This window comes from Eumetopias jubatus, unplaced genomic scaffold (genome assembly GCF_037043125.1).
Source record: "Eumetopias jubatus isolate StellerSeaLion01/CBP00866 unplaced genomic scaffold, mEumJub1_p1.0 scaffold_13, whole genome shotgun sequence".
NCBI lineage: Eukaryota > Metazoa > Chordata > Mammalia > Carnivora > Otariidae > Eumetopias > Eumetopias jubatus.
Window position 1 is genome coordinate 31,463,137 of NW_028274819.1, and position 144,179 is coordinate 31,607,315.

The window sequence follows — 144,179 nt, forward strand, 5'->3', positions numbered from 1 at the left end:
ACGGTCTATTCGTGAGGGTCTCCAGAGAAACAGAACCAATAGGATGTATATAAATTGGTATTTATTATGATAAATTGGCTCAGGTGATTATAGAGGGTGATAAGTCCCAAGATCTGCAGGGTTATTGAGCAAGCTAGAGACCCAGGAGAGCCAATGGTTCCTGTTCCAAGGCCAGTGGAGACTCAGGAAGAGCCAATGTTTCAGTTTGAGTTCAAAGATAGGGAAAAAATGTTCTAGTTTAGAGGCAGTCAGGAAGGAAGAATTCTCTCTTATTTGGGAGGAGAATCAGTCTTTTTTGTTCCATTCAGGACTTCAACTGATTAAATAAGACCCACCTACATTAGGGAGGACAATCTGCTTTCCCCAACCTATAATTTAAATATTAATCTCACCTGGGGCACCTGGGTGCCAGTCAACTAAGCATCTGACTCTTGGTTTCAGTTCAGGTTGAGATTTCAGGGTTGTAAGACTGAGCCCTGTACTGGGCTCCATGCTTGGCACAGAGTCTGCTTGAGATTCTCTTCCCCCTCTTCTGCCCCTCCCACTCATGCTCTCTCTCTAAAATAAATAAATCTTTTAAAAAAATGTTAATCTCACCCAAAAATACCCTTCTAAAACCACCCAAAATAATGTATTACCAAATATCTGGGCATACCATGGTCTGTCTAGTTGACACATAAAAATTAAACATCACAATATACACTGGTGTAGTTTTCTTCATGTTTCTTGTACTTGAGGTTCATTAAATATCTTGCATCTCTGGGTTTATAGCATTTGAACATTTTTGGCCATTTTTCCTCAAATATTTTTTGTACCCACTCTTTCAGAGACTCTAATTAAATGTATAATAGACTACTTGAAGTTGGCCCATAGCTTACTGATTTTTTTTCATTTTTTTTAAAACTTTTCTCTGTGTGTTTCATTTTGGATATTTTCTATTGGTATGTCTCTGTACTTACTAATCACTTATTCTGCAATGTCTATGTCATTAATCCCATTTAGCATATTGTTTATTTCACACAATGGCCTTCTCATTTCTAAAAGTTTGATTGGGTCATTTTTATATCTTCCATGTGTCTGTTTAATTTTTTTATGGAATATAGTTCTAATGACTCTTTAATATCTTTCTGCTTCTTCTAACATTAATATCTGAGATAGTTTTGGTATTTTTTCACATTATGATTCATATTTTCTTGCATACCTGGGAATCTTTGATTGGATGCTAGACATTTTGAGTTTCACCTTGTTCAATGCTAGATATTATATTCCTACGAACTATTTTGATCTTTCTTCTGGGATGTTTGATCCCTCTGAATTTTTCTTTTTAAGATTAGGAAGGATCTGAGCAGCATTTAGTCTAGAATGAAATATTTTCCACTAGTAAGGCAAAATCCCTCTGGGAGTTTCTCCAGTGGTCCAGACACTATTTCCAGCCTTGTGTGAATGCTGAGAACTCTAATCTGTTCAGCTGGTTCTTTCCCTGGGATTGGGTAGTTTCCTCACAAATATGTACTAATAAATATGCTCAAGTAAAGCCTTCTGTGTTTACTCTCTCCACTTCTCTCCATAGTAGTCCATCCAAAGAATTTTAACTTTACCTCTACAGATACTCAAATCAATTAGCTCAGCTTAAGAATCTTAAAGATTCTCCTCCTAAATTACTTCTCATTGTACTTTGGCCTAGAAACAATTTCTGGACAGTAACCTGGAGCAATTACCTCATTTCTTTCCCACCCCAGGGGGTTCATTCTCTTTTGTTGACTGACGTCTAGTGTCTTATAAATCACTGTTTTATATTCTCTCTGTGTGTGTGTGTGTGTGTGTGTGTGTGTGTGTGTGTGTGAAAGAGAGGGATGGAAGATAGGTTAGTCCAGTTCTATTATTCTATTTTGCCTGGAAACAGAACTAATTTGTAAAATAATAATAATAATAATAATAATAATATAAAAATAGATGATCTTTTAGAAGAGATTGTCATTGGGATTTTTGCAGGGTTTTTTGGTTTGTTTTGTTTTTAATAAAAGAGAGCATCACATGCTGGAAGTTCCCCATAAAGGACATTATGGTTATTTTGCTTTGATAATGGGACTAAAAGTGAGAAGATATTTCAGAAAATAATATAATGTAGAAAAAAAAAGGCCTACTTAAGTAAGCTTCAGGGAAATTTTACACTCTATGAGTCAGGCTTAAAACAGGGCACAATAACTTTTTATCCTTTTTGGTAACACACACCATCAAATTAGTAGAATACTTTAAAATGCTGAGAGCCAGACTAGCCTTACCTTTCTTTCTATTATAGCCCAACCCCATAAGGTATTAGAGGCACACAAAAGAAAGATGCCTGATCCATCTTGCAAATTTAGAAGGGAAGATGATGGTCAGTTACTATTTTAACAGTATAGACTCTCTCTGCTGGGTATTTATATCACACAAGATGCAGTAGGATAGGCAGATGCTTTGAGGTTTATTTCCTAAAAGTTTGAATATGCACCCCCGTCTTCTACTCAACAGAACTTTTGAGGGAAGTTGTAAAGAGGGTAACTTGGGTCATGTATTTTAGATGCAGAATAAGTGCCAAAAACAGTAGTAGAGACAGGGCAAAAACAAAAATACAGAAACTTCCTTGTGCAACATCTCGATCTTGGCACTTATGCAACAATATCAGTATAACTGAATATGGTATACAAATGCAAAGTAAACAATTTTTGTTTGTACTTCTCTGTAAAAGCAAAAGGAGCTCTCATTAAAAATATAGGGGACTGTTGAATCACAGATCTGTACCTCTGAAGCAAATAATACATTATATGAAGAAGTAGAAGAAGAAGAAGAAGAAGAAGAAGAAGAAGAAGAAGAAGAAGAAGAAGAAGAAGAAGAAAGAAGAAGAAGAAGAAGAAGAAGAAGAAGAGGAGGAGGAGGAGGAAGAAGGAGATGATAATGATGATAGCAGGAGAGGAAGAATGAAGGGGGGGAATAGGAGGGGGAGATGAACCATGAGAGACTATGGACTCTGAAAAACAAACTGAGGGTTCTAGAGGGGAGGGGGGTGGGGGATGGGTTAGCCTGGTGATGGGTATTAAAAAGGGCACGTTCTGCATGGAGCACTGGGTGTTATACGCAAACAATGAATCATGGAACACTACATCAAAAACCAATGATGTAATATAGGGTGATTAACATAATAAAAAAATATAGGAAGCTTTTGAATTCACTGAATTATCATAAGAACATAGAATAGAGGAAAAGGCTTTTTATCAGTTGGCTTAGAGTAAGAATCAAAGGTATCTTAGGCAATGACTTGATATGGACATTAAAACCATATGTAAAAGCCGAATGGGTTCACTTATACTGTTAACTGAGTTTGAGCCCAGTTCACTTATCTATGAGTAAGTTGTATCAAATCACATTGGCCAGCCAGCTTTCTTTCTTTTCTTTCCTTCTTTCTTTTTTACTTTCCTTCTTTCTCAGAGCAACATTAAGAATGTAGGTTAGCAAGTCATTTATTTGTTTGAAATATTCATTTGTCAATCCACAATATAGGTTTTAGAGCAACACAGATTGAGTTTAATTTAATCAATGCTAAGCTTCATGTCATAAACATAATAGCATATATCATTTTTTGTATGTGCTATGGAATGTTTGTGTTCTCTGAAAACTCATATGTTGAAGCCCTAATCCCCAAATGTGATAATTTGAAGCACTTGGAAAATAATTAGGTCATAAGGACCCCACCTTCATAAATGAGATTAGTGCCTTATAAAAAGAGACCTAAAGAGATGACCGTTCTTTCCACCATGGGACAATACAGTAAGAAGGTAGCCATATACAAACCAGGGAAAGGGCTTTCAGCAGACACCAAATCTTCTGACACCTTTAACTTGGACTTTCCCATCTCCAGAACTGTGAGAAACAAGTACTTGTTGTGTAAGCTACTCAGTCTATGGTAATTTATTATGGCCTTCCAAGATAACTAAGATAGTGTAATGTATAAATGTGTGTGTGTGTGTGTGTGTGTGTGTGTGTGTGTGTGTGTGTGTGTGTGTGTGTTGTGTGAAGAGACTGGCTACATAATTTTTGAGGCCTGGTAAAAAATGGAAATGCAGACTTCTTGTTTAAAAAGCATTAAGAATTTTAAGACAGCAACAGCAGAGCATTAAACCAAGCACGGGACCCTTAGAGACTGCACAGATTACATGCCCAAGAATCTGAGCCTGGTGTGAAACAGTTGATGTGGCAAACAAAGACAAAATAAAAAATCAAATTTCCTTACTGCCTAAGACCATTGACAAGACATTTAAACAGGCAGAGTGACACTCCTCTAGTAACTCAGCTGCCTTGATGTTAACACTTTGCTAAGGGCAAAAGGCAGTCTTAGCTTAACATTACCCCAACCTCCAGGATCCTGTAAGTCTTCTTGAACATATAAAAATTCCTTTGGAAACTTCCTTTATCTCTACCTCCCCAAGATACATGTTAACAATCATCCTCTAAACATATGGCCCCCTGATATACATGAAGGGTCTCATGAGACATGAAGGGTCTCATGACTAGGGTTTTACTATCCAGTAACAAATGACCTTTTCCTAACTATAATCAGTCCCTGAAAGGTCCTGGAAACCTTGCTTCCAAAATTCCTGAGAGACCTACACTATCCCTAAGCCCCTCCCAATTTGAAAGTATATTATCAGTCACCCATCACAACCCCAGCGCAGCTCTTTCTGCCCATGCTTTAATAAGATCATGTTTTTGCACCAAAGAGGTCTCAAGAATTCTTTCCTGACCATCAGTTCTGAACCCCACTTCTATAGCAAAAATGATGATCATGACCAAAGCAATAAGAGTAAACTAAATAAGAGCACCTATGCTAAATATATACTAAAATAAATCTTCCCAAACTATACGATAATGCTCCTAACCCCCCCAAATTCAGAAAGACAATATTCTACTAATCTTTTCATTACTAATCTTATTAACAAATTAGTGTGGGGGGGAAACATTCAAAAATCAATACCAATAAAATGATAAAAAATGATTCATAAAATGGAGAAATTGTATTAGATTATCTTTTTTTTCTTTTTGAGCAATGGCTTGAGATTAAATTATAATAAAAGAAGCAAAAGAGGTGGAATTTAAGGGACATTCAGGATTATATAATTACTTCTGTAGCTGATGAAACATAAATGCTTAAAAGCTTACAAAGTAATTACAAGGCAATTATGTAGAGAAGGGCTGTTTGGTTCACTCTTATTTCAGGTACTGTGGAAAAAAGTTCGTGTTTCAAAATGTTAACTTTGAGTAAGTTAATCACCATTCTGAAAGTTAAAATAAGTGTTTTGGTATCTTGCCCAAAAGAAAAGAAAGAAACAACAATTCTTTTTGATTTCTTAGTTGAGAACTAAAACATTTCCATGGTGAAATAGGACAGATAAATGCAATATTGGCAATGCAAGTAGGTAAAACTTTGTTTTTTAGGCTAATTCTTAAGTAAATGACTACTTCATTACCTAGAGAAGTTTAATGAAGAATAATACCTGAACCTGTTGAAGATTACACTAGAAGTTGGACAGCTAATCATTTCAAATTGTTTGTGATCAAATTAATTATATAATAATCCTAATCTTTGAAATTATTTTATGATGATTATTTATTATTTTTATTCCAAGTATTATTAAAATTAATATGGTTTGAGAATGTTATCATGATTCTCCACATATAACTAGTTACATTAGAAGTTTTTAAACTACTAAGGTTTACACTTCTCTCCCTTAATTGTATATGCTAGGTCTAAAGGAGGAAGGTCATTTTGGCTTAATGCTATGACAAGCCACCCAGTGTGTATTACTTTTTTATGATAACAGCAGGTAATTAAGAAGGATTTTGTTTTTATGAACATACAATCTTTTACAGTCTCTAATTGGCTTTAAGTCACATAACATGGAACTTTGGGGTCTTTATGGACTTAAATTCATTCTTGACTACTTGGGAGATGTGTAACTTTATAAAAGAAACAGTCTCTGCATCCATTTTAATACCATAAATTTTTATAAAATTAGATTATGTATCTTTTTTCTTTTTTTTCTTTTTTGTTATGTTCATGTATCTTTTTTCAAAAATATTCTTACAAGACCTATCCTATGGGCAAACTAGTTAACTAGAGCCTAACCTGTTGGGGTATTATCAGAGCCTAACTGACCAGGGGAAAGGGACATAATCAACTCCAGTTGGTTCTAGCATTTCACATGGGAGAAGGGAAATATGCAACTACAGCCAACTCTATCCATCCTATCCCACCTAAGGGGTGAAAAACAAAGGAGAAGCATCTATGAAGTTCACCGTCCAGAGGCACTGGCTCGCTTAAAGTCCAAGACCTAATCATAGAGCTGGAGAATGCTTTCCCTACCCCCATACCTCACAGCCATATTACTGTGGCTTATTTACAGTAGTTTTTTTACCCACTACATCGTGTCCAGCTATCAGGAAAAAAATTACAAGGTATACTAAAAGGGAAAAAACATATTCTAAAGAGATAGAGCAAGTATCAGAATGAGAGTCAGATATAATAGGGATGTTACAATTATTAGACTAGGAATTTAAAACAACTATAAGTAATATGCTAAAGACTCTAATGGATAAATTAGACACCGTGCAATAACAGATAAGCAATATGAGCAGAGAGATGGAAATTTTAAGAACCAAAAAGAAATGCTAGAGATCAAAAACACTGTAACATAATTAAAGAGCACCTTTGATAGGCTTATTAGTAGATTGGACACAGGTGAAGAATCTCTGATCTTGAGGATATCTCAATAGAAACTGCCAAAACTGAAAAGCAAAGAGAAAAAAAAAAGACTTAAAAAAATAAAAAGACCAAACCCACAATTGACTACCCAAGGACTGTGGGACAACTACAAAAAGTGCACCATACATATCAAGAGAATGCCATAAGGAGAAGAAATAGAGAGAGAAGCAGAAGAAACATTTAAAACAACAATGACTGAGAGTTTCCTCAAATTAATGTCAGATATTGAACTACAGGTGGAGGAAGTTCAGAGAACCCAAAGCAGAAAAAAATGCCACACACACAAACACAAAAGACAACTACACCTAGTTATATAATATACAAACTATGTAAAATCAAAGATAAAGAATAAATCCTGGAAGTAGAAAGATATTCACTTTACCTAAATAAGAGCAAAGAATTAAATCAAATTTTTCCTCAAACACCATACAAACAAGGGAGTGAAGTGAAATACTTAAATGTTGAGGAAAAAAAAAAAAACACCAACCAAGAACTTATCCTTCAAATTGAAGAAATACTTTCTCAAACAAAAATTGAAAAAAATTGTTACGCATAGACATGACTTTCAAGAAATGTTAAAAGAATTTCTTTAGAGAGGAATAAAATGATACAGCTCAGAAACTCAGATCTACATAGAGTAGCAAAAAATAAAAAATAGAAACTTATTTTTCTTATTCTTAAATACCAGATAACCATTTGTTCAAAAATAATAGCAAAACGTACTTGATTATATAATACTCGAATGTAAGAATGTATCTATATGTATGTTCAATAAGTGAAATGAATGACAGTAATAATACAAGGGATAGGAGGGAAGAATTAGGATTATTTTGTTATTTTAAGGTACAAGACCAATGAAAAAATATAGTGTTATTTGAAACTGGCCTTAGAATACTTGGAAGTCTATTTTCAAACTCTATGGTAACCACTAAAACAAAGTAAAAAGGTAAAAAGAAATACAACTGATATGCTAAATGAAAACTGAATTATATGAAATGCTCAGTTAAAAACCACAAAAGGCATAGAAAGAATAAAAGACAAAAATAGAAACAAAGAGCTAATAGAAAAAATAACAAATATTTTGGGTATTAATCCAGCTATACCAATAATAACTTTGAATGTCAATGCTCTAAATGTACCAATTAAAAGACAAAGATCATCAGAGTAGATCAAAAAGCAAGACCCAACCACATGTTGTCTATACGAAACCTACTTTAAAAGTAAAGATGCTTATAGATTAAAAAGTAAATAAATGGAAAAAATATATCTTGTTAACTAATCAAAAGAAAGCAAGAGTAGCTATATTAAATTCAGACACAGCAGAGTTCAGATGAGAAAAGTTATCAAGGATAAAAAGAGGTATTACATAATGATTTAGAGGTCACTTATCCAAAAAAATATAAAAACCTTTAATGTGTAAGCAGCTAAGTGTCAAAATACATGAAACAAAAATTAATAAAACTACATGGACAAAGAGATAAGTTCATTATTATAGCTGGGAACTTCAACAGTTTTCTATCAGAAATGGACAGATAGAACAGGAAGAAAATCAGTAAGAACATAGTTGACAGAACACCATCAATCAATTAGACATAACTGACTTGTATAGATTACATCATCCTACAATGGTAGAATACACATTATTCTCAAGCTCACATGCCACATTCACCAAGATAAGACACATTTTCATAAATTTACATGCAATAATTAATTTAAAATGTTAGAAAAATACACAATGTCTGCTCTCAGGCCACAATGTAATTAAACTTGAAATCATTAACAGAAAGATAGTTGGAAAATTCCAAAGTACTTAGGAGAAAAAAAAAAACCAAAACCAAAACAAACCAAACCAAACCAAAACAAAAAAAAAACAGTTTTTGGTTTCATTGGTTCCTGCTATTGATTTTCTGTTTTCAATTTCATTGACTTATGCTGTAATTTTTATTATGTCTTCTGCTTACTTTGGGTTTAATTTGCATTTCTTTTTCTAGTTTCCTAAAGTGTAAACTTAGATTATTTATTTTACATCTTTCTTTCTTTCTAATATATACATTAATACTATAATTTTCCATCTAAACACTACATTTTCTGCATTCCATTAATTTTGATAAACAAATATAAGTATAATTTTTTTGTTCTTGTCATTTCTTTTAAAGATGTTTGGTTGTTTAAAGTTATAAGAATAACATTGGTGAGACAGGCTTTATAACAGATGGACAGACAAAAGATAAGTATGATAGCAAAAATGAAGGGTGATGAGTAAATGGGAATATACTGTTTAAAGTGAAAAGTATTAGGTTTATTCCTAGGTATCTTATGGTTTTTGTTGCTATTGTGAATGGAATTGATTCCTTAATTTCTCTTTCTACAGTTACATTGTTAGTGTATAGAAAAGCAACTGATTTCTGTGCATTGATTTTGTATCCTACCACATTGCTGAATTGCTGTATGAGTTCTAGTACTTTGGGGGTGGAGTCTTTTGGGTTTTACATAAAGTATCGTGTCATCTGTGAAGAGGGAGAATTTGACTTCTTCTTCTTTGCCAATTTGGATGCCTTTTATTTCTTTTTGTTGTCTGCTGAGGCTAGGACTTGTAATTATGCACTATACAGTGGCTAACTGAACATAATAAAGAATATATAAATAAAGTGGAAAATATTCAGTAGGAAGTGTTCTGTGTCAGGTATAAAGGAAATGATAAATAATATTGTCTCTGGCCTCTGATAAGATTGCAAATTTTGAGCCCTAGAGCAAATAATAAGGAAAAAAACAAGAAACAAACAGATAAAATGAAGTAAAAGAAATTTTTTTGATTATCCTAAACAAAGTCAAGAAAGGAGCAAAAGAGGAACAAAAAACAAAAGGGAAAAGTAAAAATCAAATAGCAACTTGGCAGACTCAAACTTAATCACACTGATAATTACATTAAATGTAAAGAGACTAAAGAATGATTAAAATTAAGAAAATGTCAGACTGAATAAAATAGTAGAAGTGAACTATATGCTATCTATGAAAGATGTACTTGATATCTAAAGACATAAATGTACTGAAATAAAAAAATACATGGTGGCTCTATTAATACCAGAAATAGATTATGAGGTAAAGAATAGTACAAGAGATTAAAGAACACTGTAAGAGAATAAAAGAAGCTATAAAAAATTGATTAAAAAAATGAAGATGATATAAATAAATGGAAAGATATCCCATGCTCATGGATTGGAAGAATCAATATTATTAAAATTTACACTACCCAAGACAATCTACAGATTTAATGCAATCCCTATCAAAATACTAGCAACACTTTTCACAGAATTAGAATAATCCTAAAATGTGTGTAGAACCACAAAAAACCTGAATAGCCAAAGCAATCTTGAGAAAGAACAAAGCTAGAAATACCACAATCCTAGATTTCAAGATTCACTACAAAGTGGTAATCAAAACAGTATTGTACTGGCACAAAAACAGACACATAGGTCAAGAGAACAAAATAGAGACCCCCAAAATAAACCCATGCTTACATGATCAATTAAAGAAGGCAAAAATATACAATGGGAAAAAGATAGTCTCTTCAATAAATGGTGCTGAGAAAACTGGACAGCTATATGAAAAAAGAATAAAACTGGACAACTTTTTTAAAAGATATTATTTATTTATTTGAGAGAGAGAATGAGAGAGAGAGAGCACATGAGAGGGGATAAGGTCAGAGGGAGAAGAAGACTCTCTGCTGAGCAGGGAGCCCGATGCGGAACTCGATCCTGGGACTCCAGGATCATGACCTGAGCCGAAGGCAGTCACTTAACCAACTGAGTCACCCAGGCGCCCTGGACAACTTTCTTATACCAGACATAATAATAAATTCAATGTAGATTAAAGACCTAAACATGAGGCCTACAACCATAAAACTCACAGAAGAAAACTTAGGCAGTAACTTCTTTGACATTGACCATAAAAACATTTTTCTAGATAGGTCTTTTTAGTCAATAGAAACAAAAGCAAAATTAAACTACTGGAACTACACCAAAATAAAAAGATTTTGCACAGTGAAGGAATCAATAAAACAAAAAGGCAACCTACTAAATGGAAGAAGATATTTGCAAATGATACATCTGATATGGGGTTAATATCCAAAGAACTTCTACCACTCAACACCAAAAAAAAAAAAAAAAAACACAGAAAACAAAAATATTCTAATTAAAATATGGTCAGAGGACTTCAATAAACATTTTTCCAAAGAAGACATACAGATGGCCAGCAGACACATGAAAAGATGCTCAACATCACTGATCATGAGGGAAATGCAAATCAAAACTACAATGTACTATCACCTCACACCTGTCAAAATGTCTAAAATCAACAACACATGAAACAAGTGTTGGCACGGATATGAAGAAAGGGGAATCTCTTGCATTGGTGGTGGAAATGACAATGAAAATAGCATCAAAATTTATAGGAGCAAGCAAAAGCAGTGGTTAGAGGGAAATATTATAGTTTTAAATACTTATATTAGGAGAAAAAGCACAATGCAAAATCATTTATCTAAGTTTCTACTTTCAAAAGTCTAGGAGAAAAACAACTTAGTAAATAAATTGAAGCAAATAATAAAAAACCAATCAATGAAATAGAAAATAAAATTTTAAAGGTCAAATTTACTTCTTTAAATATGTTAATAAAATTGATAAGACCCCAGCTAGAATAATTTTAAATTAGATAAAGAAAACATAAATTGATAACATTAGTAATGGGAGAGGGATATCAACACAGATACTACAATCACTGAAAGATTTACGGGGGAATATTTTTAAAAACTTTATGCTAATATATTTAATAACTTCAATAAAAAGGACAAATTCCCTCAAAAACACAACTTAGAACAATATCAGGAGGAAATACAAATTCTGAATAGCCCTAAATCTATTTTTAAAGACATTTAATGCAAAATAATGCACTTTAACTTCCAGGTCCACATCATTTTACCAATAACTTTTAATACATATTTAAGAAAAAAATAATTGATTTTATACAATTCTTTATAAGCCAGAGACAGAAGAAACATTCCCAGCTAATTCTATAAGGCCAAAATAACTTGATTTTAAAACTTGACAAGGATATTACATAAAAGTATCCAATCAGTTGCAAATTGATTTCTCAACAAAATGCTAGTAAATTAAATTCAACAGAATATTAAAATACTGAATGTAGCAATATGTGAAAGGATTACACATCATTTCCTAATGCAATTGATTGCAGTAATGCAAGGTTGGTTTAACATTTAAAAATCAATCAATGTAGGGCGCCTGGGTGGCTCAGTTGGTTGAGCGACTGCCTTTGGCTCGGGTCATGATCCTGGAGTCCCGGGATCGAGTCCCACATCGGGCTCCCTGCTCAGCAGGGAGTCTGCTTCTCCCTCTGACCCTCTTCCTCTCGTGCTCTCTATCTCTCATTCTCTCTCTCTGAAATAAATAAATAAAAGCTTAAAGAAAAAAAAAGAAAAAAAATCATCTAACACACAGCCTAAAAAAAAAAAAATCAATGTAACTCACTACCATAACAGAACTAATGAGAAGAGCAAATAGTCATCTCAAAATTCAATACCCATTCATGAGAAAAAATTTAAGAAAACTATTAATAGAAAGCAACCTCTTTAACTAGGTAAACAGCATTTAAATAAATAAATAAATAAATAAAACTACAGCTAGCATCATCCTTAATGGCTAAAGACTGAATGTTTCCCCCTTAAAAATTGGAACAAGGCAAAGATACTCCTCATTCTCTTAACTTTCATTAAATACTGTACCGGAGATGTAAGAAAGAAAAAGTAATAAAGAAACATGAAGTCAGGACAGGAAAACATATGTTAATGTACGCACAAATGAAGTGATTAACTCTATAGAATATTCTGAGGAACATAAAAAAACAAACTTCTAGATTGCATAAACAAATTTAGCAAGGTATCTCATGGACTTCACAATAGACAACAAAATTCTAAAATTCTAAAAGGAAGGAAAAAGGAAGTTCTTAAACTATCTGTTTTCAAGTCTGTAATTATCAAAACAATGTTGGCATTTAAACTAGAGCAAGTATGAAGTAAAGCAGTGGAATAAAATAGAGAATCAAGGCATAAATCAGTACATACCAATTGATTTTTGATAAAGGTACCAGAAAATTTCAGTGGTGAAAATATAGTCTTTTCACCAAAAGAACTTGGACTCCTCCCTCACACTCTACATAGAAAGTAACCTGAAATGTAGTATAGAATAAAACATAAGAGCTAAAATTGTAAACTTTATAGAAGAAAACACAGGGAAAAGTTTTTTCAACCCTGTATTATGCCAAGTTTTCTTGAGACACGAAAAGAAGTATTAAAAAGTAATAACATGAATTCCACTAAACTTTAAAATTTCTAAGCTTCCAATTACATCATTGAGGAAAGAGAGAAAAGAAAAAAGGCAAGCCAAGACTGTTAGAAAAGATTTGCCACATATGTGTATATGTATATATATATACATATATTACATGATATAACACATACATATTGTGAAAATGAGTAATGGAAAACTTCATTCAAAATGGAGTCAGGAAGTCCTGTAAGGGGATCTCTCACTCATGTACCACTTGTCAAGCAAAAGAAAGGAAGATTTGTCCTTGCTCAGAAACAACCCAACCAATAAGAACTGCTACAACTCAGCCAATGGGAAGTCACCACAACCCTGAATGCTCCTAGCTTCTTCTTTTCATCTGTAAAAAACACTCCATGTTTGCCATAGTTTGCATGTCCTGAATTGCAATTCCTCTGCTATCACCAAACAAACTCATTTTGCTAGTAAACTAAGAGGCTATTTTTAAGGTTGACAACATATACATACACACTTACATATAAGTGGTAAAGTGGTATGCAAAAAAAGACCCTTACAAGTTAATAAAATGAAGACAGACAACTCAATAAAAAATTCACAGAATATTTGAAGATATAAAATGACCATTAATTACATGAAAAGAAGCTCAAAATAGTTAATGACCATGGTAATGCATAGTAGTTTTAATTAAATCTACTATGAGAGATCATGAATGGATGCGGTACTTCGTCAAATGCTTTTTCTGCATCTATGGAAATGATCATATGGTTTTTATCCTTTCTCTTGCTGATATGATTTATCATATTGATTGATTTGCAAATATTGTACCAGCCTTGGTTTCAGGAATAAATCCCACTTGATCATGGTGAATGATTTTTTTTTTAATGTATTGCTGGATTCAGTTTGCTAATATTTTGTTGAGGATTTTTTCACCTATATTTAGAGATACTGGCCTGAAGTTCTCTTTTTTAGTGAAGTCTTTATCTGGTTTTAGTGTCAGGGTAATGCTGTCATCATAGAATGAATGTGGAAGCTTTTTGTCCTCTTCTATTTTTTAGACTAGTTTGAGAAGAGTATGCATTAACTCTTCTTCAAATGTTTGGTAGAATTCACCTGTGAAGCTGTCTGGTCCTGGCCTTTTGTTTCTTGGGAGTTTTTTGACTACTGATTCAATTTCAATGTTGGGAGTTGGTCTAAGTTTCTATTTCTTCCTGGTTCAATTTCAGGAGGTTATATTTTATAGGAGTTTAATCATTTCTTCTATGATTTTGCTTATTTGAGTCCTCTCTTTTTTTCTTTTGATGAGTCTGGCTAAAGGTTTATCAATTTTTTTGATCTTTTCAAAGAACCAGCTCCTCGTTTTATTGATGTTTTCTATTGTTTTTGTTTTGTTTTGTTTTGTTTCTATTTTGTTTCTGCTCTAATCTTTATTATTTTCCTCCCTCTACTGGTTTGGGGTTTTGTTTGTTCTTCTTTTTCTAGCTCCCTTAAGTATAAAGTAAAGTTGTTTGACATTTTTCTTGCTTCCTGAGGCAGGCTTGTATTGCTATAAACTTCTGTCTTAGAATAGTTTTGCTTCATCCCAAACATTTTGAACCATTGTGTTTTTATTTTCACTTGTCTCCATGTCTTTTGATTTCCTCTTTGAAAGACAAATACCATGTGATTTTACTTATATGTGAAATTTAACAAATGAAACAAACAAAAAAAGAGACCTACCAAAAAACAGACTCTTAACTATAAAGAACAAACTGATGGTTACCAGTGGGGAAGTGGGTGGGGGGATGGGTGAAATAGGTGAAGGGGATTAAGAGTACAATTAACCATGTTGAGCACTGAGTAATGTAGAGAACTGTTGAATCACTACATTATTCATCTGAAACTAATATAACACTATGTTAACTATACTGGAATTAAATTTTTTAAAAAATATATGTAATTGAGATATAAAACTGTCATAAATAAATATACCACAAGCACTCATAGGAAAAAAAACTACTCTAAGATACTAATTCATACTTACCAGAATAACTAAAATTAAAAAGATTATCGATGCCAAGTTTAATTAATGATACAGAAAAAGCAATACTTTCATACATACCTAGGTAAAAAATTGTACAATCACTTTGGAAAACAGTATGGCAGTTTCTTGTGAAGTTAGTTACACATTTCTCATATAACCTAAATTCTACTCCTAGATACTTACTCAAGAGAAATTAAAATTTACATATACAATAAAATTCATAAAAAATTATTCATAGCAATTTTATTCATAATAGTCAAGAACTAGAAAGAGCTCAAATGTCAGTAAATGGAAACACAAGTTGTAGGATATTCATACAACAGAATATACTCAGTAACAAGGGACAAACTACTGATAAATGCAATAATCTGGATAAATCTCAAAAACAACCCCAATTATAATCCCCATCATATATTGATCATGTAATAGGGTCTATCAATATGTCAGGTACGTAGCACCAATCCAAAAAATTTTAATCCATTCACATATTATCAGGTACTTTCCATCATATCAACTATAAAAGTTTTGTTTACATGGTTACTGTGATACAAAGTCTCTTGGAATATTTTCTTCTGTCTACCTCATAAGTCACATCAATTATTAATTCCTTTTCATATCATGCACTACCCAGTTCCTCTTTGACTCTGTTCTCACCCACTGTGTATCTTAGGAAACTTCTCACAGTATGAATTTGGAAGTCAAACACTTCCTATTATGTCTTGTTTCTCCAAGTCCAAGGGGAAGCACCCAGATTAGCCAAGATGCTCATTTCCCACCAACGCTGACAAAGGTGTTTGCTACTGAGAGACAGCTCAGCTACCCAGGCAGGAAATATTGTTACAGAGCAGACAGCTGCGCTCAATGCCAGAACAAACAGGTGCAGATTTTATTGAAGCAACAGAAGTGAAATAAACAAAACAAAATAGAATTCCACTCAGAAATGCAGATTTCCCAGAGTAAAACCAGGGAAGTGGACTTTCAGAGTAAATAACAAAGTACCTTTTCCTGATTTAGGTCGAAGTCATGACATCTGTTCTTCATAATATTCTGTGGTCTGAGAGCTCTTATGGCTATCTCTGTCCTCTAATAGTTTCATTGTCATAGGGCTCTCTTCTGAAAACAGAAATGTGCTTAAATAGAAAGAGGTACAAGTTAAAACACACTCAATATTTTGGAATAGAGAGATGATGTGGTAAACTCAGAAAAAAAAATGGCCACAGCATTTCACAGCATCTCTTTATATTAAGTGAGAAAAATCTTTATCTTTACTCCCTTAATCTAGACTTGGCATTGTGACTTGCTTTAGTTAGTGAAACATTAGGAAGCATGATGAAAGCAAAATCTTGAAAAGTGCTTGTACACTGGGACTTACGGTTTTTGGAACCTAGTTGCCATGTATAAAAGGTTGAGTTAACCTACTAAATGCATGTAGCATATTCACCCCAGCAAATAGTGAGACATGGATAAGGCCATCCAGGATCAATCAACTCTCATATGACTCACAAGCTAATTACAGTGGATTGAGTGAACCCAGGCAAGATAAATACAATAGCTCAACTGAGCCCAGTCCAAATTGTTTACTCACTGAGTCAGGAACTAATAAATTATATTTGTTGTGCTTGTTACACAGTAACATTTGACTGATACAGATGGTATAGCCAGCTCAAAGCTGCAAAGAGGTTAAACTGAGAAGGACCATGTTCTGCTGAGTTCTGAGTCATCCTGCAGATCATATTTCTTGCCAGAGCAGTGACCTGATTCCTCCTGATATTCAGTCTTATTCTAACTCCAAAAGGTTGATTACAAAAGGAGTCTGTAATACTGCCTAATATCATGCACCATACCAAAGAAAATATATGTTCAATTTTTTTCACCTTTCAATTTATGTTGGCATGTTGTGTACATATCCCTAGATCTGATCTCAAAGCAGGCATCTGGGAAGAGTGAATCTGTGAATAACAGATGCTAAGAGATCTATGTACCTTTCATGCAGTATCCCTAGAGCCCACCCACATTTAATTATAACTAAAAACAATTGTATATTCTTGCCAAAGAACTCATTTAAAAATCAGGTAGAGAAATCCGCCAATGGTGGGGAGAACCTATATAAAATAGAAAATTCTAGACAGTAGGGAAGGAAAATTGAGGCCATAACCAAGTCAGGTGCTCCAGAACAGTGCCACGCAGTTATCTAGTGTTCTCAACTAACCTGGGATCTTGTTAAAATGCAGATTCAGTGTATCTGGGGTCTGGTCTAAGAGTTTGCATTTCTAACAAGCTCCTAGGGTTTACCATTCCTGCTGTTCCATACATCATACTTTGTGTAACAGAGCACTAGGATCTCTCCTGGTCTTTGAGCAGCTTACATAAATGACAAAATTTATAAGTAAGTAATTAGACATTCATCATTTGATACTGAAAGTAATATTTTATTGGAAAAATATACTTACATGCACAAATCCCCACAAAATATAAGACTCATGAGAGCTCCTGATTTCATTATTCTATAAGTGACTTCAGAATGAAATCTTATCTCGGGGCTTGTTCCTATTAAAATCTAATTTTCGGTGCTATTTATCTGGAAATGTTGATAATTTAATGAAATGATACCTGTGTAATATGGTCAGAGGATTTTTTACTTTAATTGTAACTTAAGCATGTTTTTCTCAAGATTTATTAGATAAAGTTTGGTATTTTGGGAGAAAAAATATTTCTGGTACTTGTTTATTTATTAGTTGTATTATTATGTTAGTCACCATACAGTACATCATTAGTTTTTGATGTAGTGTTCCATGATTCATTGTTTGTGTATGACACCCAGGGGCTCCATGCAGTACGTGCCCTCTTTAATACCCATCACCGGGCTAACCAATCCCCCCTCCCCCCTCCCCTCTAGAACCCTGTTTGTTTCTCAGAGTCCATAGTCTCTCACGGTTCATCTCTCCCTCCGATGTCTCCCCCTTCATTTTTCCCTTCCTTCTCCTAATGTCCTCCATGCTGTTCCTTATGTTCCACAAATAAGTGAAACCATATGATGATTGACTTTCTCTGCTTAACTTATTTCACTTAGCATAATCTCCTCCAGTCCCACCCGTGTTGATGCAAAAGTTGGGTATTCATCCTTTCTGATGGCTGACTAATATTCCATTGTATATATGGACCACATCTTCTTTATCCATTCCTCTGTTGAAGGGCATCTCGGCTCTTTCCACAGTTTGGCTACTGTGGACATTGCTGCTATGAACATTGGGGTGCATGTGGCCCTCCTTTTCACTACATCTGTGTCTTTGAGGTAAATACCCAGTCGTGTAATTGCTGGGTCATAGGGTAGCTCTATTTTTAAATTTTTGAGGAACCTCCACACTGTTTTCCAAAGTGGCTGTACCAACTTGCATTCCCACCAACAGTGTAAGAGGGTTCCCCTTTCTCCACAACCTCTCGAACATTTGTTGTTTCTTTCCCTGTCCATTTTTGCCATTCTAACTGGTGTAAGGTGGTATCTCAATGTGGTTTTGATTTGAATTTCCCTGATGGCTAATGATGATGAACATTTTTTTCATGTGTCGTTTAGCCATTTGTACGTCTTCTTCAGAGAAGTGTCTTTTCCTATCTTCTGCCCATTTTTTGACTTGATTGTTTTTTGGGTGTTGAGTTTAAGTTTTTTATAGATCTTGGATACCAGCCCTTTGTCTGTAGTGTCATTTGCAAAAATCTTCTCCCATTCCGTGGGTTGCCTCTTTGTTTTGTTGACTGTTTCCTTTGCTGTGCAGAAGCTTTTTATCTTGATGAAGTCCCAAAAGTTCATTTTTGCTTTTGTTTCCCTTGCCTTTGGAGACATGTCTTGAAAGAATTTGCTGTTGCCAATGTCGAAGAGATAACTACCTATGTTCTCCTCTAGGATTTTGATGGAATCCTGTCTCACATTGAGGTCTTTCATCCATTTTGAGTTTATTTTTGTGTATGGTTTAAGAAAATGGTCAAAATTCATTCTTCTGTATATACTGTCCAGTTTTCCCAGCACCATTTACTGAAGACTGTCTTTTTTCCTTTGCATATTTTTTCCTGATTTGTCAAAGATTAGTTGACCATAGAGCTGAGGGTACATTTCTGAAGTATCTATTCTATTCCATTGGTATATGTGTCTGTTTTTGTGCCAGTACCATGCTGTCTTGGTGACCACAGCTTTGTAATATAGCTTGAAATCAGACAACATGATGTCCCCAGCTTTGTTTTTCAACATTTCCTTGGCAATTCGGGGTCTTTTCTGATTCCATGCAAATTTTAGGATTGTTTGTTCCAGCTCTTTGAAAAATGCCATTGGTATTTTGATCAGGATGATGCTGAAGGTATAGATTGCTCTGGGCAGCTTAGGCATTTTATCAATGTTTATTCTTCTGATCCATGAGCATGGAATGTTTTTCCATCTCTTTGTGTCTTCTTCAATTCCTTTCATGAATGTTTTATAGTTCCTAGAGGATAGATCCTTTACTTCTTTGGTTAGGTTTATTCCAAGATATCTTATGGTTTTTGGTGCTATTGTAAGTGGAATCAATTCTCTAATTTCTCTTTCAACAGTTACATTGTTAGTGTATAAGAAAACAACTGATTTCTGTGCATTGATTTTGTATCCTGCCACATTACTGAATTACTGTATTCTAGTAATTTGGGGGTGGAGTCTTTTGGGTTTTCCACATAAAGTATCATGTCATCTGTGAAGAGAGAGAGTTTGACTTCTTTTCCAATTTGAATACCTTTTATTTTTGTTGTTTGATTGCTGTTGCTAGGACTTCTAGCACTATGTTGAACAATAGTGGTGAGAGTGGGCATCCCTGACATGTTCCTGATCTTAAGACTCTCATCTTTTCCCCATTGAGGATGATATTCGCTGTGGGTTTTTCACAGATGGATTTTATGAACTTGAGGAATGTTCCCTCTATCCCTATACTCTGAAGAGTTTTAATCAGGAAAGGATGTTGTATTTTGTCAAATGCTTTTTCTGCATCAATTGAGAGGACATATGGTTCTTCTCTCTTACTGTGTTCTATCATATTGATTGATTTGCGAATGTTGAACCACCCTTGCATCCCAGGGATAAATCCCACTTGTTTGTGGTGGATGATCCTTTTAATGTATTGTTGGATCCTATTAGGATTTTGTTGAGAATTTTGGCATCCATATTCATCAGGGATATTGGTCTGAAATTCTCCTTTTTGATGGAGTTTTTGTTTGGTTTGGGGATCAAGGTAATGCTTGCCTCATAAAATGAGTCCAGAAGCTTTACATCTGTTCCTGTTTTTTTGAAACAGCTTCAGAGAATAGGTAGTATTTCTTCTTTGAATGTTTGGTAGAATTCCCCAGGGAGACCATCAGGCCCTGGATTCTTGTTTTTTGGGAGGTTTTTGATCACTGCTTCAATCTTGTTACAGGTTACTGGTCTATTCAGATTGTCAATTTCTTCCTGTTTCAGTCTTGGTAGTTTATAGGTTTCCAGGAAGGCATCCATTTCCTCTAGGTTCCTTAACTTATTGGCATAGAATTGTTAATAATAATTTCGTTTCTATTTCCTTGGTGTTAGTCATGATCTCTCCCCTTTCATTCACAATTTTATTAATTTGGGTTCTTTCTCTTTTCTTTTGGATAAGTCTGGCCAGTGGTTTATTGATCTTATTAATTCTTTTAAAGAATCAGCTTCTACTTTCATTGATCTGCTCTACTGTATTTCAGGTTTCTAATTCATTGATCTCTGCTCTAATCTTAATTATTTCCCTTCTTGTGCATGGGTTAGGCTTAATTTGTTGTTGATTCTCCAGTTCTTTGAGGTGTAAAGATAGTTTGTGTATTCAGGATTTTTCTATTTTTTTTGAGTGACGCTTGGATGGCTATTTCCTCCTTAGGAAATACATAGCCTCCCATAGGTTTTGTTTTCATTCTCATTGGTTTCCATGAATTGTTTAAGTTCTTTTTTCATTTTCTGGTTGACACAAACATTCTTAAGCAGAGTTGTCTTTACCTTCCAAGTGTTTGAATTTCTTCCAATTTTTTTCTTGTGATTGAGTTCCAGTTTTAAAGCATTCTGGTCTGAGAATATGCAGGGAATAATCTCAGTTTTTTGGTATTGGTTGAGACCTGATTTGTGACCTAGTATGTGGTCTATTCTGGAGAAAGTTCCACGTGTGCTTGAGAAGAATAAGTATTCTGTTGTTTTAGGGTGGAATGTTTTGTATATATCTATGAGGTTCATCTGGTCCAATGTGTCATTCAAAGCTCTTGTTTCTTTGTTGATTTTCAGCTTAGATGATCTATTGCTGAGAGTGGAGTATTGAGGTCTCCTACGATTAATATATTATTATCAGTATGTCTCTTTATTTTGGTTAACAGTTGGCTTATGTCATTGGCTGCTCCCATGTTGGGGGCATAGATATTTACAATTGTTAAATCTTGTTGAATAGACACTTTAAGAATGATATAGTGTCCTTCTGTGTCTCTAACTATAACCTTTAGCTTAAAATCTAATTTGTCTTAAATGAGAATTGCTACCCCAGCTTTCTTTTGAGGTCCATTGGCATGGAAGATGGATCTCCATCCCTTCACTTTCAGTCTGGATGTAACTTTAGGTTCAAAATAAGTCTCTTTTAGACAGCATATGGTTGGGTCCTCTCTTTTTATTCAATCTGCAACCTTGTGCCACTTTATGGGAGCATTTAGGCCATTCGTGTTGAGAGTGATTATTGAAAGATATGAAATTACTGTCATCATGTTGCCTGTGAAGTCCTTGTTTCTATAGATTGTCTCTGTAAATTTCTATATCACTCTTGGGGTCTTTCTCCTTTTATAGAACCTCCCTTAATATTTCCTGCAGGGCCAGCTCAGTGGTCACATATTCTTTCAGTTTCTGCCAGTCTTGGAAGCTCTGCATCTCTCCATTCATTCTAAATGACAGCCTTGCCAGTTAAAGTATTCCTGGCTGCATGTTCTTCTCATTTAGTACCCTGAATATATCTTGCCAGCCCTTTCTGGCTTGCCAGGTCTCTGTGGATAGGTCTGATGTTATTCTGATGTTTCTCCCTCTGTATGTAAGGAATCTCTTCCCCCTCACTGCCCTTAAGATGATTTCCTTCGTTCTAAAATTTGTGAATTTTACTATTACATGCTGGGGCATTGGTCTGTTCTCCTTGATCTTGGGAGGGGTCCTCCCTGCCTCTAGGAACAAATGTTTGTTTCATTCCCCAGATGAGGGAAGTTCTCAGCTATGAATTACTCAAATATATCTTCTAGTCCTCTCTCTCTCTCTCCACCCCCTCAGGGATCCCAATAATTCTGACATTGGAACATTTCAATGTGTCACTTATTTCTCTAATTCTGTTTTCATGGATTTTAAGCTGTTTGTTCTAGGCCTCCTCCTGTTCCTTCTTTTCTATCAGTTTGTCTTCTAGGTCACTAATTCGTTCTTCTGCCTCTTTCACTTTAGCTGTTAGAGTAGATTAGATTGGATCTCATTGATAGCATTTTTAAGTTCTGCCAGTTCAGCTTTCATTTCTGCCCTTAGAGACTCTCTGTTGCCATTAATCAATTTCTCCATTCTAGCCATTGGCTTCATAACTGTTACCCTGAAGTTTATTTCTGACATCTTGCTTATATGTATATCCATTTTAAATCTAGCAGAAGTCACAGTCTCTGAGTCTTTCCTATTTCGGGGTTCCTCCTCTCAGTCATTCTGTTGAGGGGTGGTTGAGGGAAGGTACCGAGTCCAAATTATTGACCACAACCCAAGCAAGATGCACTTGTTTTATAGGGACCTTAAGATTGTTGGCCTCTTGTTCTTCCAGCCTGTCTTCTGGGGTGGGACTTGCCACACTCTTACTCAGGCAACCCTGTTTGGGTGGAGTTGCCCTGCCCCTGTGGGGGGGGTGGGCTTAGTGACAACCGGGTTTGGGGGCTTTTGTTCTCTGGTGGCTTTCCCTGGAGGCCTTCTGTGTCTCTTCTGAGAGTCAGAGCAGAAGTGACTGTTTCCAAACCTCTGCTTCAGAACAGAAAGATCACAGTCTATTCTTCAGTGAGCTCTCCAGGCCACACTGTTTCCATTTCTGTCTGTGCTGCTAAAACTGCAGCGTCCTGGGTTGCACGCCCCACAGCAGCACTCCCAGCCCTGACTTCCAGGTCCAGGCACGTCTCTGCCCTTTGTGCTTCTAAAACCACCAGCCTCCCCCAGTTCACACACACACACACACCCCCGCAGCTCCAGGTTTCAGTATGGGGGCCTGCCTTCAAGTCCTTTGCCCACTGCTACTGGTCTGCAAGTTTGTGCCCGGTCCCCAGTGCCAGAGGCTTTTGCACTCCTGTGTTATTTCACCTTCCTGGCTCAAGCGCTTATGGCAGCTCCCTCCTCCTTCTGTTTATCTTCAAATATCTGCCTGTGGTATCACGGCTCCCCATTCGTACCTCAATACCAAACACTGGTGATATTGTTTGTAGATTCAGGTATATCTTCTTACATTTCAGGCTGATTTCGTGGGTGTTCAGAGTGATCTGGTAGCTTTCCAGCTCAATTCAGGGGACTGGTTGAAATAAGGTCCCCTACTCCTCTGCCATCTTGATAGAAGTGCTCCCTACTTCTGGTGTTTAAATATGAAGTTTACCTGAACATCTAATACCTCTGGAAGCACCCTGTGCCAAAGTTTATCATTTTAAAACCTGTAATACATAGAATTTTTTTCCATCTTTACTAACATCTATTTAATTTAGGAAAAATAATTTGTTAAATTTTTTTTAAATAGGGATTTTTTTTTAAGATTTTATTTATTTATTCATGAGAGACAGAGGGAGAGAGAGAGAGAGAGAGAGAAGCAGGCTCCTAAGGAGCAGGGAGCCTGATGCAGGACTCGATCCCAGGACCCTGGGATCATGACCTGAGCCGAAGGCAGACACTTAACCATCTGAGCCACCCAGGCGCCCTAATTTGTTAAATTTAAACACAGTTTTCTATATTGGTTTAACTACGTTGTTGGGAGGTTATTAACACGGAAATATTTGATTGTTATTGGTCTCCCATTTTTTCTTGTAGGTTTCCTAAAGAAGCCCAATAATTTCCTAGAAATATTACTATAAAAAAATATTTGTGTGCTAAGAAAACCCATTCATAGACTTTGAGTATGTGAAAATGGGCATTATGTGTCAAACTTTCCACTGTCTACCTGTGAGACCATGAACAGCTTAGCTTAGCCTTTCTCCCACTTGTATTTTCTCATTTGTAAAAAGGAATATCTTCTGCATAGCTCTTGAAACACAGCAACTGCTCTTTTTAAAAAATTTTAGTTGTCTCCTCACTTTTCAACATTATGTTAACTGTGGCAACAGAGAATCAACTTCCTCTTCCGCAGGACAGCATTTCCAGTGTCCATTCATTCCTTTATTTATTTATTCATTTGAAAATATCCAGAGAACACTTAGTTCTAGGCAATGCACCATGTATAGAGGCTAAATATATAGGTACAGTTTTTTAATTTGAAGTTAGGTGGGTTTGTAGATGTATAAAGAAAAAAGATTTTAACAGTGTTATCTGGTTCAAGCTGCTATGACAAATATTATAGACTTGGTACCTTAAACAACAAATTTTTTTTTTCATTTTTGAGGTTGAGAAGTCCAAGATTAAGGTGTTGGCAAATTCAGTATCTGGAGAAGGTCTTCCTCCTGGTTTTCAGATGGTTGTTTCCTTGCTGCATCTTCACCTGGTGGAAAGAAAGGGCTCTGGTTTCTTCCTCTTCTGGTAAGAGTACAAATTTCATCATGGGGACTCCAGACTCATGACCCCATCTAAACCTAATTTCCTCCCAAAGACTTCATCTCTAAACACCATTACACTGGGGATTAGGTCTTCAGTATATAAACACTGAGGAGACAGAAACATATCTATAGCAAAAGTTAAAATGCAACAGTAACGTTATGTGTCGGGTATTATCATAGCGCAGAAGAAATATAATCCAGACTAGAGATAGGAGAAAAAGGCTGTGATAGTTAATTTTTTGTGTCAACTTGACTTGGCTCAGGGATATCCAGCAAGCTGGTAAAACATTATTTTGGGGTGTATCTGTGAAGGTGTTGCTGGAAGATATTAACATTTAATCTATAGACTAAGCAAAGAAGATCACTTTTGTCAATATAGATGAGCATCATCCAATTTGTTGAGGGTATGAATAGAATAAAAAGGCAAAGAAAGAGCAAATTCTTCTTTGCTTGAGCTGAGACATCCATCTTCTCCTGCCCTTGTACATCAGTGCTTAGGTTCTCTGGCATTCAGACTCAGATTGAGACTGACACAACTGGCTGCCCTGTTTTTCAAGTCTTTGGATTTGGACTTGGACCTGACATTCCTGGGTCTCCAACTTGCAGATGGCAGATAGTAGGAGTTCTCAACATCCATAATCACAAGAGTCAGTCCCTCTTAGTAAATCTCTCTCTACATATCTGTATCTATCCCAATGGTTCTGTTCTCTGGGAAAACCTGTTTAATAAAAAGTCATTCTGAGCAGAAAATCAGAAAAATAGCCATATTATTTTCTGTGGTCAAGGTATTACACTCTGAACTTTATTAGCATGATTTCATTTAGCCTCCAGATCACGGGGAGGAAAGATATCACTATTCTTAGTTTACAGATGAGGAAGCTGAGATTTCATAAGTAAGTGAATACCATCATATGACCAGTAGAGCCAGGATTTGAAACCAGACTCTTTAAAGTCCAAATACTAGTCTAGTCCAATATACTTTAAGTGCAAGACACAAATTTCTTTAGGCTATGTGCAAAGAAATGTAATAAGTAGTTGTATATTTCTGGAATATAAATATAAGTCAGAGACCCAACATGGAAGCACCCAAATATATAAAACAGTAACAAACATAAAGGAACTAACTGATAATAATACAATAGTAGAAGGGGACTTTAACACCCTACTTACATCAATGGACAGATCATCATCATAAGCAGAAAATAAACAAGGAAACAATGACTTTGAATGGCACAGTGGACCAGATGGACCTAACAGATATATTCAGAACATTCCATCCCAAAACAGAATACACAATCTTTTCGAGTACACAAAAAACGTTCTCCAGAGTAGATCACATGTTAGGTCACAAAACAAGCTTCAGCAAATACAAAGAGATTGAAGCCATAACATGCAATTTTTCTGACCACAACACTATGAAACTGAAGTCAACCACAAGAAAAAATCTGGAAAGATCACAAATACATGGAGCTTAAATAACATGCTACTAAACAACGAATGGGTCAACAAGGAAATTAAGAAGACATTTAAAAAATACATGGAGGCAAATGAAAGCACAATGGTCCGAAACCTTAAATCTAAGTGATCCTAAGAGGGAAGGATATACCAATACACGCCTACCTGAAGAAGCAAGAAAAAAATCTCAGATAAACAACATGACCTTCCACCTAAAGGAGATAGAAAAAAGTAGTAAAGCTTAAAGCCAGTGGAAGGAAGGACATAATAAAGATTAAGACAGAAATAAATGACACAGAAACTAAGAAAACAGTAGAACAGAAGAAACCAGGAGCTTGTTCTTTGAAAAAAATAATAAAACTGATAAGCCTTTAGCTCAACTTATCAAAAAGAAAAGAGAAATGATCCAAATAAATAAAATCACAAATAAGAGAGAAGAAATAACCAACACCACAGAAAGACAAACAATTATAAGAGAATATTATGAAAAATTATATGCCAACCAACTGGGCAACATAGAAATGGATAAATTCATAGAAACATGGAAATTACCAAAATGGAACAGGAAGAAATATAAAACTTGAACAGACTGATACCCAGCAAAGAAATTAAATCAGTAATTAAAAAACCCTCAACAAATACAAGTCAGGACCAGAAGGCTTCACAGAATTCTACAAAATACTTAAAGAGTTAATATCTATTATTCTCAAACTATTCCAAAAGATAGAAAAAGAAGGAAAATTCCAAATTCATTCTATGAACCTAGCATTATCCTGATAACAAAACCAGATAATGACACTACAAAAAAAGAAAACTCAAGCCAATATCCCTGAAGAACATAGATGCAAAAATACTCAATAAAATACTAGCAAACCAAATTCAACAATATTAAGAAAACAAAAAACAAAAACACACATTCACCATGATTGAGTGGGATTTATTCCTGGGATGCAAAGGTGGTTCAATATTCATAAATCAATCAACATCATACATCACATCAGTAAGAGGAAGGATAAGAAACATGTGATCATTTCAATAGATGCAGAAAAAGCACCTGACAAAGTATAACATCTATTCATGATAAAAACTCTCAACGAAGTAGGTATAACATCCATTCATGATAAAAACTCTCAACAAAGTAGGTTTAGAACATACCTCAACATAAATAAAGGTCATATATGAAAAATCCACAGCCAACATCATACAACAGGGAAAAACTGAGAGCTTTTCCTCTACAGTCAGGAGAAAGACATGGATGTCCACTCTCACCACTTTTATTCAACCTAGAATCAGCAGTCGTAGCCACAGCAATCAGACAAGAAAAAGAAATAAAAGGCATCCGAATTAGCAAGGAAGAAGTAAAAGTTTCACTATTTACACATGGCATGATATTATATATATAGAAAACCCAAAAGACTCCACCAAAAACACTGCTAGATCTGATAAATGAATTCAGTAAAGTCACAGGATACAAAATCAACATAAGGAAATAGGTTTCATTTCTATATACCAATAATGAAGCAAAAGAAAAAAAAATTAAGGAATCAATCCCATTTACAACTGCCCCAAAACCGAAACATACCAGGAATAAACCTAGTCAAAGAGGTGAAAGACCTGTACTCTGAAAACTGTAAAACACTGATGAAAGAAACTGAAGATGACACAAAGAAATGGAAAGACATTCCATGCTCACAGAAGAACAAATACTGTTAAAATGTCTACACTACCCATAACAATCTACACATTTAATGCAATCCCTATCAAAATACCAAAAGCATTTTTCACAGAGCTGGAACAAACAATCCTAAAATTTGTATGGAACCACAAAAGATCCCAAATAGCTAAAGCAATCTTGAAAAACAAAACAAAACAAAAAACAAAGCAGGAAGAATCACAATCCCAGACTTCAAGTTATACCACGAAGCTGTAGTGATCAAAACAGTATGATACTGGCACAAAAAGAAACACAGATCAATGGAACAGAATAGAAAACCCAGAAATGGACCCACAACTATGTGGTCAACTGATCTTTGACAAAGCAGGAAAGACTATCCAATAGAAAAACTGACAGTCTCTTCTACAAATGGTGTTGGAAAAACTGGACAGCAACATGCAAAAGAATGAAACTGGACTACTTTATTACACCATACACAAAAATAAATTCAAAATGGATGAAAGACCTAAATGTGAGACCGGAAATTATAAAAATCCTAAAAGAGAACACAGGCAGTAATTTCTTTGACATTAGCCATAGCAACTTCTTCCTAGATATACCTCCTGAGGCAAAGGAAACAAAATGTAAAATAAACTACTGGGACTACATCAAAATAAAAAGTGTCTGCATAGCGAAGGAAACAATCAACAAAACCAAAGGCAACCTATGGAATAGGACAAGACATTTGCAAATAACATATCTGATAAATGGTTAATATCTAAAATATATAAAGAACTTATAAAACTCAATGCCTAAAAAAACCAATAATCCAGTTAAAAATGAGTGGAAGACATGAATAGAAATTTTTCCAAAGAAGACATACAAACGGCCAACAAACATGTGAAAAAATTATCAACATTACTTATCATCAGGAAAATGTGAATAAGAGCTACAATGAGCTCTCACCTCACACCAGTTAGAATAACTAAAATCAACAACACAAGAAACAACAGGTGTTGGCAAGGATGTGGGGAAAGCGGAACCCTTTTACACTGTTGGTGGGAATACAAACTGGTACAGCCACTCTGGAAAACAGTATGGAGTTTCCTCAAAAAGTTAAAAATAGAACTACTCTAAGATCCAGCAATGGCACTAGTAGGTATTTACCTAAAGAATACAAAAATACTAATTCAAGGGGATACATGCACCCTGATGTTTATAGCAGCATTATCTACAATAGCCAAATTGTGGAAACAGCCCAAGTGTCTATGGACTGGTTAGTGGATAAGAAAGATAAGAAATATTCCATTGTATGTATATGTGTGTGTGTGTATATATATATACACACACACACACTCAACTATAAAAAATGTGTGTGTGTGTGTATACACACACACACACACACACACACACACCCAACTATAAAAAAATGAATCTTGCCATTTGCAACAACATCAATGGAGCTAATAGTATTATGCTAAGCAAAGCAAGTGCATCAGAGAGACAAATACCATGTGACTTCACTCATATGTGGAATTTAAGGAACAAAACAAATAAGCAAAAGGGAAAAAAGAGAGAGGCAAACCAAGAACCAGACTCTTAACCATGGATAACAACCTGATAGTTACCAGAGGGGAGGTGGATGGTGGGGGGAAATGGGTGACACAGGTGATGGGGATTAAGGAATGTACTTTTGATGAGCACTGGGTGATGTATGGAAGTGTTCAATCACTATATTATACACCTGAAACTAATATTACACTACATATTAGCTGGAATTTAAATAAAACCTTAAAAAAATATATAGGAGTCTGAAAGTGGTGAAAGTTGAATCCAGAGACTTAAGTAATGATTGCATGATGGAGGCCACTGGTGTCACATTAAGAAGGTTAGAATTTGTCCTTGCAGCAATGAAGGCCCCTTGAAGGATGACATCCAAGAAGAAGATGAGAACGGATTTGTATTAGGCTGATTCCTTTGGCAGCCAGAGAGATAATGGCTTTGAGAGCCAAAAAACTAGAACTAAGAATATCTGTTTGGAAACTTCAGCAATATTCAAAGGGAATGATTTTGAGAGCAGTATGGTTAAAGAAGGATGGAAGAAAATGGTATGAGAAATGTTTGTGATATGAAATTGGGAAATATTAATGCTAGGATAGAAGAATGATGAAAATGGAGGAAAAAGGGTGACTAATGCCATCCTACTTTGTAGCCTCAATGATTAGGTAGATGGATAGTGCCATTTAATAAGATAAAGAGAGAGCATCAGGATCAAGAGTTCAGTTTTGGATGTGTTGAGTTTGAGGCAGGAAGATGTCCAGCAGGCATTAACCAGGATTAGGAACCACATCTCTCTGTACTTTCTTACAACTGCAGTCTTTCCCAATGTATATGAATAGTGATCATGGTCATCTTTCCTAAAGTACACCAATCACACAATAATAAATTAAAGGAAAATATCAACAGGAAACAGCATCAACCTTACAGAAATTTAAAAAGTGCATGTCCTGTATGTCAACATATGCACATTTTCTTATTCCCATCTTTCTGTACCACTTCTCTTCTCCACAATTCTTTCAGGAATTACTGACAAGTTTCCTCTATGTCTTCAACTAGTTCTTACAAGCCTCTGGTCCTAGAATAGTTCATCAGTGTACTTGATGTTACCTTAATATCCCTTCATCTTCAGTTTCATTCAGTCCTTAATGAAATATTTTCTGCTCTTTTGGTTTTAATATTTCAGTGATAGAGTAAGAACTGTTGTGTTCTGCTTTCTTTGTCCCATTTTTCAGTACTGTTCCATCTTTCCACAAGCAATACACCCAACCTATATTTGTTCCTCTTCTCAGTTAAAACATGAGTTCAAATATCTTCTTATATGTATACTAATAAAAATGTCAAATTCTTCTGCCTTTTGCCATCTAGACACTTTTTATTCAAGCTCCTCCCATATTTAAAATTTTATTTGACTCCTTCCAACTTTGGGTTATATTTTTAAAAGATCTTATTTCCCTTTGCATTAGACTGTATACTTAAAATAATAAGTCAATTTTATCAAACTTCTAAATACAGCTGAACCCATTCCCTTTTTGTGATTCCTCTCATCAGAACACACTTAAGCTTTTATACTTTGTATTTTCACGGTGTATTTTTAGGAAGATGACGATAATATCTTCTGCAATGTTTAAATAATTTCTACTTTGCTATATGTTTCTCCAAAATAACACGACTCTTTTCTACTACGAGCAGCATCACAGCTACATTTCTATTCATTTTGTCCTTGGTTGGCACAATTACCCACAAACAGCTATTTTCTCAACATTCCTATTATTTTTCAGAAGTTAAGCATTTATCAAATCCTCTGTTTTTAGTAGAATGATACATACAGCATATGCTTAAATCCTTCATTCCTATTATCCCTAGCTCCTGTGATGCTGTCTTTGCAATCTTTATTAGAAAAGCCTTGAACTTATCACCCATCAGATCAAGCAGACTATAAATCACTTCCTTAACAATGCCATCTTTGTGTCATTCTTTTCATCCTGTTTCATGTGTGTGTGTGTGTCTATCAGCCATATTACTCTAGGTGCTCAGAATTCCAAACAGGTTTATGACAAAATTACTCAAATTTTTGGCCATGATCTGTCTCTCATTTTATCTCTTTAGTAACATCTTATTTTCTATGGTTTTCTGATTTTCTGAACCACTCTAGAAAATCTCGATTTGAAGAAGGAAAAAAAAAATCCTGTGCATTGATTTGTAGTTATTCATAAGTATTTTAGTTATTCATGGGGAGTCATAATGCCTTCTAATGTATCTCTCTATCACTGTCTTCCTTAATATGTCTTTTCTTTCTTAATTCCCATTTCTCTCTACTCTGAACCTTTTATCCAATCTGTAAGACCTCACATTGATAGAATGTTCTTGAACATGTTCCATTCACCATAAACATTCATACTAGTAATGTGCACATAGCCCATACTACCTTGTATTTTATTTATGTCTCCTACTGCCAAAGTTCTAAGGGGGAATACATCTAGTTTTTGCTTGAGTACCCTTAACAGTACCCACTACATATTCCAGGTGCTTTCTAATTATAAACCAAATGAATAAATAAATCTGTAATAATAGCCCTAACTCTTCCTGTCCAACTATCAAATTGATTGTATTAGAAGTGAAAAAATCAGCAGTTCACTTTATAGTGCTCACTTACTAATTCACATGCACTAAATCCAGAAAATAGCAATCAGAACAATTGATTAAAATAACTAAACTGGACTCCATTACTGTGCTTTAAAAATATTAAGCATAAATTTAAATTGTTTCCTGTGTTGAACGTCAACACAAATCCAGACAGACGTAATCATGTTAACATCTTCAACATATCAACAGTCAGATACAGAGAACTGCTTGAGTCACTTACTTCAGTCAATACTTAAACAGGAAACTGACTCCTTAAAATGTACTCCTTCAGTTTTCTATTTGCATAATTAAAGCTATGGAAGAAGCTCATTTGCACAGTTTGTTTTCCCAAGATAAGTAGTTACCATGACAATGGTTATTGTTTGAGGATGATCAGGATATTAGTATGAGTATTATTCACTGCAGAATTATCAGAGAATGATCCTACTCAATTAAGTCAGTGCATCTAAAAAAATATATAACCATTCTGAGCTTTTCTTAAATGAGATTTTTTAAAATTGCATTTTAGGAAAGTTAATTTTTTTCCCAAAAAGCACAGTACTACTCATTTATTCAAATGTCACAAAACACCAGCTTAGATCAGGTAATGCACAAGCTCTGTTCCCTATAGAAGGACAGTCTTCTGTTCATGATAATTACCTGCAGTGACAGTGTCACAAAAAGAACATTTCAACAGAAACTGTATCACCAAGAATAATTCAGGCTTAGAATTATGATTATAGGATTAGAAATGTGTTTCTTTTTTCCATAAATAATTCAGTTGTATACAATGAAGTATATAGTATGTAGCAGGTAACAGGATTAAAAACAGCATCAACAACAACCTAGGGATTTCCAAACTTTGTTTTGATAGTATACCTCTTTGCTACTTTGAGCATGTTATATAGAGGCTGAAACTCTATACAGACATTGATAGACATTTTCCCTCTAAATTGAGAAAAATAATTCTTAACCTATTCCACAGATGTTTGTGCTACCTACAACATATGCTTAAAATTGTCAATAACCACATCTTCTCTCACATCTATGTCACTAATTATATCTTCTCTTATCAATGGGCAAAGCTGCCATATATGATTACTCAAGATGTCCACTTAAAATTACCAAATGAAATAAACACATAGAAACAATGTGGCATCCCTATAATTTGGCTACCTCTGTACTGAGGTTTGTTATCAGTTATATGAGATCTTTACTTACTGGAATAGAAAATTTTGTTAAAATGAAAAAGAATATTGAATTCTAACTTATTTGCTCTTTGAAACGGTTAAAATTTGCAGAAGACATTTTACTACTATTTTTTGAGTGGTTTGCATTATTTCTACATCTCAAAATAGCTGGTTATCTAGTTGCATTCCTTTTGAATTGCTTATACTTTTTGACTACAAATAATTTGAAGCAAAAGTAGAAGAAAAATTTGAATCATTACTTTCAGATTGTAGTAGTTCTGATACAAAATAAAATGTCAACCAACTTTTAAAAGTAAAGTTTATTTTTCAAGAAACTTCCTATTTTTTGATAGGTTTTACTGCTCTCTGCCCCACCTCACATCATTCCAAATGGACTGGCTGTGTGTCTTCCTATAGTAAGGGACACTTTAGTTGCAAAATCAGAGCCTTTGTTCCACTTTTAACTGCTTAGAATTGAATGGCTTTGCTAGGACTTTCACATCACCCATTCTAAAGAAACCTTAAAGCACTAGCTAAAAAATAACATTTCTTTTTGAAAATGAGATACCAGCTTTGCCTCAAGATAGACACAAGTTTTTTTTTTTTTTTAATGATAATATTTAAGTCTAAAAAAAATCGCGTAAGAAAGATCAGGCCATACATTGGCTTGCTCATTTTTAAGAGGTAATTGGAAAATGGGTATCAAGAGTCTTAAAAATATTTTTTTGCCTAATAATTCCATATTTAAGACTCTCTCCCATACTTAGGAATTCCATTTTTAAGAATCTCTTACATCTCTCTTAGGGAAATAATCCTGAAATACAAAGAATGACTGCTACACAAAGACATTCTAACATTATCAGTGTATTAGAAAGACCTAAAAGGCTTACATTATTATATTTTAGTAATTAACTATGTTGAGTTCATGTATCAGGACATTTTCCATGTGACAGAAAACCCAACTCAAATTCACTTAAACATCAACAACAAAAATACATACATCAACAAAAGAAATCTATCAGTTCACATGGCTCAAATCATCAGGGTTGTAACAGGAAGACCTGTAAATACTGGGGAACAAAACAACCTATCTGTTCAGCTTCATCCAAGTGGCTTATTCCCTTGAAGTGTCAACAGGGCTACTATTAGCACTAGAAGTATGTCCTTCAAGTCCAGCATAAGAAATTACAGGATCTCTTGTGGCTTTTATATGGATTCTGGTATTATTCTTAATATGCCATATTGTTTCAGTGAAGCATTCTTGAAGCAATCTCAGTGGCAGCAAAATTACTGCAACTGGCCAAACTTTGGTCATATACCTCCCCTGAATGAATTGGTATAACAAGAGAGAGACTGTCATTTTTGTTTGTTTGATTTTGGGGTTCTCAAATATACTAACCTCATATGAACTAGTTTCCCATCTATCTAATGAGAAGTTTGGATCAGAGATAATTTGGATCATGTTGAAAGCCTTCTAACCATATCTATGATAGTATCATGTTGGCTATGGACTGAGTTGTGACATGAAAACACTTCCTGGGCAGGAACAAGCATTTCAGGATAAACTATAAACCTGAAGTATGTGCTCTGATACCAGCAAGTCTTGCAAAAATATCACAGTTAACTTGAAAGAATTGTACCAAGAAGAACAAGAACTGAGGTTTTAAAAGTATTTTAAAATACTAACTTAATCAGATTGGACCATGCCATTTTTGGTGAAAGTACAATGAGGAAACCTATCAAAGCCTAAGACAGATCCAATCTATGGATGTCATTATCTTGCAATGTTACTCTTTAGGTTTGTGTAAATGGCACAATTTGTAATACAGAGAGCTTTTTAGCTGGATGTTATATTATAATCATATCAGTTCAGATTTCCACACTTTGCCATGTAACTTGGAAGCTGAGTTTTTAGGAGACATCCAGTCCAAGAGATTTCTCTGTTCCCCTTAACTCCATCCTGTTTCTTAAATAGGAAATGTTAAAGTTAGGATATATTGTTAAGGTCCTATCCTTTGGATACACAAGAATGAATGAGCTCTTGTACTGATGTGAAAGCTTTATCCCAAGAAATAACTAAAAATCATTTTCATCATGTTAATAATCAATTTTCCCTATTATTTGTGTACACCAAATCTCAAATTTCTAATAAATGGGGTACAGGGGTAAAGTGGGAGACAGTGAAGCAAAGAGTAAGAAAAATTTAAAAATTTAACCTTCCCTATTCTGAAATTCACTTGCTAGTTTAATTTTTTGGTGCATAGTGTACTGTGTGTGAAATGGTACAGTTGGCACCTTTATTCCCTTTTTCTTAGATTATGTGATGTTTTATATAGTTATGTATCATGATTTACCAAAAGTGGAGTCAGAGATATAAAAGGAAAATGTCTGAAGTGAAAAATTACAGCCGGTATCAAATCTACGGGGGCCCTATTTTTAGGAATGAGGGTTTCTTCACAAGCTTTTGGATGACAAATGATTCATCACACATATACTACATATTTGGCAAATCTTTCTAGAAACTGTATGGATAATTAGAAACCCTTATTAAAAAGTCACTGTAGTTTATAAAATATTTAAAATAATTACATATGATTATGAAGTTACTTCATAAAGCACAGAGCAAAATCATAAATTTCCTGCATGAGTCACTCAAGCCTAGACCCAGTTGTTTTTTTTTTTTTTGAGGCAAATGATTCTTATTCACTGATTATAAGTTTTGATTAAGTTGGATGAATAAAGAATGCCTTGTTAGTCTATTGGTTTTGCCAAAGACAGTTTTTTTTCCTGGCATAAAAACAAGACTAGACACAGAAGTACATAAATTTCATTTCACTGATGAGAAACATGACGTAGAGAAATCTATCACTTAGGAGAAGATTTTGGTGCAATATTTATAGGAAATTTTATAATTCCCTAGGGATATATACTTTTCACCTGCATTTAATGAAGATTTTTATGTGTCTGTAATGTAACGCAGCTAATTTTATATCAACTTTTTAGTATTGACTTATCCAAATGAAGCTGGCCCCTTTGAAGCAGCCATCTTGTTAGGCTACACATTGATTCCAACAATACTGCTCTTAACAATGCTCCTGGGAGGAGGAGATAGTGAGGAAGAAGCAATAGGGGAAGAAAAGGTAGGAAAAAGGAAGGAAGAAAAGGTGAAGAAAAAGGGAACAAACACATTATTCCTTTTTAAGAATTTGCTATATGCCAGGTACCACCTCATAACAACACTGCAGCAGATATTACTAGCTTTGTTTTAGAGATGAGAAAACTGATCAAGGGGATTAAATAACTTCCCATAAGTCATATATGTCTGTTATCTGGTCACTGTATAACAAATTTTTACCCCAAAATCTAGTGGCTTACAAGAACCACCATTTTATTTACTCACAGTTTTCTGGATTAGCAATTTAGGATGGGATCAGAGGGGCAGGTCTTCTCTTAGTCTTGACTGTGGTCACTCACATGGCTGTAGTCATTGGATGGCTTGTCTGGGCTGAACTGTCTAAGATGGCTAACTCGCATGTTTGATTGGTGGGGATGGCAACTGGACAGGCCGCATTTCTGCAGCAGGATGTCTTAATTTCTTGATATAGTGGTCACATTCCAAAAGAATAAGCTCCAATATGTAAATGCTTTTCAGGATTCTGTTTGTGTTACGTTTGTTGTAACAGTATCTAGTGTAAGTATTATACATTTCAAGAGTGGTAAGAGTAAGATTCAAATCCAGGTTTTTCTGATAACAATCCCTCTGCTCTTTCCAGTGTCCCATACTATAAGTCTTTGCTGGTGTGAGATAAGCTTCCACTTTTTCAATAAGCATTGCAGAGACCAATCAGGAAGAATAGGTAGGCATGGTTTGGCAGTACTAAAAGCCCATATTATTAAAAATCTGTTGTTTTTAAAAATATTTTTAATATTCCTTGCATTAGTTAGCTTTGCTATGGCAACAAACAACTACAACATCTTAACAGAATATAGTTATTATAGTTCTCAAATTGTTCTCAGAATACCATACAAAATCTAAAGAGTCAGTTTATAGCTCAAGGAGTCATGGTCTCCTTTAATTCATTCTAGCAATATATTTGTTCTTAAAAACTTTTTTTTTTGGTTTATTGTATTCTATTCATCTCCTTTGCCAGGAACCATATCAACAAACCTTGTTCTGCCTTTCCTCATTCTCTAAAACTCTGCCTTCCAGTATAGAACCCATTAGCTGCATATAGCTCTTGAGCATTTGAAATGTGACTCGTTTAAATTGAAATGTGCTATAAATGTAAAGCATATGCCTGCCTTTCAACAGAGTATTAAAAAAATGGAACAGGTCTCATTAATATTTTATATCAATTGTACATGAATACTGTATTATTTTCTACATGTTGTATTCAACAAAAGTATACTTATTAAAATTAATATTATTGAAATTAATTTCATCTGCTTTTTACTTTAAAAATTAAATTTCAATTTCTTTTGGACAGTGCTGTTCTATCATTAATTTTGGTTGCCTCAAGATAAACATTATTTCTTGGGATAGCAATCCCTATACAGTCCTTAAGACTTTTTGTCCAACTGAAGGGATTTTCTGGTTCCATCTTAACCCAAAGAAAGATCTTGAAGGGTGAAAAATCACACTCTTGAGTGTCTTTATGCCCTGAAATTGTCTTAATTTGAGGACATTTTACTGATGGGAGACAAAAAAGCATTGCATCTTTTAACCCACTAAACCTAGAATGTTGGAATCATCCCCCTTCTCTTTCTTCATTCTTGGAAACAGGCCAATATATTCTTATAATATCTAACCAAATACAGCTAAAAACAAAATCATGCTATGAAAATTCTTCTATCTCTTTGCCCAAAGTCACAAGATTATTAGATGCATTTTGTGCTTCCATCTTATTGCAGGCAATCATTTTATAAAATATTTTACCACTGCATAAGATACTGTTATTTTTCCTGCCTCCTATACCAGTTTTTCCTGCTACTTCCCATTCCATATTTTATGTTTTTTTCTAGCATAATGCCTCTTCTTAAACCATTTATTTTATGGTTCATCTTTATAGTAATTGACAACTCCTATATCTTAGAGGTTTACAAAATAATTATTCCTTGCCCATGTAACATAAGAGCAATGGGTTGATTTTAGCTCTCATCCTTTCTCCTGGGCATGTTTGGACTCAATTAGATTCCATGTTCCTTCTCATTCTAGAGCATGGACTGAACGGGCAGCCTCTATCTGAAAATGCTATTTTCTCATGAAAATGCTCTTTTCTCATGACAATAGAGCAGGAAGAAAACCATGAAAGCCCATTTCAAGCTTCTGCTTAGGTATAGCAAATGCTATTTCTGCTTATATGCCATTAGCCAGGACATATCATATGACCAGGCTCAAAACCAATGCCTACAGGGAAGAAAGGAAAGGGAAGAGATGAAATAAATCTTCATGAATTTATAATTTAATCTGCCACATTACTCTTTCAGAATTATCTCCAAAACCAATTTTCATGCAACAAAAGAAAATCAATATTTTTTGAATCCACCAAATATTCATCCCTAAACTAGTATTCCCTGGCTTAATCAATCTCTATTCATCTGGGAAGAATTTATCAACATGCAAAAATAAAATGTAACTTTAAAAGATGAAGATTTGCTGCCAATGATAATATTTCAAAGAATGTACCATAGACTGTGAGGCCAAGGCCCCCAACCAAAAACCAAAATATATCTAATGTGCTTGGGCATTGGTGATGGCATGGCAAAGAAAACCAAAGCCAAAACAAAACAAAACAAAAAAAGCCTCTCTTAAAAAGTTTGCTAAATTAAAACAGTCACCATTTTGCATACATCCAGTTAACACTGACTTTTCATTTCCCAGTCTACTTCCTTTCTCTTTGACATCTACCTACTAATAAAATGAAACCATCCCAATCTGAAATTCAATTCAAGGTAATTTTAATGATCTCACAATAAGATTGCTGGCATCCTTTGGAAAGAATGAAGAATATTATTTTCTTCTTCACTGTCTTCCTGAAAAAACATAATATTTTTCTGAGAAATGCCTGTACTACTTTATAGCCTTTTAAAAACTTCGTGTACTTTTACTTTATTATTTCTAACTAAAATATTCAAATACAAAAGTGTTCTGTTTTATACACTGTCATTCTGTAATAAAATTATTCAGATCTCAATTTCAAGCCCGAAGATTAAGAAAATCAAAAATTAATCAATTCCACTAAAAAGTATTTATTATGACATACTGAAGAAGACAGCTGGCAAATAAGCATATGAAAAGGTGCTACACATCATATGTTATTAGGGGAATGCAAATTAAAACAAGACACCACTACATACCTATAAGAATGGCCAAAATCCAAAACACTGACAACACCAAATGCTGGTGAGGACGTGGACCAAAAGGAACACTCACACAACGCTGTTGGAAATGCAAAATGGTACAGCTACTTTAGAAGACAGTTTGGTCATTTATTAAAAAACAAGCATTTTCTTTACCACACAACCCAGCAACCATGCTTCTTAGTATTTACCCAAAGGAGTTGAAAACTTATATCCACCAAAACAAAACACCTGCAAACAGATGTGTATAGCAGCTTTACTTATAATTGCAAAAACTTGGAAGAAACCAAGATATCCTTCAGCAGATGAATGGGTAAATAAACTGGTATATCCAGAAAATGAAATATTATTCAGTGCTAAAATGAGCTATAAAGCTATGAAAAGACATTGAGGAAATTTAAATGCATTTTACTAAGTGAAAGGAAGCCAATCTGAAAAGGCTACACATGCTGTGATTCCAACTATCCAACATTCCAGAATAGACAAAATACTGAAGACAATAAAAGTATTAGTGGTTGCCAGGGGTGTAGTGGGGGGCGTGGGGACAAATAGGCAAAGCAGAGATTTTTAGCGCAGTGAAAATACTCTGTATAATGATGGATATATGTCATTATACATTTGTCCAAACCCATAGAATGTACAGCACCGAGAATGTAAGGTAAGTTACCTTAAGTAAATTATGAGTGATTATGATGTGTCAAAAAAATGACCATTCTGATAAGTGATGTTGATCGTGGGGAAGGCTATGCATGTACACATGTAGGGGTGGGAGTATATGGTAAACCTCTGTTCCTTCCTCTCGATCTTACTATAATTCTAAAATTGCTCTAAAAATAGTCTTATTAAAATATGTTAACATTTTCACTAATTTTAAACCTGTGGACAGCTAAGTGCTCTTTAATATTTATCACTTATTGAGCTCTTACTATATGCTAGGCATTTCCTAAGGCATTTAGATTAATTAATTCATGCAATTCCTATAACAATCCTCATCTCCACATGTCTGGTTAGATTATAAAATTTATTCAAATCCAATGGAGAAAATAGAAATTATACAAAAGCTGAAAGTATAAAATTAACAACCAAAATTTAACCACCTAGAAATCTCATCTGTTAACTTATTAGATTATATTGAGCTTTTCCTTATGTTTCACCCTTAACATGATTTAGGCCTTTCCTACCTTGAGATCAGGCACATTTTTTTTTCTATTTTATTTACATCATTTTTGCTTTATTTACCACTTAACTACATGTTATGTACTGAATGTTTGTGTCTCCTGAAAATTTGTATGTTGAGCCCCTAGCCCCCAGCATGACTATATTTGGAGATAGGGCCTGTGAAGAGATGATAAAGGTCAAATGAAGTCTAAAGGTAAGACCATTTAATAGGGCTCATGTCCTTATAAGAAAAGGAGGAAACACTAGAGCATCTCTCCACCATGTGAGGACATGGTGAGAAGGTGGCTCTACAAGCCAGGAAGAGAGCTCTCACCGGAAATGGAATTGGCCTGCCCCTTAATCTTCAACTTCCCAGACTCAAGAACTATGAGAGATAAATCTCTGTTGTTTAAGCTACCCAGGCTGTGGTATTTTGTTAAAACAGCCCAAAGCAGACTAACACACTAGATTTGTTATTTATTTTTATGATTAACCATTTTTTCATAGCATCATTTATTCAATAAGCCTTCCATTCCTCCATGGATTTGGTTTGCCAACATTTTAAGGTAACATAGTTTCATATATAATAAAATTCACTCCAAATTTTTGAATTTATTTCTGCATCTAATACACCCCAATTTATTAAGAACTTTTGTTAACATATTGTGACATCTACTTCTATAAGCCTCTTCCATCATCCCCATTATTCCTATTTTCCAAGTTTTTTTTAAGATTTTATTTATTTATTTGACAGATAGAGACACAGCAAGAGAGGGAACACAAGCAGGAGGAGTGGGAGAGGGAGAAGCAGGCTTCCCGCTGAGCAGAGAGCCTGATGCGGGGTTCGATCCCAGGACCCTGGGATCATGACCTGAGCTGAAGGCAGATGCTTAACGACTGAGCCACCCAGGTGCCCTCCAAGTATTTTCAGTATATTCTCTCAAACTATAGAATATTGTCATTAATTATAATTGGTATTGATTTCAAATCACAAGTAATTATACAGTAAATAAAACATTTTAAATAAATATTGAGTTTTTCTATTCAGGAATAGAACATTTCTTGATTAAAGGTTTTTTTTGTTTTCTGAATCATATTAAATTGTGAGTTTTCTTCATCTCATCCAATATATTTCTTAAATTTTATTCTTTGTATTGTTTTGGTTACTATTGAATGAGGGCACCTCTCAACCCAGGCACTTCTCAACAATGGTGATTTATAGAGAACTTAAAGTAGCATCTACCCATGGGGTTGGTGTCTTGCTTTCCCTTAGATCTAGTTCTTATGTTTCTTCTGCTACTGAACTTCAGACTTCCACATCACCTGGCTCTGTCTGCATTAGACTCCTAGGAGCTGCAGGCAGAGCAAGTTGAGGATGGAAAAAAGGGGGTCTTTGGGGTATTTCTACCCTTCCCTTTCAGCCTCAGGTGGCAACTCTGCCAGGGACTGCTTTTAATAAATGGTTCCAATGGTTCCAGTTCCTTCCAGACAGTCCTGCTGTCATCTATCTTTTGTAACTGTCCTTTAGTATGATTGACATAGGGTGATGTTATCAGAAGAGGAAGATGCTACCTTTGGAACGGGATCTTTATTACATTAAAGTTATGAAAAACAAAGAATCTTGTTCCAAGTATTTTATTTACTTTAACATGAATAATCCAGGTTCTTTATGGAAAGAATTTAAAACACAAGCAAAAGGAGTGTCACAGAGTATACATGGTTTTCTGTATTTTTTCTCATATTATAATTGAAGCATCCTTTTCCATATAAAGATGGCAGATACAACATTGTTTTGAATATCTGCAAATTATTTCACTGAAGGATGATTCATATATTCAACAATGTATTTAATGTTCTTATTAGAACACTTAACTTTTTACCTTTTTCCCTATTATAGAGAATACTATGGTAAAAGTATGCTATAATAAACATGTTATTGTGCACCTGTAAAATTATCTATGGTGAATGAATTCTTCATAGTAGACTTTTAACTTAAAAGTCATATTAGTTTTTAAGCCTTTTCACTCACATTGCTAAATTATACTCCAGCAAATTTATGCCCAGTTTTATTGCCACCATCAGTAAATCACAGTATTCTTGTCCTCATTCATCACTGTCAATATCATCATTTTCCTTTGTGTTGATTTAAAAGATGAAAAAATGTATTCCATTGCCCTCTTTTGAAATTATTTTGTAACTATTAAACTTGCTATTTACTACTAGTATTTTAATTGACCATGTTTCCTCTTTCATGATTTACCTATAAATGTCCTCAGAACATCATCTCTTTTATGGTATTCATGTTGCTCATGTTTTTCTTTTATAGTTAAATTAATTTTCTGTCTTCAGTTGTCATATGTCTTATATATATTATTCTGTTTGTCATTTGCCTTAGTTTTAGTTTGTCATTTACCATAGTCTTAGTCTTTTATGATAAAGATTTTTATTTTTGTAAGAATAGTCAATGATATTTTATCTAACTTGTAGTCAATAGCTCCTCCACTTGCCATCTGTCTAAACTTGGGCAGGTTAACTGCCTAAATTCTAATGCTCTCATCTGTAAATAAAAGAAGATAATAGTGCCTATCTCACAGAGTTGTTATTTGGATTAACTGTCATATAATATGTAAATTAGATCTAATAGGTAAATGCTATATAAAGCTGGGCATGTAGTAAATCTTCTATCTATTCAAATACAAACCTTCTGACTCATAGTTTTGAGTCTAGCTCAGATTTCTCTATATATATCCAATTTGATTTTGCCTAGTATTATGTCCTTTTACTCACTCCAATGTGACATTTAATGAGGTTCTTTGTTAATTTTCTAGCAGACCTTCCCTATCTATTCATTTTTCAATTTATCCTAATTCTTTATTTCACTTTTTTTGTTCTTCATTTTCTTATACTTCTGTTATTGAGCTTCCCTAAGGCTATAAAACATATTTTCTTAGCGATGTGAAATATAGTATTTTCAAAGACATCTATTTCCTCTTTAGTTTTAAGGTAAGATACTATTTTATTTCCCTTATATGGCATTATTTTTCCCATATTTTAGTTTTCTTTCCTTATACTTCTCTTTCAATAAAGTTAAGTTCTGCCCAGACTAAAAACTTGTGTTTGCTTATAGGCTTATTCGTCTCTACTTCCTGTGCTTTTGGGTATTGTATGAATCTCTTTCTCAGTTCTACAGCTCAAGGGCTAGATGATGCAAACAATTAACTGCCTCTAGAAGATAATTTTCAAATGCAACTCTGACCTGTTAGATAACTTTTATATCTACTACCTGGTTCTCTGATATTATGAATTGATGGAAAAGTTAAAAACAAAACCATAATATCTAAATAAACCATTACCAGGGTTTTTCTTGTTTTTGTCACTCCAACAGTATTCTAATTGTGGAGAGCTCACCTGCCTGGATATAATACATCACCAATCATATCCATCTCCACATTTGCAATAATTTCCACCTGCTTTCTTCCCAGTTTTGCCCAGGAAGTTACAATATTTGGGGTTAGAAATTTGACTGGAAAAGGAGAAAGAGAAGGGATGAATTAACCATACAAGAGTTGCCTTACAAAGTTACTCTTTCTCCCTTACCTGGCAAAGGGATTCCACTGGCTCTCAGATCACTAGAGTCTATGGTACTCTTAAGTCAGGGCACATATAATAAAAGGTAAAGGTTTCTCCTTTCTTTTCTCACATATTATTGAATTCTTAAATTAAAACCAGAGTATGTTTGGGGAGCAAAAGTTGTCTTACAGATAAGGAGAGTCCTTCAAGTATCTGGAAATAGAGGGGAAAGAGAGAGAGGTCTATTAAGAATGAAAAAAAAGGAGTCTGATGAAGGAGGGTCAGAACAGACTGTATTAGACCTTATATACCTACCAATTTCATTTGTATTTATAATGTAGGTAATGTAGAATTGTGGAAGATTTTAACTGAACATAACATAATCATAATTGAATTTTAAAATGATTACCCTTTGGAGCCATGGTGTATGATAAATTTGAGAAGAACAGAAGCTAGAGTAAAGGAGATAAATTTAGAAGCTATATCATATCTCGGTGAGAGATGATAAAGGCCAGAACAAAGACTTCAAAAGTTGGTACAAGGAGAAGGAAAATGGATATCTAAAATTATAAGTTCTCAAGGTTAAAGGAACAACTGGAGAGAAGTCTCCAATGCATTTTTCCCCCAACTTCACACTAAAACAACAAACAGGACACAGGACTCAAAAAAGACAACTCATACCTCCAACAGAAACTGAGAGGTATTGATGGATCAAAACAGTTTTCATTCTGACAAGGGAAAACGGCTTTATAAAAGCACAGACATCATAATGAGGGGATCAGTAGCAGAATACACTGCAGAGGAATGAGATGCAGGACAGAGCAGAAAGCTATGGATGCAGAAAGAAGACCAAAGAGGATCAAAGGCAAATGTGGTCTCCGTCATGGCTTGACCTCAGGGATTTTTATGGAAACAAATACCTTCAATATTTTAAGCATTATCTGACCTGACCTAAAGCTCTCTGAAAATATGATTTATTGGTACCAAAAACATACAAGTATATATAACATGTAGTTTATATGCATGGTATATATATATATATATAACATTAACCATATATATAAAACTATACACATATAGTGAGCAACATAAATACTTTGAGAAGGTGTCTGAGGACACTTATAAGTAAATCATAAAAGGAATATGGCCAATTAACATACTTTTAGTAACCTTCTATTTGGATTATTTATATAATGACTAGAGAAAAATAAATCATATATAGGAAATTTATGTAGGTATTAGACAATTCCACAAATAGGTCAATTATGTATGTGCCTTTTAACCTGAAATCTTAAGATGTACGTAACAAGCTCTGTTGCACCCTTTGGCTGCTAACATCCTCAAATGTGTTTAGAAAGAAAAGCAAAGCTAACATTTGGGTCAAATTTACACACACACACACACACACATACACACACACACACACACAGATTTCTCTTTGAAATTATTCTCCACAATTATGCGCTATAAAGGCCCCAGTTTCCCAAGTTGTACGTGATGCAGGTAAACTTTCCCTCATGAAACTGGAGGTCCCAGGCACCTTTTTGAACAGTCATTCTCCAAAAAGAAATGCCAACTATTCTGGGTTGCCAGATACTTTGAAGTTATTGTTCTTAAATGTAGTATAGAGGGTGTAGGTGAATAAGAGGAGATTTAAAAATCTATCTTAAACATCCCATTCTTCAAGCTCTGTTCTGGCTCCTCATCTTCTAACTAGGACTGTCCCCTGCAAGTGAAGCAGGCTTTCATCTAATTCTAGCTAAAACTTGACAGTCTCATTAGTTTTTTGATGACATTTCCTGTTCCTTCCATCACTGAGGCCTTTTGCATGACAGACACTGTCTGGCTGGGGCCCTGAAGTTTTCTTCAGAACTTCAACCCTCTGGTTTCCAGATGGGAATTCTTTTATATGCACATCAGCTCTCTGCCCAATTGATCTGTTTGAGGTTTTTCTTTTGTCCTGTTTAACTATTTTCATGCTCCGTATCATTACTAGTACTCCCTGGGAATAATCTCTCCTATTGTCCTACATCCTGCACCGTTGAGCTTTACAATGACTTACACAGAGCAGAGAAAGAGAGCAAAGCTTCCCTCTATGACTCACATGATATCAGAGACATTTCTGGGAAGGCCTGTGAAGCAAGAAAAAATTTCTACAGGTCCTTCATCTTCCTCCTCCTACTCCTTACACCTCAAGAACAAACTACTACTGCACAAGAACATGCATTTTTACATATGATAATTTGTGGTATCAGATGATCTGGGAGTTTATCTATATAGTAATTTGGTGAAGATACGTCTTAGGAGAAAAGATTATCTTCTTTAGTTCTTCCTATGACTATCACACTGTCAACTGCAGAGTTACTTCTATTACACCATTGAAATCTGTTCCAAGGCTTTACTCCTCCATGAAGTCTTCCAAAATCATGCCTGCCTGAGGTAATATTTCCTTGCTGCGGGCTATTTGTACCACTCATGGCATAGGACATTCAAGGCACTGTATTGCCAGTTTTTTCATGCATATTTTTAAACAACGCCAACTGTGAGATTTGTTTTCTATTGTAAAATGAGTTGAACAGAATAAAAGTGTTGGAACATACTAAGCGTTCAATTAATGTGACTTGTCTGCATTTCCCACGTTTCCTGCCTAGACTACCACATACAGCCATACACATGAATTAAATGTTTGTATACTGTTTGGAAATCACAACATCATAGCTTGTATATGGGGATATTATATTACACTCTGTATAAATGAAATCATCATGTACCATATTCACATTAACCCAGTGTTTTCAAAACAATAAACCTTACCTCAGAAAGTTAATGAAGGGCATAAGTGAAGTGAGTATGCTCTCTCTCCAACTAGACAGATGTTTATATTCCATATACACTTGACTTGCCCAGTATCCCACTGAGACTTATGATTATGTGGCCCCATAGAGAAACATGTCCTTGGAAGGGCTGGTAAATAGTGAGAACTTTTCTCCAATCCATGGGTGGGAAGGTAGGTTTATATATGGGTGGGGGCAGAGGAGACATAGATATTCACTATGCAGTCTTGAAAAGAAAGAGGAATATTTTTTTCTTCCTTCTTTTTACAAATATGATACTCCAGAATAAAGTCACAAAGTTGAAGCCCACAAATCCCATCAGGCTGCAGATTTATTTTAACCAGTACAATAATGATTTTTCTTTTAATTAAACCACCATTTAATAATGAAAAGAGTCATATAAAAGGCTCCCATTCAGTTTCTCAAAACAAACAAACAAAAAACCTTTGATGATCTCTGTCAACATGGGCTCTAATGCCTATATGGTGACCAACTTAATTTCTTTTCTTATTCCAGCCCAAACCAACAACGTAAGATATTAATCTATTTTTGGCAATTAGCCTGCCTTGGTGGAAACCTGAGGAGAAATAGGGAGCTGATGTCACAATTGTTAGTCATTTCTGTTATGTGACAACAACAACAAAAAAAGGATTTATATTTTAGGACACAGATGTTTCCAGTTTTGATTGCTGAGATTCCTAAATTCTGGACATCATAAGCAAAAGCCTAAGCAAGTGTACTTGCTAATTATAATTAGGAAAAATGAGTCTGTGTCTCTACTTCCTGTTTTTATTTGGTTATTATTAAGTAATCTTAAGATTGTTTTGTTTCCAGTCAGGTTTTTGAATGGTATTTATATGCAAAACAATACCACAACAGTTTTGCTCTGAAGATTTCATTTTTCAAATAGACAAGAATTATGGCTGCTACTGTCCAGTGTCTCATCTGACAAGGAATGATTCATTCCAAAGAGGACCAGCTGATATGCAGTCATCTCTAGCCCCTTAGATTATGACTTAGAACTCATTCTAAACAGTGTTTTGTAACTCTTTGCCATATGCAGGTCTTTTTCTGCTCTAAGGGCTGAGGTCCCTCAACCAGAAGCATACTAAAATATCAAATGTGGTTGTATTAAAGTATGTCCCCCTCCCATTTTTTTTATACACCTCTCATTGAAAGACAAAATTCCCTTGTTCTTAATCTGTGTGGGCTTGTGATTGCTTTGACTAATGGAGAATAGCATTAAGTGGCCTCTGAGAGAAAGTCAGAAAAAGCCATGTAACTTGATGCTGTTGGGATGTTTGCTCTGAGTGAAGCCAGTTACCATGCGAGAAGTCCAACTACACTCTGAGACCACCATGCTAGAGAGGCCACATACATATGCTCAAGTTGACAGTCCAATTCATTCCCACTAACATACCTGATAAATAATGCCATCTTAGGTTCCCCAAACCAGCCCACCCACCATCCGGATAACTCTGACCTCAGCAGATGCCACAGGGAAAAAAAACATGCCCAAGAAACACTCCTTAAATTCCTGACTCACAAAACTGCATGCAAAAATTAATGTCATTTTCACACTGTTAAGTTTTGGTGTGGTTTGTTAAGCATTGATAGTAATCAGAATATACATTGACTGCTATTTTTTGTGTGACTTCAAGACTAGAACTAAGAATAATTAGTATAAGTTATGAATAAGCATATAATAATTTAATATGAAGAAAAATTTTCTAATATATTCTATAATAGGATAGATTGCTATGACAGGGAGATTCTTGACACTGAAAGCAGCTAAGCAGAAACCATATGACCATATGCTAAAGATGCTGTTCTAGGAATGAAATTATCAGAAAAAGAGGAAAGAAAGGTTTCCAATCTGAGAATGGTTGTATGCAAAGCAACACAAAAATGATAATATTTCATTTTACTTAGCCCTCAGTTTTTAAAGTGGCTTAAGTATATATTTATTTAATTTCAATTTCAGGACACCTCTGTAAGGTAAATTGGTGCATCAGTTGTCCCTAATTTATAATAGCCATAGCTAATATATTAAGCCCAACAAATTGGGCAATCTGGAAGAAATCAATAAATTCCTAGAAATATATAAACTACCAAACTGAAATAGGAAGAAATAGAAAATTTAGGGAGGCCTGTGTGGCTCAGTCGGTTAAGTATCTGCCCTTGGCTCAGGTCATGATCCCAGGGTCCTGGGATCGAGTCCCTCATCGGGCTCCTTGCTCAGCAGGGAGCCTGCTTCTCCCTCTGCTGCTCTTCCTGCTTGTGCTCTCTCTCGCTATGTCAAATAAATAAATAAAGTCTTTAAAAAAAAGAAAGAAATAGAAAATTAGAAACAGACCCATAATTAGGAAAGAAACCGAATCAGTAATCAAAAATCTCCCAACAAACAAGAGTCCAGGGCTGGATGGCTTCCCAGGAGAATTCTAACAAACATCTAAAGAAGAGTTAATACCTATTCTTCTGAAGCTATTCCAAAAAATAGAAAAGGAAGGAAAATGGAAGAAATTCATTTTACAAGGCCAGCACTAAATTTATTCCAAAACCAAAGACCCCACTAAAAAGGACAATTACTGGGTGCCTGGGTGGCTCAGTTGGTTAAGTGACTGCCTTCGGCTCAGGTCATGATCCTGGAGTCCCGGGATCGAGTCCCACATCGGGCTCCCTGCTCAGCGGGGAAGTCTGCCTCTCCCTCTGACCCTCTTCCCTCTCATGCTCTCTATCTCTCATTCTCTCTCTCTCAAATAAATAAATAAAATCTTTAAAAAAAAAGATTAAAAAGGACAATTACAGACCAATATCCCTGATGAACATGGATATAAAAATTCTCAACAAGATACTAGCTAATAGGATCCAACAGTACATTAAAAGGATTATTCATGATGATCGAGTGGGATTTATTCCTGGGCTTCAGGGATGGTTCAATATCCCAAACAAATCAACATGACACACCACATTAATAAAAGAAAGGGTAAGAATCATATGATCCTCTCAATAGATACAGAAAAGGCCTATAACAAAATACAGCATCTTTCTTAATAAAAACCCTCAAAAAAGTAGGGATAGAAGGAACATACCTCACAATCATAAAGGCCATATATGAAAGACCCACAGATAATATCATCTTCAATGGAGAAAAATGGAGAGCCTTTCCTCTATGGTAAAGAACACAACAGGAATGTCTACTCTAAACACTGTTGTTCAACATAGTGCTGGAAGTCCTAGACTCAGCAATCAGACAACAAAAAGAAATAAAATGCATCCACATTGGCAAGGAAGAAGTCGAACTTTCACTCTTTGCAGATGACATGATACTCTGTAGAAAACCCAAAAGACTCCACCAAAAAATTGCTAGAACTGATACATGAATTCAGCAAAGTTGCAGGATATAAATTCAACGTTTAGTAATCTGTTGTATTTCTATATACTAATAATGAAGGAGCAGAAAAAGAAATCAAGGAATTGACCCCATTTACAATTTCACCAAAAACTATAAGATACCTAGGAATAAACCTAACCAAAGAGGTAAAAGATGTGTAATCTGAAAAGTATAGAACACTTATGAAAGAAATCGAAGAAGACACACACAAAAAATGGAAAAACATTCCATGCTCACAGGTTGAAAGAACAAATACTGTTAAAATATCTATACTATCCAAAGCAGTCTGCACATTCAATGTAATCCCAATCTCCTCCCCTCTGCTCATGTGCGCTTTCTTTCTCTCTCTCTCTCATAAATAAAATTTTAAAAACTGGTTAGAGACATGTAGAAGAATGAAACTAGACCACTTTCTTATATACAAAAATAGACTCAAAATGGATAAAAGAACTAAATGTGAGATAGGAAACCATCAAAATCCTAGAGGAGAAAACAGGCAGCAAGCTCTTTAATCTGGCTACAGCAACTTCTTACTAGACACATCTCTGGAGTCAAGGGAAACAAAAGCAAAAATGAACTATTGGGACCTCATCAAGATAAAAAGCTTCTGCACAGCAAAGGAAACAATCAGTAAAACTAAAAACTAACTAATGGAATGGGAGAAGATATTTGCAATTGACATATCAGATAAAGGGCTAGTATCCAGAATCTATAAGAAATTCATCAAAATTAACACCCAAAAAATAATCCAGTTAAGAAATGGGCAGAAAATATGAACATACATTTCTCTGAAGACATAAAAATGGTTCTCAGACACATGAAAAATTGCTCAACATCACTCATCATCAGGGAAATACAAATCAAAGCCACAGTGAGACATTACCTCACACCTGTCAGAATAGCTAAAATTAACAACTCAGGAAACAACACATGTTGGCAAGGATGTAGAGAAAGGGGGGCCCTTTTACACTGTTTGTGAGAATGAAAACTGGTACAACCACTCTGGAAAGCAGTATGGAGGTACTCAAAAAGTTAGAAAATAGAACTACCCTACAACCCAGTAATTGCACTACTAGGTATTTATCTAAAAGATATAAAAATGATGATTTGAAGGGCACATGCACCCCCAATGTTTATAGCAGCATTATCAATAATAGTCAAACTATGGAAAGAGCCCAAACATCTATCAACTGATAAATGAAGAAGAGGTGGTATACATATACAATGGAATATTATTCAGCCATCAAAAAGAAAGAAATCTCGCCTTTTGCAAGAATGTGGATGGAATTAGAATGTATTAAGGTAAGTGAAATAAGTTAGTAAGATAAAGAGAAATACCATATGACTTCACTCAAGTGGGGGAATTTAAGAAAACCAATGAACATAGGGGAAGGGAAAGAAAACTAAGAAAACTACAAAAGATAAAAACAGAGGGAGGCAAACCCTAAAAGACTCTTAACTATAGAGAATAAAACTGAGGGTTGCTGGAGGGAAGGTGGGTTGGGGGATGGGTAAAATAGGTGATGGGTGATGGGTATTAAGGAGTACTTGCTGGGATGAATACTGGGTGTTATGTAAGTGATGAATCACTAAATTCTACTCCTGAAACAAATACTATACTCTATGTTAACTAACTCGAATTTAAATGTAAATAAAAAAAGAGTTAATGTATATAAAAACTTGTAAAAGTGATTGGCACATAGTAGCATTATATTTATATTTATAAAACAAGTACAAAATAAAACAAGACCTGGTCAACTGTAATTAATAAAATAATGCTTAGTAGTCAAGAAGAATAGAAACACTTTATTTGAAAATTCAGGGCTAGAGAAAAATGCCAAATTTCACCACTTGGTTTAATATTGTACTATAAATGTGCCTAGCTGTGTGACAAAAAGAAAAATAAAGTTAAATATATTGAAAATCTAGACAAGAATCATATTGTTAGACATTAACAGATTTTTGGGGGACTGTGTATTTAGAAAACTCAAAAGATAACAGAATGAGTAAGAGCTTAGCAAAGTTGATGGACATGAGATAATTTTCCCAGGTCAATTATATTTCTATACAAGAACAGAAGTTAAAATGCAATTTTTAAAACCATGAAAAAATGCAAAAAAATGCATATGAATAAATATAACTAAATATTAGGTACATATGAATGAATCTAATGAATGGTGTACAAGATCTTTATGGAGAAAATCCTAAACTTATGAGCAATAACAATAAAAAGCTACAAAAAGATTTATTACTTTCTTGATCATAGTATTATTGATTCTCCCCAAAATGATCTCTAGACTAAATGGAGTCTTATTAAAAATTTTGATGCATTTTTCATGGAAATTAACAAGATGACCATGGTCCAATTAAATAGTTGACAAAAATTAAAAGCATTAACAGCATCACAGCTGTCAAAGTTACAGAATAATGGCAATGTTCACAAATTTGATGGAAATACAAATTAGTAAATGTTAATTTGGTATTTTCTTGTAATGTTGAGCATTTAAAAATGCATACCTTATTGCCCAGTAATTGCACCCTACAGATGTTCACACATGGAAAGAAACATGCACACGGACACCTATACAAGATATTTCATAAAACCATTGTTCCTCAAAACAAAACAAAAATTCTGGCAAAACCCAATAATTTAAAAATTTATGGACAGGAAAAAAAATAAGGCAATTATGGAATCAGCCCCCATTAATTTCATACCTCATATGACACCTGTGCATAAAATTTAAGAATCTTCCTTCTAGGTAGACAATAGCAGAAAAAAGGAACCCTCTTTTGGACTGATGCTTGGACTTGAGGAGGAGTAGCTTGGGCAGATTTTAAGCTCTACTCCTGCTGGTTTACCTGTGCCTGACAAACTTATACATTCATACAAGGAATGCCTCATATGAATGAGAAAAAAAAAAAAAAAAAACCAAAACATAGATGTGGCAAAATTAACAGACATTAAAAGTATGTTGTTGACTAAAACAAATGTACTTCAGAATATTATTAAATACATTTTTATTGAGGTATACTTACATATTACATATTAAGTTAGTTTCGCATGTATAACAATTATTCAATATTTGTAAACCCCGTGAAACAGGAGGTGATCACCACAATAAGTCTAGTTACCATCCATCACCACACAGTTACATTTTATTTTCTCATGATAAGGACTTTTAAAATTTACTCTCTTGGCAACTTTCAAATAGGCACACAATATTATTGACTATAGTCACTATGCTGTATGTTCTATCCTTATGGCTTATTTATTTTTTACCAGCAAGTTTGTACTCTATGATTCCCTTCACACATTTCATCTACCCCAAAACCTATTCCCTATTCTGTTTTCTGTATCTATGTTTCATTTTGTTTCTTAGATTCCACATATATGTGAAATCATCATACAGTATTTGTCTTTCTCTGGCTGACTTATTTAACATAATACTGTCAACGTCCATCCATGTTGTTGTAAACAGCCAATTTTTTTATGGCTAAGTAGTATTCTATTATACACACACACACACACACACACACACACACAAATATATTTTTATTCATCCATTGATGGGCACTTAAATTGTCTCCATATTCTGGTTATTGGTTTTATTTGCATTTTTCTTGATGATTAGTGTGATATTGAACATTTTTCATTGCCTATTGGCCATCTATATGTCATCTTTGGAAAAATGTCTATTCAGGTTTTTCTGCCCATTTTCTAATTGATTAGCTATTAAGCATATGACTTCTTTTTACATTTTGGATATTAACTCTCCATCAAATATATGATTTGCAAATATTTTTTCCCAAAGGTTGCTTTTTCATTTGATGGTTTCCTTTGCCAAATAGATGTTTTAGTTTGATGTAGTCCCACCTGTTTATCTTTTCTTCTGTTGCCTTTTCTTTTGGAGTCAGATCCAATAAATCAGCACCAAGACTAATAACAAGGAGATAACCACCTATGTTTTCTTCTAGGAATTTTATAGTTTTAGTTCTCACATTCAAGTTTTTTATCCGTTTTGAGTTAATTCTCATGTATAGTGTAAGATGGTAGTCTAGTTTCATTCTTTTGCATATGGCTTTCTGGTTTCCCAACACCATTTACTGAAGAGACTGTCCTTTCCCCATTTTGGCTCCTTTTTCATAAATTAACTGACCATATATGTATGGGATCTCTTACATATTGCTGGGCTCTCTATTCTATTCCATTCATCTATGTGTCTGTTTCCATGTGAATATCATACTGTTTTGATTACTATAGCTTTGTAATATAGTTTGAAATCAGGACGCATGATATTTCTACCTTTGTTCTTTCTCAATATTACATTGGTTATTCAGGATCTTTTGTGATTCTATACAAATTTTAGGATTGTTTATTCTATTTCTATGAAAAATGTCACTGGAATTTTCATAGGGATTGCATTGAATATGAAGATTGCTTTGGGTATGGACACTAACAATATTGATTCTTACAATCCATGAGCATGGAATATTATTCCATTTATTTGTATCTTCTTCAGTTTCTTTAATCAGTGTCCTAGTTTTCAATATACAGATCTTTCACCTCATTGGTTAAATTTATTCCTAGGTATTTCATTTTGATGCAACTATAGATGGGATAGTTAGCTGTTAATGTATAGAAACAACAGATTTCTGTATATTGATTTTGTACTCTGTAACTTGACTGAGTTCATTTATTAGTTCTAACAGTTTTTTGGTGGAGTCTTTAGGGATTTCTATGTATAAAATCATGTCATCCACAAAGAATGGTAGTTTTACTTCTTCCTTTCCAAGTTGGATACCTTTTATTTCTTTTTCTTGCTTAATTGCTATGCAATTTTTATTTTTTATTTTTATTTTTTTACTATTTTTTTATTTTTTATTACTATGTTGAATAAAATTTTTTTTACTATGTTGAATAAAAGTGGTGAAAATGGGCATCCTTGTCGTGTTCCTGATCCTAGAGTAAAAGATGTTAACTGTGGGCTGGTCACATATGACTTTTATTAGGTTGAGATTCATTTCCTTTATACACACTTTGTTGAGAGGCTTTATCATAAATGGATGCTGAATTTTATCAAATGCATTTTCTGCATCTATTGAGATGTTCATATGATTTTTATCCTTCATTTGGTTTATGTGGTATATCACCTTAATTGATTACCCGCATCATGGTAATAAATCCCGCTTAATCATGATGTAGGATTCTTTTACTGCATTGTTGAATTTGGTGTGGTAATATTTCATTGAAGATATTTGCACCATTGTTCATCAGTGATACTGGCCTGTAATTTTCTTTTTTTTTTTTTTTTTGTGGTGTCTTTGTATGGTTTTGATATCGGGGTAATGTTGCCTCATAAAAGAAGTTTAAGAGCATTTGCTCCTCTTCAAATTTTGAAAGAGTTTGAGAAGACAGATATTAAATCTTCTTTGAATGTTTGGTAGAATTCATCAGTGAAGCCATCTGGTCCTGGGCTTTAATTTGTTGGTAGGTTTTTGATTACTGATGTAATATCCTTGTTAGTAATTTGTTTATTCAGATTTTATATTTCTTCCTGATTCAGTTTTGGAAGGTTATAAGTTTCTAGGAATGTATCCATTTTTTTTCCTAGGTGTCTAATTTGTGGCTATAAAATTGTTCATAGTAGTCTCTTGTGATCCTTTGCATTTCTATAGTATTAGTTGTAACTTCTCTCTTTTATTTCTGATTGTATTTATATGGGCCCTCTTTTTCTTTGGTGAATCTAGCTAAAGCTTTCTCAATTTTATCTTTTCAAAGAACCAGCTCTTAGTTCCATTAATCTCTTTTACTGTGTTTTTAGTCTCTACTCCATTTATTTCTGCTCTGATCTTTTATTTCTTTCATTTTTCTGACTTTGGGTGTTGTTTACTCTCCTTTTTCTAGTTCCTTTAAGTGTAAGGTTAGATTGAGAATTTTGGTTTTCCTAGAGATAAGCTTATATCACTATGAACTTCCCTCTTAGAACTGCTTTTGCTACATCCCATAGATTTTGGTTTGTTGTATTTCCATTTTCATTTGTCTCAAAGTATTATATTTCTTCTTTGATTTCTTCATGATCTCTTATTGTTTGTTCAGTAGCATGTTCTTTAATCACTACATCTTTGTGATTTTTCTAGTTTTCTCTTGTAATTGATTTCTAGTTTCATACCATTTTGGCTGGAAAAGATGCTCAATAGGATTTCAGTCTTCTTAAATTTATTGAGACTTGTTTTGTGGCCTAATATATAATCTATCCTGGAGAATGTTCATGTGTACTTAAGAACTCTGCTGCTTTTGGATAAAATGTTCTCTATATATCTATTATGTCCCTCTGATCTAATGTGTCATTTAAGACTGATGTTTCTTTGTTGATTTTCTGTCTTGATAATCTATCCATTAATGTAAGTAGGGATTTAAGTCCCCTACTATTATTGACTTGCTTTCAATTTCTCCCTTTAGGTCTGTTAATATTTGTTTTATATATTCAGGTACTCCTATGTTGGGTATCTAAATATTTATAAATAATATATCTTCTTGCTGGACTGACCTCTTTATCATTATGTATATGTATGGTCCATTTTTTTCTTTTATTAGTCTTTTTTTTAAAGATTTTTTTTTTTTTTTAAGATTTTACTTACTTGTCAGAAGAGAGAGAGAGAGCACAAGCAGGGGGAATGGCAGGCAGAGAGAGAAATGAGGAACCTGATCCCAGGACCCTGGGATTATGACCTGAGCTGAAGACAGATGCTTAACTGACTGAGCCACCCAGGCATCACTTAAAAAAGATTTATTTGAGAGAGCAAGAGCCAACACGAGTCAAGTCGGGAGAGGTGCAGAGGGAAAGAAGGAGAAGCAGACTCCCCACTGATCACAGGGCCCAAGGACACTGAGATCATGACCAGAACCTAAGTTAGATGCTTAAACTGAGCCAACCAGGCATCCCTACAGACTTTGTTTTAAAGTCTATTTTGTCTGATATCACTGTCCCAGCTTTCTTTCATCTCCATTTGCATAAAAGATTTTCGCTCCCTTTATTTTCAGTCTTTGTGCCCTCTCATCTGAGGTTAGCCTTTTAGGCAATATATAGAGGGTTTTTTTTTGTTTGTTTGTTTGTTTTTTTAATCCACTCTTCCACTCCATGTCTTCTTGAAGAGTTCAATCTATTTATGCTTAAGGTAATTATAGATAGGTATTGTACTTATTGTCATTTTGTTGTTTTCTGGCTGTTTTGTAGTTCCTCTGTTTCTTCTTCTCTTGCTCTCTTCCCTGTGGTTTGATGCCTTTCTTTAGTGCTATGCTTAAATTCCATTCTCATTACTTTCTGTATATCTACTCTAGGTTTTTGCTTTGTAGTTACCATGAGGCTTATGTGTATCAACCTATATATGTACCAGTCTATTTTAAGTTGATAGAAAGTTTGAATGCATTCTAAAGCTCTACATTTTTACTTCTCCTCCCCCACTTTTATGACTGATGTCAAATTCCACAGGTTTTTATTCCTTAAATGAAGGAATTTTTACTATTTTTTGTCTTCTAAGTTTCATGCTAGCTTTGTAAGTGATTAGTCTGCTAGCTTTAATATATATTTATCTTCACCAGCAAATTTTTACTTTCATGTTTTCTTATTACTTATTAGTGCCCTATCTTTTCCACTTAAAGAAGTCCTTTTAACATTTCTTACAAGACCAATGTAAAGGTGTGATGTAGAGGCTTTTTTTTTTCCTTTTAAGTTATTTAAATTCCAGTTAATATACAATGTAATATTAGTTTCAGGCGTACAATATGGAGATTCAACACTTGACGCTCATCACAAGTGGACTCCTTAATCCTCATCACCTGTTTAACCCATTCCCCCCCCCCCAACTCACCTCCCTTCTGGTAACCATCAGTTTGTTATCTGTAGTTAAAAGTCTGTTTCTTGCTTTGCCTCTTTTTTTTCTCCCCCTTTGCTCATTTTTGTTTTGTTTCTTAAACTCCACCTATGAGTGAAATCATATGGCTAGAGATTGTCAGTTAACTACCATAGTTTTTGGTTATCTGGAAAACTTTTATTTTTCCTTCAATACTGAATGATAGCCTTGCCAGTGAGAATAGTCTTGTTTGGAAGATTTTGGCTTTCAGCACTTTGAATATATCATGCCACTCTCTGGTCTGCACATTTCCAATGGAAAACTCTGCTGATAGTCTTACAAGAGAGGTTTCCTTGTATGTAACAGGTTGTTTTTAAGATTCTTACTGCTTTTAAGAATCTTTAACTTTTGACATTTTTTTTTTTAATTATCACATGTCCTGGTGAGGATCTCTTTGGGTTATTTGGAGCTTTCTAGGCTTTCTGGATCTGAATGTCTATTCCTTCAACAGGTTAAGTTTATAGCCATTTTTTTGCCATTATTTCTTCAACTATTCTTTTCTGTCCTCTGCTCTCTTTTCCTTCTGGAACACCTATTATGTGAATATTATTCTACTTGATACAGTCCTTTAGGTCTCTTAAGCAATCTTCACTTTTTTAAATTCTTTTTTTTTCTTTTTGCTATTTCATTTGGGTGAATTCCTCTGCCCTGTCTTCCAGATTGCCAATTCTTTCTTCTGTTTCCATCCACTCTGCTATAGAACCCCTCTAGTGTATTTTTCAGTTTATTACATTCTTCAGCTCTGTGACTTCTGTTTGGTACTTTCTTATATATTCTATCTCCCTATTAAAGTTCTGTGTTCATCCATTCTTCTCCCAAGACCTTTATGACTATTATTTTGAATTCCTTATCAAGCAAAGTATTTACCTCTGTTTCTTTAAGTTTCTTTTTTTTCTTTTTCTGGAGTTTTATCTTGTTCTTTCCTTTGGAACATATATTCCTCTGTTTCTTCATTTTGCTTGACTTTGTGTTTGTTTTTGTGTATTGGGGAAAACAGCTATTCCCCTTCCAGGGAGTGGGTCACAAGAAGAGTGGGGATATGGTTCAGCCTGCTATCTGTGCAGTGCCCTGGGGGTGGTGGCCTGCCAAAAACAGTCTCTGCTTATTTCAGTCCCATGAGGCCCAGAAATGCAAGACCCCAGGGCCACCAGAGGCAGGTAATCAAGGGGCATCGCCCATGTGGACTCTGTGCTCCCACTGGCTTTGGGAAAGCAGCAGGGGAGTGCAGGGTTTGGGGTGTGCCCACTGGCTTTATGGAGGCATCAAGAGAGTGCAGGGGCAAGGCACACCTGGTGGCTTTAGTAGGGCAGCAGGAAAGTACAGAGACTCACTTCCCAGTGCCTCCATCGCTGGAGAGAGTCCCAACAGGCCCCTGCCCCTTAAAAAAGATGCTTTAAAATTAACAAATCAATGTCCCTCACATATTGTCCAGGCACTTTTCAAACTACTACTTTTGCCTTGTGCACTGGGGCAAGTGAGTCTGCATGCAAGCCTTTTAAGAATAGTATCTCAGGGAGTGCCTGGGTGGCTCAGTCATTAAGCGTCTGCCTTCGGCTCAGGTCATGATCCCAGGGTCCTGGAATAGAGCCCCGCATCGGGCTCCCTGCTCAGTGGGAAGCCTGCTTCTCCCTCTCCCTCTCCCTCTCCCCCTGCTTGTGTTCCCTCTCTCGTTGTGTCTCTCTCTGTCAAATAAAAAAATAAAATCTTACAAAAAAAGAGAATAGTATCTCAGTTCCCTACAGTCCTTTACATCTCTTAGACATAGCCCTATTGGTTTTCAAAGCTAGACATTTGGGGGCCTGTCACTAGTAAGTTCCATATTTGTGAGATTCCTTCTGATTGTGGGTCACGATGCCAGTGTGGGAGATTTTGGGCAAGACCACATCATCTCTGCCTCTCCTACCCATCTCAACATGGCCCTTCCTTTTATCATTTGTTGTAAAGTTGTCATTCAGCTACTTTCCAGGTCTTTTTCAAAACTAATTTTCCAGATATAGCTGTAGATTTGATATGACCTTGGGAGGAGGTGAGTTCAGATTTTTACCTATGCTGTCATCTTGGACCCCATCTCTTAACTGTCTAAAAACATGCACAACTTGGGACACCTGGGTGGCTCAGTTGGTTAAGTGTCTGCTTTCAGCTCAGGTCATGATCCCGGGGTCCTGGGATCGAGTCCCACATTGGGCTCCCTGCTTGGCAGAGAGACTGCTTCTCCCTCTCCCTCTGCTGCTCCATCTGTTTGTGCTCTCTCTCTCTTTCTCTCTGGTAAATAAAAAAAAAATGCACAACTAAACTATATATTGCTTAGAATATGTATTTATTAAACTATAAATAAAAGAAAAATTTTTAAAAATTAGAAGCCATTGCCTTTATAGGGAGAATGAATGTGGGCAAAAGACCATAAAAAACTTCACTGCTATAGATAATGTTTAAGTTTGGCCATAGGTGATTATTATGCTTCAATCTATACCTCTGTAGTACAGACAGTTTTGAGTGCATCAAATATTCAATGGATTGAAGAAGTTTTAAGAAAAAAATTAAAAAAGCATAAAAATAGTCCTAAAAGACATAAAATAGAGAACTCTGAAGAGATGGAATCAATAAAGGACATCCATCCCAAAGGTATTTCACAAATAAAAATAAAAAAAGGAAATACAATAGAACAAGCTAAAAAAATGTCCCACAATTGAAAAAAAGTAACACTACAAATTTAAAGCATCAAAACACATAGATTGCTACGAGAGGAAAATGTCAAACACTAACCCCACTGTTGTAAAATTTAAGTATACCATGAATAGAGAAACTACTAAAGATTCACAAGAGAGCAAGGAAAGGGGGAAACAGATGAAGATTACATGCAATGGAGTGAGAATCATATTATAATTTGAAATTATCAATAGCACAACTGAATTCAAATAGGGTCACAGAGTTCTGAGATCAAATGGTTTTGACTTAGAAACATGTAGTCAGACATTATGTAGATGTAATCAAGATGTGGACAATACAAAATTATCTATAATTCACTCATTTTATTTTTACTTGAAGATATATTTAAGCAAATTAAAATGAATATCATAAAGTGAAGGAAGTATAAGGGACCAAAAAGCAATCGGTCCATATTAAGAAATACTAAGAAAAGAAGATCAAGAACTGCCCTGGAATAAACAATTGTCCATCTATTTTTCACTCTCTTCTACTTAGGTGACTTTCTCTACCTACCCGCTCTCATAACATACTGGAATTTTCTTTTGTAATGGTGATGGCATTAAAAACTTATAAGTTATGATGAATATCATTCTGAGAACTTGTTTGTCTCCTGAACTAGATACCAAGGTCTTTTTTTTTTTTGGATGGTAGAAAATTGTGCTTTATTTTCACCAACATTTAACTGGAACTTAGCGGATACCAAGCTCTTTGAAGGAGGGATCATGTCTATAGTTTTCACCACGACATCTTTAAAGCTTAGCCTAGAACCCAATAATAAATATCCAAAGGTGACCAGAACTCTTGCATCTGTTCTCAGGTCTACATGCTTCCTGTTTCATAAACTCTCCCATTATATCCATTCCCATGGGCTCAACAATTGTATACCCATAATACTGATGATTATCAAATCTCATTTTATAGTTCTAGGGTTGTAGACACATTTTTATTGCTTATTGTATACCCCACTTAGATATCCCCCAAAACATCTTAATATGCATATATCTATAACTCTATTCATTATATTTCCCTATCCCAAATGTACTTCCTTTTCTGTGTTGTTGAGTCAATATCCTCCCACTGTTCACATTCTTACCTATTATTGCCACTTGTTTTCTTTCTTCTTCCTCATTTACTATAGAAATCAGCTCTACAAATTCCATATGATGTGTGTATGTAAACTATAACTTTCTTACTGTCTCACCATCTTATACCTATATTATTACAATAGCAACCCACTAGTTATACTTTTTAATCCATCCAGCCCACTTTCATCAGAACTTTCTTAAACCAAAACATAATCATGAAAAATTTCTACTTAAAATTATTGCACCACACATTAGCATTTTTTCTCATTTATTACAACAACTCCCTACCCAGGAATCGGGGGAAATAGTACAGACAGGTAACGTTTTATGACTGGAATAAATAAGGTTGTTTGAGAAGGGACAGATAAAGTGTGATGCCTGAATAGTGATTGAGGAAACAAGCAGGAGTAGGTACCTAGGATGTAAGGCTGAAAGGAGCTGATGCCTAAAGGCAAACTTTTATTCTTGAGCAAGCTATTTTTAACACAGCTGTCTCTAAGAAATGAGATTTGTAAAGGTACCTAATAAATTCTATATATGAAAAAAACTAAAATCATACCAATATAGTTTCCATGTTTCTGGATGATTTAGCAAGTGATATTTGCAGTCCACTCCTTTTCAAGAACTTTTCAAGAGCATGTTATTCTACTATATAATAATAAACCAGCCAATAATAAACAGTCAAGACAGTTACTTTTCTTACTTTCTATGTACTATAAACAGACTTGTTTGAAATAATTTTCCATTCTTTTTATTCAGCCCGTTTCTGATTACTACTCAAGGAAGGTAGTTAAAATAGGCCATTGGCAGAGTGATAATACTTATTTCCTCAACAATGATCTTTGGTAGATGATAAAATGCTACTTTCCCTTATAAAGGGAAAGGGCAGCTGCCTACAAAACAACAGTGAACTTCTACAGTGTGAGCGCAAAGAAAATGTATTGTGCAATAAAACTACGAAGCAAAGAGTTATTTTAGGACTACAGGGTGACGTCAAATGTGGTCTTTTGAAGGTCAGCAATTTCATGATCTATGTTATGAGAAATTTCAAGGAGCATTGCAATATCATAATCTGAACGATTTTTTGTGTAAATTATTTTGCTGGTCTTTCCAGCTAAGTTAAAAAAATAATTTAGGCCCATATTTATTTATCTTTATCTTTGGAAGTTCCAGAATTTACTGTAAGAAACAACTGAGAGAATCTGAGGAGAAAGACCATTATTTAAAAGATTCCCCACTGACTATAGGATAAAATTCAGATTCTTTGAGGTGGAAAACAAAGATGGTTCACTTACTGTCACTATCTTTCTAGGCTCATCTCCAGTGGTCTCAACAGATAGTATCCTGCAAACATATATTCAAAGTCTACCATACCAGAACAGTATGAGTCCTTTGCATAAATATGCTACTGCACTGATGTCTTTCTGTGACTCATTTTGTGATGAAACCTTCTACTCATTCTTCATAGTGTAGAAAACATAACTTTTGTAAACTCTTCTCGGTGACTCTACAGACAGCATACAACTTTGTATGTATCTGCCTTTGATATAGTTATGACCATAAAATTCAGATATGATGTTTTCAAAGGGTTTATATTTCTCCTAGGATCAGACACATAATTCTAGAAATTATGTTCAAGCCCCTTTCCAGCCTAAGCCACCTTCATCCTGACCACCCCTTTGGAATTTCTTTCATTTCTTTGAACATACATTGCTGGTTCTCAACGATCTCTTACCTTAATCTACTCATCCTCACAGCGTTCAGCTTAAAGGTGAACCTGGCAAGAAGTTTCCCTAGATCCTTAATCTAGATTAGTCCATTTGCTCCAAAATTCCCAAAAGCCCTTTTAGTCTCTATTATAATGCCATTTATTTATAATTGCTAGTTGGCTTTCTATAACAGGCTGTAAACTCCATTAGAACAGAGGTGATTTCTCTTATTCACTGCTGTTTTCTTAACAGTTTGTTGCCTGGCACATTATAGGTGGTTTATTAATATTAGTTGAATCAAATTTACTGCCTTACTACACTGTCAAGGTCTTTCAATCAGACACTTGACTTTCATAAGTCCATGAACCCACCCAACTCATTTTTGAGAATCAACTATGTGCCTGCCATCAGCATAATCTCCAGGAGTGCATGAAAGCACAAAACACAGTTCTAGCACTGAATAAATTCACAGACTAGATAGGTAAGGGTGTAAAAAAAGTGTGCTGCTTGGTAGAACAACTTGTTCGAAAGTAGATTCTTAAACTATGCCTGGTAAGTATAGATCCTTTCTTCTTACAGGCCACAGTGATTGCTTCAGGAACAGATATGGGATACAAATGGATATGATCAGAGTAAATCTAAGAGCCTGTGTAATAACTACAAGAAAGAACACTGTTTTTGAGCTCATCGTGAACTTTGCAGGCCTAGTATTGTAGCCAGTCCTACTGTCACCTCAGGAGACTAAGGGAATAAAGCAAATGAGGAAGAGTAGAACTAACAGACAAAGAGAGATTGAGCTCCAAGAATACTGATGGATTTGATGTACTCCTGAATATTTCAGTTACATGAATCAACAAAGTCCCTCTATTATTTATGCATTTTCTTTTTTATTGCATTAAGTCAGTTTGAGTTGGGCTTTCTGTGACATGCAACAGAATTTCTTACTAATACATAGAGTCACAGATAAAACAGTATCTTAACTGGCTCTTAAAAGTTGAAGAGCAGTTTGCCAGGAATAAAATAATTTAATAATAACATATTAACTCTTACTTTGTTGAAGCACTGTTAACACTGTTTTAAGTGATTTGCCTAGATTAAGGAAGAGTGTGCAAAAACTCAGAGGTATAAAAGATAAGAGCATATTTGAAGTATATAGTGACCAATTCAGTATCTTTAATAGGGTGTTTACTGGGAAAATGAGGATACAAAAGTAGAGATGAGAGTGAAGTACACTGCTGCCATCAGATTGCAAATAATTCCATGTGCCATGTTAATAGCAACTCTGATTCCATTTCTATTCAATGAAAAATACAAATGTAGTCAATCAAGCCAACCAGAATTTCTCATAACTAGAGTTCTTAAAAAAATAAAACTGAATTGCATCCAGATTTCATTTCATAATAAGCTCCAAATGGTATGTTATAGCAGAATTCCAGGGAGGTTAAGTGACTTGTTCTAGGTGAAATTAGGCAATGAAGTATGAACTAAAAAAAAATGCAATTTTCAGTTGCAAATCTGGAACTTTTTCCAAAATGCCCCATGTAGCAACCAGGTTTCTTAGTCCCCACAGACACACTAGCATAGGGTTAAAGAAATACAGACTTTAGCACCAAATAAAATCGGTCCTTTTTTCAGTTCTATGACTTAAAAACTGTGTGACCACCAGCAAGTGTCTTTACTTTACAGTCTCTTTCTCATCTATAACGTGGGAACTGTATGTCTCTTTTCTTCGTAGGGTTATTTTGAAAAGTAAATGATAAAATATTTAGCACAATGCCAAAAATGCACACATTTAGTCCTTACCTGATGAGGTAAATATGATTACAATAAAGTAAGAATTATAACACTTGCTGTACATGAGAAATCAGATGCAAGTACTATTAAATTGGCTTGTCTGTTGATTCTAAAGAAACCATCTCTACAAGGTCTTGTTTCTCCCAGCTGAAATGGCCACCTGTGGTTCTCAAGTCCCTTGATCAGAGGTTTGTTCAAAGTAATGAATCAGATATGCATGGATCAATTTCCAGAACCAGATGAGGGGGGATTAACTTGGTTAACGCCATATTGGTGTGAGCCTGCCAAGTGGCTGACCACCAGCTGGACATTTAGAACAAATAGACTGCTGGCATGTAAGGCAAAGCATAACTAACAGCTGATGCACATTTACACTGTTGATTGTTCCTTGGGCTCAAGGCCAAGAGTTAATCCGATGATAGAGAAATTACCTGTAGATCATAAATTTTGCTCCAGTAAAGTGACAGGGAACAAGAAACTTACTCTACTGGGATGGCCACCAGATTGTTTAACTTCAGCTTTGGTTCTTCCATCTCATCTGTGCTTTGGAACCTAGTAGAAAAGTAAGGGAATAGAGCTATTTAAAGATCTGGAAGTACTAGCTGAAGAAGGAAATAGAATAATTAAGCTGTTGTGCAAGGATCTGAGAAAATAGTAATGATTCTTCAGGGAACCTTGAGGACAGAAACATTAGGCCCCTTACATGAGAACAAAAGATTGAGCCTCAGACATGTTAGAATCCCAGGCAGATTTAAAAAACTGAAGAGTGAGAAGAGAGAAAGGTTGAAGCAATAGAAAAACATGAAGAGAAAGGGAGAGTCAGACACATGATAAAATGATGAATTTATTCAACATATCTTTTAAGACACATCATATATAAATCCCACAATTGGGCACTGGTGGCAGAGGGCCAATTGCAATCTCCACCTTTGAGGAATTCAAACTCTTAAAGACAAGAAAGCTAGCAAAACAGAAGTATAATACAAAATGATGTGGGACCAAGGCTTAAATAACAATAAACGGACAAGTGTTAGGAGTAGCAAGACATGAAACAAAAGAATAAAATGATTGGAAAATCTAAGCTACTCAGAGTTGTTCAAGAAAAATAAAATTTGATAACTTGTGGATGATAATATGCAAGGTTTGTGGTTTTTTACTAAATATTATGGCAGAATTTGCTTGCTTTTAGTTTATGAAAATATGTGTACTAAGGCAATAGATCAAAGTCAAACTTCTTTTAACTACAGTTCATTTTTAAAAAGTAAACCTGAAATGCATCCAAATATCCCTTAGTTATCAGATTCTCAAATGGTACCTTATTGTGACATCCCTACTTACATTACATCTGGTAACATCTGTCACAGGGAAAAGCCAGCAATGATGCATTATTTTTTTTTTAATTTTATTTATTCATTTGACACACAGAGAGAGCACAAACAGGATGAGCAGCAGAGGGAGAGGGAGAAGCAGGCTCCCTGCAGAGCAGGGGGAGCCCGACATTGGACTCAATCCCAGGACCCCAGGACCATGACCCAAGCCGAAGGCAGCCACCTAACCAACTGAGCCACCCAGGTACCCAATGATGCATTATTTTAAAGGCTGCACTTTAGAGAGGAAAAATACCTTTTGCTATCAGTACTAACCTATAGGTAATTTATGAATCAAGAATTGAGGTGTACTTCAGTATCTATGACAGATGTAACATCACAACTGAACCTTAAGAAAAAATCATTTCAACTATTTAAACTTTCGAATGCTCCTAGTAATTTTGCCCCTGGACTGACTTGGAGGGGTCAATGGTGCAAAAAGAGAAAAGAATAATAGAAATAAGTTTCTGGAAGCTAATGTGGTTTTTGTTTTCTTCTGGCTCTGGATTATCATGAGTTATATGTTGTCTTATTTTGGCTTTAACTGAAATCATTAAGATCAAAAATATTTATTTTGGCAAGGAGAAAAATCTGAAAAAGTTTAGTTTTTTACAACAAGCTCAGATAAACCATTAGGCTGGTGCCATATTTACATTTTTTGACCTGCTATCTGGTGAGTCAGTAGCACCTGACTTTACAGCAAGGGTCAGGACAGAGGTCAGTTTCAAAGGAGAATTTTATGTTAAAAAAAAAAAGAGGTAGTAAGCCTAATAGGAATCATTTTTGAAGTTTAAATTTTAACACTGGTACAAACCACCTGACATAAAATGGAGAGAAAGAGGGCTTAAGAAGAAATGATAAATCCATGCAGAAAAAATGTATTTTCCAAAAATGATGTGCTGTTTAATTGGAGGTGAGTTGGGAGTACTTTGCATCTGTCACAGATTCAAAGTTATGGAGACTAGATAAAGCATCCTAAATTGTCCTATGCACTCTCTGTAGAGGAGATCTGAGAGTGTGGAATCACTCTGAAAAGAGCCCTAAGTGAATAGAGTGTTGCCAGATTAATGCCCCAAGTGATCTGAGAATTATTCAAGGGCTTCCTCGGTTGGTTTTTTTCTTTGAAACTTGGGACTCTATTTCTGGTACATGGCAACCTAGTGGTTCAGAACCCAGGTTCTGAACTCAGAATAAACCTGAATTAGAGGCTAAGTCCTGACAGCTTCCTCACACAAAAAGTGGTGACAATGAACAATACCTATTTCATAGAGGGGTTGGGAACTTTCTATGAGATAAAGTGGACAAAACACAATGCATATCAGATACAAATCCCATCAATATGAGCTTTTATACTTATTCTTATTAATAGAAATAATATTTCAGCCCACTGGATTCTAGATCATGTTTTGCTACACTGCAATGGATATATAACAATACAAACCACATAAGATTCTTATCATATTAAATTGATACTAGGAAACATGGCTTAGAACAAAAGTTTTACTTTAATACCATAAAAGCAAAAGGAATAACTGCTGTTTCAGAACTTATAATTTTGTATTTATTATTACACTTCATCTGGAGAAATATTCTACAGATAAAGAAATTGAAATTCAGAAAGGTGAAGTTAATTATCCAAGGCCACACAGCCAGTTGCAGATAAGATAAACCCAAGCCTTCTAAATACAGGTAATAAATCCTTTATTTGCTAATTCTTTCAATAGCAATCGTACCAAATGACTCTTGCTCTGTAACACATCCCCAAAACGTGGATGCTTAAAGAAACAAACATGTTGCTTTTTCTTGTGACTATGGGGTTGGATGGGATATTCTTCTGGTCTGGGCAACTTTAACTAGGTCTAGATGACTTTGGATAGCCTCACTCACAAGTTGGATGTCTGACTTGTTTAGGAGGTCTCAACCAAGATGACTCATCAATGCCTCATCGTCCAGCATGATGGCCTGGGCTTTTTCTTAGGGTGGTCTCAGAGAGCCAAAGAACAGGAAGTAAGCCCCACAATACAAGCATTTTTCATGCCCCCATTCATACCATATTTCCCACTGTTTCATTAGTTAAAACAGACCATATAGCCAAGACCAAAGTCCCTACATACAAATAGGCATGAACAAATTAAAATATTAGTAGTAAACTTGTCAACAGTTTAACATCCCTTAACTCTGACTGGTAGGATTCTGGGGTTTTTTGTTTTACTTTTCTTCATTTTCCAAATTTTCCAAAATGATAACTCTTTTTATAATAAAAGTCATTTCTTAAATAATTTAGAAAATTGAGTCATTTTCTGGAGAACCACAAGTCCTTGTTGTGAGCTCATTTATTTGTGAAGTGGGCATTAGACTTCTACCTAAACCACAACAAATGTTATTATTAGTGTTTCTCAGGGATTACCTTATTGCTCTACACACTCTTCCAGTGTGAGTTCATGAATTCTTGCTCCTTTGATTGTAATTTATATGCTGATAACTCCCAAATTCATACACCCCAGCACAGTCTTCACATAAATGTTTCCAACCTGTCTCTCCAAATTCCTGCAGTACATATCCCCTTGGAAGAGGAACATGCCCCTCTCTTCCTCCTTATCTGTGTCTCACTCACTCTTTTTATTATGCCTAAAGGCAGATTTCTCACAGAACTCCCAGTTTGTCCCACCCCACCCCATTTTTCCACAGCTGGGAGCTCTGCTTTGCCACACAAGCCTTTGCATATGCAGTTTCTCTTTGAAGCTCCAGAAGTAACTTTCTCTACTTTTAATGAAAATTCATCTTCCTGATAAGCTTTTCAACATCCCCCAAAGTAAGGAGAGTAAAATGATAACTGAGAGAATCCAAGGAATGTACCACAATATATTTCCAGGTTGATTGTAGAAGGCATGATTTCCCAGAGAATTCCAGAAAACAAATATATCTGAATTCTTAAACATTTCATTCTTCATGTTTTTAAAGGGGCAAAAAAAAATTACTTTATTGGCATTTACCTTCTATTCCTTCATGTCAAAGGCAAGAGTAGACACTTTCCATATAGCTTTATTCAACAGATAATTCCAAAATTAAGTAACTCTAAAATTAAATTATATATATGGGGAGGAGGAGCAAGATGGTGGAGGAGTAGGAGACCTAAATTTCATCTGGTCCCAGGAATTCAGCTAGATAAGTATCAAACCATTCTGAACACCTACAGAATCGACAGGAGATCGAAGAAAAGAATAGCAACAACTCTCTGAACAGAAAAGCGACCACTTTCTGGAAGGTAGATGTGTGGAGAAGTGAATCCGAACGATATTTTGGAAGATAAACGGCGGGGGAGGGAGCCTCCATCGGCTGCTTCTGACAAGTGATAGAGCCACGGAGCACAAAATCAGAACTTTTAGAAGTCTGTTCCACTGAGGGACGTCACTCCAGTGGCTAAGCAGGGGATGGAACCCTCGCTGGGACAATGTGGTCTCAGGACCCTCAGGGTCACAGAAAGACCGGGGGTGCCTGAGTGCGGCAGAGCTCCCAGGTATCAGAGTGGGGAAGCCGGCTGCAAAGACGTTGCTGAGGAGCAGGCTTTCAGCTCGGGGTTGTCATAAACTGTGATCCGCAGCACAGTAGGGCCACTACTCTTCGAGCAGGGACCCAACAAGCAGCAGATCCGGGGAGACCCCCCCTTCCTCCCCCGGGAGGAGCAGTGTGGGAGCACACCACAGGAATAGGCTGGGTTTGGAAACTCCACATGGGGTGTGGTGCCAGAGATAGAAACGCTCAGTCACAGGCCAGGTGAGCACAGAGTGCAGCCGGAGACCCTGGAGTTGGGAGTGACTGACTGCTTTTCTCTAGCGGCGCACTGAGGAGTGGGGCCCTGAGTTCTCATCTCCTCTGGTGTGGAGATTGGGAGGCTGCCATTTTCACTCTTGTCCTCCAAAACTGTACCAAAAGCTTGCAGGGAACAAAAGCTATCAAGAGCAAACCCCCCAAGATTACATAGCCTGGCCCCAAACAAGGGTGGTACAATTCTGCCTCAGGCAAAGACATTTGAGAACCACTGCAACAGGCCCCTCCCCCAGAAGATCAGCAAGAACAACCAGCCAAGACCAAGTTTACAGATCAATGAGAATGGCAGAACTCCAGCACTAGGGGAATACAGCACATAGAATTCAGGGCTTTTTACCCCATGATTCTTTAGTCTTTCAAAGTTAATTTTTTCTTTTTCTTTTTTTTTTTTGAATTTTTCTTTTTCCCTTTTTTAACCAACATCTTATCAATCCCTTTTTTAAATATCTTTTTTATTTTTCATTTGAGTCATAGTATATCCCTTCATTGTACTTAACCTATTTTTGCTGTGTGTATATATATATATATATATATATATATATATATATATATATATATATATATATAGTTCTCTCTTTAAAATTTTGGGATACAGTTTCTTCTAAAAGACCAAAATATATCCTAAATCTCTAGTGTATGGCTTTGTTCTAGTCTACTGCCTAATCACATTCTCCCCCTTTTTTTTTAATTTTTGTTTTTTTCAACCAACTTCTTATCAATTCCTTTTATAGAATCTTTTATAATTTTCATCTTTACAGTCATATTCCATCCCTTCATCATATTTACCCTTATTTTTGTACATATATGTTTTTCTTTCTTTAAAATTTTGGGAGGGAATTTTTTCAAACAGACCAAAATATGCCCAAAATCTGGTGGGTGGCACTGATCTATTCAGCAGCCTAAGGATATGTGATCATATCTTTTTTTTCTTTTTCTTTTTCTTTCTTTCCCTTGCTTTTCCCCCAGTTTTAGGTCTCTTCTGATTTGTTTAGTGTATATTTTTCTGGGGTCATTGTTACCCTGTTAGCATTTTGTTCTCTCATTCATCTACTCTCCTCTGGACAAAATGACAAGACAGAAAAACTCACCTCAAAAAAAAAAGAACAAGAGGCAGTACTGACTGCCAGGGGACCTAATCAATATGGAAATTAGTAAGATGTGGGAACTAGAGTTCAGAATGACGATTATAAGGATAGTAGCTGGGCTTGAAAAAAGCATGCAAGAAACCAGAGAAACCCTTTCTGGAGAAATAAAACAACCAAATTCTAACCAAGGCGAAATCAAAAAGGCTATTAATGAGGTGCAATCAATAATGGAGGCTCTAACAACTAGGGTAAATGAGGCAGAAGAGAGAATTAGTGACACAGAAGACCAAATGATGGAGAACAAAGAAGCTAAGAAAAAGAGAGATAAACAACTACTGGATCACGAGGGCAGAATTCGAGAGATAAGTGATACGATAAGACAAAACAATATTAGAATAATTGGGATCCCAGAAGAACAAGAAAGAGAGAGGGGCAGAAGGTATACTGGAGCAAATTATAGCAGAGAACTTCCCTAATTAGGGGAAGGAAACAGGCAGCAAAATCCAGGAGGCACAGAGAACCCCCCTCAAGTCAGTAAAAATAGGGCAACATCCCAAAATCTAATAGTAAAACTTACAAGTCTCAGAGACAAAGAGAAAATTCTGAAAGCAGCTTGGGAGAAGAGATATGTAACCTACAATGGTAGAAACATTAGATTGGCCACAGACCTATCCACAGAGACCTGGCAGGTCAGAAAGGACTGGCATAATATATTCAGAGCACTAAACGAGAAAAATATGCAGCCAAGAATACTATATACAGCTAGGCTGTCAAGGAGAGGTAAAAAGCTTCCAGGACAAACAAAAACTAAAGGAATTTGCAAACACAAAACCAGCCCTACAAGAAACATTGAAAGGGGTCCTCTAAGCAAAGAGAGAGCCTAAAAGTAACATAGACCAGAAAGGAACACAGACAATTTACAGTAACAGTCACCTTTCAGGCAATACAATGGCACTAAATTCATACCTTTCAATAGTTACCCTGAATGTAAATGGGCTAAATGCCCCAATCAAAAGACACAGGCTATCAGATCGGATAAAAAAAAAAAAAAAAAGACCCATTGATATGCTGTCTGCAAGAGACTCATTTTAGACCCAAGGACACCTCCAGATTGAAAGTGAGGGGTGGAAAACCATTTACCATGCTAATGGACATCAAAAGAAAGCTGGGGTGGCAATCCTTATATCAGACAAATTAGATTTGAAATCAAACACGAAAATAAGAGATGAGGAAGGACACTATATCTTACTTAAAGGGTCTATCCAACAAGAAGATCTAACAATTGTAAACATCTATGTCCCTAACATGGGAGTAGCAATTATATTAGCCAATTAATAACAAAAGCGAAGAATCACATTGACAATAATACAATAATACTGGGGGAGTTTAACAACCCCCTCACTGAGATGGACGGATCATCTAAGCCAAAGATCAACAAGGAAATAAAGACTTTAAATGACACACTGGACCAAATGGACTTCACAGACATATTCAGAACATTCCACCCCAAAGCAACAGAACACACATTCTTCTCTAGTGCCCATGGAACATTCTCCAGAATAGATCACATCCTAGGTCACAAATCAGGTCTCAACTGGTACCAAAAGATTGGGATCATTCCCTGCATGTTTTCAGACCACAGTGTTTTGAAACTAGAACTCAATCACAAGAGGAAAGTCGGAAAGAACTCAAATACATGGAGGCTAAAGAATGAATGGGTCAACCAGGAAATTGAAGAATTAAAAAATTTCATGGAAACAAATGAAAATGAAAACACAACTGTTCAAAATCTTTGGGATGCAGCAAAGGCAGCTCTAAAAGAAAATATATAGCAAGAGAATCCTAAATCCAGCAGGAGAAGAGAAGTAATAAAGACCAGAGCAGAATTCAATGAAATAGAAACCAAAAGAACAGTAGAACAGATCAACGAAACTAGGAGCTGGTTCATTGAAAGAATTAATAAGATTGATAAACCCCTGGCCAGACTTATCGAAAAGAAAAGATGAAGGACCCAAATAAATAAAATCATGAATGAAAGAGGAGAGATCACAACCAACACCAAAGAAATACAAACAATTATAAGAACATATTATGAGCAACTCTATGCCCCCAAATTAGATAATCTGGAAGAAATGGATGCATTCCTGGAGATGTATCAACTACCTTGGGACTTCATCAAGATAAAAAGCTTTTGCACAGCAAAGGAAACAGTCACCATAACCAAAAGACAACTGACAGAATGGGAGAAGATATCTGCAAATGACATATCAGATAAAGGGCTAGTATCCAAAATCTGTAAAGAACTTATCAAACTCAACACCCAAAGAAAAAATAATCCAATCAAGAAATGGGCAGAAGATATGAACAGACATTTTTCCAAAGAAGACATCCAAATGGCCAACTACCAAAACTGAACCAGGAAGAAATAGAAAACCTGAACAGACCCATAACCACTAAGGAAATTGAAGCAGTCATCAAAAATCTCCCAACAAGAGCCCAGGGCCAGATGGCTTCCCAGGGGAATTGTACCAAACAAACTGTTCCAAAAAATAGAAATGGAAGGAAAACTTCCAAACTCATTTTATGAGGCCACCATTTCCTTGATCCCAAAACCAGACAAAGATCCCATCAAAAAGAATTACAGACCAATATCCCTGATGAACATGGATGCAAAAATTCTCACCAACATACTAGCCAATAGGATACAACAGTACATTAAAAGGATTATTCACCAAAACCAAGTGGGATTTATTCCTGGGCTGCAAGGCTGGATCAATATCCGCAAACCAATCAATCTGATACAATACATTAATAAAAGAAAGAACAAGAACTATATGATCTTTGTCAAAAGCATTTGACAAAGTACAGCATCCTTTCTTGATTAAAACTCCTCAGAGTATAGGCATAGAGGGTACATACCACAATATCATAAAAGCCATCCCTGAAAAACCCAGAGAGAGTATCATTCTCAATGGGGAAAAATTGAGAGCTTTCCACCTAAGGTCAGAAACATGGCAGGGATGTCCACTATCACCACTGCTTTTCAACATAATACTAGAAGTCCTAGCCGCAGCAATCAGACAACACAAATTAATAAAAGCCATCGAATGGGCAAAGAAGAAGTCAAACTCTCACTCTTTGCAGATGATATGATACTGTATGTGGAAAACCCAAAAGACTCCACCCCAAAACTGCTAAAACTCATACAGGAATTCAGTAAAGTGGCAGGATATAAAATCAATGCACAGAAATCAGTGGCATTTATATACACCACCACCAAGACAGAAGAGAAATTAAGGAGTCAATTCCATTTACAATTGCACCCAAAACGATAAGATAACTAGGAATAAATCTAACCAAAGAGGCAAAGAATTTATACTCAGAAAACTATAAAATACTCATGAAAGAAATCAAGGAAGACACAAAGAAATGGAAAAACGTTCCATGCTTATGGACTGGAAGAACAAATACTGTGAAGATGTCAATGCTCCCTAGAGCAATCTACAAATTTAATGCAATCCTGATCAAAATACCAACTTTTTTCAAAGAAATGGAACAAATAATCCTAAAATTTTTATGGAACCAGAAAAGACCCCAAACAGCCAGAGGAATGTTTAAAAAGAAAAGCAAAGCTGGTGGCATCACAATTCCGGACTTCCAGCTCTATTACAAAGCTGTCATCATCAAGACTGTATGGTACTGGCACAAAAACAGACACATAGATCAATGGAGCAGAATAGAGAGCCCAGAAATAGACCCTCAACTCTATGGTAAACTAATCTTCGACAAAGTAGGAAAGAATGTCCAATGGCAAAAAGACAGCCTCTTCCACAAATGGTGTTGGGAAAATTGGACAGCCACATGCAGAAGAATGAAACTGGACCATTTCCTTATACCATACACAAAAATAGACTCCAAATGATTGAAAGACCTAAATGTGAGACAGGAGTCCATCAGAATCCCAGAGGAAAACACAAGCAGCAACCTCTTCGACCTCAGCCACAGCAACTTCTTCCAAGAAACATTGCCAAAGGCAAGGCAAGCAAGGGCAAAACTGAACTCTTGGGACTTCATCAAGATAAAAAGCTTTTGCACAGCAAAGGAAACAGTCACCATAACCAAAAGACAACTGACAGAATGGGAGAAGATATCTGCAAATGACATATCAGATAAAGGGCTAGTATCCAAAATCTGTAAAGAACTTATCAAACTCAACACCCAAAGAAAAAATAATCCAATCAAGAAATGGGCAGAAGATATGAACAGACATTTTTCCAAAGAAGACATCCAAATGGCCAACAGGCACATGAAAAAGTGCTCAACATCGCTCAGCATCAGGGAAATCCAAATCAAAACCTCAATGAGATACCACTTCACACCAGTCAGAATGGCTAAAATTAACAAGTCAGGAAATGACAGATGTTGGCGGGGATGTGGAGAAAGGGGAACCCTCCTACACTGTTGGTGGGAATGCAAGCTGGTGAAGCCACTCTGGAAAACAGTATGGAGGTTCCTGAAACAGTTGAAAATAGAGCTACCGTATGACCCAGCAATTACACTACTGGGTATTTACCCCAAAGATACAAATGTAGTGATCCAAAGTGGTATGCACACCCCAATGTTTATAGAAGCAATGTCCACAATAGCCAAACTATGGAAAGTGCCAAGATATCCATCAACAGATGAATCTATAAAGAAGATGTGGTATATACATACAATGGAATATTATGCAGCCATCAAAAAAATGACGTGGATGGAACTAGAGGGTATTATGCTGAGCAAAATAAGTCAATCAGAGAAAGACATGTGTCACATGATCTCACGGATATGAGGAATTCTTAATCTCAGAAAACAAACTGAGGGTTGCTGGAGTGGTGGGGGGTGGGAGGGATGGGGTGGCTGGGTGATAGGCACTGGGGAGGTTATGTGCTATGGTGAGTGCTGTGAATTGTGTAAGACTGGTGAATCACAGACCTGTACCTCTGAAACAAATAATACATTATATGTTTAAAAAAAAAAGATAGTAAGAAGGGAAAAATGAAGGGGGTGGGAATCGGAGGGGGAGACAAACCATGAGAGACTATGGACTCTAAGAAACAAACTGAGGGTTCTAGAGGGGAGGGGAGTGGGGAGATGTGTTAGCCTTGTGATAGGTATTAAAGAGGGCATGTATTGAATGGAGCACTGGGTGTTATATGCAAACAATCATGGAACACTACATCAAAAAAATAGAGATAAAAATTATGTATATGTACATACATATACACACGTGCGTATATATATACACACATATATATACACACTCACTTAAGTTTTTTAACTATAGGCATATGGCCCTCCATATCTTAATGAAAATAACCTAAAGCAACAAATATGTTTAAAACAATACCAAGAAACCACAACCTTTTAAACCATTTATTAACATAATTTATCTGGAACAGTTGCAAAGCACTGTGGATGCTTATACTTTCGGAAAATGTTTTAGTAGGTTACTCTTTCATAACAAAAGAAGAATTATGTGTTAGTAGAAACTTTTTCCCCCACAAAGAAATTAGTAAATCAAACTGAGAATCCTGTCCAAAGTTTGTCTCTAGTGATTATTTCCATTTAATTATAATGTAATTAAACCCATGGGATTTAGAGTAAGGGTGAACTTTGAGAGTTCTCAATCTTGCAAAGTGTTTTTTTCATTTGCATAATGAAACAGTTATGTCTGTTTTATAAGAATATAGTGTGATTGAATCTTTCACTCAACTAAAGTTTATTGAGTGCCCATTATATAATAGGCATTATTAGTAATGAATAAGATACACACAGGCGACTACACTAAGCTTACCACTGAATGGAGGACAATTTTTTAGTGAGTGTGACAAAGTAATTAGCATGGCACTTTGCACACAATAAACACTCAATAAATGTTAATCATTATTAGTGTTGTTATTCCATCTTAAAGAAGCAATAGAGCATGCCATCGTTAGACTAAAGGAATGATAGGGGATGGTGTCAAATCCATTGCATTCATATGAGCGTGTGCACACGCACACACACACTTGCATACACAAATATACGTATGCCAACATTTCCAAATATGCAAACATGCCAAGGATTCTGCAATCTCCACTGCGATTCTTTGTTTTAAAGGTATAAAATCCAACACAATTTCTCTTAGTACAGAAGGCTTAGGATTCAAACTAATTTAATAAAGATTTTAAATGAAGTTGGAATAGTCAGTGACTCATAGGTCAGAAGTGGGTGGCAGGGACAGAAGTGAAGGCCTGAGGCAGAAAAGAGACTTTCAGTACCAGTTTCCCATTCAAAGTGCTACGAGGTATTATTTCTTCTGTTATTTTAACTTGTGGTTGATGCATAAGTCACATTTTCCACACTTCTATCCATGAAAATATTGTTTTAGAGAATTTCTGAAAAGAAAACTTGTCAAGCACCCTTAAAACCCAACAAAACCAAAGATTAAGTAAAATTTTAAGAATCATAAGCATAAGATTACAAGTTTAAAGATTCTTAAAGAATCAGCCACCTCTTGTATTATCAAGAACTATGTAATTTTATGAATTTAGCATTATATCCAAGATTTTCTGTTATAAAGAACATTTTGTCTTAATTTTAAGATATTTGTTGATTGTCCTTAGTAATTTAGAAGTACACAAAGCAAACAAGAAATATACTTTTAAACCTGCACAGTATCAAATCAAAGCTTTTCATAGTTTCCTCTGCTTTTCTCAGTATTATACTCATTAATGTATTAATGTATGAGCAAAAGTTCTCTGGGCTATAGTTTCAATTCAGAAGGGCTGGGTTGTCTTCTTTAACTATTGTAAATTGTATAAAATGTAATAATATATCTAAGGTAATAACTTACTTGGAAAGCCTGGAAAGTCTTAGCAATATTAATAAAAAAACAAGAAATAAACCTCCTTGTTCAATAATTCACTTAACAAAGGCCTCACTCATTTCCAAGCATAAAAACCATAAATTAACAATATGGGAATACTATGCTAGGACAACGAACATAAGACTATATAAAACATAGACAGGAACAATTATGAAATATCTTTGCCACTCCTTTAATAAGGGCAATAAATGGGAAATGTTTTTGTCCTTCTTATGGTCACCATAATATATCTATTTCATATGAAACCATTAAAGGTAAATGCTTAATAAACTAAACATTACTAAAGTTATTTTTAGCAATTTGGTTATGCAGACATGATATTACAGACATTTGGAAAAGAAATAAAAAGCAAATACAGCATGGGTGTGTTTAGTATAAATCTACCTTATGAAGTGATACCAATAACAGATATCATTCAATGATTAAGATTCAATGATTAAGAAGGAAAGTTTGTATATTAATTAAACAGCCAGGATGAATAGAGGGCATTGTATGTGGAACTCAGTTGACTAGATCCTGTAGGTGATTCACAACTAGGATATTTATTCTTGAATACATGATGAGCACTTGCTATGTGACAGAAAACTAAAATTAAATTGCAGTTATAAGTAATAGGGTCCAGAGAGGGTTTTTTTGATATTTTAGTAATGGATATACTAGAGTATGTTTGGAAGTAACCCTTAAAGAAAATTAGTTGAGCATCAAAGATATAAGGGTGAATAAATCGTGATGACTACCCTCAAGTTGCTCACACAGTAGCAGACTCTTCTCCAAAGAGCCTGAACAGAAACATGAGAGTTTATTAGGTGGAAGATCAAGGAATTTGAGTTTTTAGCAAAATTCAGTTTGTAACATAAGCAGCAATATTTTCACTAAGAATGAGGGCAGAAAAATGGGGGATGGTTGAATGTTTCAAAGAGAAAAGAATAATAAGTGAGAGAATAGCTTTGTGACATTTGAGAGGTGGATAAAAGGGTTGATGTGATGACAGGCAGGATCACAATGAAACTCCATAGAATGAATCTATAATTGTCACTACTCGTGCATTTTCTTTCATCAGCATCCCATGGCCTGACATCCAAAACAGAGTAAGCAGTGGGGATAATAGATGTTTGAGGAATGATGTTTACGAAATAAGCAGCATCTTTGAAGATTAAAAAGCAAATATAGTGACATAAAGTTAGATTACACACACAAAGTATAGCAATTTTAGTCCTGTAACTGATTTACCTTAAAGACTAATGAATAGTAGAGCTAATAATATTGCTAATTGGCATCAATAACAAATATCAAAGATACGATTATGGTATAAATCTCAGTGATTCACTTCTGGTATGAATATGCATGTGATTTAATACAGAACTTGGGAATAAAAATAGCTTTATGTTTAAGAGCTCTTGCATATCCTTGTTAAATATTTGCCTTAGGTCTCACAGGCTAACTGACTCCAGGGCTAAAAACAGATGAAAATGACAAGCCAAGTATCAAAAGCCTAAAACTGGCCTTGGTACCATAACTTGGCTTTTGCTGCAGGTCCTTCTGGAAAAGGGCCACAGGCAGAATCCTCAGTAACAAGGTCAGGAATAGGGAGAGCTATCATACTAATAGGGTCTTCCAATATTGAAAAGCAGAATTGCTATATTGGCCTTGTTCACTTCACTCCCAAGCTATACACAAAACTCTGTGGAGAGAAGAAACGAAGAACTTGGAGGGCAGAAGAGTTATGTTCTTGGCAGCTCTTCTTAGACATGGTTGGTGGCAAATAACAGAACCACAAAAATGAATTAAAAATAGATGTTCTTGTAGGTGTATAATAGCCAAATGCACATTCTTTCATGACCAAGAAATGAAAGGAGCTTGCCATCATAGGGACTGAGTGAGGGACCTGAAAATTCACTATTGGAAATTTGTTCCTTTCTCTCTCTCAGATTTCCTATTTCTGTTTCTTGCTGCTGATCCATTTTTCTTCCAATCCTCTTTATCTCTGTTGGCCAGGTTTCCTGTATTCTCAAATATGGTCCACCATGAGCACAGCACCAGCTCCCCCGCCGTTAACTAATTCACATTCTCTCTCTTAGCTAGGAGAGATCATCCAATTGATTTCCAGGATTTGGGGCAAGGAATTTCCTCAGGAAGGGCTTAGATGAGGAAAACATTTAGCATTTCCAGTAGGACAGTCCAGAACTTCACCAAGAATATGTATTCCAGACCACATCTAAATAGAGCAACTGACTCTTGTGTTTTAAGCAAAAACATTTTTTGAGCAGATAGTCCACACAGCATCAGTTAAAAGGTTTTCATATATACATTATGTTTTATGCTCAGCTGGAGGAACAGGCTTAGGTTATCAGATTATGTTGTCCTGCATTCTTCTGAGTGCTGATAAAAATCACAACAATAAGATGGGAATATATAAGCCTAAAGACTGAGTGCACAGCCTTTCTTGAGATAGCTAAGAATCTACTTCTTTGAGGATTCTGATTTTATATTTTCCAATCAAATATTATCATTAAACATTTTAGAAAAACCAAAATCAAGTCTCTCTGGCTTTCAAGTGTGGCAGGCTGAAGAAATGTAAAGTACTGGCTATGCTTCCCTGGAAGAAACCAACAGAATACAGCAACATATACTATAAACCTCTCCCTACATCAGGGATTCATTATTTTATTTATTTATTTATTTATTTATTTATTTATTTATTTATTTATTTATTTATTTATGAGAGAGTGAGCAAGCAGGTGAAGGAGCAGAAGGAGAGAGACAAGTAGATTCCACAAAGAGCACAGAGCCCAACATGGGACTCGATCCCACAACCCTGAGATCATGACCCAAGCCAAAATAAAGAGTCAGACACTTAACCAACTGCGCCAGCCAGGATCCCCAGGGATTCATTTCTTTATTAACAATTTACAACTATATTTTTAAGTTCCTACTAAATCAAACTTAGATTCAGCTCTCTTCAAAGAGGGTATGACTGATTTCATAAAAGTCATTCGTACTGAAGAAAGCTCAGAAACTGCCTCCACCTCCTCTCTCTTCAATCTTGATGCAAGCAAGGAGCCTGTTTTAAATTGGATCCTCACACTTGAGTCAGATCTTTGTAGGAACACAGCAAGACAGGAAACTTGTCCTGTGTGAATCATATCTTCACCAACTGTGTTAACCTGCAAACATGGCAAAAAATGATTGAGTCCATTATACTGAAACGACAGATCAAATCTCTTTAACAACTGATTTCAGAGAGATATATTTTATGTTCTCTAAATGTCTTTGCCTTGTAGAGAATATTGCTCCAAGCAGGCAGCCTATTAACTATGGCAGGAAAATTTTATCATGAAATAATTTGGGATGTAACAGACTTATTACAAGTTTTGAACCATTAGTGTATGGATGGAGCTGTATATTCCTCAAATTCATATTATGAACACTTCACCTCTAATGTGACTTTATTTGGAGATGAGGATTTAGGATGAAACTAAGGTTAAATAAAGTCATAAGGGTGGCTCTTAATTTGATAGGATCCATGGCTTTATGAGAAGAGGAAAAGATAGAGTATGTTCTTTTTCTCCATACACATGCACCTAGGAAAGGCCATTTGAGCCCACAACTAGAAGGTAGCCATCTGGAAGCCAGGAGGAGAGCTCTCACTAGAACCCAATTATGCTGACACCCTTACGAACTCAAGTTGCTCCAAAATTTGCCACTCATCACCAAAGAAGAGATCTTTAAGCTTAAAGGAAATTGTGCATTTGCAAATTCTATTATGGCCTTTAATTAATTAATGTATCAATCGTAAACATGCTACATTCGGGCAGTTTGTGGATACCCTTTTTTTCTTGCAGTTGTGGAATAAATGCTAAAATACAGCTCCAAAGATAATTACATCTTTTTTTTTTTTTAAGATTTTATTTATTTATTTGAGAGAGAGAATGAGAGATAGAGAGCATGAGAGGGAAGAGGGTCAGAGGGAGAAGCAGACTCCCCGCCGAGCAGGGAGTCCGACGTGGGACTCGATCCCGGGACTCCAGGATCATGACCTGAGCCGAAGGCAGTCGCTTAACCAACTGAGCCACCCAGGCGCCCCCAAAGATAATTACATCTTAAGCTGACACTTTATGAAAATAATTTTGATCCATAAGAAAACCCAATAGCTCTTAAAATAACTGAATTATAAAATGATTTTAGTATGGTATGATTAAACATGAAGATGAAGTTATATTATTAATTTATATACTACAAAGATGCAATTAATGTTTGTGATTTTTAATTTACAAGTCCCAAATACCAGTAAAGCCTGCTGCTAATTTGGTTCTTCAGTTTAGCACTTCATTTGCCTCATTTTACATAATGCCACCTAACTCAGAGGAGGAATTCTAAATATTAATAGAGAAGGTAATTTTAGAAATTTAATTAGTGACCTGTCCCACACTGATTATGTTTGGCTTTGGATCATTGATTTCCCACCCCCAACCCCAAAAATATTATCTCAAAAAATTCTAGGAGCTAAAATGAGTAAAATAAATGATTTATTCATGATAGCATCCCTATATACTTTTCTTAAAATAAATCAGGGTTATCTCTGTTAATAAAAACGGACTTATGGTGTGAGGTGATATCTCATTGAGGTTTTGATTTGGATTTCCCTGATGCATGAGAGACTATGGACTCTAAGAAACAAACTGAGGGTTCTAGAGGGGAGGGGGGTGGGGGGATTGGTTAGCCCGGTGTTGGGTATTAAGGAGGGCACGTTCTGCATGGAGCACTGGGTGTTACGTGCAAACAATGAATCATGGAACACTACATCAAAAACTAATGATGTAATGTATGGTGATTAGCATAATAGTAAAAAAATAGACTTATGGAAGTATCTATAAGGATAGCTTTTAAATAGATTATTTCTTTTCAAGGCTGCATGATAGTTCATTGAGGACTTTTAATATTACCTGTGTGACAGATAGGAAACATGAAAAAATATATATTCTTTGGGATATTGAGGAGATAAAAGTGTTTTCATATTTTCATGAGCTAGAAGCACTTCAGGTTGGCAGCAACTCTTTTTATTTTTTTTTTTAAGGATTTATTTATTTGACGGAGAGAGAGAGAGACAGCTAGAGTGGGAACACAAGCAGGGGGGGCAGAAGAGGGAGAAGCAGGCTCCTGGCTGAGCAGGGAGCCCGATGTGGGGCTCGATTCCAGGGCCCTGGGATCATGACCTGAGCCGAAGGCAGACGCTTAACGACTGAGCCACCCAGGCGCCCCAGCAACTCTATTTTTAATTCTTTTTGTTAAAAAGAAATAGATTGATTCAGAATGTTAAAAAATTATCTTATGGATATGTTAAGATATTTCAGATTATAGTGTTCACCCCAGACTTCCTTTCAAAAGATAAGAGAACGGATATACTTATCTCTCTATACAGTCAACAAAATATTGATTACCTATGAAGTGTTAGACTATGTGCACTAGAAACTGGAAAGTCCATGATGATTAAAAATAGACTTGATTTCTATTTTAATGGAGCCCTCCAGTCTAGTAAGGAACAATGACACTAATAAAATAATCATATAAATCAACACAAAATTTCAGATGTGGTAAATGCTGTGAAAGAAAAATTATATATTACTCTGAGAGTACTTTGGGTGAAGAGTAAAGCATTAAGATATCCTGAAGTTGAAAAGAACTGGGTGAGGAAGCTCCGCAGAACTGGGAAAAGAAGAGGGATCTTGGTGAAAGATAACATTTATGTTTATCCTAAAAGTAATGAAAAAATTTAAAGATTTTAAGTAAGTGGAGATAGAGGACTGATGTAATTAAATTTGCATTTTGAAAACGTGTAGTCTGAAGAATAGTGGAAGAAAGTTTGGATACAGGCAGGCCAGTCATAAAGTTATTCTGGAAGTCTAAGAGAGAGGTCTTATTACACAGATTGTGGTATAAATGATGATGAGGGTAAGGAGAAATAGAAAATCAACAGGATCTGGTAGTGGATTGGATATGTAAAAATCATAAAAGCAGATTTTCTGCAATAAGAGATTGTAATATCACTGTCAAGATAGCTAAAGAGAAAGAAATATCTACTCAGGTTATGGTATAGAAACTTCTCTAGCTTTGCTGCCAATGAGATAAGCACCCTACATGAATAAACAATTATTCAGTATTGAGATATCTAGACCTACAAGGGCTTCAAATATCAATATCCTTTTCCTGGTTCATTACAATGCTACTTTAGTGGCCTCCAGTCTTCCCCTGGTCTGTTGTGTCCATCTGTAATTTTGTTTCTGAATTTTCATGTGAGTTAAGTCTACTTCTGTAAAAGCTATTTCACCCCCTGAGTGAAAATTATCCCTAATTTGAAGGACATCACTTAGGACTTATTCATAAGGGGACTGACATTTCACCAAGGGAAGACAACCCTTGAATGCTGAGGATTCCTGGTTGCTAGGCAACCCAGAAAAGTAGTCTAGAAATTCTTAGAAAATGGGTTGTGCATACTAGCCTTCTCAAGTGGTCATATATCCAAACATGACCTAAAAGCCATATATGTACATTTACAAGAAAATTCTATTTCTAAGTCTATCTATATCACTTCCTGGTCAATAATGAGGAATTCTGATTTGAGATATAAATCAAGCACTAAGAAGATAACATAATAAGTTAACTAACTTTTCCAATATTTGAATCAACTTAAGTTTGTAATGGAGATTTTCTCCTTTTAACAGAATTATTGTTACCCCAAAATTTAAGGCATGATCTCAATTATTCACATCACCTAAATAATCTATTTTTTCCATACAGTCAAAATTAAGATCTGTCATTTTTGTATGAATGGTCTGACTACTGAAGCACTGTCTATGAATTCACAAAGACAAATTCTCCCATTCATTTTGAAGTTGTTTATCTTTACTTTTCCTCTCAAGACAAAGCCTCTTAGAAAATCAAAGGAAATAATAAAACTGTCAAGTGCCAAATTGGTTTTCTTGTCAAACCACCCCCCAGTGTCCTCTTTCTCCTGGGTTTGGTTTTTTCTAAGGAAGAAATTTCAAATTTTGAATTTTGAAGCAGAAAATCTAAATTCTTATTGCAAGTTTCCAACTGCCAGTTTATAAATGTGTGTGTAAAAATAAAGAAGTATATACTTTATGAACAGATATTTCCATTTGTTAGTCTTAAAAGAATAAGGTGTAAGCAATTCTATCCCAGTTTTCTTATATCTGTGTCTTCATCTGAGAATACCCACCTTCTGACACTGCTGCTGACAATGTCTCCCCCAGTATGACAGTTTCATTATTTTATCTATTTTCTGTGGGTTGGGCAAATTCAAAATATTCTAATTTTAAACAAATCTCACCTTAAAAACTTTTTAAGAGAAAACACCATTTTCTAGTAAAAATTTAAATCAAAGATCTTACACATAATATAAAAATCAAAAGAAAGGCCAACAATACTGACATTGAAAGCCTAATGCCTTCCACTTTGTATCAATTTTTCTCCCTTATTTTGACCTGTACATGCATTTCTTTTGATGTTACGGGCCTCTTGAATTTTTTTCCTCCAGTTTGTTTGTTTGTTTATTTATTTTAGTAGCACTTGATTTCTTATATTTCTCTTCTTGGTATTTAATCTTTGCTTGTTAAAACTACAATATGTATTTATAGCTTTCCATTTTAAAGATAATACATGCTCATTATACAAATGTGAAATATAGTGGAAAGTAGTGGAAACAAAGCATCTATTCTTCCAGCACTCATTCACAGAAAACCACCATTGGGCTGCGTAGGTGGCTCAGTCAGTTAAGTGTCTGCCTTCTGCTTAGGTCATGATCTCTGGGTCCTAGGACTGAGTGTCGCATTGGGCTGTCTGCTCAGAAGTGAGTCTGTTTCTTCCTCTCCCTCTGTATTCTCTCTCACTTTCACTCTCTCTCAAATACATAAATAACAATCTTTTTAAAAAATTAAAAAAAGATAACCACCGTTGATGCTTTTCTTATAATTTCAGAATAACTAGGCCAAGAAGATACTTAAGAAATCATTTCAAACATACTATCTTCTTTCTTTACAAAGATCCAAAGTGGAAATTCTCCAACCACACCCACACATTTTCAAGAACAAACAGTGACTTTGAACAGGAGAATTTTAGACGTGTTCATCACTCATTTTACCAATGAAGAAATAACTCCAAGATAATTAAATGACTTGCTATGGTAAAATAGAGTGCACTGGCATGAGAAATGGGTGACAGCTACCCTGCATGGTTCCTCTATCATTTTCTATAATCACAAAGACTAGAGTATTTTCCATGCTGGACAAAAAGGTAGAATCATCTCAGCAAATTGTCTATAATATAGATTTCTGGATTCCACAATTAGTCAACGAATCAAAATTTCTAGTAGAGAAACCCACAATTTTTATTCAAAGGTTGTAAAGTATTGCTCATGACCAGCAAGTTTTGCAAATCACTGGTGTAGACCAACTCTTCAGATTTTTAAGCAGAAATTTTGTATTATAGAATGAGAGAATGTGTTAATGAAGGAGTTGGGGAGGTTTCATTCTCCTACATTTCATTCTCCTACATTTGCAGGGATAATTTGACAGGGCTTCCAGAATCATTTAGGGTGGATCCTAAATCCAATTCTTTGTAAGGAATAAGAGAGTCACGGAGATACAGACAAACACAGATGGATAAAGGCCATGTAAAGACAGAGGCAAGGAGAGATTTTTTTTTTTCCTAGAGCCTTTGGAGGGACCATGGCCCTGCTGATGTCTTGATTTCAGACTTCTAGTATCCAGAACTAGAGAGAATACATTTCTGTTTTAAACTACATAATTTGTGGAAATTTGTTAAAATGGAAAACTACTACAATGAATCATTTAAACAGCTTCATATTTCAGGAAAAAAGAAACAGATTGGAATGGTCAGTAAAATTTATAAACATTAAATTGAAATCTTTTACATTTTGTGATTGCTACAGCCAAGTCCTCTGGAAAAACTAATTATTTTAAGGCTGAGTTTATCTTTGTTTTTCATGAACGTGACATAAATAAAACAGGTATCTTTGCAATAAAATCTATTTTGAAATTTAGTAAATGCATACAAAATACTTGAAAAACAGACTTTTTTTTACTCCACACAGTGAAAGATCTAAATAACTTCTATTCTTAGTGAGATGGATACTGTACTCAGTTATGTTACATTAATTTCTCTGTCCCATAGAGTTCCTGGTCTTTGGGGAATTTGCAGGAATATTTAAGCAATCTCTAACAGTTAACAACAATAAAAGACTATGTGCTCTGCATTGTGCTGGCTAAAATCCCACAGCTACTGTTGAGACCAAGAGACAGCAGAGTCTAGCACTGAAAAAATGTAAAAAGAATGGTACTAATGGTACTAATTACAAAAGTGGAAGAAATGAGAAACAGACATGTTAACAAAAACGTGAATCCAACTTTAAGAATGAAACCTTTGGATCAAGGTAAGAAGATATAGCTGTTATACAGCTACTTTTCATCTAAATTAAATATTACTTCTATACTCTTATCAATGCAACTATTATCATAGAGGATGAAGCCTGATGAAATAAGAAAGATTCAATAAGAAGATGCCAATTGAAACTTGAAGAAATCTGAACTGAGATTCAGTTGTCCCGATTTGGAGTAAGCAGCCTAACACTTTACACAGGTAAGTAGAAATCTGTGTTGGGTGTCTATCTTATTTTGTTTTGTTTCACTTTTGAACCAAATGCAGAACTTATACATGTAGTATAACCAGATTTGTAAGTTACAGATGGGAAATTTATACATAGAAATATGGAACAATAAACTACTGTGGTTGCACTTATGTGTGAATAACAGTAGTAGCTACTATTGTGTTTTCTAACCCAGTTCTCTGCCTCTATTTCCTAAAATGGATTCTATCTGATGACAAAACACATGGATAATCATTATCACTATAAACTAGCATTTTTGTGCTCTTACTATATGCTAGGCATTACTCTAATCACATTGTATATACTATTTTATCTTCACATTAATAACAATTGAATAGGTATTTTTTTCCAAAGATTTTATTTATTTGAGAGAGAGAAAGGGAGAACACGAGAGGGGTGAAGGGCAGAGGGAGAAGCAGACTCCCCGCTGAGCAGGGAGCCCCATGCAGGGCTCCATTGCGGGGTCAATTCTGGGACTCCGGGATCATGACCCAAGCGGAAAGCAGACGCTTAATGGACTGAGCCACCCAGGCGCCCCTGAATAGATATTCTTATTGCCAGTTTTACACATGGAGAAACCGAGGTTCAGGCAGCCTAAGTGAATTGCCCTATTGTCCAATGGTAAATGGTCGAATTAGAAATCAAATCTATATAGGCCTAACACAATATCTCATGTTATTAACCATTAACTTTTGTGGTCTCCTTTTGTCTCATCTCCTGTATCCTCTCTTTTCAAATTAGTCCAGGAGCAGGGTCAGTGATATTCCATAGTCTACATTGGTGGAATGTCCAAAATGAAGTGAAAAGCCCTTCGAAGGAGTCCTCAGAGTCTTGGGCTTAGAATGTCCTTTCTAACATTTCCATCAGGTGAGGAAGTAGAGTAAAGGAGAAGTCTCTTATGAAGTCCTAGACCTGCAATGGAAGAACCTGGCTTGCTAGTATCCCAGGTTCAAATTTTGAATGCCCTTTTCCCACATGGATAAAGACAAATAGTGAAAGAACAGCTTTCAAACTAAAAAGAAAGGGAAAATTCAGCCAACAAATGGAAGGAAAAAGATCAGAGATATACTCAGAGAAGTCACTAATACGAAACCCAAAGTTCTGCTGTTCCACCTTCAGTCGAAGTCCTAACTGGGTTGCATTTGAGTGTGTGGAAGTAGGGAAGGGTGGATAGATAAAAATCGTGGTGGCTTATGTGTGGTGGGAAATAGGAGACATGATATAGGTAACTTACTGTTTAAATTGCTCTTTCTGCTCTTACAATTTTACAAGAGGACAGGGCCACACTAGATTAAGACTTCCTAGAGAAGGAAGTCAATTAATAATGTATATTTTATTAATTTTAGTTTTTTTACCTAGATGTTTTATTTTTTTATTATGTTATGTTAATCATCATACATTACATCATTAGTTTTTGATGTAATGTTCCATGATTAATTGTTTGCGTATAACACCCAGTGCTCCATTCAGTACATGCCCTCTTTAATACCCATCACCGGGCTAACACATTCCCCCAACCCCCTCCCCTGTAGAACCCTCAGTTTGTTTCTCAGAGTCCATAGTCTCTCATGGTTCGTCTATACAGGTATTCATATTTATCTTAGAAAAAGATAAACACAGGTAAGAATACAAGGGAAATTTTAAATCATCTATACAGAGATGACTATTTTAATATAATACTCTTTTTATTTTATTCACTTGCATCAAATATATTTTATTTGCTTTATTTATTTTATTATGTTCAATTAGCCAGCATATAGTACATCAATTGTTTCTGATGTAGTGTTCAATGATTCACTAGTTGCATACAACACCCAGTGCAAATATATTTAATGTGTATAATATACACACTTATTTCTACAAAAGTAGAGATACCACATACAGCTTTCTATAACCTCCTTTCCCCTTGTAAACTCTATAAACATTTTTTATATCGAAAGCAAATTTACATAATTTTAATTGTGACATAATATTATACAGAAATAACATCTTTAAAATCCTCTATAGGAAATTTCAATTATTTCATATTTTTCTATTGTAAGTAATGTTATGAACATCCTTGGTATGTGTCTAATTCAGTGGAACAGACTCCTAGAATTAGACTCTAGTTCAAAGACTATGTCATCTTTTAATACATATTGCCCTCTGGAAATGTTGTCCTAGTTTACTCCCACAAGCAATACATGAAGATGTCCATTCTCCAACACTCTCACCCACACTCGGCCTGGTTAATGGCTTATTTTAAAACTATTTTATGGCAGGATACTTACGTGTGGGAAGGAACCTTCAGTATAATTCTAAATGTTGAGACTATCCCACTGTTTGAGTGAAACTATGAGACAAGTTATGCATTGCTTGTTGAAGGACAGATTTGCTAAGGAATATTAATTAATGGTAAATTACATTATTGGTAGGAATATTAGTAATGTTGGTAAATTACCATAAATGTTTGCTCTCTCAAAACATTCTTGGATTACAGTTTCCAGTAGTCAGAAACTTCAGTTTAATGACTTAAATGACATTTATTAACTTTCTTATTATTAGTATAAAATAAACCAGCATCATTTTATAGCCAAAAAGATTCATCTGTACCACAGTTCCTATTCTGTGAGTCATCAAATGCCACCTACCTGTGACAAACTTCATGAGCCATTAGAAGGGATTTTTCCACCCTCAGCAATGGATTTTAAGTTTAAAAAAAAAAACAGCTTCTTATAAGTTGTACAAAATTAGTTTTATTTTCCCAAACAAGGGATTATATTTATTCTAAAGGTGGTTTATACTCGAAAGAGCCATATGGAAAATCTGTATCTTTGCTTCCTTTTCACACATATGGACTTATTTCAATGATTAAAGGGCAAGCCAGATATTTTGACTCAAACTTAAAAAGAAAAGACAACACAATATGCTAAGTGTAGTCACAAAGTGTTTATCAGTTGCTCAAGGGCAGTGAAAGAATAAAAATATTCTGTACAGTGCACAAGGCAAAACTATAATCCAATCTCAGCATTCCTACAGGTTCATGGATGATGCATATTCTGCCTCAGGTTCATTTGTGCAAAGATCAGCACCAATGTACTCTTGGCCTAATTTGGCTTTGAGTCACTGCCATGAGATTATCAACATCTTAGAACAAAAGGATTCTATTTTAGAATTCTGAGTAGAGCTTTATTTTGTTTAAGATTCCATTTTTAGACATCAGTTGGAACACTTTTGCCTCAACTGTTAATTTAAGAAAAGTTAAAAGTCTTCAAACAATGCAACAATGCCAAGAAAAAGAATTCCATGTACAAAGTTAAATGGCGGCTCCACCTTCCTGCACAGCACCACTTCTTAGAGGTTACTCATACCAACCCTGGTTAGGATCCATTTTATGATTGGCTAAGTCTGGAAAAGTGAGGTGTTTTTTTTGTTTGTTTGTTTTGTTTTTGGTATGTTATCTCTAGAAATTTTCTTCTTTCCTTTTTTTTTTAAATCACAAGAATTGAATAAAGAATTTCCTATTTCTTTTCTAAAATGATGTTTCAAAATATCCAGTTACATGAAATATATCCAGACCCCCACTCTTATGTGGTCAGAACTTTGAGCTAGAACCACAACTAAATTCTATAACCCAGTGAGTCCCCCAGGGAAAAATCAGGTAATTTTCTTCATTAGCATTTCTCCCTTTTAAAATTCACTGATAGTAAATACCTTACAACCTAGTGACACCAACTGAGGCTGATGTAAAATTATGTGAAATTGCATCAGATATATCACCTCAATGTATTGTTAGTAATAACTGGTTACTTAAAAGTGGACAATTTGGTGGATGTAGTTAAGCATCAAAATCAATATAAGGATCAAACGGCTTGTAGAGTAACAGTCAAGAAGGCCTTGGTTCCAATTCCAGAATTTAATAAGTGCACAATACTTGACTAATTCCTGAGCCCATCTGGGACTCAATTTTATAGTTTGCAAAGGGGAAGGGCTTTTGTGGAGATAAATATGATAACATATATTAAATTAGGTAACATAGTACCTAGTACATGAGGGGTACACAATAATTATTTGTTGAATAAATGAGTAATTCTTTGGAATTTAAGAATTGACCAACTTCTTTCGATTCTGAAGGTGAACTAACCAACAGGATAGTTTTGTTGTTCTGGAAGTTACATACATGGTATTTTTCTTTTTTTTTTTTTCTGTTTGTTTTTTGTTTAAACAAAATCTACTGAATGCTTTAGAAAACTCATGCCTAAAATTATTATTTCCCATAATCTCATCTATGCCAAACTATTAAAGAAGAAAAGCTAAAAGAAAAAAATAAAATGAACACACTGTTACTGTAGGAGCCCAGACCCTTCCTTCTTTTTCTTTCTTTCTTTCCTTCCTTTCTTTTCTTTTTCTTTCTTTCTCTTTCTTTCTTTCTTTCTTTCTTTCTTTCTTTCTTTCTTTCTTTCTTTCTTTCTTTCTTTCTTTCTTTCTATTTCTTCCTCTCTCTCTTTCTTCCTCTCTCTCTCTCTTTCTTCCTCTCTCTCTTTCTTTCTTCTTCTCTTTCTTCCTCTCTCTCTCTTCCTCTCTTTCTTTTCTTTTTCTTTTCTCTCTTTCTTTCTTTTCTCTTTCTTTTCTCTCTCTCTTTCTTTCTTTTCTCTCTTTCTTTTCTCTCTCTTTCTCTTTCTTTCTTGTCCTTTATTCCTTGAGAATGAGCATAACTAAGTACCATCTGTGAACATTAAATTCCACTACACATGAGGAGATGGGAAAGTTTCCGAGAACATATGACATTCCTTAACCTAAAAATAGGAGGCGGTGTCAAAAGAAAAATCTGTATTTGCACATACCTTTTCATTAGCATTGTAGTGTCCTCTCAAAACATATCAGGCAGACATATCCTTCAGGTATGTATGGCAAGTCCCATAGGTTGGCTCACTAAACACCCATTTCAAACCCTCTTTCCTTTCCTCCCTCTGTTTTATCATTCCAGACATGTTCAAAACTAAGAATGAACAGTTCTGGTCAATAAGGTATAGGTATGAGGTAGCTGGGCAATCTTTCTCCTCTTTTCCCTTCTCTATTCTTTTTGTTTGTTTGTTTGTTTTTAAAGATTTTATTTATTTATTTGTCAGAGAAGAGAGAGCACAGAAGGGATAGGGGCAGGCAGAGAGAAAAACGGGCTTCCCACTGAGCAAGGAGCCCGATGCAGGGCTCCATCCCAGGGTCCTGGGATCATGACCTGAGCCCAAGGCAGACATTTAACTACTGAGCCACCCAGGCACCCCCTCCCTTCTCTATTCTTGTAATGCAGACTAAATCCCTAAAGAAGCAATAGCCATCTTGTAGCCAAAAGAACAAAAATAAATAAATAAATAAATAAATAAATAAATAAATAAATAATAAATAAAATAAAATAAAAATGAAACCAAAAACACACAAAGGACAGCAGGAATTGAGTTAGTCTGATGATGTTACTGAGACATATATATTCCTAAACTGTTTTTTTTCTGAACAGAAAGCCACAACTTTAAGCTATTAAAGAAAGGGATTTCTGTACTTGCATTTGAATGCATCATGGAATAAAGTTTGACTTTAAATCCTCCCTCTGAGAGGATTTCCTTGATGTCCAAGTCAGATATTTGGTCTCTGCTCTTCCAATATAACTGTGCATACAGGTTTTCAACAACAATAGTGGTCATTGACATATAAATCAAAAAGTGCACAAATTAAAGGATATAGCTTGATGATATACAACAAAGTAAGAACAAACTTGGAACCAAGACAAGAAATAAAAGTCTCAGGGGGAGCGGAGCAAGATGGCAGAGGAGTAGGAGACCTGGATTTCGTCTGGTCTCAGGAATTCAGCTGAACAGGGATCAAACAATTCTGAACACCTACGAACTCAACAGGAGATCAAAGATAAGAAGAGTAACAACACTCTGAACAGAAAAGCGACTACTTTCTGGAAGGTAGGACGTGCAGAGAAGTGAATCTGAGGCGATATTCGGGAGGATAGATGGCGGGGAAGGGGGCCTCCGTTGGCCCCTTCTGGCAAGTGATAGAGCTGCGGAACACAAAATCGGAACTTTTAGAAGCCGGCTCCACTGAGGGACGTCGCTCCAGTGGCTAAGCAGGGGGTGGAACCCTCGCGGGACAGTGTGGTCTCAGGACCCTCGGGGTCACAGAAAGACTGGGGGTGCCTGAGTGTGGCAGAGCTTCCAGGTATCGGAGCATGGAAGCCAGCGGCAGAGACGGAGCCAAGGCGTGGGCTCTCAGCTCAGGGTTGCCATAAACTGTGATCCACGGCCCAGTCGGGTTACTGCCCCTCCAGCAGGGACCCAACAAGCAGCAGAGCCAGGGAGAGTCCCCTTCCTCCCCTGGGAGGAGCGGAGCGGGAGCGCACCGCAGGGATCTGCTGGGTTTGGAGACTCCACATGGGGTCGGATGCCAGAGATAGAAATGCTCAATCACAGGCCGGGTGAGCACAGAGTGCGGCCGGAGACCGGGGAGACAGGAGTGACTATTTTCTCTGGGGGCGCACTGAGGAGCGGGGCCCCGAGTTCTCAGCTCCTCCGGGCAGAGATTGGGAGGCCACCATTTTCACCCTGGTCCTCCAAAGCTGTACCGAGAGCTTGCAGGGAACAAAAGCTCCTGAGCGCAAACCGGAGCAGCTTGCTTAGCCCGGACACAAAAGGGCGGGGCAATTCAGCCTCCGGCAAAGACATTTGGGAAACACAGCAATAGGCCCCTCCCCCAGAAGATCAGCACGAACAGCCAGCAAGCCAAGTCCAAATTACCGATCAAGGAGAACGGGAGAACTCCAGCGCTAGAGGAATACTGCACATAGAATTCATGGCTTTTTTACCATAATTCATTAGTTTTTCAAAGTTAGTTTTTTTAACTGTTTTTTTTTTAATTTTTCTTTTTCCCTTTTTCAAACAACATCTTATCAATCCCTTTTTTAAAAAAACATTTTTATTTTTCATTTTTAGAGTCATATTTTTATCCCTTCATAGTAGTTACACTTATTTTTGGCATATATATATAAGTTGTACTCTCTTTAAAATTTTGAGCTACAATTTCTTCTAACAGATCAAAATATACACTAAATCACTAGTGTATGGCTTCTAGTCTCCTGCCTGATCACATTCTCTCCCTTTTTTTTCTTTTTTCTTTTTAAATCTTCTTTCTTTTTAAAAACAACTTCTAAACTTATCAATTCCTTCTATAAAATCTTTTATAATTTTCATCTTTACAGTCATCTGCCATCCCTTCATTGTATCAACCCTTATTTTGTACATATATAAGTCTTTCTTCCTTTAAAATTTTAGTAGGCACTTTCTTCTAACAGACCAAAATATGCGCAAAAGCTAGTGTGTAGCACTCATCTATGCACTAGCCTGATCATATTTGATCATATTCTGTTTTTTTTTGTTTTGTTCTGTTTTTATTTGTTTTTATCTTTCTCTTTTTCCTTCTTCTTTTCTCTTCTTTCTTTCCCTTTCTTCTCCCATGGTTTCAGGTCTTTTCTGATTAGTATAGAGTATATTTGCTGGAGACGTTGTTAACCTGTTAAAATTCTGTTCTCTCATTCATCTGTTCTCCTCTGGACAAAATGACAAGACGAAAAAAATCACCTCAGCAAAAAGAACAAGAGGTAGTACCGTCTGCCAGGGACCTACTCAATACGGACATTAGTACAATGTCGGACCTAGAGTTCAGAATCATGACTTTAAAGATACTAGCTGGGCTTGAAAAAAGTGTGGAAGTTATTAGAGAAACGCTTTCTGGAGAAATAAAAGAACTAAAATCTAACCAGGTCGAAATCAAAAAGGCTATTAATGAGGGGCAATCAAAAATGGGGGCACTAACTGCTAGGATAAATGAGGCAGAAGAAAGAATCAGCGATATAGAAGACCAAATGATGGAAAATAAAGAGGCTGAGAAAAAGAGAGAGAAACAACTACAGGATCACGAGGGCAGAATTCGAGAGATAAGCGATACGATAAGACGAAACATTAGAATAATTGGGATCCCAGAATAAGAAGAAAGAGAGAGAGGGGCAGAAGATATATTGGAGCAAATAATAGCAGAGAACTTCTCTAATGTGTGAAAGAAAACAGGCATCAAAATCCAGGAGGCACAGAGAACCCCTCTCAAAATCAATAAAAATAGGTCAACACCCCGATATCTAATAGTAAAACTTACGAGTCTCAGAGACAAAGAGAAAATCCTGAAAGCAGCTCGGGAGAAGAGATATGTACCCTACAATGGTAGAAACATTAGATTGGCAACAGACCTATCCACAGAGACCTGGCAGGCCAGAAAGGACTGGCATGATATCTTCAGAGCACTAAATGAGAAAAATATGCAGCCAAGAATACTATATCCAGCTAGGCTGTCATTGAAAATAGAAGGAGAGATTAAAAAGCTTCCAGGACAAACAAAAACTAAAGGAATTTGCAAACACAAAACCAGCCCTACAAGAAATATTGAGAGGGGTCCTCTAAGCAAAGAGAGAGCCTAAAAGCTGCATAGATCAGAAAGGCACACAGACAATATAGAGTCACAGTCACCTTACAGGCAATACAATGGCAATAAATTCAAACCTTTCAATAGTTACCCTGAATGTAAATGGGCTCAATGCCCCAATCAAAAGACACAGGCTATCAGATTGGATTAAAAAACAAGACCCATCAATATGCTATCTGCAAGAGACTCATTTTAGACCCAAAGACAGCCCCAGATTGAAAGTGAGGGGGCGGAAAACCATTTACCATGCTAATGGACACCAAAAGAAAGCTGGGGTGGCAAATCCTTATATCAGACAAATTAGATTTTAAAACAAAGACTGTAATAAGAGATGAAGTAGGACACTATATCCTACTTAAAGGGTCTATCCAACAAGAAGATCTAACAATTGTAAATATCTATGCCTCTAACAAGGGAGCAGCCAATTATATAAGGCAATTAATAACAAAACCAAAGAAACACATTGACAACAATACAATAATAGTGGGGGACTTTAACACCTCCCTAACTGAAATGGACAGATCATCTAAGCAAAAGATCAACAAGGAAATAAAGACTTTAAATGAAACACTGGACCAAATGGACTTCACAGACATATTCAGAACATTCCATCCCAAAGCAACGGAATACACATTCTTCTCTAGTGCCCATGGAACATTCTCCAGAATTGATCACATCCTAGGTCACAAATCAGGTCTCAACCGGTACCAAAAGACTGGGATATTTCCCTGCATATTTTCAGACCACAATGCTTTGAAACTAGAACTCAATCACAAGAGGAAAGTCGGAAAGAACTCAAATACATGGAGGCTAAAGAGCATCCTACTAAAGAATGAATGGGTCAACCAGGAAATTAAAGAAGAATTTAAAAAATTCATGGAAACCAATGAAAATGAAAACACAACTGTTCAAAATCTTTGGGATACAGCAAAGGCAGTCCTAAGAGGAAAGTATAAAGCAATACAAGCCTTTCTCAAGAAACAAGAAAGATCTCAAATACACAACCTAACTCTACACCTAAAGGAGCTGGAGAAAGAACAGCAAAGAAAGCCTAAACCCAGCAGGAGAAGAGAAATAATAAAGATCAGAGCAGAAATCAATGAACTAGAAACCAAAAGAACAGTAGAACAGATCAATGAAACTAGGAGCTGGTTCTTTGAAAGAATTAACAAGATTGATAAACCCCTGGCCAGACTTATCAAAAAGAAAAGAGAAATGACCCAAATAAACAAAATCATGAATGAAAGAGGAGAGATCACAACCAATACCAAAGAAATACAAACAATTATAAGAACATATTATGAGCAACTCTATGCCAGCAAATTAGATAACCTGGAAGAAATGGGTGCATTCCTAGAGATGTATCAACTACCAAAACTGAACCAGGAAGAAATAGAAAACCTGAACAGACCTATAGCCACTAAGGAAATTGAAGCAGTCATCAAAAATCTCCCAACAAACAAAAGCCAGGGCCAGATGGCTTCCCAGGGGAATTCTTCCAAACATTTAAAGAAGAATTAATACCTATTCTCCTGAAACTTTTCCCAAAATAGAAATGGAAGGAAAACTTCCAAACTCATTTTATGAGGCCAGCATTACCTTGATCCCAAAATCAGACAAAGACCCCATCAAAAAGGAGCACTACAGACCAATATCCTTGATGAATATGGATGCAAAAATTCTCACCCAAATACTAGCCAATAGGATCCAACAGTACATTAAAAGGATTATTCACCATGACCTAATCGGATTTATCCCTGGGCTACAAGGTTGGTTCAACATCCACAAATCAATCAACGTGATACAATACATTAACAAAAGAAAGAACAAGAATCCTATGATCCTCTCAATAGATGCAGAAAAAGCATTTGTAAAGTACAGCATCCTTTCTTGATCAAAACTCTTCAGAGTATAGGGATAGAGGGTACATACCTCAATATCATAAAAGCCATCTATGAAAAACCCACAGCGAATATCATTCTCAATGGGGAAAAGCTGAGAGCTTTTCCCCTAAGGTCAGGAACGCGGCAAGGATGTCCACTCTCACCACTGCTATTCAACGTAGTATTAGAAGTCCTAGCCACAGCAATCAGACAACAAAAAGAAATCAAAGGCATCCAAATCGGCAAAGAGGAAGTCAAACTCTCACTCTTTTGCAGATGATATGATACTTTATATGCAAAGTCCAAAAGACTCCACCCCAAAACTGCTAGAACTCATACAGGAATTCAGTCAACTAGCAGGATATAAAATCAATGCACAGAAATCAGTCCATTTCTATACACCAACAACAAGACAGAAGAGAGACAAATCAAGGAGTCGATCCCATTTACAACTGTACCCAAAACCATAAGATACCTAGGAATAAATCTAATCAAAGAGGCAAAGCATCTGTACTCAGAAAACTATAAATACTTATGAAAGAAATTGAAGAAGAAACAAAGAAATGGAAAAACGTTCCATGCTCATGGATTGGAAGAACAAACATTGAAGATGTCAATGCTACATAGAGCAATCTACACATTCAATGCAATCCCCATGAAAATACCATCGACCTTTTTCAAAGAAATGGAACAAATAATTCTAAAATTTGTCTGGAACCAGAAGAGATCCCGAATAGCCAGAGGAACCTTGAAAAAGAAAAGCAAAGCTGGCAGCATCACAATTCCGGACTTCCAGCTCTATTACAAAGCTGTCATCATCAAAACAGTATGGTACTGGCACAAAAACAGACACATAGATCAATGGAACAGAATCGAGAGCCCAGAAATGGACCCTCAACTCTATGGTCAACTCATCTTTGACAAAGCAGGAAAGAATGTCCAACGGAAAAACAACAGTCTCTTCAACAAATGGTGTTGGGAAAATTGGACAGCCACATGCAGAAGAATGAAACTGGACCATTTCCTTACACCACACACAAAAACAGACTCCAAATGGTTGAAAGACCTAAGCGTGAGACAGGAGTCCATCAAAATCCTAAAGGAGAACACAGGCAGCAACTTCTTCCACCTCAGCCACAGCAACTTCTTCCTAGAAACATCGCCAAAGGCCAGGGAAGCCAGGGCAAAAATGAACTATTGGGATTTCATCAAGATAAAAAGCTTTTGCACAGCAAAAGAAACAGTCCACAAAACCAAAAGACAACCGACAGAATGGGAGAAAATATTTGCAAATGACATATCAGATAAAGGGCTAGTATCCAAAATCTATAAAGAACTTATCAAACTCAACACCCAAAGAACAAATAATCCAATCAAGAAATGGGCAGAAGACATGAACAGACATTTTCCCAAAGAAGACATCCAAATGGCCAACAGACACATGAAAAAGTGCTCAACATCGCTCGGCATCAGGGAAATCCAAATCAAAACCTCAATGAGATACCACCTCACACCAGTCAGAATGGCTAAAATTAACAAGTCAGGAAACGACAGATGTTGGCGGGGATGTGGAGAAAGGGGAACCCTCCTACACTGTTGGTGGGAATGCAAGCTGGTGCAGCCACTCTGGAAAACAGTATGGAGGTTCCTCAAACAGTTGAAAATAGAGCTACCATACGATCCAGCAATTGCACTACTGGGTATTTACCCCAATGATACAAATGTAGGGATCCGAAGGGGTACGTGCACCCCAATGTTTATAGCAGCAATGTCCACAATAGCCAAACTGTGGAAAGAGCCAAGATGTCCATCGACAGATGAATGGATAAAGAAGAGGTGGTATATATACACAATGGAATATTATGCAGCCATCAAAAGGAATGAGATCTTGCCATTTGTAACGACGTGAATGGAACTGGAGGGTGTTATGCTGAGTGAAATAAGTGAATCAGAGAAAGACATGTATCATATGACCTCACTGATATGAGGAATTCTTAATCTCAGGAAACAAACTGAGGGTTGCTGGAGTGGTGGGGGGTGGGAGGGATGGGGTGGCTGGGTGATAGACATTGGGGAGGGTATGTGCTATGGTGAGCACTGTGAATTGTACAAGACCGATGAATCACGGATCTGTACTTCTGAAACAAATAATGCAATATATGTTAAGAAAAAAAAAAGAAGAAGAAAGTAGCAGGAGGGGAAAAATGAAGGGGAGTATGTCGGAGGGGGAGACGACCCATGAGAGACGATGGACTCTGAAAAACAAACTGAGGGTTCTAGAGGGGAGGGGGGTTGGGGGATGGGTTAGCCTGTTGATGGGTATTAAAGAGGGCACATTCTGCATGGAGCACTGGGTGTTATGCACAAACAATGATTTATGGAACACTACATCAAAAACTAATGATGTAATGTATGGTGATTAACATAACAATAATTATTAAAAAAAAGAAATAAAAGTCTCAGAAACCCAGAATACCCCCTTGTGCCCCCGAATGCCCCCAACTATCCTCCCCTCTTCTCCAAAAGTAACTAGTAACTAACTTTAGCCACCATTGATTATATAAATTCAAAAACAGGAAAGACACAGTGTGTTTTCTTCTATGTCTGATGTCTTTCATAAAATACTGTATTTATTAAATATATCAGGTTGTTTAATGTACCAGTAGTTTATTTCCCTTGTTGTTTAGCATTCTATTGTATAAATATACCACAATTTATCCAATCTACTGTTGATACTGGACTGGTTCCAAGCCTTGGGAATTAGGAGTGGTACTTCTATAAATAATCTTGTACAGGGCTTTTGGTGCACATATGTATAGATTTCTGTGAAGTGTATACCTATGAAAGGAACTGCTGGGTCAGAGTATTTGTATGTCAACTTTAACAGTACTACCAAACCCTTTTCCACAGACTTTGTACAAATCAGGTTCCTATCAGCAGTGTGTGAGAATTCTAGTAGCTCCACATCTATACCAATAGTCGGTATTTCAGTCAAATTTAGCTTTTCTTGTGAACTGAACTGAAATTCTGTAGTTTTAATTTTGCATTTCCCTAACTACAACTAATAGTCAAAGCACCTCATATGTATCTTAGCTATTTGGAGAGAGAGAGAGAGAGAGTATGTGTGAAGTAACTGTTCAAGTCTTTTGTCTACTTAGAAAATTTTACAAGTGGACTGTCTGCCTTTTTCTTGTCGATTTGGAGAATTGGTTATGTATTCAAAATATGAACACTTTTCAGTTATATGTAATACAAATAGTCTCTCCTACTTTGTGGTCTGCCTTTTTGTTTTATTAATAGTGATATTAATTTTGATGTAGTTCAATATATTAATGCCCTTTCATGGTTAATGATTTGTATTCTAGTTAATATTTTCCTACCTCAAGATCTGAAGGTTATTTTTCTAGAAACTATTACTTCACTTTTCACATTTAGACCTACAGCATACCTGCAGTGATGTTTGTGTACAGTGTGAGATATAAACTGAGTTTTTAAAACATAATACCCATATAGCATGATTTTCTTATGATACAATATGTGACATCTTAGATTCAAGGAAATATGGTAATATTCTACATTAATCATGTTATTTTCTTTTAAAGAATTATTTATTTGACAGAGAAAGAGAGAACACAAGCAGGTGGAGTAGCAGGTAGAGGGAGAGGGAGAAGCAGGCTCCCCGCTGAGCAAGAAGCCAGACATGGGGCTCGATCCCAGAGTCCTGGGATCATGACCTGAGCCAAAGGCAGTTGCTTAATCAACTGAGCCACCCAAGCACCCCAATCATATTATTTTCAATGATAGAATATAGCAGAGCAGACTCAAATTAATAAAAAACTTGTGATAGAGATGATGTAAGATGATATATTTAAAAAATAAGTTTTTAGAATATTAGAAGAGGATAAGAAGTGACTTCAAAAGTTAGAATGATTTAATAAATAGATATATCAATAAGAATTTATTATTTTCAATAACTGTTGCCAGTTCTATTACCTAAACTAATATATACTCCTAAAACACACAATTTTTGTCCCTAATACTATTGCTCACTAACATTACTGGAATCCATGTTTCGGACATGTGTAAAATCAAAACGTGCCTAGAATATCTTATTGCTAAACTGCAAGAGTGCTTTCAAAAATATCTGGAATAGTGCTAAAAAGAATAAGAGCTCCAACTAAAAGGGTAAAAAATAATAATTAGATTTCACTGGGGAAAAAATGAACATTTAAAGTGTCATGGGTCTATAATGCTTGAAAAGAGCAAATATAAATTATACTATTTTTAAGTCATTCACAACAAAGGAAACAATCAGCAAAATTAAAAGCCAACCTATGGAATGGGAGAAGATACTTGCAAATGCCATATCCAATAAAGGGTTAGTATCCAAAATATATAAATAACTCCTACAACTCAACATCCGAAAGACAAATAATCCAATTAAAAATGGGAAGATGTGAACAGACATTTCTCCAAAGACAGAGATGGCTAACAGATACATGAAAAGATGATCAACATTATTCATCATCAGGGAAATGCAAAACAAACTGCAATGAGATATTGAGTAAGGAAAGGGTTAAGGTATAGGCAGGGAGAGGTAGGGGGCCCCTGACTATCTCTGAAACTATTCCTGGCAGGCAGAAGCCCTAAGACAGAGTGAACAAAAGAAGAGGAAACAGACTACCTGGCCTTGGATGGTCAGAGTATTTTTCTTTGGCAGCTACAGTGCATCACAGAAAATGACCAAACCTCAAAGAATTAAGTCATTAAGGGTTTTATCAACAGTCCTTACTCAAACCAAGATGGCACAAGAATCTCAAGGCCACAAGCTTCCCAGTCAGTTCTCAATAAAAGACTACCACTAAAAGCCCTCAGTGGCAACCCATTCGGGACCCCTCTCACTCTAGAGAGCTTTTCCTTTCCTTTCTGCTCTTGTCTTCACTTAATGAATTTTCACTTCACTTCACCCTTTTGTGTCCATGAATCATTCTTTGACTCCATGAGACAAGAACCTTGCAATCTTGTAACACTATTACCTCACACCTGTCAGCATGGCTAAAATCAGAAACACAAGAAACAACAAGGGTTGGTGAAGATGTGGAGAAATAGAAACCCTTGTGCTCTGTTGGTGGGGATGCAAACTGGTACAGCCACCATGGAAAACATTATGGAGGTTCCCTAAAAAGTTAAAAGTGGGACTTCCTTGCAATCCAGTAATTACACTACTGGGTATTTACCAAAAATAAATAAATAAATAAAAAACACTAATTCAAGGAGATACATGCACCCCGATGTTTATTGCAACATTATTATAGCTAAACTATGGAAGCCTCACAACTGTCCATTGATAGATAAATGGATAAAGATGATGTGGTGGATATAAACACACACACACACACACACACACACACAGGAATATTATTTAGTCATAAAAAAGAATGAAATCTTGCCATTTGCAACAATATGGGATGAGCTAGAGTATAATGCTAAGCGAAATAAGTCAATCAGAGAAAGAAATACCATATGATTTCATTCATATGTGGAATTTAAGAAAAAAAAACAAATGAGCAAAGGAAAAAAAGAAAAAGAGACAAACCAAGAATTAGACTTTTAACTACAGAGAATAAACTAGAGAGGAGGTGGGTGGGGAGATGGATAAAATAGGTGATGGGGATTAAAGAGTAGACCTAACATGATGAGCACTGAGTAATGCGTAGAATTGTTGAATCACTATCTTGTACACCTGAAATTAATACAACACTGTATGTTAACTATACTGGAATTAAAAAGTTTAATAAAAATAAAAGTCAAAAAAATTTTTAGTCATGAGATAAAAATGGTATTTTTAATGTTCTCTATGAATATACCCGTTTTTAAATACTATCAAGTTCTTATCATTGCTTAAAGTTTACTATCACAAATGTTAATATATATGTTATATAGATAATACATTATATGTTATTTTATATAAATATATATCAATATATAATGCATACAAATGTTAGGATATATTCAGAATTAACTCAAGTAAGTTTTGTCACTTATAGATAACATTTTTAAATAAGCTGGGTAGGAAGATTTCAAAGAGCAGGAGGAAATAAAAGAAAAAAACTTTTTTTAAAGACTAAACATTATCTAAAGCAGAGTTCTCAAAATGTGGGCTCCTAACCAGTGGCATCAGCACTGCCTGGGGACTGGTTAAAAATGCAAAGTCTCAGGCCTTTCACAGACCTACTGAAGCAGAAACTCTAGAGATGATGTTCAGCACTCTGTCATTTTAAATCCCTCCCTGATATGCCAATGTACATTACAATTTAAGAACCAGTTTGATCTAAAGAGACTATTTAAGTTATTGCCCACCCTGAGCTTTAAAACTAAATTGTATTGGATGTTTAACACTGACTGCCATATCCATCAGAGGGACTTAACCAGTTATAGGCCAAATAAAGAATTTATATTTTCTCTGCACCACAGAGTTAGACTAATCATTTTGAGACCCCACTAGAGCCCAAAGTCCTCAAATATGTATTCAAATCCAGATAGGTCTTAACACAGACTGCACTCCACACTCTGCTGCTGTCTTTCTCTTCCAGCATTCCATTATAACCCTTTCCACAAAGAAAAGAAGTAACTTGCCTACGCTGAGCTTCTACCATATCTTAAGTTCTGTACATACTGTTTTCTCTAATCCTCATATCCATAGATGTGAAGATGAGATGGGAAGAACCCGAGGTTCGGGAAGGCCAACCATAGGGACCAAAGCCACACAGAGAACAGGTGCAGAGGCAGGATTCCACTCTAACCCTTTCTGAATCCATCGTCGATGCTCTTTCCATCGGAGCACTTGTTCCTCACTATCATACGCTTCTAATATGTACACCACATGGGTTTAATAAAAGTTTATCGGGTGAACGACAAATGAAGGAATGACCTGAATTTCCTTGTTACTGCATTTTCAGGGGCTCTCTCAGTGGACAGTTTCCAGATAGCTTCCAGAAACTGTAAAGACACTTTGTGCAACACGATGGTTCACTTAAACAGAGAGACAAGAGAAATCCTGGCGTCACTGAGGAAGGATTACATCATTAAAATGTTAGATTTTATGAGAGAAACATTTTAGCCATTTCATAATTTCAAGTTGTGTGTTTCCTCAGTTCTCCCTGAAAATATTTAAAATGCACAAAAGATAAAAAAAAGTAACTTTTTCAATGAAAATGTGAATTTCAACACCTTAAAAAGCATCTTATATAGTGTGACGTGGTCATGGTTCACTTACTTTAACTTACCTTCCAGAAAACTTCTTAGGAAAACTTAGAATTCAAATTAATTGTAAAATCATTTTAAAATTACACGAAATAACATAAGGATATTAATGCAATAGTTGCTAATGTTTCTTGGAGGAGTCATGGGGCAAGGGAGAGAAAGAAACAGATTAAGAAGCTGCAGACATTTGTTACTTGAATAGCAGCAGGAATGGAAAACACATAGGGGTAACATTTTAAAGCTGTGTGTGGGAGGCACTTGCACAAAATATTTTGTCAACAGGATTTCTGCATACACCTCTCACACACGGCTTAGGAAATTTACCCCGGAATAGAGATTCTCAACTTTTTTTTTCCTTGCAAGCTGTCTAGCCTATGTAATTAAAGTCTGCCAGCAAAATAGTATTCAGGTACTGACAAGATTGATAGTTCCCCAGCCTTTGCCACAGAGGGACAAAGCTAGGCATTTTCATTTAACTCAACTATAGTTGTGAAAAATACTCTCATCTGCCTCCTAGAGCAATCTCCATTGCCGGTTTCCTCTTAAGTTTCTCTGTTATTTTGCTGATAGACATTCACTGTCTCAAGCACATTTTGTTCATATTTGATCAAATGCATTGTTACATCTTGAGCCTTTATTCATAGTAATAAAAAAATTATGGTAAAGTTCTCTTAAAGAGCCATTGTGAAGCAGAATCTATTGTAAGACACTAAGAAACACTGATTTTCTCTTTATTTACAAGTATGTAACCCAAATGTCCCAAGGCAGTACCATGTGTGTATTTACCAGATCATGTTAACATTTAGACCCAAATTTGTACATTAATTAACTCAAATGTCATCATATAAGTTTCAAAGTTTCTTCTGGGCCATACACACCAAAACCTCCTTGCAAAGTCTATTTCCATTATTTCTGAGCTTAAAACTCTCTCGGGAAATCCTATATGCAAAAAAAGAAACTATAAACATGAATAAAAGAAACCTCATTTGAAATGGAGCTTGGAAGCCCTGAAGGGGGAAGCTCTCACACATGTACTTGCTATTGCAGTTTACTTCACATTTCTGGGCAGGAAGTTCATTTTATTAACCCAGCACAGGAAAGGAAGACTTCCTCCTTGCCAGCCTAGTCAGTGAAAAACTGCCACAAGTCAACCAATAAGAGACTATCACCACACTGAACTCTTGCTTTCCTCTAACAAGATCTTACTTCAAAGCAACCTTTCCCAACTTCCTCCCTTTTCTCTACAAAGCAATACTCCTCTCCTTTGTTCTCTGGACTTGCCTATGGTTTCCCATAGTTTGCATGTCCCAAACTGCAATTCTCCTATTCCTGAATAAATTCATTTTGCTGGTAAAATAACTATTTCTAAGGTTAATAAAACACACACACACACACACACACACACACACACACACACACACACACAAAGAACATAGTTGTTTTATCTTAGAGCAAAACTGAGTAAAGTTTTCTGAAAATGGCCAGATAGTAAAAATTTTTAATTAGAAGTCATACAGTCTCTGTTGCAACTTAATTCTTCTGTTGCAACATATATAAACAAATAGACATGCCTGTGTTCTAATTAAACTTTATTTACAGGGGCACTAGATGGCTCAGTTAAGCATCAGACTTGATTTTGGCTCAGATCATGATCTCAGGGTCATGAGATCCAGCCCTGCGTCAGGCTCCATGCTGAGCATGGAACCTGCTGAAGATCCCCTCTCTACCTCTCCCTCGCCTTAAAACAAAAAACAAAAAAACAAACAAAAAAACCTCACAAAAACAGACTTGGGGTAGAGTTGTCCTACAAATTATAATTTGCCAATTCCTGTCTTAGACTGTGCCTAAATTGAGTTAGCCTCATTTTCCACCCTGGGGGTAATTAAGTGAGAAAATCTTTGCTACTATATGCCATGTGCATTAAGAAAGCATTTTTTTTTTTCATAGTATTTTTGTTGTTCCTAGAAACTATGGTTCCCACTTCTGAAGAATCTATGGATCCCAATGGTAAATTGAGTCTATAGAGAGTTTCTACCATTCTAAGTAGCTTCTGAACTGTTGGGTCTGACACACAGATATTCCATAATTCACAGACCATAAACAGGCATGAGAATTTATTAAACTTCTAAACAATTGTAATTACTATTGGACCAGCTTTAGAAATGTTACAATCTGTATACTTTTTTAAATATCTTACCTGTATAAGCAAACACATGAACAATTGATAGAAATGATGGTGTTCTCATTTATAGAATGTTTTTACTTGGATCTAGCTATTCAAGCAAAAAAAGGCCTGATTAATATTGTCAAAGTATCAAATTACATTCTCTTTAAGTTTATGGTCATTCTTTATTCAGTAAACATTTAATGAAAAAACTATCCGTGTCAGGCACTGGATTGGATACTAGAATGCAATTATGAATAACACACAGTCTGTATCCTGAAGGGATATCAAGGGTGGTTATTAGACTCTGTGTAGATTCTTTAATCTTGAAATGCAAACACCCTTTGTACGTCACTAGCTTGAGTACTCAAGTGGATTTTATGACCAAATTAAAATGATTCAGGGAACAACCAACTTTACTAAGAGAGATTTCAGCATTTCCTAGGGATCTCCTCACCCTCAAATCCTCAGTGCTGCTTGAATATGTCCATGAATTAGTCACTATTTCTGCTCATCTTCATTTGCTTGATAGAACATATTCTGAGGCCTTTCTTTTAGGGCCAGAGTCTGTAAATGCAGATCTTTGAATAACCCTGTCTTTGGCAGATGTCTCCAGTGCTACTGACTGAAGAGGGCAGCATCCAGAGTTGCTAATGGCTGTGCCAAAAGCCATGGCAGTTCTACAATGAAGTCACTCTGACTGAAGTTATTGTCCTATTACTCCTTATTACTCACTCATGACTTTTATATTCCTCCTGATTCTTTAGTCTAGAGTTCTGCCAATTAATCCAAGTAGTCTCCTTACAATAAGAACACATACTTTCTCCTCTTCAACTGAAACTCAGTAAAGAATGCCCCACAGCAAAATTGCTTGGGTGCTCAGGGCTATGACTTTTTGGTGGTCCAGCTCCTTCCATATATAGTAGTGTTTCTTTAGACATATCCATGATGCCAAGATTAGGTCAAGATGGTTTCCCAAATCATCTACACTGTGCCATAACTAACGATCCTCCTACAATGGTCTTCCTCCCTGACTCCAGTAACTGAGATCTTTGTAATTTATGCCTGTATTGATTTAGAAAAAACCTTCTCTAAAGGAGCCTCAATCAGACATGATTTTATATTTTTGAATTCCAATTTAAAAATACATATGGGCATTACAAATACAAACAGATATGTGGTGGTTTGTTTCCGCCCAATCTTAGAAACTCAATTAATTTTATTTATTTTGCAGAAGTGTGAGTCTTAACTTCCTGCCTACTAAGAACAACCTAGGTCTCCAGGTTCTTGTCTAGGCAGAATCATTTTACAACTTATTTATAGGATAGTCAGCATTCACTAATTACAGTTAAATTCACTATGGCAAAATCTTCCACTTAGGATATAAAAGCTCTACAGAACATCATTCATAACCTAACAATGATAAAAAGCTGCACAATCCACAAAATCATAATTTTTGACCCCATCAGAAAGCTAAGTTTGTGAAGCACCTAAGTAATCTGGAAGCCAAAAGGGAATAAGCCCTTCCAAGGATACGCAAAACAGAAAAAGAGTTGTACCTTTGGCAGAACATGGAAGACACAAGTAGCTACCATATAAGCAGGTAAGATGGAATCACTTAAAAATGCAATGTATTGTAAAAGGCCAAGTGTGGGTTAATATGGTATTTCAGAATAGATGAAGGCACTAAACATAAGTGGACTCATTTGGAAAATCTTTTCCATGGGCCTCCATTAGATACTCAGAAGGAGTAGAAGGACTAGAAAGAGTTTTCAGTGGTACAGGCATGCAAAAATTAAGTGATGGCTGTTAGCAAGTACACACAAAGCCCTGCCCACACCAATAACCCTTTCTTCTAAAAAGCTCTATAACCACTTGAGGAAGGGCAATAAGTTTGTCACTCTCAGGACACAAAGATCTTCATGACTAGGAAAACAGTAGCAGCTAAAAAACAAACAAACAAACAAACAAAAAACCCCTCTAATCCTGGGGAAAGAGCAGTGATTTATCTTTGGACCATAATAAGCAGAAGTCTGTAACTGCTGGGGGAAGTATGGGAATATCTTGTATAAGACTGAGTACAGATATAAGGAAGAGTTTAGTTACCCAGGTAAAGGAAAAACAGGAAAATTGATATATACTCCTTTCCAAGACCCACATGCACAGAGGCTGCTCCAGCTGTGATGGGGGAAGAGTAAGAGCACAGAGACAAAATCCCTCTGGCAAAGGCACACAGGAACTCCTGAAAGATGAGAAGGAACAGGAATACTGTTAAATACAATCCAGTAATACAGCCCATTCTCTCAATATAAGGGAAAAGCAGCCCACCATAAAGAATTTGAGACCTGTAGAGCATTGAAGGTAACAATAAAACAATACCACAACTAGCTCAGCTGCTGACAGATTCACCTCCTGCTGCTCAGAGTTTGACAGGAAAAATGTGCCCATTTCAAGGGTTACTTACCATTTATTGTCTTGTCTACTATTTTACACATGAGCATAGGCATTCAATCAAAAAGTATGCCACAGAAAAGAAAGAAGAAAAACCCACTCAACTGTAAAGAGATAAAGCAATTGACACTATCAGACTCAAGGATGGTCTAGCTGTTAAAAATATCAGAGACTTTAAAATAGCTATAATTGATATATTAAAGGATATAGCCAGAAAGGTTAATAAAATGCATGAAAATATGGGGAACATCAAAAGAGAGATGAGAACTCTAAGTTAAAAATGCTAGAAATAAGAATAGGAATAATTATCCTTTAATGACCTCATTAGTAGACTCAACACATTAGAGGAAAGAAGCAGTGAATTTGAAGATAAATATAAATTATCCAAAAAAAGACAAAAGAGAAAAAAGAATGAAGAAAAATATATATTTCAAGAGCTGTGGGATAATATTAGGCCAGGTGTCTATAATATTTAATTCCAGAGAGATAAGAAAAAGTGAACAGGACAAAAAATACATTTGAAGATATAATATGGAAAATTAAAGTAAAGAAAGACATCAAACCATAGGTTCAGGAAACTCTAGGAACTCTAATCAAGATGAATACACACACAAATAAATGAATAAAAGGGCGGGGAAAGACATGTCCTACTCAAACTTATAAACAAAGACAAAAAAAAAATCCTCCCAGCAAAGATAAAGTTGTGAAGACACATTACATAGAGAAAAACAAAAATAAGAACTATAGCATGTCATCAGAAATCATGCAAGCCAGGAAAAAATTTAAGTTTTTAAATATCTAAAAGAAAAAACAGTGACCAACACAAAATTCTATACCCAGCAAAAATATTTTTCCAAAATGACGGCAAAATGAAGTATTTATCAAACAAAACCTACGATAATTCATTTATAGCAGAACTCTAAGTAATACTAAAGAAGTTCTTCGGGCAGAAGAAATATTATATTAGACAGAAACTCAATCTAAACAAATAATGAACATCAGAAATTATAAAAATAGAAGGAAATATAAAATAATTTTCCTATATTTTCAATGAGTTTTCATAAATTATTGCCATTCTTAGTTATTTAAAGCAATGTAGAACATATTTAAAAATAAAATATCTGAAAAAAATTTCAAAAGTAGAATTGGAAATATATTACTATAAGAGTCATACATTACATATGAAGTGCTTTATTATTTGAAGATAAACTGAAAAGTTAGAAATGTAGTTAAAGGGTGCCTGGGTGGCTCAGTTGGTTAAGTGACTGCCTTCGGCTCAGGTCATGATCCTGGAGTCCCGGGATCGAGTCCCGCATCGGGCTCCCTGCTCAGCGGGGAGTCTGCTTCTCCCTCTGACCCTCCCTCCTCTCATGTGCTCTCTCTCTCTCTCATTCTCTCTCTCAAATAAATAAATAAAATCTTTAAAAAAAAAGAAATGTAGTTAAAGACATATATTTTAAACTTTGGAAAAAAAACTAAAACCATAAACAGGTATAACAACTTAATAGTGGAGAATAAATCATAAACAAATAAGACAGTAAGGCAGAAAAGGGGAGAAAATGGAACAAAGGATAGGACAAATATAAAAAGCTATCAAGATGGTAATTTAAGCCCAACCATATCAGTGATTAAAGGAAAAAGGTATGAAATTAAAAGGAAGAAAATCTCAGAACAAAGCAAAATTGAACTATATGCTCCCTTATTAAAAAAAAAAAAAAACTTAAAGACATAGGTAAGTTGATAGCAAAATGAATTAAAGGGTGGACATGCTATCAATAATTTAAAAAAACTGGAAAGCTAGATTAATATCAAAGACTTAAAAAAAGAATACTGCTAGGTATATGGAGACATATTACACAATGGCAAAGAGTCAATTCACCAAAAAGATCTAAAAATGCTAAATCAACATGTACCTAAAATTTACATGAAACAAAAACTACAGAGCTCATGGCAGAAACAAGCCAAAATTGTAGTTGAAGACTTCAGAAATCCTCCCAAGTAAACAAAAAATCAAGAAGGACGTAGAAGAACTAAACGCAATTAACCAACTTTACCTGCTATACCTACCTATGCAGTTATAATACACTTTACCTAACAACAGCATAAGACACTATTTTCAAGTGCACAAGGAACACTCACTGAAACAGAACATATTCTGGGCCACATAAATGTAAAATAAACTTCAACAAATGTAAAATATTTGAAGTGAACACAGTGGAATAAACTAGAAATCAAAAAGACAAAGTTAAATGGCAAATTACCAAATTACCAGAGGTTACAGAGGAAATCACAAGAGAAACTAGAAAATATTTTCTGTTAAGTCACAACATGTCAAACATTGGTGAATATAGCCAAAATGGAGCTTAGGGGAAAGTATATACTACTACCTGCTTTTACTAGAAAAAAAAGCAAGGTTTAACAACAGTAATACAAATGCCCACCTTAAAAAGAAGAAAAAAAAAAAAAACTAGAATAAGAAGAGCAAATTAAACCCAAAGTAAGCAAAAGGAAAGAAATACTACAGATAAGAAAAGTGACCAATGAAATCAAAGGCAGGAAAACCATAAAACAAAAATAGTTTTATCTGTTAAAAGATCAGTACAATTATTGTCTCTAGACTGACTAAGAAACAAGGGAGAAGACAAATTACCAATATTAGATGTAAAAGAAGGGATATATGACAAATCCTAGAGACAGTAATGGGAAGGGGACTTAAAGGGAGATAATTAACAACATATAAATTTTTTATATCTTAGATAAAATGACAAATATCTTAAAAGATAGAAAATACTAAGCTCACTCAGAAATAAATATATACCCTTGAGAGTTTTATATTTATTGAAGAAATCAAATTGATACTTTGAAACTCCAAGCACATATGGTTTGGCTGGTGAGTTCTATCAAACATTTGGGGGGAAAAAAGTAATAGCAGTTTCACACAAACTCTAGAAAATAAAAGAGGAAACATTTTTCAACTCTTTCTGTGAGGCCAACTTACCCTGACAAAGATATTACAACATACCTAACAAATATTCTACTACAAAACTGCAGACTGATCTCCTCATTAGCATAAATGCACAATCCTTAAAATATTAGTAATTCAAACCTAGCAATAGATTTGAAAAATAATGCATTATGACCAAATGGGGTTTATGGCAGGAATGCAAGGGAAGCTTAACATTTGAAAACTCAGTAAACATAATTCACCATCACCAACAAAGAAGAAAATCATATAATTATCACATTATATTCTAAAAAGGCATTTAACAAAAGTCAACATCCATTAATTATAAAAGCCCACAACATATTAGAAATATAATTTTCTCAATGTGATTAAGTGAATCTGTGAAATACCTACAATTAATATCATATAATGGTAACACTCTCATTAAAATTGGGATCACTGCAAGTATGCTCTCATTATTTCTATTCAGCATCATAGTGGAAGACCTAGTCAGTGAAATAAAAAAAAATTAATACAGAAAAGAAGAAATGAAATTGTCTTTATTTACAGAATATCTGATTATATTAGTAGGAAATCCAAAAAAAAAAAAAAAATCTGTAAGCTTGGGATGCCTGGGTGGCTCAGCTGATTAAGCGTATGTCTTTGGCTCAGGTTAGGATCCCAGGGTCCTGGGATCGAGTCCTGCATCAGGCTCCATGCTCAGCAGGGAGACTGCTTTTCCTTCTGCCTGCCGTTCCCCCTGCTTGTGCTTTCTCTGACAAATAAATATAAAAAAAAACTTTAAAAAAATAAAAAAATCTACAAGGCTTTAGAACCAATAAATAAGTTAAGCTAGTTGTTAGGAAGCAAAGGCCAATTGTATTTCCAGACAGGCAATGAAGAATTGCAAAAATCAAAATCAAATTTACCATTTATACAAAGGACACCCATATGACTATCAGCTTATTTTTCAGCAGAAACTGTAGGGCAGAAGACATCATTTTTCACAAGCCTAGAACAAATAATCTTAAATTTTAAATTGTATGGAACCACAAAAGACCCCAAATAGGCAATGCAATCTTGAAAAAGAAGAACAAAGCTGAAGATATCACAGTCCTAGATCCCAAACTAAACTATAAAATTATAGTAATCAGAACAGTATGGTGCTGGCACAAAAATAGACACGTAGATCAATGGAAAATAATAGAGAGCCCAGAAATACACCCACGAATATATGGTCAATAAATCTATGAAAAAGGAAGCAAGAATATACAGTGGGGAAAAGACAGTATCTTCAACAAATGGTGCTGGGAAAACCAGGCAGCTACATGGAAAAGAATGAAACTGGACCACTTTCTTACAACATACACAAAAATAAACTCCAAATGGATTAAGGACCTTAATGTGAGACCTGAAACCCTAAAAATCCTAGAAGAGAGCTCAGGCAGTAATTTCTGTGACATCAGCCATACCAAAATTTTTCTAAATGTGTCTCCTACGTCAAGGGAAACAAAAACAAAATTAAATAACTGGGACTACACCAAAATCAAAATCTTGTGTACAGTGAAGGAAACCATCAACAAAACAAAAAGGCAAACTACTGAATGGGAGAATATATTTGCAAATGATGAATGTAATATGGCATTAATATCTAAAGTATATAAAAAATTTACATAACACCAAAAAAGAAACAATCCAATTAAAAAATGGACAGAGGATCTGAATAGCTATTTTTCTGAAGAAGGCATACCCCATCAGAGAAATGCAAATCAAAACCATAAGGAGATACCACCTCACACCTGTCAGAATGGCTAGAATAAAAAAGATAAGAAGTTTGGAGAAAAGGAAACCCTCATGCACTGTTGGTGGGAATGCAAACTGGTGCAGCCACTGTGAAAAACAGTATGTAGGCTCCTCAAAAAATTAAAGATAGAATTACCAATAATTCCACTATTGGGTATTTACCCAAAGAAAATGAAAATGCTAATTGGCACACCCATATTTATTACAGCATTATTTACAATACCCAAGATATGGAAGCAACCCAACTGTCTATCAATAGATGAATGACTAAAGATGTAATACACACACACACACACACACACACACACACACACACACACACACAGGGATATTACTCAGCTATAAAAAACAATGAGATATTGCCATTTGTAACACCATGGATGGACCTAGAGGATATAATGTTAAGTAAAGTCAGGTAGAGAAAGACAAATACCATATAATTTCACTCATATATGGAATTTAAGAAACAAAAATAAATGAACAAAGACAAAAAAACAGACTATTGAATACAAGAACAAGCTAGCAGTTGCTAGAGTGGAGTTGGGTATGGAGGAGGGTGAAGTAGATAAGGGAACTAAGAGTACAACTTACCATCATGAGCACTGAGTAATGTATAAAATTCAATTTGTTACACATTTGAAACATACTACTGTATGTTAATTATACTTCAATTTAAAAATTACCATTAATAATAGCCTTAGTAAAGAGATGAGATACTTAGGCATATATCTAACAAAACATGCAAAATTTGTATCATGGAAATAAAAATTATTGATAAGTGAAATCAAAAAATATGTGGTAAAGATACACTGTGATCATGGATTTAAATACTTAATATTAAGATATCAATTCTCCCAAACTTAATCTATCAATTTAACACAATCCTCTAAAGGTGCCAGAGCTTTTGTATAAATTTTGAATAGCATTACTACTTTTATATGGGAAAGCAAATTACTTAGAATAGTTAGAATGTTTACGAGAAAAGAAATAGAGTTGTCTTGCTCCCAACAGTAATGTATCAGACTTCTAGCTGCTTTGTAATACTCAAAGACTATAATATGTGTAAGACTCAAAACCAGATTTTAAGATTACCTACAAAGCAACAATAGTCAAGCTCGTATAATACTGGCAGAAGATGAACATATAGATAAATGAAACAAAAAGAGCCAGACATAAACATATATGTGCTCAGATGAATTTTTATAAATCTGCTAAAACAGTCAATGGAGAGAGGATTGTATCTCAACAAACCACGCCTTAATGTTATGCCATCATATACAAAAATGACCCTTGACCCAGACATCACAACAAATACACAGTATTTTCAAACTAAATCATAGACTATACCTAAAATCTAAAATTATCACAGTTCAAAAAATGGAAAAAATCTATGACCTTTCTTAAGGCAAAAACTTCTTACATATAAAGAACAACATGAATTCTAAACGAAAATATTGATAAATGGTACTTCATCAAAATTTAAAACTTCTGTACTTTGAAAGATGGAGTTAAAATGAAAAGACAAAGAGCAGGATATAAGAAGATAATGGCACAATCTATATCCAACAAAGGACTTTTATCAAGGACACGTCAAAAATCCTTACAACTCAATTATAACAAAACTAATGACCTAAGAAATGGGCAAAAGATGTATATCAAAAAAAAAGATACACAAATAAATAAACACAAGAGAACATAAACAATACTGGAATGGATATGGAGCAGCTAGCACTCTGATACATTACTGGTGGGAATACAAAGTAATATGGTCACTCTGAGACACAACTAAGCAGTTGTTTTGTTTTTTGTTGTTGTTATTTTTATTTTTTAATTTTTTATTGTTATGTTAATCACCATACATTACATCATTAGTTTTTCATATAGGGTTCCATGATTCACTGTTTGTGCATAACACCCAGTGCTCCACACACAACGTGCCCTCTATAATACCCATCACCAGGCTAACCCATTGCCCCACCACCCTCCCTCTAGAACCCTCAGTTTGTTTTTCAGAGTCCATCGTCTCTAATGGTTCATCTCCCCGTCCGACTTACTCCCCTTCATTCTTCCCCTCCTGCTATTTTCTTCTTCTTTTTTTCTTAACATATATTGCATTATTTGTTTCAGAAGTACAGATCTGTGATTCAACAGTGTTGCACAATTCACAGTGCTCACCATAGCACATACCCTCCCCAATGTCTATCACCCAGCCACCCCATCCCTCCCACCACCCACCACTCCAGCAACCCTCAGTTTGTTTCCTGAGGTTAAAAATTCCTCATATCAGCGAGGTCATATGATACATGTTTTTCTCTGACTGACATTTCACTCAGCATAACACCCTCCAGTTCCATCCATGTCTTTGCAAATGGCAAGATCTCATTCCTTTGATGGCTGCATAATATTCCATTGTGTATATATACCACCTCTTCCTTATCCATTCATCTGTCGATGGGCATCTTGGCTCTTTCCACAGTTTGGTTATTGTGGACATTGCTGCTATAAACATTGGGGTTCACGTACCCCTTCGGATCCCTACATTTGTATCTTTGGGGTAAATACCCAGTAGTGCAATTGCTGGATTGTATGGTAGCTCTAATTTCAACTGTTTCAGGAACCTCCATACTGTTTTCCAGAGTGGCTGCACCAGCTTGCATTCCCACCAACAGTGTAGGAGGGTTCCCCTTTCGCCACAACCCCACCAACATCTGTCATTTCTTGACTTGTTAATTTTAGCCATTCTGACGGGTGTGAGGTGGTATCTCATCAAGGTTTTGATTTGGATTTCCCTGATGCCGAGCGATGTTGAGCACTTTTTCATGTGTCTGTTGGCCATATGGATGTCTTCTTTGGAAAAATGTCTGTTCATGTCTTCTGCCCATTTCTTGATTGGATTATTTGTTCTTTGGGTGTTGAGTTTGATAAGTTTTTATAGATTTTGGATACTAGCCCTTTATCTGATATGTCATTTGCAAATATTTTCTCCCATTCTGTCGGTTGTCTTTTGGTTTTGTGGACTGTTTCTTTTGCTGTGCAAAAGCTTTTTATCTTGATGAAATCCCAATAGTTCATTTTTGCCCTGGCTTCCCTGGCCTTTGGCGATGTTTCTAGGAAGAAGTTGCTGTGGCTGAGGTGGAAGAGGTTGCTGCCTGTGTTCTCCTTTAGGATTTTGATGGATTCCTGTCTCACGTTTAGGACTTTCAACAATTTGGAGTCTATTTTTGTGTGCGGTGTAAGGAAATGGTCCAGTTTCATTCTTCTGAATGTGGCTGTCCAATTTTCCTAACACCATTTGTTGAAGAGACTGTCTTTTTCCATTAGACATTCTTTCCTCCTTTGTCAAATATTGGTTGACCATAGAGTTGAGGGTCCATTTCTGGGCTCTCGATTCTGTTCCATTGATCTGTGTCGGTTTTTGTGCCAGTACCATACTTCTTGATCCTGACAGCTTTGTAATAGAGCTGGAAGTCTGGAATGGTGATGCCGCCAGCTTTGCTTTTCTTTTTCAACATTCCTCTGGATATTTGGGGTCTCTTCTGGTTCCATACAAATTTTAGGATTATTTGTTCCATTTCTTTGAAAAAAGTGGAAGGTATTTTGACGGGGATTGCATTGAATGTGTAGATTGCTCTAGGTAGCATTGACATCTTCACAATGTTTGTTCTTCCAATCCATGTGCATGGAACATTTTTCCATTTCTTTGTGTCTTCTTCAATTTCTCTCATGAGTATTTTATAGTTTTCTGAGTACAGATCCTTTGCCTCTTTGGTTAAATTTATTCCTAGATATCTTATGGTTTTGGGTGCAATTGTAAATGGGATCGACTCCTTGATTTGTCTCTCTTCTGTCTTGTTGTTGGTGTATAGGAATGCCACTGATTTCTGTGCATTGATTTTATATCCTGCTAGTTGACTGAATTGCTGTATGAGTTCTAGCAGTTTTGGGGTGGAGTCTTTTGGACTTTCCACGTAAAGTATCATATCATCTGCAAAGAGTGAGAGTTTGACTTCCTCTTTGCCGATTTGGATGCCTTTGATTTCTTTTTGTTGTCTGATTGCTGTGGCCAGGACTTCTAATACTATGTTGAATAGCAGTGGTGAGAGTGGACATCCCTGCTGCATTCCTGACCTTAGGGGAAAAGCTCTCAGCCTTTCCCCATTGAGAATGATATTCATTGTGGGTTTTTCATAGATGGCTTTTATGATATTGAGGTATGTACCCTCTATCCCTATACTCTGAAGAGTTTTGATCAAGAAAGGATGCTGTACTTTGTCAAATGCTTTTTCTGCATCTATTGAGAGGATCATAGGATTCTTGTTCTTTCTTTTGTTAATGTATTGTATCACGTTGATTGATTTGTGGATGTTGAACCAACCTTGCAGCCCAGGGATAAATCCGATTAGGTCATGGTGAATAATCCTTTTAATGTACTCTTGGATCCTATTGGCTAGTATTTTGGTGAGAATTTTTGCATCCATGTTCATCAGGGATATTGGTCTGTAGTTCTCCTTTTTGATGGGGTCTTTGTCTGGTTTTGGCATCAAGGTAATGCTGGCCTCATAAAATGAGTTTGGAAGTTTTCCTTCCATTTCTATTTTGGGAAAAGTTTCAGGAGAATAGGTATTAATTCTTCTTTAAATGTTTGGAAGAATTCCCCTGGGAAGCCATCTGGCCCTGGCTTTTGTTTGTTGGGAGATTTTTGATGACTGCTTCAATTTCCTTAGTGGCTATAGGTCTGTTCAGGTTTTCTATTTCTTCCTGGTTCAGTTTTGGTAGTTGATACATCTCTAGGAATGCACCCATTTCTTCCAGGTTATCTAATTTGCTGGCATAGAGTTGCTCATAATATGTTCTTATAATTGTTTGTATTTCTTTGGTGTTGGTTGTGATCTCTCCTCTTTCATTCATGATTTTGTTGATTTGGGTCATTTCTCTTTTCTTTTTGATAAGTCTGGCCAGGGGTTTATCAATCTTGTTACTTCTTTCAAAGAACCAGCTCCTAGTTTTGTTATCTGTTCTACTGTTCTTTTGGTTTCTAGTTCATTGATTTCTGCTCTGATCTTTATTATTTCTCTTCTCCTGCTGGGTTTAGGCTTTCTTTGCTGTTCATTCTCTAGCTCCTTTACGTGTAGAATTAGGTTGTGTATTTGAGACCTTTCTTGTTTCTTGAGAAAGGCTTGTATTGTTATATACTTTCCTCTTAGGACTGCCTTTGCTGTATCCCAAAGATTTTGAACAGTTGTGTTTTCATTTTCATTGGTTTCCATGAATTTTTAAATTCTTCTTTAATTTCTTGGTTGACCCATTCATTCTTTAGTGGGATGCTCTTTAGCCTCCATGTATTTGAGTTCTTTCCAACTCTCCTCTTGTGATTGAGTTCTAGTTTCGAAGCATTGTGGTCTGAAAATATGCAGGGAATAATCCCAATCTTTTGGTGTTGGTTGAGCTGTGATTTGTGACCTAGGATGTGATCAATTCTGGAGAATGTTCCATGGGCACTAGAGAAGAATGTGTATTCCGTTGCTTTGGGATGGAATGTTCTGAATATGTCTGTGAAGTCCATTTGGTCCAATGTGTCATTTAAAGTCTTTATTTCCTTGTTGATCTTTGGCTTAGATGATCTGTCCATCTCAGTGAGGGGGTTGTTAAACTCCCCCAGTATTATTGTATTGTTGTCAATGTGTTTCTTTGCTTTTGTTATTAATTCCCTTATATAATTGGCTGCTCCCATGTTAGGGGCATAGGTATTACAATTGTTAGATCTTCTTGGTGGATAGAATGTTTAAGTAAGATATAGTGTCCTTCTTCATCACTTATTACAGTCTTTGTTTTAAAATCTAATTTGTCTGATATAAGAATTGCCACCCCAGGTTTCTTTAGATGTCCATTAGCATGGTAAATGGTTTTCTACCCCCTCACTTTCAATCTGGGGGTGTCTTTGGGTCTAAAATGAGTCTCTTGCAGACAGCATATTGATGGGTCTTGTTTTTTAATCTGGTCTGATAGCCTGTGTCTTTTGATTGGGGCATTGAGCCCATTTACATTCAGGGTAACTATTGAAAGATATGAATTTAGTGCCATTGTATTGCCTGTAAGGTGACTGTGACTCTATATTGTCTGTGTGCCTTTCTGATCTACGCAGCTTTTAGGCTCTCTCTTTGCTTAGAGGACCCCTTTCAATATTTCTTGTAGGGCTGGTTTTGTGTTTGCAAATTCCTTTAGTTTTTGTTTGTCCTGGAAGCTTTTTACCTCTCCTTCTATTTTCAATGACAGCCTACCTGGATATAGTATTCTTGGCTGCATATTTCTCTCGTTTAGTGCTCTGAAGATATCATGCCAGTCCTTTCTGGCCTGCCAGGTCTCTGTGGATAGGTCTGTTGCCAATCTAATGTTTCTACCATTGTAGGGTACATATCTCTTCTCCCGAGCTGTTTTCAGGATTTTCTCTTTGTCTCTGAGACTCATAAGTTTTACTATTAGATGTCGGTGTGTTGACCTATTTTTATTGATTTTGAGAGGGGTTCTCTGTGCCTCCTGGATTTTGATGCCTGTTTCCTTCCCCACATTAGGGAAGTTCTCTGCTATAATTTGCTCCAATATACCTTCTGCCCCCTCTCTCTCTTTCGTCTTCTTCTGGGATCCCAATTATTCTAATGTTGTTTCGTCTTATCCCCTCACTTAGCTCTCAAATTCTGCCCTCGTGATCCTGTAGTTGTTTATCTCTTTTTCTCAGCTTCTTTATTTTCCATCATTTGGTCTTCTATATCGCTGATTCTCTCTTCTGCCTCATTTATCCTAGCAGTTCGTGCCCCCATTTTTTATTGCCCCTCATTAATAGCCTTTTTGATTTCGACTTGATTAGATTTTAGTTCTTTTATTTCTCCAGATAGGCTTTCTCTAATAACTTCCACGTTTTCAAGCCCAGCTAATATCTTTAAAGTCATGATTCTGTACTCTAGGTCTGACATCGTACTAATGTCCGTATTGTGTAGGTCCCTGGCAGATGGTACTTCCTCTTGTTCTTTTTGCTGAGGTGATTTTTTTCATCTTGTCATTTTGACCAGAGGAGAACAGATGAATGAGAGAACAAAATGCTAACTGGTTAACAACGTCCCCAGCAAATATACTCTATACAATTCAGAAAAGACCTGAAACCAGGGGACAAGAAAGGGAAAGAAAGAAAAAAGAGAAAAAAAGAAAAAAGAAAAAGAAAAAGATAAAAACAAACAAAAACAGAACAAAACAAAAAAAAAAACAGAATATGATCAAATATGATCAGACTAGTGCATAGATCAGTGCCACACACTAGATTTTGGGTGTATTTTGGTCTGTTAGAAGAAAGTGCCTCCTAAAATTTTGAAGGAAGAAAGACATATATGTACGAAATGAGGGTTGATACAATGAAGGGATGGAAAATGACTGTAAAGATGAAAATTATAAAAGGTTTTATAAACAGAATTGATAAGAAGTTGTTTGAAAGAAGAAAGAAGAAGATTTAAAAAAAAAAGAAAAAAAATGGGAGAGACTGTGATCAGGCAGGAGACTAGAACAAAGCCAGACACTAGTGATTTAGGGTATATTTTGATCTGTTAGAAGAAACTGTATATCAAAATTTTAAAGAGAGAAGAACTTATATATATATGCCAAAAATAAGGATAACTACTATGAAGGGATAAAATATGACTCTAAAAATGAAAAATAAAAACTGTTTTTTTAAAAAAAGGGATTGATAAGATGTTGGTTGAAAAAGTGAAAAAGAAAAATTCAAATAAAAAACAAAAAACAGTTAAAAAAATTAACTTTGCAAAACTAATGAATCATGGTAAAAAAGCCATGAATTCGATCTGTAGTATTCCACTAGCGCTGGATTCTCCCGTTCTCCTTGATCGGTAAACTTGGTCTTGGCTTGCTGGCTGTTCGTGCTGATCTTCTGGGGGAGGGGCCTGTTGCTGTGGTTCCCAAATGTATTTGCCAGAGGCAGAATTGCCCCGCCCTTGTCAGTCGGGGCTAGGCAAGCTGCTCAGGTTTGCTCTCAGGAGCTTTTGTTCCCTGCAAGCTCTCGGTACGGCTTTGGAGGGCCAGGGCGAAAATGGTGGCCTCCCACTCTCTGCCTGCAGGACCTGAGACCTCGGGGCCCCGCTTCTCAGTGCACCCCCAGAGAAAAGCAGTCAATCACTCCCGTGTCCCTGGTCGCACTCCGTGCTCACCCAGCCTGTGACCGAGCGTTTCTATCTCTGGCGCCCGACCCCGTGTGGAGTCTCCAAACCCAGCAGATCCCTGCGGTGCACTCCTGCGCCGCTCCTCCTGGGGGAGGGAGGGGAGTCTCCCCGGCTCTGCTGGTTGTTTGGTCCCTGCTGGAGGCACAGTGGCCCACCTGGGCCGCGGATCACAGTTTATGGCCACCCCGAGCTGAGAGCCCATGCCTCGGCTCCGTCTCTGCAGCCGGCTTCCCTGCTCCGATACCTGGGAGCTCTGCTGCACTCAGGCACCCCCGGTCTTTCTGTGACCCCGAGGGTCCTGGGTCCACAGTGTCCCATGAGGGTTCCACCCCCGCTTAGCCACTGCAGGGACGTCCCTCAGCAGAACCGACTTCTAAAAGTTCCGATTTTGTGCCCCCGCGGCTCTAGCACTTGCCAGAAGCAGCCGACGGAGGCCCCCTTCCCCGCCGTCTATCCTCCCGAATATCACCTCGGATTCACTTCTCTGCACGTCCTACCTTCCAGTAAGTGGTCGTTTCTCTGTTCAGAGAGTTGTTGCTACTCTCTTCTTCAATCTCCTATTGAGTTCGTAGGTGTTCAGAATGGTTTGATCCCTATTCAGCTGAATTCCTGAGACCAGACGAAATCCAGGTCTCCTACTCCTCCGCCATCTTGCTCTGCCCTCCGTTTTGTTTTTAAAGATTTATTTGAGAGAGAGAAAGTGCAAGTGAGGGGAGGGGGAGAGGGGGAGAATCCTCAAGCAGAGGCCCCGCTGAAGGGGAATGATGACATGGGGCTCCATCTCCCAGGACACAGAGGATCATGACCTGAGCTGAAATCGAGAGTTGGGCATTTAACTGACTGAGCCACCCAGATGCCCCACAATTTAGCAGTTTCTTAAAAGTTAAACATACAATTTCCATACAACCCAGCAATCCTGTTATTTATATAAGATAAATAAAAACATATGTTTACTCAAAGTCTGTACATGAATATTTATAGATTTATTCATATTCACGAAAACCTAGAAAAAGCCAAATAAATATTCATCAACGGGTGAATAGATTAACAAATTATGGCACCACCTTACAAAGAAGTACTGCCTACCAATACCAAGGAATAAACTACAAATATATTCAACAACATAGTTGAATTTCAAATATATTATGCTATTTGAAAAAGTCAGAGTCAAAAGGCTACTTAGCTATGATTCAATTTATATGACATTCTAGAACAGGCAAACTATAGGCACAGAAATCAAGCAGAGACTGACAAAGGACAAGGTTGAAGGAAGATTTTAACTCTAATGGGCTATGAAAAAAATTTTCTTTTTTAAAGTAGTGGTTATATGGAAGTATATATGTGTCAAACTCAAACACACACCTATATATGGCAAATATTTACTTTATGTGAATTATACCTCAGTAAATCTGATTAAAAAAAACTTTTTAAAAATGATCTGTAAGAAGTCTTATCTCACCTTATTTTTGATGACTTTAAGGCAAGAGGATAATGCAGGCTTTGTCTCTCAAACTTCATGAACTCCAAGGCTAACTTAAGGCTGAACACTGGGAAAAAAAAAACTTTGACTATTCCTATTTACCTCTGTATTTTCCAAATGGACAGATCAAGAAAAAGTTTACTTTATTGAAAATATAAAATAACAAACTTTAAAAGAAAAAAAATAATACTTTTCCAAGAAACCTCTCAGGAGAATGACTCAACATTTCTGCTAAGGGAACATGGGAGGTCTAAAGTCAGGAAGTCAGTAATGAGGTGGCATCCCTGCATAGCACAGAACTTAGCCTTAAAACACAGGTGAGTATAAACAAGTCACATGACACTGCTCTCTGTATCAAAAAAAAAAAAAAAAGACCCATACTTCAAAGTATCTACAAGTCTCAGCCTAAAGTTCAAGGATTATGCTGATAATGAGACAAAAAATAAAATTTCTAAAAGAAAATGATTGATAGGAATTAAATCTTTATGTCTTCTAGATCCAGAATTGATCTTTATAGTTTCAAAATCTGAATGTCTAAAAAATATATTCATCATCGGTGTCACCACTTTTCTCCAACTGGATAATACTGAAATCTATTCCCAGGTTCCATACTGGTTTTAATTTAACAAATTTGATGTAGATATTCTGGATATAGCTTTCTATACTGAAGCTACTCTGGATTATGAGGTTAAGATTAATTATCAGGAGAATTTCTCTTGTGACATTATCCAGAATTTTTTTTATTTCCTCTGTTACAGGTACTGATACCAGCATTTCTCTGAAGATAGTAGTGTGTTGTAACGACATCAGTTGTTTATTTTTACAAGAGAGGCAAAACCTTTCACAGAGTCAACAATTGATACAGGGCAACATCTCAATTCCTCAAAGATAAAACTTTTGTTTCTAGATATGTAGGCAAAGAGTTACATTTATCCTGGCACTTGCTGGTTGTAGGTAATTCTTTGCAGCAGAAAAACTTTCTTAAATTTCACCATCGTTTACAAATCTTATAATGCTACATCATGACATTTATTGGTGAAGTCTGTTGACTCATCAATCTACAGAGAAACTGTTGTTTTCAGTATGTTACACAAAACCTCTTCAGTATGATGTGACATGTCATCAATAAGTCAGCTTACTGTACTGTTCTGAGACTGGAGCCTTCAATTTCCCATACTCCATCTTGTCTAAACATTTTACTTACTATAATTTTACATGCTGACATTATTAGTTTCTCACCAGCTGTAGGACTTTTCCTTTTCTGAGCAATACATTACGTCACTATATAACTTGATTCCTGAGGCTTTTGACAGGACTTTTTTTTTCTTTTTTACTTTAAATTTTTTATTGTTATGTTAATCACCATACATTACATCATTAGTTTTTGATGTAGTGTTCCATGATTCATTGTTCGCGTATAACACCCAGTGCCCCATACAGAACGTGTCCTCTTTAATACCCATCACCAGGCTAACCCATCCCCCCACCCCCTCCCCTCTAGAACCCCAGTTTGTTTTTCAGAGTCCATCGTCTCTCATGGTTCGTCTTCCCCTCCGATTTACTCCCCTTCATTCTTCCCCTCCTACTATCTTTTTTTTCTTAACATATATTGCATTATTTGTTTCAGAGGTACAGATCTGATTCAACAGTCTTGCACAATTCACAGCGCTCACCATAGCACATACCCTCCCCCCACACCTTGACTCTGTTTTGAGAATACAATAGTTATGTAAGATAGCCAGGTGCTTTATATATCCGATGGCTGTGAGTTGTACATAAGTGACTTTTAAGTTTTGTTGGAGCCTTTGTTGCTCTCGTAAGTGGTGATTCTTCATCATTCATCTATCAGAATTGCCCTTGGCTAAAATCTTCTTCCATGTCTTACCTTATCTTTAAAGGTCACTATGTTGGGTAGCCAGCCATGTTTTAACACACAAAGGCTAAAAAGACAGAAAACAGAAGGCCATAAAATTGATAAAATTGAAGTAAAATAAAACCTCACAATACAAACAAAATCCTCATTTTGCTGCCAGGCTTACAATGGAAAAATACAGAGGGGTAACTACGTCATGGTAAGTAAGAATTCCTTTTTTACATTGAACATTTCTCTCAAATTTTGTTATACTGACAGAGTTCCTTCAATCCCGCAAGTTGGTCAGCAGCATACAAGGGAAGTTTGAGAGAAGTTAGACGGAGAACCTGGCATTGTCACCATATTGTTCTACCCCTCCCTGATATACCAGCCATTATTAATCAGCAGTCTCCCCTATCTTGTGTCAGAAACTGAGAATAGATTGAACAAAAAGAAATGGCCCTTCTTACATGTACTACTATACAAGGCTGATATACTTGTAATAAAAATTCTAATGGTACTGTTCAGTCAATATTCACTGCTGGCAAGGTTAGCATTGCCAAGCATCCAAAATTTAAATAACAACTATTTCACTAATTATGATCTCTCATGGAAACCTAGCAACATTTTGCAGAACCTCAATTGAGGAAATCTATAATAAGACCATTGAAATAAAATCAATATAATACTGCTTTGCAGTTGAACACCAGAATTTTTGAAATAAATTATGAACTCAGAATTAGATGTCTTTATTAATGTTAATAAATGACAAATATAAAGTTTAATTCAGTAGTTAAAATATAGACTATTTCAAAAATAGTTTGGGCAAAACTGGCTAACAATTCGGAAGAAAAGAAAAATAACCCATATCATAAAATAAATTTCAACAACAATAAAACCTAAAAGATTTACAAATAAACTCTAAGAAATTATACTATCTAGGAATCAGGAAAATTTTCCTGATTGAAGTCTAAATGGCATGGAAGAAGATAGAATAAACAGATTAAAACTTTTGGATGAGAAAGGATGTAATTAAAAGTTAAAAGAAAAATAATTGTTCTAAAAAATACATAATGTAGATGACAGACCATAGGTTAATTTTTATAGTGTACAATAGCTCTTACAAATCAAAAACAACAAAACAAATATAAAAAAGTGCAAATTATAAGAATAGATAATTCACAGAAGAGTAAATCCAAATGAGCATATATATAAAAATGTTCTCAGTAACACTAATAGTGAAATGCAGACTTAAGTGACAGTGACATATTTTCTAAATTCTAGAGTCTGATGGCAAATAATCTCATATTGGTACTGATAATGAAGTACTACAGTCTTTTGGAAGGCAATTTAATAATATCCACCCAAAAATAACTCTTATGGTCATCTACCCCCCAGAGAGAAGAATACCAGCTTATAAAGACAATAAAAGCATATGGATAAAGATGTTTTTTCAACCTTCCTTATAGAGGCCAAGAACTGGAAACAGACTGCCCATCAACAGAAGAATCACTAGTTTGTAGTTTTCTGCACCATGCAGTATTGCACAAAGAATGAATTTAAACTAAAGCAGATGAGAGATTTCCAAAATGTTTTGAAGACTGAGAAAATATTCAGAAAAGAAGAAATAAGCATCACTGAATATTGATCAAAAGAGAAAATTTATGTGGATATTAAGTATGAGTGAGTATAAATGATACAGATATGCATACTCTATATTAAAATAGTGATGTTGTGGGTAGAGATTAAATGCGAGGATACCGAGGTCATAAAGGAAGATAGGAAATTTGTTAAAAAGTGTACAAAATACTATATTCTTGGGACACCTGGGTGGTTCAGTTGGTTAAGCGACTGCCTTCGGCTGAGGTCGTGATCCTGGAGTCCTGGGATCGAGTCCCACATCGAGCTCCCTGCTCAGCAGGGAGTCTGCTTCTCCCTCTGATCCTCCCCCCCCCATAGTCTCTCTCTCTCATTCTCTCTCAAATAAGTAAAATCTTTAAAAATATATACTCTTAATAGTGCCTTTAATATATACAAAGAATTTAATATATGGAAAGAAAAAATGGTAAATATTTTAAGATTTTATTTATTAATGAGAGAGTGTGAGAGCAGAGAGGGGAGGGAGAGGGGCACAGGCAGAAGGGAAAGCAGACTCCCCCTGAGCAGGGAGCTCAACATGGGGCTGGATCCCAGGACTCTGGGATCATGACCTGAACCAAAGGCAGATGCTTAACTGACAGAGCCACCCAGGTGCCCTAAAAATATGGTAAATTCATTGCAAAAATTACCTCAATTACAAGTTACATGCACTCTAATATGGCTAATATTGGAAATAGATACTATTGTTTTAAAGCTCATTTGCATAAAAAGCTTGCCATAAAGAGCCTGTAAATTCTGAAAAGAGGGGTAATTAGAGAATACTTCCTTTACCAAAACCTAAAATATAGTATAAAAATGCAGTCACATAAATATTTGGACTTAAAGCATGAACAGAGACAGATAAATGGAATAAGCAAGAGTCTAGAGAGACCCAAGCACTTCTGGGAACTTAGTATATATGGTAAATGTAGCAATTTAAATCAATGAGTAATGAGCAATTTTTTAAAAATAATGTTGAAACAACTGTATAGCCATCTGGAAAAAATGAACTTGGATTCTTATGTCATCTCTGCCATTTAAATAATGTCCAGATGTATCAAATATTTAAGTATATAGAATGAAACCATAAAGTATAAAACAAAAATATGGGAGCATTTAAATTATACACCCATAGTAGATTCTTTGTTTAAAACATAGGACACAGAAATTATTAAAATGATAAATTTGGCTCAAGTAAAAATTTTGCAAACATATGACCAAAGAAGATATACAGATGATAAGTATATGAAAAGATGCTCCACATCATATGTCAGGTAAATGTAAATAAAAACAACCATGAAATACCACTATACACCTAATAGAATGCCTAAAATCCAGAACACATGACAGTACCAAATGCTGGTGAGGATGAGGAGCAATAGGAATTTTCATTAACTGCTGGTGGGAATGCAAAATGATAAATCCACTTTGGAAGATAGACCGGTGATTTTGTAAAAAAAAACAAAAAAAACCCAACCTACTTTTTTACCCTATGATCCAGTGATTGCACCTTCTTGATACTTACCCAAAGGATTTGAAAACTTATGTAGACATAAAACCCCCCACATATGTGTTTATAGTAACTTTATTCATAATTACCAAAACTTGGAAGTAACCAACATGCCCTTCAGTAGATGAATGGATAGACAGTGTATATCTAGACAATGGAATATTATTCAATGCTAAAAACAAATGAGATATGAAGCCATGAAAAGATGCAGAGAAAATTTAAATGCATATCGCTAAGAAGCCAATCTGAAAAGGCTACATATTGTACACTTCCAACCATACGACATTCTAGAAAAGGCAAAACAATGGATAGAGTAAAAAGAACCATGGTTTTGACAGTGATTAGCAGGGAGGGAGGAATAAATAGAGCATGAGGATTTTTAGGGTAGCAGAAATACTCCATATGAAATTATAATGGTGAGTATATGTCATTATAAATTTACCTAAACTCATATAATGTACAAGACCAGGAGTGAATTTTAATATAAACAATTGACTGACACTGGGTGAAAATGATATATCATTGTAGATTTACCAATTTTAACAACTGTACCACTCTGAAAGGGGAGGTTGATAATGAAGAAGACTGTGCATTCATAGAGGCATGGACCCTATGGAAAATCTCTATACTTTTAGTTTTGCTGTGAACTTAAAACTGCTCTAAAACAAGGTTTGTTTGTTTTGTTTGTGTTTATTTTTATTTGTTTTATGTGGGCTCCATGCATGGAGCCCAACGTAGGACTTGAACTGAAGATCATGAGACTGAGACCTGAGCTGAGATCAAGAGTTGGACACAACCAAGAGTGAGCCACCCAGACATCCAGAAGGTTTATTTTTTTGAAAAAAATAATAATTTCTATAAAGCAAATAGCACCATAAACTGATTCAAAATACAAATTACAAAATGGGAGAAAATCCTTGCCATATTTGCCACAAATATATATAGAGCATACACAAATCAATGCAGAAGAGGGGCAAAAGATATGAACATAAAATTCAATAGAGAGGAGCAAGATGGTGGAGGAGTAGGAGACCTAAATTTCATCTGGTCCCAGGAATTCAGCTACATAGTGATCAAACCATTCTGAACACCTACGAACTCAACAGGAGATTGAAGAAAAGAATAGCAGTAACTCTCTGAACAGAAAAGCGACCACCACTTTCTGGAAGGTAGGACGTGAGGAGAAGTGAAGCTGAGGTGATATTCGGGAAGATAAACAGCGGGGGAAGGGGCCTCCGTCAGCCGCTACTGACAAGTGATAGAGCCCCGGAGCACAAAAATTGGAACTTTTAGAAGTTGGCTCCACTGAGGGACATCGCTCCAGTGTCTAAGCAAGGGGTGGAACCCTCACATAGAGAGTGTGGTCTCAGGACCCTTGGGGACATAGAAAAACCGGGGTGCCTGAGTGCGGCAGAGCTCCCAGGTATTGGAGCGGGGAAGCCAGCTGCAGGGACGGGGCTGAGGAGTGGGCTCTCAGCTCGGGGTGGCCATAAACTGTGATCCACGGCACAGTTGGGCCACTTCTCCTCCAGCAGAGACCCAACAAGTGGCAGATCTGGGGAGACTCACCTTCCTCCTCTGGGAGGAGCGGTGCGGGAGCACACTGCAGGGATCTGCTAGATTCAGAGCCTCAAAACGGGTCATGTGCCAGAGATAGAAATGCTCGGTCACAGGCTGGGTGAGCATAGAGTGCGGCTGAAGACGCTGGAGACAGGAGTGACTGACTGCTTTTCTCTGGCGGTGCACTGAGGAGTGGGACCCCAAGTTCTTGGGTCCTCTGGGGCAGAGATTGGGAGGCCGCCATTTTCACTCATGTCCTCCAAAACTGTACCAAAAGCTTGCAGGGAACAAAAGCTCCCGAGACGAAACCCGAGCAGGTTACTTAGCCCAGACCGACAAGGGTGGGGCAATTCCACCTCCAGCAAAGACATTTGGGAACCACAGCAACAGGCACCTCCCCCAGAAGATCAGCAAGAACAGCTAGCCAAGACCAAGTTTACCCATCAATGAGAACAGCAGAATGCCAGCACTAGGGGAACACAGCACATAATTCATGGATTTTTTCCCCATGATTCTTTAGTCTTTCAAAGTTAATTTTTTTAATTTTCTTTTGCTTTTTTCTCTTCCCTTTTTCAACCAACATCTTATCAATCCCTTTTTAAAAAAATCTTTATTTTTCATTTTTAAAGTGATATTCTATCACTTCATGGTAGTTAACCTTATTTTTGGTATATATACATAAGTTGTTCTCTCTTTAAAATTTTGGGATATAGTTTCTTCTAACAGACCAAAATATACCCTAAATCTCTAGTGTATGGCTTTGTTCTAGTCTCCTGCCTGATCACATTCTCTCCCTTTTTTTAAATCCTCTCTTTTTTCAACTAACTTCTTATCAACCTTTTATAAAATCTTTTATAATTTCATCGTTATAGTCATATTCCATCCCTTCATTGTATTTAACCTTATTTTTGTACCTATATAAGTTTTTCTTTCTTTAAAATTTTGGGAGGCACTTTCTTCTAACAGACCAAAATATGCCCATAATCTAGTGTGTGGTACTGATCTATGCACCAGCCTGATCATATTTGATCATACTCTGTTTTATTTTTATCTTTTTCTTCTTCTTCTTTTTTTCTTTTTTCCTTCTTTCCTTTTCTTTTCCCCTGGTTTCATGTGTCTTCTGATTTGTTTAGTGTATATTTTTCTGGGGTCGTTGTTACCCTGTTAGCATTTTGTTCTCTCATTCATCTACTCTCCTCTGGACAAAATGACAAGATGGAAAAAATCACCTCAAAAAAAAAAAAAAAAAGAACAAGAGGCAGTACCAACTGCCAGAGACCTAATCAATACAGACATTAGTAAGATGTAAGAACTAGAGTTCAGAATGATAATTTTAAAGGTACTAGCTGGGCTTGGAGAAAGCATGGAAGATATGAGAGAAACCCTTTCTGGAGAAATAAAAGAACTAAAATCTAACCAAGTCGAAATCAAAAAGGCTATTGATAAGGAGTAATAAAAAATGGAGGCTCTAACTGGTAGGATAAATGAGGCAGAAGAGAGAATTAGCAATATAAAAGATCAAATGATGGAAAATAAAGAAGTTGAGAAAAAGAGAGATAAACAACTACTGGATCACAAGGGCAGAATTTGAGAGATAAGTGATACCATAAGACAAAACAGTATTAGAATAATTGGGATCCCAGATGAAGAAGAAAGAGAAAAAGGGGCAGAAGGTATACTGGAGCAAATTATAGCAGAGAACTTCCCTAATGTGGGGAAGGAAACAGTCATCAAAATCCAGGAGGCACAGAGAACCCCTCTCAAAATCAATAAAAATAGGTCAACACCCCAACATCTAATAGTAAAACTTACGAGTCTCAGAGACAAGGAGAAAATCCTGAAAGCAGCTCGGGAGAAGAGATCTGTAACCTAAAATAGTAGAAACAAATTGTCAACAGACCTATCCACAGAGACCTGGCAGGCCAGAAAGGACTGGCATGATATATTCAGAGCACTAAATGAGAAAAATATGCAGCCAAGAATACTATATCCAGCTAGGCTGTCATTGAAAATAGAAGGAGAGGCAAAAAGATTCCAGGACAAACAAAAACTAAAGGAATTTGCAAACACAAAACCAGGCCTACAAGAAATATTGAAAGCAGTCCTCTAAGCAAAGAGAGAGCCTAAAAGTAACATGGACCAGAAAGGAACACAGACAATATACAGTAACAGTCACCTTACAGGCAATACAATGACACTAAATTCATATTTTTCAATAGTTACCCTGAATGTAAATGGGCTAAATGACCCAATCAAAAGACACAGGCTATCAGATTGGATTAAAAAAAACGACCCACTGATAAGCTATCTGCAAGTGACCCATGTTAGACCCAAAGACACCTCCAGATTGAAAGTGAAGGGGTGGAAAACAATTTACCATGCTAATGGACATCAAAAGAAAGCTGGGGTGGCAATCCTTATATCAGACAAATTAGATTTTAAACCAAAGACTATAATATGAGATGAGGAAGGACACTATATCCTACTTAAAGGGTCTATCCAAAAAGAAGATCTAACAATTTTAAATATCTATGCCCCTAACATGGGAGCAGCCAATTATATAAGCCAATTAATAACAAAAGCAAAGAAATACATCAACAACAATACAATAATAGTGGGGACTTTAAAAACCCCCTCACTGAATTGGACAGATCATCTATGCCAAAGATCAACAAGGAAATAAAGACTTTAAATTACACACTGGAACAAATGGACTTCACAGAGATATTCAGAACATTCCATCACAAAGCAACAGAATACACATTCTTCTCTAGTACCCATCGAACATTCTCCGGAATAGATCACATACTAGGTCACAAATCAGGTCTCAACCAGTACCAAAAGACTGGGATCATTCCCTGCATATTTTCAGACCACAATGCTTTGAAACTAGAACTCAATCATAAGAAGAAAGTCAGAAACAACTCAAATACATGGAGGCTAAAGAGCATCCTACTAAAGAATGAATGGGTCAACCAGGAAATTAGAGAAGAATTAAAATTCATGGAAACAAATGAAAATGAAAACACATTTTCATTTTCTGCTCAAAATCTTTGGGATGCAGCAAAGGCAGTTCTAAGAGGAAAGTATATAGCAATACAAGCCTTTCTCAAGAAACAAGAAAGACCTCAAATACACAACCTAACCCTACACCTAAAGGAGCTGGAGAAAGAACAGCAAATAAAGCCGAAACCCAGCAGGAGAAAAGAAATGATAAAGGTCAGAGCAGAAATCAATGAAATAGAGACCAAAAGAACAGTAGAACAGATCAACAAAACTAGGAGCTCGTTCTTTGAAAGAAGTAACAAGATTGATAAACCCCTGGCCAGACTTATCAAAAAGAAAAGAGAAAGGACCCAAATAAATAAAATCATGAAAGAGGAGATCACAACCAATACCAAAGAAATACAAACAATTATAAGAACATATTATGAGCAACTCTATGCCAGTAAATTAGATAATCTGGAAGAAATTGGTGCATTCCTAGAGATGTATCAACCACCAAAACTAAACCAGGAATAAACAGAAAACCTGAACAGACCTGTAACCACTAAGGAAACTGAAGAAGTAATCAAAAATCTCCCAATAAACAAAAGCCGGGGGCCAGATGGCTTCCCAGGGGCATTCTTCCAAACATTTAAAGAAGAATTAATACCTATTGTCCTGAAACTGTTCCAAAAAGAGAAATGGAGGAAAACTTCCAAACTCGTTTTATGAGGCCACCATTACCTGGATCCCCAAGCCAGACAAAGACCCCATCAAAAAGGAGAATTACAGACCAATATCCTTGATGAATATGGATGCAAAAATTCTCACCAAAATACTAGCCAATAGAATCCCACAGTACATTAAAAGGATTATTCACCAAACCAAGCGGGATTTATCCCTGGGCTGCCAGTTTGGTTCAACATCCGCAAATCAATGTGATGCAATACATTAATAAAGAAAGAACAAGAACCATATGATCGTCTCAATAGATGCAGAAAAAGCATTTGACAAAGTACAGCATCCTTTCTTGATCAAAACTCTTCAAAATATAGGGATAGAGGGTACATACCTCAGTATCATAAAAGCCATCTATGAAAAACCCACAGCGAATATCATCCTCAATGTGGAAAAATGGAGAGCTTTTCCCCTAAAGTCAGCAACATGGCAGGGATGTCCACTATCACCACTGCTATTCAACATAGTATTAGAAGTCCTAGCCACAGCAATCAGACAACAAAAAGAAATCAAAGGCATCCAAATCAGCAAAGAAGTGAAATGCTCACTCTTTGCAGATGATATACTTTATGTGGAAAACCCAAAAGACTCCACCCCAAAACTGCTAGAACTCATACAGGAATTCAGTGAAGTGGCAGGATATAAAATCAATGCACAGAAATCAGTGGCATTTATATACACCACCAACAGGACAGAAGAAAGAGAAATTAAGGAGTCGATCCCATTTACAATTGCACCTCAAACCATAAGATAACTAGGAATAAATCTAACCAAAGAGGCAAAGAATCTGTACTCAGAAAACTATAAAATACTCATGAAAGAAATTGAGGAAGACACAAAGAAATGGAAAAAATGTTCCATGCTCATGGATTGGAAGAACAAACATTGTGAAGATGTCAATGCTACCTAGAGCAATCTACACATTCAATGCAATCCCCATCAAAATACCATCCACTTTTTTCAAAGAAATGGACCAAATAATCCTAAAATTTGTATGGAACCAGAAAAGACCCCAAATAGCCGGAGGAATGTTGAAAAAGAAAAGCAAAGCTGGCAGCATCACAATTCCGGACTTCTAGCTCTATTACAAAGCTGTCATCAAGACAGTATGGTACTGGCACAAAAACAGACACAGATCAATGGAACAGAATAGAGAGCCCAGAAATGGACCCTTAACTCTATGGTCAACTGATCTTCGACTAAGCAGGAAAGAATGTCCAATGGAAAAATGACAGTCTCCTCAACAAATGGTGTTGGAAAATTGGACAGCCACATGCAGAAGAATGAAACTGGGACCATTTCCTTACACCACACACAAAAATAGACTCCAAATGATTGAAAGACCTAAATATGAGACAGGAGTCCATCAGAATCCTAGAGAACACAGGCAGCAACCTCTTCGACCTCAGCTGTAGCAACTTCTTCCTAGAAACTTTGCCAAAGGCAAGGGAGGAGCAAAAATGAACTATTGGAATTTCAAGATAAAAAGCTTTTGCACAGCAAAAGAAACAGTCCACAAAACCAAAAGACAACCGACAGAATGGAAGAAGATATTTGCAAATGACATATCAGATAAAGGGCTAGTAACCAAAATCTATAAAGAACTTATCAAACCCAATACCCAAAGAAAAAATAATCCAATCAAGAAATGGGCAGAAGACAAGAATATTTTTCCAAAGACGACATCCAGAGGGCCAACAGACACATGAAAAAGTGCTCAACATCACTCGGCATCAGGGAAATCCACATCAAAACCTCAATGAGATACCACCTCACATCAGTCGGAATGGCTAAAATTAACAAGTCAGGGAACGACAGATGTTGGCCGGAATGCGGAGAAAGGGGAACCCTCCTACACTGTTGGTGGGAATGCAAGCTGGTGCAGCCATTCTAGAAAACAGTATGGAGGTTCCTTAAAAAGTTGAAAATAGAGCTACCATATGACCCAGCAATTGCACTACTGGGTATTTACCACAAAGATACAAATGTAGGGATCTGAAGGGGTATGTGAACCCTGATGTTTATAGCAGCAATGTCCACAATAGCCAAACTATGGAAAGTGCCAAGATGTACATCAACAGATGAATGGATAAAGAAGATGTGTTATATACATACAATGGAATATTATGCAGCCATCAAAAGGAATGAAATCTTGCCATTTGTAATGACATGGATGGAACTGGAGGGTATTATGCTAAGCAAAATAAGTCAATCAGAGAAAGACATGTATCATGTGATCTCACTGATATGAGGAATTCTTAATCTCAGGAAACAAACTGATGGTTGCTGGAGTGGTGGGGGTTGGGAGGGATGGGGTTGCTGGGTGATAGACATTGGGGAGGGTATGTGCTATGGTGAGCACTGTGAATTATGTAAGACCGATGAATCACAGATCTGTACCTCTGAAACAAATAATACATTATATGTTAAAAAAAAAAAAAGAAGATAGTAGGAAGGGAAAAATGAAGGGGGGGAAATAGAAGGGGGAGACAAACCATGAGAGACTATGGACTCTGAGAAACTAACTGAGGGTTTTAGAGGGGAGGGGGCTGGGGAGATGGGTTAGCCTGGTGATGGGTATTAAAGAGGGCACATACTGAATGGAGCACTGGTGTTATATGCAAACAATAAATCATGGAACACTACCTCAAAAACTAATGATGTAATGTACGGTGATTAACATAACATAATAAAATAAAAAAAACTCAATAGAAATTTAAGCATATAAAATACTCAGACTCACTCATTTAAAAAAAAGTAAGTTTTTTTTCACCTATCCATATGTAACAGTTTTGGTTAGATGAATCAAAGTTATAGTTAATGAGTCAATTATATGGTAGTAGACTACCCATAGTTTTAGGAAATTAATACTGAAGTGTTTAGGAGTAAAAGGCCATAAGGTATGTAACTTCCCTGAAACTTGTGTGGTTGTGTGGGTACACATACACACAAACACAGAAAGAGAGGAAATGAAGCAAATAAATGAGGTAAATTGTTAATCGGTGAATATGGGTAATGCGTATAAGATGTTCTTTGTATTTTTACTTTTGCAACTTACCCATAAATTTGAAATTATTTTTAAACAAAAAAAATAAAAGTTTTGGTTCAAGTGTGGAGAAAGCACACACATATTCTTTTGTCAGCATGTAATATTTGGCAATAACTATCACATTTTAAAATGCATTTATCTTTTCACCCGGTGATTTCTATGAATATTTCCTATGAATATAGTAAAAAAAAAACACGTGCAAGAGGAGTATACAGAAAAATATTTATTCCATTATTGTTACGAGTACAAAAGGACAGAGAACAATATGTATTCGTAGAAGATAGGTTAAGTGAATGATAACATACAAGTACAATCGAATACAGTAAAGATGTTAAAAATATGAATTCAACAGCCATATAAACATGGACTAATCTCAATTATATATATTACTGATGAAAAAAATATACTTCCACATATCTATATAGACCTTTTATTCATAGATTATCTTTAAATAGATGTAAACTGACAACCCTCAACCCTCACCTTTGCCATGCATAGGCTAGGCACAGATGGGCAGTGTCAGAATTCTTAACACCCTTATCTGGTGGTCATAGTTAGCACTCCTAACGCAACTAGAATGGATTTCAAAATCTGACAGACTTTAGTTTGTCTAGCATCACAGTTGAAAAGCTGCATGATACTGGGTAAGTTAGGCCTCCTACGTTACTTCCTGTGAAGATTAAAAACCATGTGGAAAAATATTTAAAGTAGCATCTGGCAAATATATTCAACTATATATATTATATATAATTATTATTATTGATATCTTTACTATTATTACTATTACTGACTGACTGATTTTGGTCAAAACCCAGCCTTTAGTGCAAAATTCTAAAGTTAGGTGGCATTTTGTAGCAGTCATAATGAAGTGATATGTGAGAAAACTATTAAGTAAAAAGTTAATTTCCTGCCCAGACATATTAATAGCAGTTGAGCGAAAATAAGTTGCAAACTACTTGAGGAACAGTAAAGAGTTCATTTAATAACAGACTAATTTCACTGTCTTTGTGTTCTTTATAATAAAAATTGAAAACTCAGTTGCCAGTAGTTTTTGAGCTTCAGGTTTAGGAAAAGTGATGATATGGTAGTTCTGCAACATGCTATAATCTTATGGGCAAAATAATGTCCTATAAAAAAATCACTATTTTGGGCAAGTTCTATTTATTAACCACTGGGGAAATTTGTCACTGTGTCCTGAAAGCATTTGACATTAAGTTCCTTGAGGGTGGGTACCGTGTGCATCTCCACAATCTCTTGACATCCAGCAAAAGCAAACACTTCATAAATATTGGTCAAATAAATGGATGAATCTAGTAGGCAATCTAGAGGAGCTTACCCTGTCTTTCTGAAGGACGGGGTACCAATCAATAATTCTGAGGTAGGGGTGCCTGAGTGGCTCAGTCGGTTAAGCGGCTGCCTTCAGTTCAGGTCATGATCCCAGGGTCCTGGCATCAAGCCCCAGGTCAGGCTCTGCTTGGCCAGGAGTCTGCTTCTCCCTCTCCCTTGGCCCCTCACCCTCTGCTTGTACTCTCTCTCTCTCTCCATGTCAAATAAATAAATAAAATCTTTAAAAAAAAATAAGCCTGAAGTAGACTAAATATGGAATTCAGGCTTGATGTGGCCCAGATTCATTTAGCCACACATGCTTACGTTTTTAAATTATGGTCAAATTTAAAACTGTCCACTATATGGTAAAATGAAATGTAGGCTGGTGTAAGAATCAATATTGCAGTTCTCATCATTTTGTATTCCTTTGACTTGTTGGAGATCCCAGAGAATAAAGTACTAGATCAAATCATTTAGAAAGCATAGTGATTATATATGCTCGCACATGTCTTACCCCACAAAAATCTCTGAGGCTTGAGTAAAGGGAAGGGGGAAGAAGTCACAAGATATTTGAAGCAAATCACATCTCTGAAGATGTCCCTCCGGTTTGGTTCAGGTAAAGAAAATTTCTTATCTCCCCATTTTGTGTTTTTCCAATAATGTATTGTTTGAAACACTTCTCAGATTTGCTATTCAGCATTCATTTGTTTAAATGATTATTTGCTTCCTTCAACAGGGTCTAAGATCCACAAAGACAGGGACAACTCAGGCCAAATAAGTTGATCTCATTCTGGCATCTCCAGTGTTCAACAGAGTGTTGAAGAGTAGACATCAATAGATATTTTTAATGCATAAATTAACGGAAAGTGGAGTTTTTTTTTTCTGCTATGCTTATGAATGTTAAGAATAGCTGAACAGCATGATGAGTATAGTTAATATTTGAAATTTTTAAGAGAGTAGATCTTAAAAGTCTCCATAAGAAAAAAAAATGGTTTGGTAACTATGTAATGTATCAGATGTTAACCGTACTGTGGTGATTATCTTGCAATATATACAAATACTGAGTCATTATACCATGCACCTGAAATTAATATGTTATACGTAAATTATACCTCAAAAAAAAAAAAAAGAATGGCTGGATGAACATATATTTGTGATATCCTGATCATGTGTTTAAGATACAAGGTCTGTAGTTACCAGCACAGTCTTCTCTCTGACAATCTATGGAGCCTAGTCTGAGGAGCAGATATAATGTGGCCTCGTTAGTTTCTGCTATTTCCAAGTCTTTAAACTGTTCCAACTGAATATACAATCCATGTGGAAAGAAGCTTTTTGAGACTTCAAACCATCAGGTTTCTGCAACTGTCCAGTATATATTCTTTATAGTCTTTGTATTAAGTAACTTTTGCATTTGGTGTCTGTGTCTCAAAGTAGACGACCATTGCTGTCCAGTCTTTTCTCTCCGTCTCATAGATTGAAATCCTTTGACTCACTTGAATCTTACTTTAAAAGCTGAGTGATCTTTACTGGGGCATTCTCTGATCTTTCTTCTGACAGATTTAACATACTGCATACCAATAACCTACTTCTACCAATCTATAAGCAAGGAATTGAATATACTTATTAAATGAAACTTAAAAATCAAAATGGGAAAATGTTTAAGAGGACTTAAAAGTGATCTAATTCAACTCTCATTGTTAAAGAGAAAGAAACAGAGTCCAAGCCCCATTATAAGTTTGCTGAAGAGATTGTCAAAAGTCCAAATTTCCTGACACCCAGAGAAAGCAGTACCCCACCTCAGTGGCCTGCTTCTTATACTCAAAATTCCTAATCACAAATCATCTTAAAAAACAATTTAATGATACAGCTAACACAAAGACTCCACCAAAATATGACTGAAAATGATAAATGAATTCAGTAAGGTCAGAGGAAACAAAACTAATATACAGAAATCTGTTGCATTTCTATACAGTAATAATGACAGAAAAAATAAGAAAATAATCCCATTTACATTTGCACCAAAAGTAATACCTAGGAATAAACTTAACCCAGTAGGTGAAAGACTTATACTCTGAAAACTATAAAACAGTGATGAAAGAAATTGGAGAAGACACAAATAGAAAGATATTCCATGCTCACGGATTGGAAGAATATTGTTAAAATGTCCATATTACCTAAAGCAATCTACAGATTTAATGCAACCCCAATCAAAATACTGCCAGCCTTATTTAATAGAGCTAGAAAAGACAATCATAAATGGAACCACAAAAGACCCCCATTAGTCAAAGCAATCTTGAAAAAGAAAAACAAAACTGGAGGTATCACAATTCTAGATATCAAGATGTACCACAAAGTTGTAGTAACCAAAACAATATGGTGCTGGCACAAAAACAGACACATAAATCAATAGAACATAATAGAGAACACTGAAATAACCCATAATTATATGGTCAACTAATCTTTGATAAAGCAGGAAAGAATATCCAAAGGGAAAAAGAATGTCTCTTCAACAAATGTGGTTGGGAAACCTGGACAGTTACATGCAAAAGAATGAAACTGGACCACTTTCTTATACCATACACAAAAATAAACTTCAAATGGATTAAGGGCCTAAATGTGAGACCTGAAACCATAAGAATCCTAGGAGATAACACAGGCAGTAATTTCTCTGACTTTGGCCATAGCAACATTTTTCTAGATGTTTCCTGAGGCAAGAAAAAAAAAAGCAAAAATAAACTATTAAGACTTCTGTACAACAAACGAAACAATCAACAAAATTAAAAAAACAACCTGCTGAATAGGAGAAGATATTTGCAAATGACATGTCTAATAAAGGGTTAGTAACCAAAATATATAAGGAACTCATACAACTCAACACCAAAAATAACAATAATCAAATTTAAAAAATAGGAAGAATCTATGTAACTGAGGCAAGGAGGGGATTTAGGGCTCTAAATACTCTTCAAATAGATATTGAATTGGTCCTTCTGTCTTTATCTCTACCTTTATACCCATTTTCAGAAATACTACCAATTCTTAAATGTTTACGGTTTTCTCCAGAATAACTAGGCTGTATCTCAGCTTTACTTGTGTTCAGGAAGTCACTTTCTCACATCTAGGGTAGGGTTAGGATTAGATGTAGCATTAGGGTATGTGCCTGGTATTTTGCAGTTCAAAGACCTCTCCAGCGGGTTAGCATTACAGTTAGGGACAGGGTTGGGTTGGGGCTGGGGGTTAGGTTTAGGTGTTAGGGGTTAGGTATTAAAGATTAGGGGTTAGAAGTTAGGATTAAGGTACTTGCCTTAGGAAGAGTAGGAATAAAATATGAACAGACAGTTCTCCATATAAGAGATACAAATAAAGGAATAGTAGGAATAAAATATGAACAGACAGTTCCCCATATAAGAGATACAAATGACTAACAGACACAGGAAGAGATGTTCCACATTACTGGAGCACCTGGGTGGCTCAGTCAGTTAAGCATCTGACCCTTGATTTTGGCTCAGGTCATGAAATCAGGGCCCTGAGATCAAGCCCTGTGTTGGTCTCCAACTGGGCATGGAGTCTGCTTAGGATTCACTCTCCCTCTGTTCCTCCTGCATGCCCCTCCACCCCCCATAAGCTCTCTCTCTCTCTCTCTCTCTCTCAAAAAGATGTTCAACATTACTGTTCATCAGGGAAATTCACACAATATGCAAAATCACAATAAGATATAACCTCAAACCTGTCAGAATAGTTAAAATAAAGAACACAAGAAATAACAGATGTTGGCAAAGAAGTGGGAAAAAAGGAATACTTGTGCACTGTGGTGGGAATGCAAACTGCTACAGCCACTGTGGAAAACAATATGGAGGTTCCTCAAATATTAAAAGTAGAACTACCATATGATTGACCAATTCCACTACTGGGTATTTACACAAAGAATATGAAAACACTAATTTAAAAAGATATATGCACAT